At 46.6% G+C, this 139,830-nt stretch overlaps 2 protein-coding genes across 8 annotated transcripts; one reads left to right on the top strand and one right to left on the bottom strand.

Moving 5' to 3' along the window:
* The first annotated feature begins 11,942 nt into the window (after positions 1–11,942).
* Positions 11,943–15,131, top strand: POMC (proopiomelanocortin). The gene is made up of 2 exons (XM_058550680.1): positions 11,943–12,074; positions 14,126–15,131. Exons 1-2 carry the CDS (start codon positions 11,943–11,945, stop codon positions 14,744–14,746), a joined length of 753 nt encoding a protein of 250 aa, XP_058406663.1. The 3' UTR covers positions 14,747–15,131.
* Positions 15,132–19,395: 4,264 nt separating this feature from the next.
* On the bottom strand, positions 19,396–106,691 carry EFR3B (EFR3 homolog B). 7 transcript variants are annotated; one of them, XM_058551666.1, is made up of 25 exons: positions 106,560–106,691; positions 68,999–69,075; positions 67,827–67,954; positions 59,586–59,736; positions 58,556–58,579; positions 44,965–45,086; positions 40,577–40,726; positions 39,183–39,317; positions 38,627–38,705; positions 37,716–37,821; positions 37,292–37,453; positions 36,347–36,458; positions 35,903–35,954; positions 33,932–34,104; positions 33,339–33,414; positions 32,688–32,849; positions 31,077–31,208; positions 29,613–29,680; positions 28,719–28,846; positions 27,856–27,947; positions 24,780–24,828; positions 23,583–23,689; positions 22,178–22,227; positions 21,636–21,728; positions 19,396–20,392 (listed from the first exon to the last, which is right to left on the bottom strand). In XM_058551666.1, exons 1-25 carry the CDS (start codon positions 106,564–106,566, stop codon positions 20,359–20,361), a joined length of 2,469 nt encoding a protein of 822 aa, XP_058407649.1. In that variant the 5' UTR covers positions 106,567–106,691; the 3' UTR covers positions 19,396–20,358. The 7 variants fall into 7 exon arrangements, with proteins under 7 accessions (XP_058407649.1, XP_058407647.1, XP_058407644.1 ...); XM_058551664.1 differs by having other exon boundaries at positions 37,716–37,824; XM_058551661.1 differs by having other exon boundaries at positions 37,716–37,851.
* Between the last annotated feature and the right edge of the window lie 33,139 nt (positions 106,692–139,830).

Below are 139,830 nucleotides of genomic sequence, written 5' to 3' on the forward strand. Positions count from 1 at the left end.
CGCTGGATCTGAGCTTAAAACCAGAGAACATCAGGCCTGGAAGGGACCAAGGGGCCATCTAGTCCACATCCCCCTCCCACCACTGTTCAGATGAGGAGAATGAGGCCAGAGGGGAGGTGCTGGCCCAGGTCCCAAGGCCACCTAGCGACAGAGCTGGGACTGGATCCCAGGTCGGCTGCGCGGCCCCGCCTCTTCCTCCACTCTGGACTCTGCTTTGCCCCGAGGCTGCCTCAGACCGATTCCTGGGAGGGGCGTGGACTCTCCTGGCCCCTCTGGCCTTTCCCCCTCTGCTCTGCCGCATCTAGCTGGAGACCGGGCTGTTGCACTAATGCATGCATTAGTGGATAAAAGCAGTCTCAAGGGTCTCTTCATGAGGCCCCTCTGGCTGTAATAAAGCAAATTAAAACCCCATTCAAAGGTCAATTGAAATTGCTTTCATTCCAATTCTCCACACAAATTGATTCCTTTTTGCCCCTGAGGTCAAGCCGAAGGCCGGGAAGTGGCCCGGCAGCGGTGTGAGTGGAAGGCAGTGGCAGGGGCTTCCGGCCGGGGTGGGGGAAGGGAGTGGTGGGACCCTTCCCCACTCCCTGCTCCAGGCTTCAGAGTCCTTTCTGGGAGACTGACTCTACATCTGCCCGCCACTCCCATCAGGCGCTCCTCAGAGGAATTCTTAGTTAGTGCTTCTATTGACCAGAGTTGGAATAGTGGTTAGGATTTCTCCTATCTGCTCATGAGTTTTGCAAGAATCCTCTCAAGCGCCTGGAGGTGGGGCTGAATGTCCTCAGAGAAACTCAGAGAGGTTAAGTAACTTGCCTAATGTCCCAAAGCTCATGGTTTCCTCCTCCAAACCCATGAGCCCCTATCTCCCCCATCCCTGAATGGCATCACTCACCACACAGTTGCTCAAACAGAAATCCGGAACCATCTTGACTCCCTCCCTTTGCTCTAGTGCTCAAGTCCCATTGATTCTGACTGCCAAAGAAGCTGTTGGTTGCTTCTCCTCTGATTGTTCTCCAGACAACAGCCAGAGCCATTGTTTAAAGGAATTCTACTGGATCCTGTCACTCCTTTGCTTAAAATCCAGTAATGGTTTCCCTGTGTTCCTGGCATAAAATTGTCGTCATCTAACGACCTTTACAGCCTCCAAGACCCATCCCGCATGTCCCTCCATTGCAAGGGCTGCTCCCCACTCTTCCTCCTACTCCAGCAGCTCCTGCAACCCTCTTATCTTCTCTGCCTCAGGGCCTTTGCATTCTCTGTTCCTTCTGCTAAGAAGCTTTTCCCCTCCCCTCTCCTGCTCTGTTTCTTTCATTGTACTTATCACAATTCATAATTATTTGTTGACTATTTTATTATCAGTTTCCCTAGAGCTGAAGTCCCCTTGGGAGCACAGACCTGGTCTGTCCCGGCACACATTCGGGTCAATAAACATTTGTTGAGGGAATGAATGATAGAACCAAATGTGGGCACTCCAAGCTGGCACTTTCCCTGCCACACCTGGTGGCCTCCCAGTATACCCTGTGTGGGCGCCCACTGGCCCTGGCAGAGAACAGGTTGAACAGTAGCTGCCTCAAAGGCAACATGTCTCAGCGATTCCCCACGCCCAACCCATCCCCCTGTCCACTCCTCCCAGTCCGCTCCCCAGCCCCACACTGAAATCCTGCCGACTTCTTTCTCTCTCCGCTCTCCCCAGCATCCAGTTGGACCCCAAGCCCTGGCCAGGCCCTCAGCTTGTCCCTTCCTCTCCAGTCTCTCTCTCTACCTTGCCCTCCATTCCCTCCTCCAGTCCTTGGGCAGAGACCCCCTCCCGAAACCCTGGTCACCCCATCCGCCCTGTTGTGGGCTTCCCACAGGTCCTCCTCTCTGCAGGGAGGGCTGGTCTGCCTGGGGCGGGGCCGGATCCTGCTCCCTGCTCTGCACCCAGAGGCTCCAAATCCGCTTCGCTCTCTCCTCAGGAAGCCCCTCTCCTCAGCATCCATGGTACATCGGGCAGGTAGCCCCCCATGAGCCCGCCTGTAGAAGGACACTCAGTGTCCTCTCTTCTTATCTCTGAAAGAGCAAGTGACTGGAAGGCAAGAAGCCTGTAGTGACTTAGGTCTGGATCATGGGGAGCCAGAGCCACCCCAAAGCTGCCCCTGGTCCCTGGGCTGCTGCAACCAGGGAGGGCTGAGTCCCTCCTCTCCCATCCCCACCTCCCCGTTAGACACACACATAAAGGGGCAGATGTGGGGCCGTTTCTAATTCAGACACCATGTGAGGAGGGGAAGCACTCTCTGTTTTAGGTTCATACATCCTACAGAGGAAGTTTGGAGAGGGTTTTAGAGAATCACGAGCTTCTGTAAACTGAGGCTTAAACGGGCTCCCTTCCTCATTCACTCCCCCCCTCCAATCCACTATCTGCAAATATTTCTTGAGCACCAATTCTGTGCCAGCACGTTGACAGGAACTTTTCACACAGTGACCATGGGAGCCGTTCCCTTGCAGACAAGGGGCACCAGCTGAGCCGGCTGAGGCCCCTCTGACCCAGACAGCAGCAGGAATGAAGTTCTCCCTCCCACGGGGGCCCCGGCTGGTCCCCACGAGCCCTGAGGAGGGACAGCTGTTCTGACACGAGGCAGGGCTGGCAGCCACCGCTTGTCCACGGGGACTGTGGAGAGAGAGTGAAGAAGGGTGGACAGGAGGGAGCTGGGATTCCTCCCTGCTCATCCCCACTCTGCCCCTCAAGGCTTGAGTTCGTGCTTGTTCCAGCACAGTCTGCCAGACGCAGGCACGTGGCAGCCTCGTCCCTAAGTCTTCTCTTCTCCCAGTGACATGGCCCCCATTGCCCAGCCCGAGCGCCTGGAGGCTGCGGGCAAGGCCACTCTCCTTGTGCGCCCCCCTCCCCTTGCTGGGCTCTCAGCCACCGCAACCTTGTTGTTGTCCTCCCAGCCCTTCTTTCTCCCCTGCGGTGGCGCCTCTACACCTGTCTTTGTAACGCACTCACACCCTGGTGACATTGCTTTTCCAATTAAACCTTCTAAGGTGAAAAGCCAGGATGACGAGGGCAGCCAGGTGTCAGTGCATCAGCCCAGCCCAGGAATCCTCACACTCGGGTCTCCAAACAGACTCCTCAGCTATCCTATCCAAAGACCCCGTGTCTGCTCCTGCCTCCATCCTTCTAGCCCTCTTTCCCTCATTCCCTTTTTCCCTCCCCGTCATCCTCCCACCCCGTCATCCTCCCTCCCTCCACTCTAGGCTGGGCTCTCCTGGGCCAGCACTTCCATAGTCATAAGGATAAAGGCTAGCACTGTGTAGAACTAACTAGAGGCCAGGTCCTGCTCTGAGATCTTTACACGTATTACCTCATTTCTTCCGTATGACAGCCACATGGGTTGGTGCAATCATTTCCCTCATTTCACAGATGGGACAACCAAGTACAGAGATGTTTGGAATTGGCTCAGAGTCACACAGCGAGGCAGTGGTTGAGTGGGGTTAGGACCAGGCAGTCTGGCTCCAGAGCTGTGCTCTTAACCATGACACTGCATTGCGCCACAGCACAGCCATGTCAACCTCAGACAGGGGAGTGTCCATGACTCCATCCCCTACACTGATGCCACATCCTTAGTATTTCATGAACCTGCCTCTGCCTCATCTCCCCACTCACTGCTCCCACTCCTGGCTGGACTGGCCTCCAGGCCCTGGAGCAGAGCACTGGGCTTCTGGTCATCCCTTGCTGTCTCCAGGCTCCCTCCGCTCTGATCATCCTCCTCAGTGCTACAGAAATCTGGTCCGATTTCTCCTCTGACTCAATCCCTAAATGGTCCTCTACCTTCTCCTCTCTTGCCTCTGTTTCCAGTCTTTTCTTTCTCCCTCCACCACAGGCATCCAGCATTCCATGAATGTGACAGGTTTTCTCCTGCCTTGAGCCCTTTGCACATGCTGTTCCATCTGCCTGGAATGCCTTTCCTCTCTTCATCCTGGTGACCTGTTGTATCAGGGCTCAGCACAGCACAGCATCCCCTTCTCTGAGCAGCCCTTGCTGACCATCCACCACCCTCTTTCCTTGGCAGAGCAAATCGCCTCCAGATGCAAGCTTGGGAGGCCTGAGCCTATGTGTAAGAAGTCTAGCTCCCCTAAAACTGCCATGCTGAAGAGATCACATGGCAAGACTGCATAGAGATAGCGAGACGTGTCTGAGGAGCCCCAAATCTTCTTGCCCCCAGCTGTTTGAGTCTTCCCAGCCCAGGAGCCAGTCATGTGAGTGAGTGACTTCAGATAATTGCAGACCCCAGGCTTCAAGCTGCCCAGGCTGATGCCACGTGGGGCAGGGACGTGCTGGTCCTGCCAAACCTTGACCATACTGCAGATCCATGAGAAAAATAAACACTGTTGTTTTAAACCGCTACATTTTGGGGGTGGTTTGTAATATAGCATTAAATAACCAGAACAAGCATTATTAACACTTTGGTATCTTTTAACATCTATCTCTATTTCTATCTCTATCTCTATGTAGATTTTATCTTATCATACTTTCTCCACTTAACAGCAGATAGTGGTCATTTTTTATGTCTAGAACTAAATATCTACATTATTATCTTGAATGGCTGCAGACTATTCCATTGTATGGCTTTACCATATTTTTATAACTATACCCTACTACAGACGTTTAGTTTATTTCAATTTATTGCTACTATAAACAATGTTGTAGGAATAGTCTTGAACCGCATTTAGTGTAACTGCTAGATAATTTCCTCAGGATAATGGGAAATCCTGGGTTAAAAGGTAAAAGCTTCAGTACAGACAGAAGCCCACTCACTGTCCCATGGCTTATCCTACAAGTCTATCTGTGTCTGCACCTCCTTTTCCTCCTGCACCCCTGTTATGGAAGAGGCAAGTCCTCCACTGTTTGAAGGCGAGGTTCTTCCTCTGGATCCCATCTTGCTTCTCCTTAAGACTTGGATTATTTGGTTTTCCCCACTCTCATCTGCAGCATCAATTTCTCCCTCTCTACTGAATTATTCCCATCAGCATGCAACCATGCTCTAGTACCTTTCTGCTATCTTTATCCTTGATCCTATATTACCCTCCACCATTGCTCCACGTTCACTGTTAGATTTCTAGAAAGAGTTGTTTTTATGATGGGGAGTAGATAAATCCACAAAAATAATGGGGAGATTTTAAAAACATACTTCTGTCAGTAAGTAAAAGAATAAAATGATAAATAATCAGAAAGGATATAGGTATAGAGAGGATATAGAATATTTGAGCAACCATAGAACACATTCTTTTGAAGTGCATATGAAACATTAATCAAAATGGACCAAAAGTTCATCCATTAAGCAGCAGCCCCCCCAGATTTCAAAGGACTAAAATCAAATAGAGCATGTCGTCTGGCCACAGGGGAGTTAGGCTAAGAATTAGTTTCAAAACAACACTAGAAAATCTCCACTGTTTGGAAGTTAAACAGAACACTTCCCAATAACCCATAGGTCAATCAAGACACCTCAATGAAAATAAGAAGATATTTTAAACCAAATGTTAATAAAAATATGACATATCAAAACTTGTGGGACACATCTAAAACCATTCTTAGAAAGGAATTTATACTCATAAATACATATATCAAAAAGAATAAAGGTTGAGTATCAATTGTCTAAGTAAAAGCATTGATATAATGTCCAACTCAAGAGGATAAAAAAAGAATTGTTATAATAACAGTAGAAATTTCAGAAATAAAAAAAGTGTACGTGCAATAGAGAAAAATCAACAAAAGCAAAATTGATTCTTTAAAAACACTAATAAGATTGATAAACTCCTAAGAAAACTAATCAAGAAAAAAGAGAAGACATAAATCACCCAATATCAGAGATGAAAGGGGACCATAACTACAGATACCATACACACTAAGAAGATAATAAGAAGATATAATAAACAATTTTAAGCCAGTAAATTTAAAAATTTACATGAAATGAACAAATTCGTATAAATACACATCTCACTAAAACTGACACAAGAAGAAATAGACAATTAGAATAGTGCCATGCAAGTAACTGAATCTGTAATTTGAAACCATTCAACAAAGAAACAACCTTAAAGACCTAGATGGCATCACTGATAAATCATGCTAAACATTTAGGGAAGAGATAAACTCCATTATGCACAAATTCTTCTACTAAACTATAAAAAATGCGGGTGGGGTGGGAGTGGAGAGGAGAGATTTCCAACTTGTTTCATGAGGACAGCATAATTTTGATACCAAAATCTGACGAGAATTCTACAAGAAAGGAAAATTACAGGCCAATCTCATAAATGGATGCAAAAATCTTAAATAAAATATTAGCAATTTGAACGCAGTGCTATATAAAGATAACACATCATAAACTGGGCTCAATCCAGGAATGCATGGTAGGTGTAGCACTAAAAATCAACAATATCACTCACCACATTATCAGAATAAAGGGGAAAAATCGTATTATTAGCCCAGACAATCAGAGGCACCTGTTCCAGGCTTTCAAAGAGGAGCTAGTGGTACAGGGCAGCAAGGGCAGTGGTCAGTCCTTTCTGGTGGCATCAGCCAAAGTGGGAATGGCAACCTCTCACTTTTTTTTTATTCTGGGGATAGAAGTGACATCTATGTCCAATGCCTGTGGTGTGACTGTCACTTGTGGCCTCTTGTTCCCAGTAGTGGTCTAGTTTTCTTTCTCATTGGATCCAATCAATGACCTGGTTTTGGCCATGATTCCAGCCACATTTTGTCCCTTCCCATTTTTGGGTCCTGGCTCTCCAACCTGCCCACTGACTCTAAACGTGGCTCGATGGCCTTTCGGTTCTGCTGCATGTGATTAAGAACTGGGCTGATGGAGGAGGACAGAAGCTGGGTCAGTATGGAGTTTTCCTGGTCTGGCTTTTCTGCTACTGCCAGTTGCCTCTGGAAGTTATAAAAATAATACAAAGAAAAATAAGATAAATCCCCATCTGATTTAGAGGGTTCACATGCCTGGCAGTGGGAGGGGCAGGCATGCATGGAAGAGGGAAGATGGAAGACAGAGCGGAATTTGTTCTAGCAATGAAGGCTACGTGCACACACGAGATGGGAATGGGGTTCTCTGGAGAACAGAGAAAGTTGTGTTTCACGTCCCAGGTAGGACAAAGCAGCCAAGAAGGGCTTCAGAGAACAGGTGATGATAAAGAGCCAAATCTTAGTGCAAGAGCCCAATTTTCCTGGGTGGCTGGAGAGAAGAAGGGTGTTTTAGTTGGGCGGGTAACAAAGAGGTGGAGGCTTGAGAAAATAGTGTTCATGGGGGTGGGAATGTTGGGGATGGTGGAAGTGCCGGGACACAAGATGGGGAGGTGGGAGATGACCCTGGAAAGAGGCCTAGGCCAGGTGATAAAGTACCTTGTTTATTGGTAAGGAGCCTGGACCTCCCCTGTGGCCCAAAAGGAAAGGATTGCTGAATATAAAGCCAATGTCACCAACCAAAAATTCTCAAGGGAGTGTTGGAGTCCAAAAGAGCATCTGATGGGGAGTAAAGTTCCTGCAATTGGCAGATTAAACAAGCACCTTGATTTGAAGTTCAGTTTGGTTCCAACACTCTCTCTCACCCCCATGACTCCTCACAACTTGCTTTTGCTTCTTTCCTCCGGGCTGAGGGAGAGTCTCTTCCATTGCAGGTTTGAGTGCTGTCCTCTCCTCCCTGTCCTGACAGTTGGGACTAGAGCCAAGCCAGAGCTCCAAGGCCAGGCTTGGAGAAGATTGAGAGTCCCCAGACCACTCTGCCAGCTCATTGCCACAGGGATGGATCAGAGGCGAGAGGGAAAGTACTTCAGCTGCTCTTCACAGAGCACTCCCTACCGTGTTAATATTCTAAGGTTAACAGCACCTTTTCCTTGGGGTTTGGGGCACAGGAAGGAGCCTGCCCTGGACTAAGCCCTCGGGGAGCAGGTCCCAGGGGGGCAGTGCAACTCACCGTCATGCCCCCGGAAGGCAACCTATTCTGAGCCTCAGGTGAGTGAGTGACTCTTCACCTTCTCTGCCCCCGGTTTCCCCAACCTGGAACAGGGGGATTGTGAGTCCCGGTTACTTCTTCACATCAGTTTCCAAAAGTTGGGGAAATCTGAGGCATCACAGACGTACTGCCTCTGCGGTGATATTTACCTCTAAATGCCAATGAGGCAGATGCCAGCCCAAGCGCGCACACAGGTAACTTCACCCTCTTCTCAACGACCTCAGCAGGCACGCCAGGCCTGCGCCACACTGGGGTGCTAAGCCTCCCGCTCGTCCTAACTGGAGACCCAACACCGTCCTTAATTAAGTTCTTTCCTGAAGGTGCCAGGTGCGCCCTTTAGCCGGACAGTGCTAATTCCAGCCTCCGGGGGCAGAGATCCAGCCTCCTTTCCAGGCACGTCTGCCCTTGCGCTCAACCCCTACCTGGAAACCCCCCTCACCATGGCCCCCCTTCCCATGGACGGGGGAGTTGCTTGTTACGCTGCCCTGCCGGGAAGTTCTCGTTTAGCGCCCCACACGGGCGAGCCCCGTAGGTATATAAAGACAGAAGAGAGCGACCAGGACCAGACGGCGGCGAAGGAGGAGAAAGAGCGGAAGAAAAGTGACCGAGAGAGGCCGCCGAGCATCCTTGCCCCGGCGCAGCGGGAGTCGCCCAGAGAGCAGCCTCCCCGCGGCAGGTAAGGGCGCCCCGGCGCGGAACCTAGCTCTCCCCCCGGGACCCCCTGCCCTGGGGCCTCGGGATGCTCTCGTCCAGCTCCCATAGCGGACTCGAGGCGCCGTTGCCTCGCTTCGGTCCTGAGCTCTTTGAAAACTTTCTGCACTGAGTGCGGCGTGGGAAGCCGCCCGCAGCGGAGCGGCGAGGGCCAGCCTCCGGCCGGTGAGCGAACGGCTGCCACGCTGGAGATGGTGCTTCCCGGAGCTGGCGGCCGCGCCTCCTCCGGGGAGTGGGGCTGCTAGAACCCCTGAGACTCCTACCGCCTTCTGGGGAGAGCCCGGTCTTTTGGCTCCTCTTCCTCTCTATTTCCTGGGGAGGTGTCACTTCTTAAAGGACACCATATAACTCTGGCGCAAATTAACGTTGGAAAGGGGGCAGGAGAGAAAAGGCTAAAAGTCACAATAAACTCCCTGCATTCCAGACTTTTTGGGATTCAGACCCCAGAATCCTCGTTTTTCTGCCCACCTTAGAGCACTCGACGTGGCTGCGCCACGGTAGCGACACGGGTCTCCCAGCTGGGGCAAAAAAGAGGACGCCCAGTCGGGAACTGTCCAAGGTCCTGAAACGCCATGTCGGTGCCCTCCATAGGACTGCAGAGTGCACTTCCCATCCCGCAGACCCTAGGCCGCAGGGCGGCAGCAGCCGTTTGAGCTGACAGAGGCTCAGGCAAGGGGGGGTCTCCAGGGAAGAAGGGAGAGTCTGCAGGGCATTTGGATCCCCCAAATTCTTCGGTATAAGTGGGAAGGTGGTTGTTCTCAAGGAATGGCTGGAAGGAGCCAAGGAAAGTAAAAGCGTGCATTTGTTTTGTCAACTGTGAAGATATGCACAGATTATGGCTTATTTAAGGAGTTAATATTCCTTTGACACTTTTGTTTTAGGACTTGATGCACGTGTATCATGGTGCAAGGACAAAACCCCGTGCCTCTGCTCCTCTAATCTTTACAGAAGGGCATGGCCAGTGAGCAATGTGAGAGTAACAAACAAAATGTTTTGTTTAGCTCATAGAGAATTCACCTACACATATGAAGTTCTAATAAATGTAGTTGTATTATAAAGTTAATGTCAAGATTAACAAATTACAAATTTCTATTTGTTTTTCTAAGGCTTTCAATTATTGGGTTGTAACACTCTCCTTACCCTCAAAAAGCACAGCTTTTGACATTTCCTGGTTACATTACTGCTTTAAAAAAAGGACACAAGGTAATATCTCTTCATTGTAGAAAAATAGAAAATACACAAAAGCAAAAAGAAAACAAGTTGCTTTCAGGAAACTATCTAACTTTTTAGCCAGAGAATGGAGCTCTGAGAGGGTGGGGAGTGAGAATGTTACCATGTTGTGCAACACAGCCAATGCAGCAGAAGAAGAGGAAATGCTCTCTGGGGCTTTTCAGAAAGCCCTGAACACATGAGGTAGGTTTTTAGAAAAAGATCATTCTGGAATGGCCAATCTTGAGGAGAATTTAAATATAGTTGAGAGAACTGTCAGACCTGTATGATTCTACTTCTTTCTCTACTAATATGTTCTTTTACACTTGCCCACAGTGATATATAACTACCATTTTTCTGCTTCTCTTGTAAATCTGGGCATTTTTCTGTGCTGTGTGGTCTCAGAGCTTTAATGTAAATTGCCTTGTCCACCAAGTTCAGGCTTCATACTTGAACTGGAGCATCAAAAGGCTACAACAGGAGCAGCCTGTCCCCCATCATGACTGGACATTACGATTTGACCAGTGCTCTCTCAGTTGCCCCTTCAGCCTGAGATACTGATGGGCCAGCTCACTGGCTGCCAGTGCCATCTAATGGCTGCTCTGAAAATAGGCAGTGCCTGGCAACCATTCAGAAGGGAGCCCTGAGCTGGCTCAGCTTTTGGGGAAAGGAGTGGGGGTGTGGCAGAGAGAAGGAAGTGGCTTCCTGAAGTAGACAATGAGAACCAAGGAGAGCTTTCACTTCTAAAGCCTTCCCTATAAAAAAGATTTGGCCCATGCCTCCACAAATGCGAGATTTCTTTAAGTAAACATTTTAAAATGCAAATGTCCACTAGGAGAGACAATTAGTCACCTACATCTTAATGTAAATTACTTTTATCATCTAATTAGGTTTCTTCCTAACAGCTGGTTGAGAAGATCTTCTAAAATCCAAAATGATTGTGGGGTTGGTGGCGAGCTCATGACAGAACTCAGGGTCACTTCAGGGGGCTGACCTGGGTGAGGGGGGACATGGCAGCATGAGAGCTAGAGGGCTGGGGAAAGGGTTGGGCACAGGGGGCAAAGGGCAGCATTGGCTCCACTCTTTACCGCATCTTGACCTCTTGGCCTCAGCATCTGCCCAGAGGTACTTCCTGACTTCTCCACAAGGGGAAGTAGTTCCCTTCTGCTCTGTCTGTCCATCTCCTTCCCTTCTACACCTACAGCATCTTCAAGTCCAGCTATTTAGGACTACATTTGAGAGACTCAGAGAACAAGAGGTCTGACATGTAATATGTTCAGAAGATGAGCCAGTTTTAAAAGAATGGGGGTGTGCTTTACAAGTAAATCTCTCCAAAGATGCCGGGGTGTGGGAGATAGTGATCATTTGTGGGGTTTGTGTACAGGACATCAAATTGGGTTGGCTGTGGTTTTGGCTAAGTTGGCCAGAGGTTTTATTTGTGCTTATGCAAACCTACTATTCATAGGAAATAAGAGTTTCTGAGGAATGATAGGATCCTGGTGGAGGCGGAGGGAAAAGACCATCGAGCAGGAGCTTCAGAATCCTTTGTCTTTCCCAAGTTACTCCTTGGTTCTGGAGTGTTAGAACTATAGCTTCATGTAGGTGGTGAAATAGGAAAGCTCCGTGCTAGTAAAAGGAGAAATTAGCCTCACCTTGTCATGAACACCCAAGTTATTGTCTCTCTCTGGGCCTCAGTTTCCCCATCTCTTAAACAACGGGCTGGACCAAATGACCCCCAAAATAGCTTCCAGCCCTATCTCCTTTCAGATCTGATTTTTAACAGGAGATAAAGGGGAAATTCCACATAGTTCACCCAGGTCCCACTCCCCTCCGCTCTACCACAACTCACACCACCACTCTGCACACCAACCTTCTCCTTGAACTGCTCCTGTCCTCAAAAAGCCTTGAGCTCCACAAATGAGTGTGTTGTTAATGTTGGCTCACAGTCCTTCCTGGTGAGTGACCAACATTGTTCTGCTCCTTGCAGGGGTCCCACCAATCTTGTTTGCCTCCGCAGAGCCTCAGCCTGCCTGCAAGATGCCGAGACAACGCGGCAGCCGCTCGGGGGCTCTGATGCTGGCCCTGCTGCTTCAGGCCTCCGTGGAAGTGCGTGGCTGGTGCCTGGAGACCAGCCAGTGTCAGGACCTCACCACGGAAAGTAACCTGCTGGTATGTGGGCCATGGCTGCCATCTTGTTTGGGCATCAGGTGGGACTGGGGCTGGGGTTGGGACAGCACAAAAGAAAGGGGTTTGGATTCATTCCCAGAGATACTCAACCCAGGGCAGGAACAGATCTCTAGGGTGAAGTCAGAATTGGGTCAAGGAGGGGAGGAAGCAGCTTCAGGAAGCAGGACCAGATGGGTCTGGTCCACAATTTTGGCTTGATTATCTTTGCTTCCTGCCCTGTCTCCTTGTATGGGGACACTACTCCATTTAAGCTATTTAGAGATAGTGCCATAAAAATAATAATAACAATACTAATAACAGTAATAACAATAATTGCTCCCTCAATTGATCCTACATTTTCAATCTTTTAGCCTCCAAATTATTCGTTTTTAAATAACCTCATATCACTTGCCATCTGCATTCCACTTTTCTTCCCTTTTTATCTACTACCAGTTACAACCCCAGCGAGGTAGTACCACAAATCATCTCTAAAGGGAGAAGGAAAAACCCAGGTGCCATTTTCCTCTAACTGGTGCCCAATGGCTCATGCTTCTTCTGGAGGACTGACCTCCTGCAGCCTTTCCAGAAGCATGTAAAGGCCCGTTGTGCCAGGTTGGAACTCCCGCGAGGTTACCACAGGGTGTGTGTGTGTGTGTGTGTATTGGGAGGCATAAATGAGAAATGATACCAAGCAAGGACTAAAAGACACACTGCTGGTGTTGGTGAGCGCGTTCCACCCTGCTGCCAGCACCTGCGTAGTGAAGATGGAACGCACATCACTACCTTCTGTGTTTTGTCAATGGAGAAGCTGAGTTAAGGTGAAGAGAGACTTTCTCAAAAACACAGAGCAGTTTGCATGTGGAATACAAAATAGAAACAATGATCTCAGGGAATTCTGTGAGTTCTAGTTCAGAGAGATGCAAGAGGCTCTTGACTGGAGACACCCACTGCACAACGTCTCCTGAGAGCTCACCAGGGAAAGAGCACAGCCATCATCAGAGCCCATGGGTTCTAGTCTCAGTCCTGTGAGCTACGGAACCTTGCCAAGGTCCTTTCACCTCTCTGAGCTCTCCTGTGTCCAGGGGAGAGGAGTATGAAATACTTCTTATTTTCCACTGTTAATATTCTGCAGTGTTAGAATTCTAAGTTCCCAGAGTATGAAATTCCCAACTCAAGAGTGGGTGGGATGCTTCTGTTTCCTCCTTTGCAGTCTTGAGTAATTGAAAACTCAAGGCTGCAGCGTATAGGTCATTTTCCTAAGCAAATGTTTACCACAGCTGAGTTGTCTAGTTACAGAGAGCAGAGACACGCACTCCATGACCCGTGCAATGGAAATAATCCTGGCTTTCTATCCCTCCCTCCAGTCAGAATGAGATGACAGGGAAGCGAAACCCCCTCCCAAAGCTCACTGATTGGGGAAAGTACAGGATCAGCTCAGAAGTCTTGAAAGAACCAGAGAAAGTGCCAGATGGACATGGGAAAGTTTTGAAGCATGGTACAAGGAGATAGCTGGGGTAGGGCATGGGGTAGGTTTGCAGATCGCTGGGGTAGGGTTGAGGCATTATTGAAAATACAGGCCCTAGAAGCCAGACTTGTACTTCTCCCACCTGGGGAGATTCTACCCCAAATTTCAGCCCAATGTCCTTCCCAGACTCAAACTGAACCAAATATATTTATTCAATATTCATTAAGTCCCAACGACTAACACCCACCCGCCATTTATTAATTCCTATATATCAGACGTATAACGGGAAGACGGTGACCCTGCTCGCAAAAGCTATGGGACAAGTAAACCAAGGAGTGGCATGGGGTTTTTGCTGCAGCTGCCAGGCAGAAGTGTCAAGGGGTACAGGGACAAAGCAGGCGATGCCCAAGCTGAGTCTCAGGTGTCCGTGGGGGCCAAGAGGACGAGGAGGGCAGGCGTCCCCGGGAGCGAGGGCCGCACGTGGTGACGGTCGCGGGGCACTGGAGGCGCGGAGGGCGCAGGCGCAGCGCGGAGGGCGTGCTGGGGGGGCTGCCGGCGCGCGGCCCTCACTCGCCCGGCTCTCCCGCAGGCGTGCATCCGGGCCTGCAGGCCCGACCCCTCGGCCGAGACGCCCGTGTTCCCCGGCAACGGCGACGAGCAGCCGCCGACCGAGAACCCCCGGAAGTACGTCATGGGCCACTTCCGCTGGGACCGCTTCGGCCGCCGGAACAGCAGCGGCGGCGGCGGCGCGGGCCAGAAGCGCGAGGAGGAGGCGGTGGTGCTGGTGGGCCGCCCCGCGCCCCGCGGCGATGGCGGCGAGCCGGGCCCGCGCGAGGGCAAGCGCTCCTACTCCATGGAGCACTTCCGCTGGGGCAAGCCGGTGGGCAAGAAGCGGCGCCCGGTGAAGGTGTACCCCAACGGCGCCGAGGACGAGTCGGCCGAGGCCTTCCCCTTGGAGTTCAAGCGGGAGCTGGCCGGGGAGCGGCCCGAGCCCGCGGCGGCCCCGGCCGGCCTGGAGTACAGCCTGGTGGCGGAGGCCGAGGCGGCCGAGAAGAAGGACGAGGGGCCCTATAAGATGGAGCACTTCCGCTGGGGCAGCCCGCCCAAGGACAAGCGCTACGGCGGCTTCATGAGCTCCGAGAAGAGCCAGACGCCCCTGGTGACGCTGTTCAAAAACGCCATCAAGAACGCCCACAAGAAGGGCCAGTGAGGGCGCAGCGGGCGAGGGGCTTCTCTCCCCAGGGAGTCGGCCCTACGCCCCGCTCCTCGCCTGCCTCCTGCCGCCTCGCAGCCTGGGTGTGCTGTTTGCTCGGGCCGTGATAGCGGCAGATGCTCGGCCTCTTCCCGCCGTGTGTAGTTAGGAAATAAAACCCTTCCAGTTTCACATCTGACTCTGACTTTGAATGTCGACTGGGTGAATAAAGTAAAAATACATATCCATCAGATAAAGAGCAAAAGATATCGGAGGAGAGACATAATGGTTTCCGTGTGACCGAGTGGTAGTCTGTTACACAGGACATAGTAGGAAGGGAAAGAATGTACTCTCCCCCATAGATGGGTCTTCAAGGGGCCAAATAGTTTGGGTGATGGCTCAGGGTGGCTACATTCCCCACCTTCCACTGGGTGGGGAGAGACTGCTCAGCTAGCAGATGCGTCAAAAGGCAGGATTCCTACAGGAGTGACCCTGGCTTCTCTGTCCAACTCCAAGAGCCAGCCCGACACTGATGAAGCCCACCCGCAGCTGGGAGGGCTCTCTGGGCTGTGAGGTGGGAAGCTGTGGTAATGCCTCCCTGTAGCCGTAGCTATCTGTGAGCTTAGGCAAGCCTCTGAATGAAGTCCAAGATTCAGTTCTCTCATCCACCCCACACTAGCCCTAGTGTGAGGGCTATTGTGAGGATTAATGAGAAAATGGGTGTGATCTTTTTATGACTGAGAAGCTAAGTGTGCGAGCTGAGGGTTGGTATTAGTTCAGATTTGACTGCACTCCCAGGCTACTCACAAATATTTTCAAACACATGGTCTCGCCCACACAGATACACAGCCATGGAGACACATCTGTATAAATACAACACAATATACACAGATGCTTCTTCCAGTCCCTGAGGCTCGAGCCTTGAGGTCCTCTATTCCCCCTCCCCCGCCCCCCCCAGCCCACCGGGCTCTCTCTCAAGCTCTCTCCTCCCCATGTTGCCCAGCCTCAGCCCTTCTTCAGCCTTAGTGCTCCGCGCTCAGGCCTCGACTATCAGAACAGCTTCTTAACCGACTGGTCTCCTTGTCTCCAGTTGCTCCCCTCCCCAACCCGTTGTACACAAATTCCTCATATGAAGGTATACAAAATCTTGCTCTCCCCACAGTCCCTGGCTCAAGAACCAAAAAAGTTACCCTACCCCAATTTTCCATCAATTCCAAACTACGTGGCATGGCATGCAGGGCCCTTATCAATGAAGTTCACTTTTCTTACCAAACCCATGTCCCATGTTTCTACCACTGATCTTCTCACTCTTGTCTCATCCTCCTTCACCTCTGCCTGGAATTCCCCACCTTCTCCCACCATTGTCAATGTCACTGTTTTTTCAACATGAGCCCAGGCTCGAGTCCACTTCCACTGGGAAATCTGTGATCTCTTCCAGCTGAGCCTGCTCATAGTCAGTGTTTCTGTGGGCAGCCCCCCCAGTCCCCTGCTGGAGGACACACAGTTTCTTGCTGCATGTATGTCTTGTGCTCTCCTCTCTGGGAAACTCTAAGCTCCACAAGGGCAGAGGCCAGGGGCTGTGTTTCTTTTATACGTCCCTATGGTGTTTTCACAATGCTGGGGTCATGGGTTGGCAGCCACACACGTTGATAATTCAAAAGAGACTCACAGATACTTATATACACAGAGATGCACACGTACATGTCAACTGCATTAGACACACCAGTGGACGGTATAGATCAAAGCCAGCTGGGAAACATCTGTGTATGGCCTTACATATATACCCCCATATCTTGATGCTCTAGAAGTTCAAAATTAAAGAAAACTGGAGTGCACCCTGGGAAATCCTGATGTAAGGGGAATCAGAAAGCCAGATTCCTAAGATAAAGTCTCCCCCAATGTGGGTGACATGAACTGGGGCTAGATTCCAGTCACTTTAGTGAAGAAATGGCCCAGGCCTTCCCGTCAAAGGATGCTCCCATGCTGGGAATCCTGGGCCTCAAGTTTACATCTTGGTAGCATCCCTTCCCTACCCTCCTTCCTTTTGAGGCAAGCAAAGTGATGGCAGGTGGGGGTGGCTAAATGTCAGCAGTAAATGTTGGTATTTTCAGATCCTGTTTGCATCTCAAAAAACCATTTACTTTAAAGAAATAAAATAGAGAACCATGTGGTGACAACATTAACATTTATTTGAAAAGGGCATCATGAAGGCTCATTGGGAAATCACGAGTGATCTTGCTAAGAGTCCGTCTTCCTACACTCTCCCCGCTACTATTTCCCCTTCCTTAAAATAAAACTAATTTGGTTCAACGAGTTTCAAACACAGAAAACAGCCACAGGCACTAGTTCTGCACTCCCATATAAATACATCAGCTATTATATACACACATTGTCAACTATGAACTATATTACACACACATGCACGCACACGGGCACACACACTCTCAGCCAGGTCATGAAGGTCTAAGTGGACACAGACACGTTACAGTGTATGGGCTGCAGCATTTGTGGATTTACAGCTCTGCACTCCACAGGCCGGAATCAACAGTCATGGAGGAAGAGCTTAAAGGGGAAGGTGACAGGCTGAGGCCCCCAGGTTCCCTGAAGGAGAAAAGACCTGGTAACCTGGCTGGAGCTAAAAGAGAGCACACAGAACTGCCTTCTGGCCCCCACAGGCCACAGAGCCCCTCCCACAGCCCCCGTGTCTTCTTCCCACTTCCCCAGCCGGCCAGGCCTACTGTGACCATCCTTCTGCAGTCTTCAGACCTAGGCCAGACTTGGGATAAGGGGTCACTTTAACCAGAAGATTTCTAGGGTTAACAGGGTGAAGCAACAACACACTGCCCTAAACTGTCTCCCCAGATGTAAGGAGGATGGCTTGTTTCAGCGGAGTCAATGGGTCAGGGGAAGCGGCGAGGCCTGTTCCGATGAGCCCATCTCCCTGTCTACCTTCAAACTTAACATTCAGCCTAACAGCTCAGGTCTGGTCCTTTCCCACAGGCCCTCAGCTGGCCAGCTGCCATTTTATGGTCATGAAGAGGAGTTGGGAGAAACAGCCTCACTTCTCAGCGATACTCTCTGTACCCAGGTCAGAAGGCCTGGACAATGGCAGAGCAAGTGGAAGGTATTCTGACCCAGGGGTCCCCAAACAAGCCCAGAGGTCTGGCCTTTGAGCCATTTAAAGGTACCCTAAGGCTATTCTGATTCTTAGGCCAGCTGAAACATGTCCCCTGGGACCCAGAACACCCAAGCAAAGGGCTGCACATATATGACCCTCGAGCTTCTTCAAGCAATTTAGACAGTCCCAGGCTCATCCGTTTATATTTGGATATGAGATGGAGGGGGACAGAGGAGAGTATCTGAGGGCTTTTCTAGTTCTTCTTCTGACCTGCTCAGGCTCCTTCTCTGGTGAGGAGGCATTTAGGAGTCAAGAAACCACTGATTTCTACTGTTCAGAGAGAGGAAATGGGAAGAGACACAGGGCACCGGGGACCCCACTGCAAGGAAAGCAGAAGGAGCCTCCAGGATTGCACTGGTGCTTTCTGCTGACCTGCCTCTTACACGCTTACGTGACTCAACCAAATTAACGGAGCTTCCAAATCTCAAATACATTCACTTGAGATTCAATGTGCATACAGAACATTAAGTTCTGTCAGCAGAGTGCTAACCAACCCTACCCCTTGCCCACGAAGCAAGAGTCCTCAGTGGCTTCGGGGAGCAGCTGGTCTGGATGGGCTTGCTGGCTCCTCTCGGCTCAAAATCACAACAGAGAAGGGTAGCAAACAGGGTCGGTCACATCACACAGTGCTGCCAGACTCCAGATGGTGTGGAAGGCAGGTAGCAGTGATGCCAGGCCAGGGCCTGGGCACCCACCAAACTCTGATGTGCTCCCCTCCCAGAACTTGTGGGGGGCGAAGGAGACTGCCTAACCTACCACTTAATATCTGTTTGAGTTAACACGCACCTTAAACTTTCTGGTTCTGAGGCACATGTGGCCAGAATCCAGGTTCTACTCCATGTCAGCAGGCAACCTAATATGCTACTGAGTGTAAGCTGAAATTGAAACTGAGAAGGGGGCTCTCAAAAAATGGCCCGTTCTCCAAAAGAGCACATCTTTGCTGAGCAGCGGTGACGTAAAGAAAAAGCTGCTTCGGGCGGATGCAGAGGAGCCAGCAGTGGAATCCCGCATCTCTTTCTTCACTCTGTGCCCAGGGCGGGGCTGAGGGAGAGACAGCTGAGTGGACCTGCAGGCCTCTGGTTCTAGTGCTCTAGAAAGAGGCTCCAGCGCCATGACTCCCAAGTCCCAGGACCAGGGCCCCAAGGGCAGTGGTCAGGGTGCATTCGTTACGGGGTGGACCCTAAAGTCAAGCAGGCACAAGAAAGGAACAGGGTTTCTCATCAAAGCCAGGCAAGGATAAAGACGGAAAGATCCAGTGAGGAAAGATGTGTTTGTGGCTCGAGATTTAGATTTTCTGTAAAGTTTCTTCCAGAGGTTATTTGCTTTCAAGGTTGTTTCAAATTATTTTAAAATTGGTTTCTTGGGCCGGCCCCGTGGCTTAGCGGTTAAGTGCACGTGCTCCGCTGCTGGCGGCCCGGGTTCGGATCCCGGGCGCGCACCGACGCAGGGCTTCTACGGCCATGCTGAGGCCGCGTCCCACATACAGTGACTGGAAGGATGTGCAGCTATGGCATACAACTATCTACTGGGGCTTTGGGGGAAAAAATAAATAAAAATAAAATTATAAAAAATAAATAAATAAAATAAAATTGGTTTCTTAATAAAGAGGTATTAAGGTAAAAAGAAATCTAAGTTCATGCTTGTAAAGTTGGGTTGAGCATTAGCCAAAAGCCAAAGAGCAGAGCCAAAGCTGTCGGCAGCAGGCCAGGGGACGGGGGACAGGAGCCGGGCTCCCTGGGCCCTGTAATCACGCAGGCCATCAGGAAGATGCAGGCCCACAGCACAGAGGCAGCGACCAAGGGTGGAAACTATAGGAACGACGGTCAGATAGCCCCCTATCCAATAAATTTCTTGCACATGTAATGGGAAAATGTGTATGTTAAGGTTCTCCCAGTTTAGGAAAATACACCTATCTGTTCTAATAACCAGGCTCCTACAGTGTGTCTGTACAGGGCCATGTGTAGGAGTGTGACCCCAGGGTATCCCAAGAAGCTTGCCCTCCCCTTAGCAGAAACAGCCTGCTTCTGACCCCACCCACACTGCCAAAAATTGTACCCTAAAAAGGGATCCTTTGGGTCAAGAAATCTACTCAGCCTCCCTCCTTTTAAAGAGCAAATTCTCCAGGGAGGATCATTTGCCCGTTCACACCTTACTCTGAGTTATATCAGCTCAGAAAAGTTGGGGGAAGTTTGACTGGAAGAGAAGAAAGGGGCTGTTATGGGCCATAGGGTGCTGCCAGCGGAGGAGGCCCAGGTGAGGTTCTGCCAGAGGTGGCTCTGGAGGCACAAAGGCCCCTGGAGGGGGATGAGACGGGAAGCGGAGAGGGTGCAGCAAAAGGCCTCTAGCCCTGGGCAGCTCCTCCTCTGCACACAGGCAGACGGCATTCGGCACTCGGCACTCAGGAGAACGGGAACCCAGAACCCACAGGGTCTCCTCCGCCTCTCCCCAAGCCTCAAGCTTTGAGAGTTGGCACGGATGTCCAGGATCTGTCCAAAGAGTGAAGAAATCATTCCAATATTAGGTGCTGGATCCTTCTTTCCTCGAATGAGACATCCAAAAGGTTGACTTTTGACATCCTTGAGCCCCGAAGTGCTACTCCCTCCGCTCCCACCCCAGCCCCCAACCCAACCTGGCCGAGCCTCTTCCATTGCAGTGATGTAGGCAGGCCTGGGGCCCCTGCAGTTCCTCCTCCTTTTGAGTCGTCTAGAACCAGATTACCTTGTGCTGCCCTCCCTCAACCCAGAGGCTGTAGAAACAAGTTGGGATCCTCAGGAAGAAAAGCATCAAAGAGAGAGAATTCAACTCAGAGAAACATCCAGAAGGGAGAGAATCATAGGCAGGCCCAACAAGCTCCCTCTGAACAGAGAAGGTGACGAGATGCTACAAAGGGACGTGGACTTGCTTGCCTGCTGCTCCTCTATTGGAGGCAGGCCCACACTGATGCTCCCTGGCCCAGACGCCCAGCCCCCGGCCTGGGGAGAGCCAGCCCCTCTATCGCCAGCCTGCTCGCCCTTCATTTCATCCTTTGCTGTCCCCCGTGGTGTCTCTATCCCACCTCCTGTATTAAGGGCTCAACATTAATTAATAATAGAAAGAATCACAAAGAGACAACCGGCAGGGTGAGCAGGAGAGTGGAGGAGACACCAGACACTTAAGGGCCTTTGGATCCTCCAGTGGGGAAGGAGGGAGGGGATGCTTGGAGGAGAGCAGCCATCCCATCTTCCAGCTCTCACATGCCATGGCTTTACAAGAGGAGCTTGCCCCACTTCCTCCTGATTGCAGTCTACAGCTTCCTTTGACCAACTGTGTCTCTGTCTAGTCCCCTCCTGGGGGAATGGCAGCGGCGCCCCCCTAGTCTCATCCCCAGGAAAGCCCTTCACTTGCTACACCAAGCGGGAGCTTCTTGGGACCTCAGCCTCTCTCTGGAGACCCCCTAAGATTCTCTGGCTGACACAAAGGAGGAGACAAAGGGTGCAGATGAGATGCTTATTGGCCCTAGAGGGGTAGGTGGCTGGCTCTCCCTCAGGGAAGACAAGGAAGTAGCGAGAGGGCTGACTGGGGGGCCCGAGGCTCCACCTTGCTTAGCTGGGGAGGTGCTGCCATCCAACGTGCTTTTTCTCTGAGATCCCAGTTAGATTTCCATGTCGTAGGGGTGGGTGTGAGGGTGAGCCCCTCCCTCAGGTCCCACCCCTCTGAGGAGCTCTGTGTCTTGGAATTCAGTATACGCACAGATCGGGAAACTTCATCTCGTAGACAGGAATGGAGTGGTTCTGGGGCTGGCCGTAGGCTGCGGTGATGGTTCCTGATGGGCTTGGGGGGGGCCTGGGGCAGGAACACATTGACAAGACAGACATGAGAGGGGGTTCTGGGGTCCCACCCCATGCCGCCAAACAGAGCAGCTGATTTAGGTTTTTCTTTGGGCTGGGACCAGAGACTTTGTAATTCCATAGGTTCCTAGGTTTCAAGTTGTTCTAGAATCTACAGCTTGAAGTCAAGCTTCATTGCAGGCTTTACAGTGACACTGTTGCTTTAGAAAGTAAAGTACCAGCCTGGGACATGAGGATTCCTGGCTCTTTCCAGGGTTCACTACGCTATCTCTTTCTCTCTCCAGCCTGTTTCCTTGTCTGGGGAGAGTTTGGGGCTGACTCCAGACCTGGAGACAGAGGCTGGGGGAGGGAGGACTGAAACAAGTGTGAGAGGAGGATTCAGGAGGAGGAGTCCTCACGCTGGGCCACAGAGGTAGGGGTCCCCTGCCCAGGGCTGCCACTTACCGGATGGTTATTTCAAAGATCTGATTGAGTTTGCTCTGCAGCAGTGATGCCTAGACATAAACAGAGGGGAAGTGAGCTGGGGGCTCCCCCACACCTCTGCCGCTGACTCTCAGCCCACTTGTCCAGAGCATGCACTGGAGGTGCAGGGCAGCTACAGCCTTAGCAAGGGAGCTGCTGTGAGCTCGTTTCCAGCACTGATCTGTGGACCCTGACTGTGGGTTCAGTTCAGGCAGAGCCACCCAGCGAAGGTCTGCTGGGGACAGCAGAGGCCAGGAACACTGGAGGACTTCAGCAGGCAGTTCTTGAAGAGCCCTTAGCTCCTCCAGTGGGGCAGTAGGGCCTGCAGGCATGGAGTCAGGAGGCTCACAGCTGGTTCTACCTCCTCCCTTAACTCCCAAGGAGCAGCTGTAGAAAATTGGCAGGTTAGGGAAGATGCTCTCGCTGGTGCCTTTTGGCTTCAACTAAGTCCATGTACACAGAGAGTGAGATTGTGCACGTGCTCAGTAACCGGGCCTCAACCCTGAGCTCATGAATGAGCAGCATCTATTTTGTGAGATGGGACAAGAGGTTAGGATAATATAGGCCCAGAAAAATCTAGATTATACTTTTATGTATTTATATATTATTATATAGATAATTATTATATTAGAAATATATTTAAATATATATATTATATATATATAGAAGAAAATTACATGTATTTTTATTGAGAGGAAAAAGTACAATAAAATATAAGTTATTTGTAGATTTTGGATGCTTACAATTATGTTTCATTGTTACTGAGATGGACACTGTGACTAACAAATCTTGGCATAGAATCAATTTCAAGAAATGTTTGTGCTCTTTCCTTAAGTGTAGAGCTGAGTCCTCTCTCCTACTTGTCTGGCGCCCTCTCTTTCTGATCTCTTTTCCAATCCAGGCTTCCATTCTCCTGCAGGATCCCTGGTTGGAAGCGGGCCTGTTGCAAACGTTGGCCATCTCTCCTTGGCCATGGCTCCTTCCCCCATCACTCCGTAATGTGATGATCGTAATGGCACCAACCTCGCAGAGTTGTCATGACAATGAAATAAGCTAATAAATGTAAGATGCTCTGGCGCACAGTAAGTGCTATTTTGTACTTGCTGTTATGATTATAATTATTATAATCTGTCTGTTTGATATAGGAGCTCCTGAGGTCAGGGCTTCTGCCTTACATGAAAATTGTGAGGTTTGGAGGAGTGAATGACTAATAGCCAAGTCTCTTGGCTCCTTTGGCACAATGCAGTGCCAGGGCATTGTTGGGATATAAACCCTAATTTCTGGCTGACAAAAGTGCCAAGATCTCCTAGAGACTCATTCCTACCCTGGACCCAAACCCAGTGTCCGTTTGGTCCCTGAGGACACGCCCCTGTCATGTCTCACTTACCCGAGCCCCGCAGTGAGCTGCAATCTCCTCAAAGGGTGCCTTCTGGAACTTCTCCACCACCTGTCGCCGCCGCTCACGCTCCTGCTCCTCAACTGCCACACTGTCCACTGCAGCACAGAGAGCCAGGTGAGCCCTCAGGTCCCACCCCACTGAGGCTAGGGCGGGGACTGAGAAGACAGAAAGATGGGTGGACTCCTCCAGGGGAGCACTGTCTCTGATTACAGCTCAGGCCCTCCCTCTGCTGATGAGCAGGGCACGGTGGCATGGAAGGTGTGGAGCCATCACTTGGCCCCAGGAGGGCTAGATATCTGCCTGAGGGCTCAGCCCCCTTCCTCCTGTAAGCGTTTGAGAACTAGTTAAGTGGACCCTTAAGCTGGGCTTTTAAAGCCCCAAGTAACTGCACTGCCACTAGGACTCTTGAATGGAAGTTCCTGGAACAGGAAGTACTCGGGGTAATTTGAAAAGGGACATCAACAAAGGAAAAGCCAACATAGAACCCCTATGGTAGAGCAGTCTGAGGCCATTTAGTTTAAGGCTTCTACGTATTCCTCTTGGTATCCAAAATGAGTCAGCAAAAAAAAGGGGGGCTGCCAAATGTGTTCATCACACTCTGTTTAAGAAGGCAGAGCAGCGTGAACATTCAGACAGAGTACCATCAATGACAACAAAAAGAAAAAGGTTTGGCATTTGTAGGCATAATTTGTCATCAGTTATCAGAAAAATTCTCTCATTTGGAATACTTCATTGCCCAATAAGCCAGATAGGTGAGGTAACACTGCATTTTAAAATCTATTGCCAATAGATATTAATATGATTTGTTTTTAGTATCTTCATCGGTCAACTTGTTCTTTTGTATCACAATCCACCAGAAAATAGTTAAAGTACTTACACAAAATTGCTTTTTGCCTAACTGGCTGTAACCCTCAATAGATTACTTTTAAAGGCAGCCATCAGTAGAAAAAGGGTTGCCTGACGTAGGCAGGCACACTGATCCCCATCAGGAGAGCAGGACTTCTAATTGCAGCGTTGGTAGCTGCGATGAGTTTAGAGGAAGCCACCAGGCTCTCCCCTCACATCTGTGCTGAATCACACTCGGGAGGAGGGGGCTGCACACACCCACACGTACCCCCAGGACCCAGCCCGCCCTCCTCTCCAACCCTCCCCTCCAACTGGAGGCCCTTGGGGCCTCCCACTTACCAATGGCCTTCTTCAGCGTCTCATAGGTGATCTCCTCGGCAGGTACTCGCTGAGGGAGAGGGGACAGAAGTCTCAGAAAGGTGGAGCAGGGGAGGGAGGAGGGGAGCAGCCTTGGCAGCCCCTTCACTTCTCAGAAGAATGTCCTGATGGGCAGAAACTCCCTCAGGACACCCACATTCTCACCAGGGTCTCTGGAAGCTCCCTGAGCAGGCACAGAGATGCCAGTTGAAAGAGAGCAGTGAGAGGGGGTGGGGAGGCTAATTCCTCATCAGAGTCCCAAGTCTCACCTAAAAGAACTCACTGTCCCCTCCTCTTCCCCCAGCTTGTCCCATTAAGCCCCGTGGGAGGAAAACACTGTAATTCAAAAAAATCTTCAGAGAACGTAGTAGAAAATATTGGAAGCAAGAGGAGGCAGTTGGGAAATATAATCTCAAATGTAAATTTCAAGAACTGAATAACATTTTTGAAGACTTCTGATATTAAATTACCCATTGAAGTGATTTGAGTTTTTAATAAAATTCAGACCTGCTGAGGTTGGTCCAAGGACCGGGGTCACTGGATCTCAGTCCTCTGCAGAGCTCATAAAAGGAGGTGGAAAAGAATAAGACCCAGAGAAGGATACTCCACAGATGTGTGGCCTTAGGTCAGATGCTGAAAATAGTGAAGAAGTTTGGACTAAATTCCAGGAATTCATCACTAGACTATGAGCTCCTTGAGACAAGACCCATGATTTACTCATATTCTGTCACTTAAACATAATATTAAGTGAAAGAAGCAGACCCAGGAGAGAATGATTTCATTAATATAAAGTTTAAGAAGTGACATAAGTCAGGCTAGTGGCTCCCTTTGGGGAAGCCACTTCCCCTTTGGGGAAGGGGGTGCAGAGGCGGGGCTCCTGGGCAATGACAATGTTCTTTGATCTGGGTGTGATTGCACGGGTATATTACTTTTGTGAAAATTCATTGAGCTGTACACTTTGATTTGTTTGGCATTCAGCAAACACTTGTTGGATTAGGAAAGGACAGAGATGCCGGTATAGGATAAAGTCATTCAACAAATATTAAGTGAGCACTTACTATGTACAGGACTCTAGGTTAGTCACTTAGGAGAAATTGCAAAATTTGTTAGCATAGGAATTATATGCAATACAGAGCTGCGCTGAGCTATATCATTCATTCTGAAGATTCATCCTCTGTACATCCATCCATCTACCCATCCATCCATCCATCCATCCACATCAGCACTGACCAATGTCAGATATTCATGTGTGGGATGCTAGGGAACTGTGTGGTGGCCACAGAGAAAAGGAAGATCAGTGGGCAAGGGCAGGTCGAGAGAGGTGTATGGAGGGAATGGAACACAAGCTGGGCATTGAAGAGTAGGAGATTCACAGGTGCAGAGGTGGAGAGGAAAGGGATTCAGAGTCGGGATTCCATACTAGTGAAGATGTGGAGATGAATGAGATAGCATGGGGCAGACCAGCCAGAGGGGGACAGTGGATGTATGCCAGAGAGGAGGGGAAATAAAATGAAATGGTAGGGCCAGCCCAGACTATAAATGGCTCTGCATGCCAGTACTGGGTTTGAGATTTGAGCACACCAGCATTTACTGATCACCTGCTATGAGCCTGGCATTTAAGGTACAGGGAGCCCCCACAGGATTCTGGAGGGGTGGGGATGGGGCATGGCGGGCTGAAAGTGGAAAGAAGTGTAGCACGGCAGAAGGGCACGGGGTGGAGGCCCCCGCACCCTGGACTAAGCTGACTCTCAAAGAGGGGAAGGAACCCACGTTGGTGACCTAGGAGGTCACTTGGGAGTAGGTGGCTCTATACCCAGGTAAGCGTTTCTCCTCCTTCTGCTTCACTTTACCCATCAATTCCTGAGGGTCTCTTAACTCTTGGGAAGGGAGAATCACAACCATGGAGGGCATAGCAGCCAACTCACACTGCGGTCCTAACACATTTGAGGTTCTGAGTCTTGTAGAGCTAGAAAGCTTTTGGAGGACAGCCCTCATTTCACTTCTCCAGTTAGCCTGAGTCAGAGCTTCCTTCCTTCTATGGAAGGTTCCAGACAAGTTTTGAAAAGCCCTGCATTGGAGGTATGCCCCAATAAATGAAGAGTTGTCAAAGTGGTTGAGGGCATAGTTGGAGGGAGTCTTGATCTCGACCCCAATGACTTCTCCTTGCTCCAGTCACATCTAGGGGAAGGCTTGGTGTCAAGTCTGTCCTCCACAGCTACACCAGCTCTAATGGGCAGGAACTGTCTGTGCCCAAGGACCCTGCAAGTCTTCTTGTCCCACTCCCACCCAGATGCACGTCCTCCTTGCTTCTTGCTGAGCTACCCTCATGTCTCCGTCGAATCCCTTAGTTGGGGTGTCATCATTAAAAACAAGTGTACTGCATCTGTGGCTTCATCTTCCTCGTGACTCATCTGTCCCTCCTCCCGGCTTCTCCCCTCTTTCTTTCTCATTTGAGGGAGTAAATATGGTATTTCCACTATGATTCCTTATTCTGTCTTACTCGTGGGTACATCTGCTTTATTTCCTGAAGTAGAAGAAATAATGGCAGGGGAGATATCACATGTTAATTTAATTTATCACGTGTTACTATCACAGCCCTCAAGAGAAGACGGGAGGAAGAGAGATCTTTAAGCTGCAGCTTTCTCTTTAAAAAAGCACCTTTATTGATATATCTGGAAGCAACACCCTGAAAGCTACTCTCACCCTCATCTCTGCTGTTAGGCCTCCCAATTTCCAAGACGAGCATGTCTGCCTCCATGAATGGGGAATGACTAGCAGCAAGGCTTTCAAGAGTGATTTCTATGACCTCCTCATAGGAGTGTGTGTGCGGGGGACACAAATTATTTTTCCAGATGGAAATATCTATGATATATATGATGAGAGTCAGTAAGAAAATAGGACTTACTCGAGAAATCTACTTTCCCTGCAACCTTGAGTGTGCTGTGCAGTTAAGGGAGCCTGGAGCAGAGAGTGTCTGATGGCAGAGGAGGCGGGAGCAGGGCCCTCCCCTGGGGATGCAGGCTTCACCAGGACAGTGTATCAAGGATAGGACACTCACCTCCTCCTTCTCTGGGCTGTTCCTAGATTCCACCTCCACCTGCAGGGAAATGGTTTCTCCAATGCTCTTCCTCTTGGATAAGCGGTCCTCATCTGGGAAAGGAGAAGCCCAGAAGCTAGAGTCCCAGCCCTCGGAGAGCGAGCCGGGATCAGGCCTCTGGTACCATCTCCCAACCCCTCCGCCTCTGCCTGGCCCGCAGTCCTCTGGAGGCTCAGCACACACTGAGGCTACAGCTGGAGTTTGCGGAAGGCTGCAAGCCTTCTCTGCCCATCTTAGGGAGGTGAGTTTTGCTCTTTAGGGCTAAGATTTTGAAATCACTGACGAGCACAAAGAAGCTGCTCATGATCAGAGGCATATCTCGACTCGGGTAAGCGCCATCTGCTAACAGCACGAGTAGCTGTCCTTCGTGTAGCATTTACCACGGGCATTTGCCTTCACTACTTCACCTACCTCTCACATCAACCCTCTAGGGCAGGAATTGTTAATATCCCTATTTTACAGTCAAGGAAATGGAAACTCAGAGCCAAGGGACTTGTCTAAGGTTTCTCGGGAAGTAAGTTGCAGGGAACTGGGTCTCTGACCTGGTAGCCCATGTGTGCTCTTTCTGGCACAATGGGGCCTCTCCCAGCCACAGGCCAGGATACCTCAAGGGCCAGTTACTCCCAAGGATCCTGTACTGAGGAGGAGAGGTGGGGAATCAAGAGGACCTCACCGTAGATGTCCACTGTGTCTCTCAGCTCTTGTGTGATATCCAATGTGCCATGGAAGGCGACAGAAGGGCCCAAAAGTCCCTAACCCTCCAGGCCTTACCTGGCCAAGAAAAGCCAGAGGCAGACTTGGGAGTCCTTGCGCAGAGCTCGTACCTGTCAGCTGAGGGATGTAGGGCAGGCAGAGCCTGTCTGAATTGTACCCACTGCCCCCCAGGACTTCACTGATCTTGCTCTGGCGGAAGAGGAACTCAATTTCCACTCCATCGAGATTTTGAGACAGCCTGGAAGACAGAGGAGAAAAGAGGCAAATGAGAACCATGGCTAACTAGGATGATTTCCTCATGACTTTCCTCATTATAAAAGTAACATTCATTATACAAATTGACAGAGAAGAAAAAGGAAAAAAAAAATCACCCACAGTCTCACTTTCCAGAAATAACCACATTTACATTTTGTGCAAAATCCTTCAGTCACATACATTTATGCACACACACAAACATCGCCCTGTCACCTCATTGCTATTATATGACCTATTTTATTCACCTATTATATAGTAAATATTTCACATTAACTATTTTTCCAAAACATTGTGGTTGGGCTACTGGCTGTCTATGGTGTGGATGGGCCATAATTTATGAAGTCATCCCCTATTGTTGGGTGTTTTGTTTTTTCAGAATATCTTTTCCTTGAGTTCCTCTGATGCTGAGGTGACACTGGCCTGCAGACTACAGTCTGAGAATGCCACTTGGACTGATGGCAGTGTCTTGTCAGGAACGACTCCTGCAGGACGCATTCCCACGGGCTGGGCCAGGGCTCCCAGAGGTTGCATCACATACTCTATAGTGCAACACGCCAATATGGCTCAAGGCGTGGATTATGGTCACGTGATGGGAGTCAACTAAACTTGACCCAGGACTCCCGGGCCACAGGCAGGGTCCATTTTCTGCCCTTGAGCCCACAGAAGCCTAAGCCCCTGGCCTCAGAGTGCCCACCTTCTTACTCAGCTGCCTGGGGTGCCCCTGACCACGGCCCAGGCGTGCTCCTCACCTGGGCCTCTCCACAAACACGTCCTCGGGGAGCAGGTACGGAGCCTCTTTCTTCCTGGTCTCTATCACCTGGAGTTTGGAGGAATCATGATAAGAGCCGGGTTCAGCAGGAAGAAGGAGCTTGCACAGGCAAATGAAAGAGCTCCTGCCCCTCCAAGCATTTCCTCCCTCCCACAAACTCCTTGGCGGAGCACCCTACAGCTGGGCTTCTGAGGGAGCAACTCAGATCCACAGTGACCCTCAGAGCAGCCTGAGAAGTCCAGGCAGACTGTTCAAGCTGTCCCCAACGACACACATGCATTAAGTGTCCTCCAAATGCAGAGACTTAGCTTCCAAGAGACCGCAGTTTCCTGCTCCTGTGCCCTATTCCTGTTTTCTATTTAAACACGAAAAAGGGAGCATAGGTCACAGCATTCCCCAATCCCAGGTGCATTGCAAAAACATTCTGATGGACAGTGACATGTTGAGTGTCCCTGAGCATCCTTTGCAAATTTTTGACAAGAAAGGTGAAAGTTATTAAGATGATGAGAAGAGGGAGGATAGTTGGCATGCGAGGATGTGCAGGAGGTGAGTAAGCGATGACGCTACTATTTCAACGAAGAGGATGTCTGGGCATTGCCTTTCCTGCACTCCCTCACCAGCCCAGAGGCTGAGAATGTCCTGGCACAATGATACAACAGCCTCTCCCATCCCCCAGGCCAGGCGAGGCCTGGGATTTCTTGTTTTGCTTTATTTTGCTTGGCTAGTGTATTTTAAAGTTAATCCTAGTCATCATATCATTCCACCTACAAGTACTTCAGTATGTTTTAAAATGTCTTTTGTGACAACTGAGAACATTTGGTTACGGACTGGGTATTAGGTAATACCAAGGCATTATTGATAATTTAATTAGATACGTTGATAGCATGGTGATGATGTAGGAAGGCGTCCATATTTTTTTAGACATGTATACTGATATATGTAGGTGTGAAATGATCTGATAGATGAGATTTGTTTTAAAATATTTCAGCAAAGGAAAAAAAAAGAAAAGGAGATAGATGAAGCAAATGTGGAAAGATCTTCCTAACTGTTTAATCTGAATGACAGCTATACGGATATTCACTGTTGTCACACTGCTTTGTGATATAGGAAACTTTAATAACAAAAACTTTTTAAAAATTTTAGCTTTAGTCCCACATGACCTGAGGGGTGTGGGTGGGTAGGTGCGGTTCTGTGTGGGGCAGAAAGTAGAGGGGGGCAGGTAGCAGGTTGGGAAGGGGTATAGAATACTGTCCATGCCTGACCCCACCCTGCTATGCCATGTCACACAGCCGCCTCTAGTAACTTCTCACTGGTACTAGTTCTTATGTCAACCCTTTCTTCAATGTCTAGACTAAGCACAGGGCTCATGCAATTAAGGAAAAGTCATTCTGGGGAAACCCCAAGTGAGGGTCTCCTGAGCTCTCAGGGTCCCGAGGTCACCAACCTCACGGATGTGCTGGCAGAAGGCAGGCACTGTCGTGAGCTGGCTGATGAGGTTCAGGTAGGCCGCGCCCAGAGCGTAGAGGGCACAGCGGTTATACACAGGCAAGTTCTCTTCATTGACCTGGGCCACGTCCTGTGGCAACACAGAGGGGCCTTTGAAGGTTTTTGTTTGTTTGTTTTTTGGTGAGAAAGATTAGCCCTGAGCTAATATCCACTGCCAATCCTCCTCTTTTTGCTGAGGAACATTGGCCCTGGGCTAACATCCATGCCCATCTTCCTCTACTTTATATGTAACACTGCCACAGCATGGCTTGACAAGCGGTGCATCGGTCCGCACCCAGGATCCAAACCTGCGAACCCCAGGCTGCCGAAGCAGAGCGCTCGAACTTAACCACTACGCCACTGGGCCGGCCCCGCCTTTGGAGTTTTTAATCTACAAATTATACTGGTGCCCCACCCTCCACCCAAACTCTCCCAACCTTCCTTAGAGATAACCCACTTCTCTAGACCAAGCCTTTTTCAGCATTTGCCCCATAACTTTCTAGGAGACAGAAGTCATCCTCATTAAAGTGGAAGTGAATCATCCCTAGAACAATCTGTGAGCTGGAGGCTCATCAATACTTGAGTAGAGAGGCGATGACCTCAGTTCCCCACTTTGCAGTTCCAGCTTTAGTGACCTGGACTGTCCACACCCTCATCATTAATCCCACCTCTAGGATGCTTTGTCCTTCACTACAGACCTCGGATGATTCTCACAGGAGTGGACGGGTTTGCTAAGCTGGGCTCATATGTTAAACTGTGAAAATGCTGAGAGAGATCTAGGGGACTGGGACACAAAGGAATCTCAAATTCCAGAATGAAGACAATCGTAGTATCTGGGTGGGCCCTGCAGGGGTTAGCAGTGTCAAGGAGACAGCCTAAGACTCTCCACCACTGACTTCCCAGGTTTGCCACAATTCAGGATCTGATGCCCACCCAGCTTCAGGACCCTGGAGACCCTGGTCCTTGAGGTCTGAAGGACCCACCCCAATTCCCAGCGTCTTTGGCAATACACTTCCACCCAGGCAGACCGCGAGTATCTAACGCCCTAGGTAGTGCCACACTGGCTACCTGAGAGTCACGAGGGTGGCTTGTGGAACCTCCAGGCCCCCAGGCTCGGGGATAGAACTGGGAAGATGTATTTTTAATAAGTGCTTAAGGTGGTTCTGAAACACAGCCAGGTTTGGGAACCAGACAATCTTTAGACAAACAGGTTTGTTTCGGGATCACTCTGGGCTCACGAGCACCCTCTGGGTCATCCTTGGAGTCTCATTCAGACCTTGTGAGAGACCTGAAATACTAGAGGCTAAGGGTTGTTTTTGCAAGACCCTGTTCCCTGGGTCTCCTTTAGCCTGAGGATGGGCTGAAGCCATGAATTAAGTATTCTTTGGTGGTTCCCCAAACAAGACCATGGTTTGTGGTCTTCATGGAGGAATGGCCAACCAAGGGTGCAATATTCCTGGGCTCCAAAACAATTGGTGAGCAGCTGCTACTCGTACTCTCATTAGGGCTTGCCCAAAACAGGCTCCCTCCCCTGATCCCAGCCCAATGTCTCGCCCACACCAGGCCCCACCTGAACAGCCAGCACCAGGCGGATCAGGTCCACCACCACCTCCTCGTTGGCCAGCTCGATGCTGATGAGCGCCAGCAAGCCGTAGAGCGCCTCATAGTGCTTCTGCATGTTCGTTTCCTCCTTACAGCTCAGGTAGATGTGTCTGTAGAGCTGCTGGGAGTGCTGGGGATGGGGTAAGGGGGGGGCAAGCCATGGTGGCCGGGGTGGGGACAGGAGGGGCAAAGAGAAAGGGAAGACCCATCTGAAGGGGGTGGGACAGCTGTGTGTACCCCACCTCCACCCTCAGGGAGAGGATGCCTTTACAGCAGACCCCAGTGGAAGCAAACACGTGCAGGAGTGCATGTTTAGAGAAGGGTGGGTCCAGTGAAACCAGTAACAAAAGTGCTGCCCAAATCCAGTTTTAGGAGAACACAGTCAGTGGCCCTGGACTGGCTCACTGGGGTGGTCCTCACTCTGGCCTCAGCGATGAGTATGACTCTGGGGGCTTGACTCCCCAGAGGGGTTGGCTGGCGATCTGACTAAGCACAGTCAAAGAGGGAGGAGGCAGGCTCGGGGGGCAGTGGTCAGCAGTGACTTGGGGGCTGGAAGGTCAGGGTCCACAGGGCCTGGCCAACTCGGGGTTCACTGTGTCTTGAAGTCACGCTTGCTAACCTTCTTCATGAAGACGGTGTCCTGTCGGGAGCACTTGTCCACTTTCAGCTTCAGGACAGAGATGTCACTGAGGGTACTAAGAGGGGACACGAGGGGCCACCTTAGCCCTTGTGTGAGGCCAGTGAGAGCTCACATGGTGTCACGGGGCTTTATCCCAACATCATTAGTTGTACCCAAGCCTCTCGGGGCTCCTCCAGCCCTGCTTCTTAGCCCCATCTCCACTGCCTCCCAAGTTCTCAACCTCTACGTCCTGCCCACTTTTTCTTGTCCCTTTTTCTTAAATACTGATCCAGATTATTCTCTTCCTCCCTTTCTTCCTCTCAAATCCCCCAGTCTCTACTGATAACCCTGCATTCCCTCCCTTCCTCCCCACCTGAAAACTCCCTGTAGTACCTGCTCTTTATCTCCCAAATCTCCAACCCAGCCCCTGCTCCCCCAGGCACAAGTGCCCTTTCAGTCTCTCCTCCCCTTGCAGGACGCCACGGTCAGCCTCCGTGATCAGCTCCCTAGGGAGTCTCACTGAATATCTGAGTTGTCCTCCCACCTGGATCTGAGGCCCTACTGGGAGTCTTCTCCTGGAGGGGAGACCCCACCTGATGGTAGAGAACTTGTGGCGGTTGCCATGACGATCAATGAAACTGATGAGAATCTCTAGAACGAAGAGACGGATCTCTGCATCCTCCATGAGGGCGGTGGAGAGAAGGCGGTCAAGGAAGTTGCTGGGCAGGGCTGACATCATGTTGTTGCACTGGAAACCTGTAGATACCTGCAAGGGAGCCCAGGATGGCCGTGCTCAGGAACGCTGGCCCTCTCAGGTACAGCAAGGAGAAGGAGGAGCAGCCCCCAGAAGCTGGGTGTGAGCACCCATCCTCTCTAGACATCTCCCAGTCCAGCTCTCCCTATCCTCCACACTAGGTTCTGGATGCCTTAGCCAACTGTTTTGAACACTCCAACATCTAACTGGACAACTTGCTCAGCTCAGCTCAGCAGACTTGTGGGTGGATGAGGGCAGTGTGCAGGGACATTAAGTTGTTAAAAGCAAGCAAGGGGTGAGCACTAGAGGGGAGCAGGAGCCAGGGAGCCTCTCAACCCAATGTTCCAGCCCATCAGGGCACAAATGAACAGCACTCACTGTGAACACAAGGCTTCATTAAGAGTATGGACAGTCACAAAGAAATGGAGAGACAGCGGAAGAACTTACAGCCGGGCTGAGGAATCGGAACCACACACGTGGCAACAACCCAAGAGCACACACAGCATTTGGTTACATCTCTTCTGGCATGGTCATAATGGGGGTCTTCTGATCCAGGCCAGTAGGCATAAAGAGACACATCGTATGTGATGTTGTCAAAGCAGTCAAAAGCAGCAAAACATATTTACTGTTAAGTCCGTATTGCCAAACAATGCCTTTGATGATTCAGCAGGCCCTTGAGGATCTAGCAGAGCCTGGTAGCATCAATAGTAAATATCAACGTTCACTGAAGGAGGATGTATCTGAGTGCGTCCCAAACTGTCACCTTGTTAAGATGCCGCATACAAATTAATGAGGATAAACTCAGCAAAGAAATGGCAGGAGTACATAGACCAAGGAGGTACCCAGATGTGGGCAGTGTCAGCACCAAAAGCCTTTATGAAAATAGAGAGACATGAAAGGCGTGGGCTGGGGAAGGGAAGAGAAGACATGAGTGGGAGTGGGGGCTGTGCAGATTGGCATGACTGAGACAGGGGCCGAGGGGTGAATGGGGGCTCTAGGGAGGGAAACGGGATTAGGGACCTTCCAACTTCAGTCTGAGAACTTTGAAATCTGGATGGATGTAAATTGGAAACTAAGATCTACTCTTTAACAAGAAGCACCACATGGGGAACAGCACTTCTAGAAAATTCTTCCTGTGGTTGTATTTATGATAGGTGAGGAGAAATGGAGATAAGAGCAACTACGAGAATAGTTTAGTTGTGAGAAGTCCAGAGTTTAGGCCAGGGCTGCGCATAAGAATACCTGGGGGGTTTGTTACAAATACAGATTCCAGGACCCCACTCAGATGATGGCTCAAAATCTCTAGGGAATCTATGTATTTTAAGAGTTGGTCGTGGGACTGGCGTTTGAGAACAATGAATCTAGGCTCCAGGGACAGCTGAGAAGATGTAAAGAAGAGGAATGTAAAACACTGATGCAGGGAAAGATGGTGGCTGGGGGACTGAGGTGGGCACAAGTGCCAAGTAGGAAACAGGGAGGTACATGGAGGGAAAAGGGCAGGAGCCAATAGACCACATCTCAATACACAGATGATGTTTGAGTGACAAGGCTATCAGCAGCTGATAAGGAACCTTTGTGAAAATTAGAAACAGATGCCCTGCCTGCTCTGGATGACCCAGCTCTGCGGGTGCCCAGCCTGGCTAGTGAGCGGAACACAGGCTGGATTTCAGCCCCCTACTCACCCCTTTGGCTGGGCATAGTTGTGCAGTGTGCAACCTGCACGACTGTATGTGGTAGCCTTCTCTCTCGGTCCCTTGGAAGGAGCTGCCTCTTGGAGAGGCAGAGCAGGAATGGGGCAGGAGAGACTCACCTGCAGGAGGGACTTCAGCAGCATAATCTGGGTCAGCCGGTTCCTATTCTCCCTGTAGAGCAGAGACACAAATGCTCAGGAGGGTGAAAAGGGCAGAGACGCCACACTTGTCAGCCCATTTCTCCTTCATGGTTAGATTCTCCATGAGGCTTATCTTGTTGGGTTATCTAGACAGAGACTTCCAGAGCCAGGATGCAGACCAGGGAATTAATGGCTCCCCTCACGGTGGGAGAAGTTATTGGTGGGGCAGCCTGAGGAATTGTTGTGGGATCCATGAGCCCCACCGAAGGCTGCTGAGGGAATTGAAAGTAGAATGAGAGGAGTGAGGACAGAACCAGGGAAGTTAAGGAGGAGAAGGGAGAGAGCTGAAAAATATGGGGAAGGGAAGCTGGGGTGGAATCTGGGCTGGGAGAGAAGAGGGGGCGGTAGGCACAGTGGACTCACCCCGTCCTCCCCGTCTCCATGGGGTGATGCAGGGAAGGCAGTGGCACCTTGCTCATGATGAAGAGTATCACCTCTGAGCGCTGATAAATGGGCAATGTGCTGGCAAAGGAGCCTGCAGGGGAGAGGGAGGGCCCAGGTGAGGCCAAGGGCTGCTGGGGTCTCTCAGCTCAGCCCTTCAGCGGAGCAAACTACTGCGGAGAGTGCAGGCTTCTTCTCTAGGGAGACAGTTAAGAAGCAGAGGGAGAAACCTAGAGGACTCTCCAGGCTCCGCTTCCCTCACTGGTTACTCCTGAGGCTGTGGTTAGGTCTCTGGATGGAGAATGCAGGGCCCTGTGGCGAGGGCAGCAGCCCCGTGCCCCTCTAGGATCTTTCAGCACTGCTCTGCGGGTGTAAGTCACACCTCCGTGAACCCCAGTGGCTTCCTCTGTGAACTGGGGATCCTTCCTGCCCTGCCTCCTTCTCAGAGCTGAGGGGAAGCCCGAACGGCTGGGACAGGATGGCTCTGAAAGTGATGAGCCCCAACATGCTTGTGAGTGGCTTTATCCTTCTCGTCCACGTCCATGTGCCTATTCATTTTCTCCACGGCTTTCTCCCTCTTTCCTTCCTTTTCTCTTCCTCACTCCCCACCTCCCCTCCAATCGCTCAAAGGTGGAAGCATCAGGCAGGCCTGATGGGGACTAGGGTGTAGGAAGAGTTTGCCTCTCTTAGACTTGGATCTGAAGTCCAGGCTGACAAACCCACGGAGATTGTTCTGAGCTCTCACTCAGGCCCCACCCAGGCCAGTCCGTGAGCGGTGCGGGCCGTGGTCTGACTCCATTTCCCCCAAGTCCGTGAATAACACGATATAAGCCAATGACAATCCTACAAGCCCCTGGACTGGCGTCCTTGTGGGGGCCGTCCCCCCATCCCCCGCCCCGGCCGGGCCCCGCCCCTCCCTGGGCCCACCTATGGTCTTGATGACGGCCTCCTGGAACATGCGCTCTTCGTGCTCCTTGATGATCTTGGTGCCCAGGCTGATGGCCCCGTCGTAGCTCCCGGTCAGGGCGTAGTCGATGCTGAGCCGCAGCTGCCTCAGCAGGGTGTTGAACATCTCCAGCACCGTGGGCCCTGAGCGCAGCGGGGTGGGAGACCCGAAATCCAGGGCTGGCACCCCTCGTCCATTCTTCCCTGCCCTGCGTCGCCCCGCAAGCCCAGGCCCACTTCCAGCCAGGGGCTTCCTCTGCCCCGACCTTCCCGACCGATTTCTCCTCCCGACACCTCGGGACAAAGGTCCCTTGTCCTTTCCTGGAAGAGGAGGCAGCCTCCTGCTTAGGGCAGTTCTTTGCCCTGGGGGGTTCCAGCCTCGCTCCTTCCCTCAGGGCCCCCTTACCCACAGAGCCGGTGGCGGCGATGACGGCAGCTTCCGACAGGACCTCCACGATGCCCGCCCGCACCGTGGCCGCACTGCGGCTGTTGGCGTCCAGGTGGCTCAGGAGCTGCTGGATAACCAGGTGGGAGTGCTGCGGCTGGGGGGAGGAAGATGTGCTGGTCCCCAAACAGCAACCCCCACATGGCCTCGAAGCAAGGGCAGCCCTCAACTGAGACCCAAAGCCCGGGGCGGGGAGAGGTGGGGAGGGGACGGGGACGAAAGTGAGGTCCAAGGCCAGCGGGCACTGGAGAGGGCGCCCAGACACCCCGGTTCCTTTTCCTGAGCCCCGCCCCCTTTGGTCCAACAAGGAGTAGAGCCAAATCCCACGAAGATCTTGATTTCCACATTTTCCTGGACTCTTTCACTTCAAATGGGTCGAAAGTCAATTTTAAAAGATTGTCTTCCTTTTCATTTTTTCCCAGCTTCCAGGTCTTATTGGTAAGGGCCACGAGAAGCCACATGGTTGAGTCCAGGGCGGCTCAAAGTGTGGCCCGTGGTCTGGTGCCAATTCAAGATCTGTCTGATACCCATTTACATTGAGGTAAGTATGGAAATTGAGAGTCGGTGTTTAGTAAGCAATTTGACAATGCCATGGCAGCCAAGCGTGGTCTGTGGTTTGTGTTTTGCATGAGTTTTTCATTTACTTTTTCTAGGAATTCTTTTTAATTGTGTTTTATAAAGTATTGGTCTGTGACATATTGGAAATAAAACTAAACTGGTCCTCCACCGGCAGGTTAAGCAGCACTGGTTTAGAAAACTAGGGGCTTAGGAGAAGTCACCGAGGACAGCTGGCTTTCTCCGTAAGTGCACTGGCCTGCTCCTGGAGGTGTCCTTGGCCAGGGGCACAAGCTGAACCAGGGGAGCCACTGTACCTGAATTGAGTACATGATGATCTTAAAGCAGCGGATGGCGAACACCTTGGGTTCCCAGAGAGAATGGTTATCCAGATGGCTGTGAGGGAGAAAATATGGGGGAATGGCTGTGAAATGCAAAGTGATGTTAGGGAGGAGAGAGAGGCTTGGTGGAGAATGACAGCTCCCGAGAGACCCAGCCCCTCGCATGGCTCCCAGGTCAGCGAGGAGGGGCTTACAGGTGCAGCCGAGAGGAGGGAAGCATGAGGGACCCAGGGCAGTCCCAGCCCTGGGGTTGGAGGGAGGTCAAGGAACAGGGCTCTGTAGCTGTGGACTCAGGAATGAATCGGGCACCTTCCTTCAGCTTCGGGGGCTCTCTATCAACTCCTCTCCTGAACACTGCACTTGGCCATGTGTGGTAGCTTTTGTTGTCATAATGCAGGGAACACAGGCACAGAGAAGGGATCGACTTGGCCTCAGCCCCACAACCGTAACACCTCCTTCCCTTCGGAGTCAGCAAGGAGATGCCGGGACCTGAGACAGTTCAAAGCTGAAGGCTGTGGGCGGGGACACTCACATGAGAACAGGCTTGATGGCGTTTTTGATGTTGCCAAAGGCAGCCCGGCCCAGCAGTTCCCGAAGGCACCTCTCAGCCAGCTCTGCTGGGTTCTCCTTTTCCTTCTCTGGCGCTTGGAGGGGTGAGGGAGAGCGGCTGTGGAAACACACAGCCATGTGGTGAAGGACGGAATGCAAAGCTGGGAGTCAGGCTTTATGAACACCTGGGTTTCTGCGCTTCATTCATGCAAATGGTGACAGTAGGACAGGCAGGAATTTGCAGTAGGCTGCACTAGGTCACAGGGGAGACATCCCTGTGAAGAAGCCCAGAGCAGAGGAAGATTGTGGGAGAAGGGATAAAGTGCTTTTTCTGGAAATCTGTAAGGATGGACCTGATGTGTCTCTGTGGGAAGCCCCAAGGGCCTGGTGGGGGACAGACCATGAGTGTCTCCATGGCCCCAAGGCTTTGGAAGAAAAGAGATGGGATAGAAAGAGTGGAAGGCAGACGAAGTAGCAGAAAGCAAAAGAAAGTGGGAGAGAGGAGGGAGAGGAAAAAGAGAGAGAGAAAAAGGAAAGGCACGGTGGTGGGCTCAGGTCTGACTCAGGTACCACTGAGTCACAGGGAGTGGGCCCAGAGCTGGACAGAAGAAGGAGCCCAGGACTCCCAGCCCTGAGACCACCATAGACTATCCCCTGAGCTTGTCAGTAGGTGCTATTCCAGGAACAGCCACCAGAGGGCACACTTACCTACCCCCCCCCCCCCCCCCCCAATCTGGAGCAGCACAGGCTCAACCCACAGAAAGTGGAGAACCGAGCGTCTGCAACCAGCGTCCTGCACAGTCAAGGTGGACAGCAACATGAACCTTTCCCTCCATCCTGGGAAGAGCGAGGGGCAGAATCCCACGTCTAGGGAGCTCCCAGATTAAAACCCAATGTCTACAACTTGTGTCAAGTGGCTGCTGGCTGATCAAGCAGGCATGTTTCAAGGGCCTGAAATACCATTAGGAAGTGAGGGAGGAAGGAAGGTCAGGGAGGGAAAGTCCTCAGTGACTGGAACCACAAAAGGCATTTTAAAACTTCCTTGGCCTGCTGCTTCCAGAGGGACAGAGGTAAGCCGACCCCTGGTTCTTTGTGTTCTTACCAGCACACACTTAGCCCCAGAGAGCCCAGCACCCCTACTGTCCTTCCTCCATGAACGCAGACCTTCAGGGGCACAGCGGGCTGGCAGAAGTCCAGACCCAAGGCTCCTAGGGAGCCAGCCTTGGACTCACTGCAGAACAAGCCATGAAAGCCAAGATCTCTGGCCTTGGAGCTGCGTTTTGCCAACCAGCCCCAGCCATGTGGTTCCCAAGCAGTGGGGGAAGGCAGCCTGGGAGGGCTGCAGGTGTCTGCTGTCCGAGCTCCCCCCTCCGTTACCTCTCTGCCTCCTCCACGTGCTGCAAGTTGAAAAGCAGTGATGGGACGATCTTGTCCATGTGCTGCGGGTCCCAGATATTGGCCTGCAGTTCGTCATTCACCGTCTTCCTCACCACCCCCTGCAGACCTTTGATGCCCGACATTCGGATTCTGTAAGGCAAAGGGCGAAATGGGGCCATGATGTCCTCAGGCCCTGAGAGGTCCAGCTGCTGTGGCGAGGAGAGGAGCCTGGTGCCGGGGCTAGGGATGCATTCGTCCACCACAAGGCAGATGGAGCCCACCGTCTACTCTTCACATGAGCTGGCCTCCAGGCCGGCCGGCTCCTTGTGCGGCTGGATGTGAGCACAGGAAGCCGTGTCTTCTGGCTGGAGTCAGAGATTCCCGGACTTCCCTTGCCCCAGTGCCACCTGGGCTTCATCCCTAGGGTGCCAGTTGTTCCAGGCCCCTCCTCTTTAGTACCCAGCTGGGTTTGTTCCAGCTTGAGCCCGAGATATAAAAGCTCAAAATGCTGCCAAGAACTGGTGAGGCAGCATCCAGGGCTATGAGCAATTTACAGAAGGAGGGCATCTGGAAGGAGAGGTACAGAGCTGACAGGCTCTCCGGGCACAAAGGGGTTTCGGCTGGGGCTAAGCTGGCTGAGAAACCAGATGGGAAACGGAGTAACAGCACAGAGCAGACCCTTTCACACCCCCTGTGTTCCCACTGTGCTAATCCAAGGTCTCTGCAGGAGGGGGGCCTCTTTACTGGACATGTATTTCAGCCTGAAGTTCCTTCTTTTCTGTTTTTAATCAAACTTTTTTTCTGATTATAAAATAATACATAATACTTATAGAAAAGTGTCAAGAAGATTTAGCCCTACCATCACCAAAGATAACCATTACTGGCATTTTGGTGTTTCCTTTCTTCTGTGCATAATATGTAACAGAATTAAGAACCTATGCATATGTAATTTATTTTGGTTTTTTTCCCCCACAACATTCTATCATAAGCATTTTCCTATATCATTAAATCTTCATAAACATGCATGATGTACTGTCATAAGAACTTTCTAAACTAGTCTCCTATTGGTCATTTAAGTTGTTTCTAAATTTTTTGCTACTATAATAATGCTATGATGGACGTCACCCTATAAAATATTTGATTTCATTTCAAGTCATTCCACGAGTGGAATCAAAAGGTAGGAGACGAAAGGCTCCCAGCATTGCCAAATTACTCTCCCCGCGCCCAGTGCACAGGCCGCCGGAGAATGCCATTCTCACGGTTCCTGCATCAGCACTGGGGATCTCATTTTAAACATCTGTTCTAATTTTATGGCTCAGAAGGATCCTCACATCTTGTAGCTATTTCAATTCCTGTCCTTTTGATGATTGTTGGAGCTGAGCAGTCTTTCTAAATATTTAGTTGCCATTTGTATTTTCAGCTTCAGTTTTAAGTGTGGTTACCAGGGTAACCCTGGGCCTCACTTGGTGACCGAAACTGGGTGGTGGGAGACGCCTAACAGCACCAGGATACCCTGGCCCAGGACCGTTTAGGGCTGGGACAATGGGCCAGGATTCCCTGGGGAAATACTCAGCTGCTCTGGTCCTGACCCCTGGTCAAGCCCCTGAGCCAGAGGCTGTCCAGACTTGAGCACGAAGTACCTGGAACACTGTTCCACTCACTATTCTTGGCTCCAGGTTAAAAGGCACTCCCTAATGCACAATAGAAATATATTCCAACACACTGGACTCACATGTCCCACCCAAGAGACCCTGGCTGGCAAGAAACCAGGCCCAGGGGGTGGGAAATTTTCTACCCAGGGCTTCTTTAGGTGTAGATGTGAATTGAGTATTCCTCATTCCTTCCATCTCCCCAGACTACCTTCCACATACGTACACATTTCATTGTAGAGCTGACTGACCCTTTCAAAATAAATTCTGAAAGATCAGGCCTGGGGAGAGGCCTGCTCCTCTAACTGCTGCTTGTAACGGGCTCAGTGGAGGCCTAAACATGTGCAAGTGACCTGGGAAGTCTCTGAACCCCAGGGGACTGCGCACACACACACACACACACACACACACACAAACATGCACACACTCCTATTTATAAGACCCAAGAGTAGTTCTTGGAAAGAGGCTCTGAGCTCTGCAAAGGCTGTGAATGAACAATGGGGAGATCTCAGGGCAAAGGGGAGCAGGGAGGTTCTGGAAGAGAGACACAACAAGAGGAAGGCTGACTGAGGAAGAGACTCCTCTCACCCCGGCACCCCGGCAGGCCTTCCTTTCATGGACGGCAAGTGCCAGTCGTGGGGCTAACAGCACCGCCCGGCTGAGCAAACCTCAGCAAACCTCCTCCCGACGTACACTTGCGACGCTGTCAGAACGCAGTCCGACCATGCCTGCTTCGGCACTTCTCTGCCTCCCACTGTGGACTCTGTGCGTGTATGTGTGTGTGTGACTGTGCAGGTGTGATTTTGTGTGTATGTGTAGCAGCACGAGGAGTGTCCTCTCTGCTCCCCCTCCTGAAGGCTTAGCACTGCCTGAGTCCTCAGCACCTGTTACAGCCACACCTGGTTACAGACCTGCACCTTCCCCAACACCTGCTTCTGGACGGGCCCCAACTGCTCCAGCCCCTCTGTCTCTTCAGAGCCATTTTGGAGTGAGGTGGCTACTGTGGGAGCCACTGCTGGGGAGAGGACAAGGGGCTCCTTCCTCCTGTGGCCCCCAGTGCCCTCATCAGAGGCACTGGGGCAGCAGAGCCCCAGGGAGCCCATGACTGGTTCAGGGGATGGGATACTGGGGAGGCCGGGACACTGCCGACCAGTCACACGGACATCTGCCCCAGAGTCGTTCCACAGGCTGGGGACATTTGGGAACCGGTAACCTGGGGGATGGAGGGATCACTTCCTGTTCCTCCAACCCAGACCATCAGCTGCGGCGAGCAAGCTGTTGTTAGGGGCACACAGGGCTCCCTGACTCTGCTGTTGCACAAAACGTGGCACTCAGGGCCCCTCTGAGGTGCTGATGTGATGAAGGAAGGAGCCATCAGCTGAGTTCCGGAACAAACCAGTGGAGGACGGGTCAACAGTGGGCACACTGGCCATACGACAGCTTCAGCCCCAGCCTCTTCCTCCTCCAACTCCTCTCGCAGCTCTGGTTGGTATGGAGAGCTTCGCCCTCCTCTCGTCTCCTTCCGTCCTTCCTTTTTTCCTTTGAACACACTCTCTGGTTTCATATGGCCTCCCCAAGTTGATAACACACTCCTTGCAGGCAGGGACCTACTTCTAATCCTTTCGCACCTTATAGTTCCAAGGACCATGCTGGGCACAAACTCCTATTTACTGCCTCCTCACCTACTTACTGCTTCGTCAGTCCGGCACCGGGCGTCTGGCTTCATCTGTGTCAGCAGATGTTTGTGTACATTTCTTTGTGATTTTATTTGAGGGGTTTTATTTCTACGTCGATGAGTGTATTTCTGTGAGTTAAGTATTTTTATAAGTTTGAGTATGTGTGTAAAGGTGTATTCTGTAATTCAAGATGTCTATCTGAAAGCATTTATTCATTAATTCATTCATTTAACAAATATTTATTGAGTGCCTACTCTCTCCAGGCACTGTTTTAGCTCCGTTTAGCATAGTGGACAAGATGATGATTCCTGCCCTCACAGAGCTTACATTCTAGTGGGGAGAGACGACAATGAATAAGAAACATAGTAAGTAAATTACGAAACGTGGTTGAAGGGAATGAGTGCTATGGGGGGAAAAACAGAGCAGGGAGAGGGAGGTGGGGTGTGGGTGTGTGGGAATGTTCAGGAGAAGGCATCGTTGACAAGCGGACATTTGAGCAAAGGCTTGAAGGAGGTGAAGAAGTGAGCTATGCAGATCCACGGAGGAAGCATTCCAGGCACAGGAAGAGACCATGCAAAAGCCCTGTGGCAGGAATGATCCTGGCGTGTTTGTGGAGCTGCAAGGAGGCCTGTGTGGCTGGAGGGGAATGAGTAGGGGGAGATGAAGTCAGGAGGGCAGCAGGGATCAGCCAATGTGAGAACTTTGGCTTTTTATTGGTGGGTGTATATTTTGATGGATATGGTGAGTGGGTGTGTTTCTGGGGTGTATAAATGCATGTACTTCGGGAGAAAAGAGAGCATGGGTGTGTGTGGCTTTCAAATTCGGCTCACAGGACCATTACCTTACACCTCGCCCTGTTTTCTGCCTCCAGAGGCTCTTCCTTTAGAAAGCACATGTGGGAGCCTCACCTAAGTCCCACCAGGTGTTCTTTCCGCCCCAGCAACGTCAAAGCAGAGGTAAATGCCAACGGAATCAGACATGCAACGTGGGCTGGGAGCTCCATAAGACCCATGGATGCTTCTGTCATTAGCTGCGCAGCCCCCTCACCTTCCCCTAGACTCACTTAGTCTTGATTTCCAAGTCATCGTGGCCAGAGTGGCACATTTCACTGAAGCGGGACACAAAGAAGTCATAGCTCCGATGGTAGGATGGGGTGTCCTCCTCAATGTTGGCGAACTTCACAAACTATCCGGGGGGAGAGAGAGAAACGCATATGAGAGGTGACTCGCTGTGCTCCTCACCTTTGGGCTCTGGGACTTGGTGTCCCCAGATCCCCTGCCATAGCAAAGCCACGGGACATACACATCCTAGCCACGCATCCCAGGACCCAGCTCTGGTCCGCCTCCCAGAGCACACTCAGGAGATCTGAGTTCCAAATCCTGCTCATCTTTCCTGTCTACACAGACTGGACCCCATGGGCCTTCTCAGCCCTTCCTGCTGGGTGCGCAGAGGATGGAAGGGATGAGAAAATGAAGGGGACTCACGGAAGCCCTGCTCCCTTTCACATCCAGAGCTGCACCAAACACACACAGGCTGACAGGCTGTTAGGAAAACACGGAAATTGAGGGAAAGCCAAGGGCAGAGCATATAGCACCACCCTAGAATGCATTCTGGAAAACCAGAACAAATGTGAAATTTAAGAATGTAATTACGTTTTATTCTTAAAAATTTGAGTAAATTTTTCATGTTTGCCATTTCAGTTCAGTAAGTCTTGCTCAGCATTCTCAGCTGCTGGATTCCTTCTGTCGTCACTATGCTGCCCATTTACAATTCTCAATGGGGGCTTAATTTCAACTGAGTCCCACAGAGAAGCAAGAATCACCGACTAAGTGGAGTTAAATTACTAAAAGTGAAATATAATTCTCATAGGTTATTTTGTTTAATGTTATAAATTTAGTACTACAAACAACTCTAAAAAGATTAGACTTACTATAAAATCTATTCTCCACTACTCTGCCTTATATTATTATTTAATTTTTATAAAACATTTGTTGGCTCAGAAAGGATATACTATATTTCTAAAATTATCTCGTTAGTGCACACTCATAATATTCAGTATCAATTGTCAATCTATTTCCCTATTTATTTAAAAATTGTTAATAACTTTTTCTGAATGAAAATTAGCAACTACCACAAACATCATTAATTATTATAGTGGTTTATTCTTGCAATGATAAATATACATTTATTTTCTGCTGACTAATAGAATCTCGACATGCAAAGCAGATAAAAGAGATCTTTCCTTCCAAGTTACATCTAAAATGCATACATATATTTGGAATCAAATATTCTGATATTAGCAATAAATTCAAATGACATTGCTTGCCTTATTGATGTGGTTATGCAGAAGCGGCACAGTGGCAATCCATGTGATCACAGGATCATTGATTAGTTGTGAGTTCAGGAGTTCCAGAAACAACGATAAAGTCGGCCTTTGGCTATGTGAACTTCCTAAGCCCCCAAAGGCTAGAACACAGACTTAGGCTGAAGCGAAGTTTGGCTGAAGCTAAATTTGGGTGCACTGCTTCTCCCGACCACCGACAGAATGTTCCCCGGCTGCACTCCCCACAGCTGAAGCCTGGCTTGGTCGGGGTGCCTGTCCACTCAAAGGGGACAGTCAGCAAAAGGGGTTCTAACTGCAGATCTATCTGTAACTGGCGGTGTGACCTTTGAGGTTTACCTTCTCTTATGTTTTGGTTTTCCCATGTGTGAAATAAGCGGCCCAGTCTTCACTCATTAAGGTTCTTAATTTTTTAACTTATACTGTATCTACTTCAAATATGATGAGGCAGCTTAAAATAAGACTACTTGTATGTATGCAAGAGTGCACGTATTTTAGAATAATTAAAACAAGACTAAAAAGAATGAGGCTAGTAGTTAAGAGGGAGAAACAGTCAAAGACTGTCCCTCACATTTAGTGACTGCGCAGACTCAAATGTGTCAGGAGAATGATGCCCAAACTTCACGTTCGCTGGCTTGTGAGTTTGCGGGCTAACAGCAATGAATGTTTAGAAGCTTCTGTAAGTCAGACACTATCCCAAGCATTTTACATACATCATCTCTTTTATGTCTTAAAATGACTCTAAGTTAGAGAGATTTTATTATGCTCATTGTACAGACAAAGAGACAGAGACCCATAAATGTGAAGTAATTGCCCAGGGTCCTGCAGGAGTAACCCAGGTCTCAACTGTCTGGGCCTCCACTGCAGGGCTCTGCGCGGGAGCTGTGCCCTGAAAACCTTCTCCTGCCTTTATCCCTGCTCCCTGCTTCCTGTAGCGCCTCAGGCCAAATGACCCAGGAGAGTTGCTTTGGGAATGGGGGGGGGGGGTGGATATTGTCAGGGAACAAGCAGAAGATGAAGAAGCCGGGGCCGGGGTGGGGTGGAGTGGGGTGTTGGGGACCTTAGTTTGAGCTTATTAAGGGGGCTGGAGGGCGAGGGTGCTAGTTTCCAAACGCTATAATACAACAGAGTCAAGGGGGTGTGGTAACCACGCAGATTTCTGCCACCAGCCCCAGACATGCTGCGTCAGTCACGGAGGAGGCCAGATTTCCCTTTTAACGAGGTCCCAGGAAACTCCGGTGGGATGGTCTGAGGTCCACACTTGACAAAAATGGCAGGATCAATGACAGGCAACCTGGCCCTTTTCTTCCCCTCCAGCCCCTCTCCCGACACTGACGCTTCTCCGAACTGATTCCTGATCTCTATGAAATGTGACATCTAGTGCCCCTCCACTTTCAACTGTGACTTTCCTCTTCCTCAAAGTGCCGTGGAGCCATGAGCAGGACCGATGGCCAGTCAGGGAGCACGGCCAGAGTACTCAGTCATGCCCAGTGTCTGCTCTGACTGGTCGTTATCCGTGCTGTACAGGCTGCTCAATATTTCGACTATGACCCACTGGCTGTAAGGTTAGAATTGAGATTACAGTCAATTTTTAAAAACTGAAAATTCTATGACAGCCACTGAGGTAATACAGGGTAGAAAACATACACGGGGATTCCTTCTCTAAAACCACGGCGGCCTTTTTCTAGGCTGGGCTGGCAGTTTCTTCTGAATCTATCCCAACCAGGCCAGCCACAGCTGCTAACCTCACTGGAAAACTCCCTCATTCTTCTCTTCTGTGACTTTCTTCTGTGTCCCTGGATTTTTACTCTTCTGTACTTTTCTTCCCCAGAAACTTAGTTTTGAGTCTTCTCAAATTTCGATTTTGACATAATGGTTCTTCTATTTAAGTAGACTATCCTCCGCCTACATCTGCTGGGCCCACAGTCAGATGCTCATCTCCTCGCTCTGCCTCTTGTCATCTGTGACTACGGACAAGTTGTGTAACTTCTGAGCCACTGTTTTCTCATCTGTGAAATGGGGACACTAGGACCTATGCCAGGGTTAAATGAGGGGATGTATGCAGAGTGACCAGCACAGTGCCTGGCACTGAGGAATGCTCAGGAAGCAGCACTGCGTGAGTGTGGTGACAGTGGTCACTTATGGTCTGCTCCATCCACTTTGGGCCTAGGCTCAGATGCAGTGTTACCCTTGTCCTTTCCATGCCACCAACATGGGCCCAGCCAGGCAGTCACAGAGGAGAAGCCCAGATGGGCAGCCTGGACCATGCAGGCAATACACCTCAAATATGACACCAGGGCAGAGAGAAGGAAACAAGTTATAGCCACCCCCCAATGAACTGGTGCCTGAGGGTGGGAGTGGGGATGGTGGTAGAGACGGGATCCAGAAGATGGCGGCCTGAGGCACCATTCAGGGACTGACGGTCATTTAGTGTAATAGGGTGGGACAGAGCACAGCACTGAGGGGCAAGAGGGAGGGGCTGGGATGGAGCTCCAGCAGCCAACAGCGCAAGACTAGGAAGAAATGGCCAAACATTTGTTTTCTGCTCTCTAAAATGCATATATCACCTCCCAGGAATATGAATAAAGTAGAGAAAATCAAGAAAAGCTCCTTGAGCTCCTGGAATAACAGGAACTGTGTGAATTCAAGAGTTGTTATCAGTAAGGTTCTTATTTCTAAGAGGCTTAAACTTTTTATGAGCCCTACCGGATTCAGCACCACACGATCATGGAACAAATGTTTGTGGGGCGTGTACAAATACATTCAAGACACCACTTAAAAAACAGCGCTCCATGGGGCCGGCCCCGTGGCGTGGTGGTTGAGTTCGGCACTCTCTGCTTCGGTGGCCTGGGTTCACAGGTTTGGATCCCGGGCGCAGACTTACACCACTCGTCAGCCATGCTGTGGCGGCGACCCACATACAAAATAGAGGAAGCTTGGCACAGATGTTAGCTCAGGGATAATCTTCCTCAAGCAAAAAAAGAGGAAGATTGGCAACAGATGTTACCTCAGGGTGAATCTTTCTCACCAAAAACAAAAAACAGCGCTCTGTGCTTCACACGTCCGCGACTCCACTCAGGTGCTTTCCCATCCCGTTTGATCAGAAAAACAAATTTCAAATATGGTTATAGTGAATCTGGTTTGCTTTGGTTTAACTCATACCTTGTTCTGTTGGAAGCCTTCAAAATACTCAAAAGGCACGGGTCCTTGAAGAAGCTATTTACAGACACAGGAGATTGTGTCAGGAGTAGCCAGGCCCAGTGCCCCTCATTTAATGACAGGTGTGGATGGCAGCAATATGCGAAAAAAGCAGTTCACACCTATATTCTAAGCAATAACAACATTAATATTTCTGTGGCACTCGCAGCTTACACATCATATTAGTTTCCTGAGGCTGCATCACTCCAAGCTCTGCCTCTGTCTTCACACGTCTTCTCTGTGTCAAATCTCCCTCTGCCTAAGACCCTTGTGATTGCATTTAGAGCCCACCTGGGTAATCCAAGATAATCTCCCCATCTCATGATCCTTAACTTGATCACATCTGCAGAGACCCTGTTTCCATATAAGATGACATTCACGGGTTCTAGGGATTGGCACGTGGACATGATTTGGGGGGCCATTTTTCAGCCTATCTGAACATCTATTATCTGATGGAATTTTTGGCAAACCAGTGAGCTTAGCAGGACCTATATTGCTCCCACTGTGAAGATGAGGAAACTGAAGCTCTCAGGGAGCCAGTGAATTATTTCAGGTCAACCAGCTTGTGACAGGTGGAGCTGGGCCTCAAACTCGGGAATTCTGATACTCTGATGCTCTTTGCCCTCTACCAGTGGTTTTAAAATCTTAATGTGCATGGGAATGACCTGGGGAGCTTGTTGAAAATGCAGACTTCTGAGCCACCCCAGGCGTGTTGAATAAAATTCTCTGAGCGGAGGGCCTGGTATCTGCATTCTGCAGAGTCCCTCCATCTCCCCCGGAGATTCCGGGGCAGGGGGTCTACAGCCCCCTGTCTTTTGTCCCTTTACTGGTCCGCTGGACCAGTAGCAAGGGAAATGTTCCAAGGCAGGCTGGGAGGGAAAAAGCTTAAGCAGTATGTTAGGAAAATGTAGGGAAGCACATCCTTGGTAATGGAGGTCAGTCAAGCCTGGATAGATGGCTACCTCCTTTGAAGACCGCCTCCTTCAAACTGGAGTGGTTTGGGGTTGAATCAAGGGTTGAATGGGTGACCCTGCCATGGCTCCATCTCTGGGGCCCAGGACTGCCTGGAAGGCTGCAGCCTCGAGGCTCAGGCTGATGACCACTCCATTCCCATGTTTGCCAGGATTCTTGCTCTGTTATGAGGTCAGGTGATGAGACTACACTTAATGCCAGTCCCAAACCTCCCACACTGAGGGTGTCTGCCCTGTTTATTACATTATGGTGGTACCAGAGCCAGCTAATAAAATAGGCAACTTTTCAGTACCAGGATCTCTGAGCATCTTTAGGAACGCTTGGTTTGATAGCTTGGTAGGAGGAGCTTTCCTTCCTGGAGTATGAAAGTATGAGAGCACAGTCACACCAGCCCAGGTGACCTGGGACCGTTTGCTGCAGTGTCCCCGTGGAGGCAGCTCCTAGAGAGCCCACCCCAAGCTGTTCCTGAGTTTTCCAGGGGTTGACAGGAGGAGGAAGCCAAAATGGAAATTTTGGTAATCGTGGTTCAGAGGATCAAACTGGGGTGCTTCACGGGGACACTGGTCAAGGGACTACACCCTCTATGGAATTCCACCTGGGAAATGTACCCAAACCTGGCTGAGATGGAGTTGAGACTCTAGGGTTTTACAGTGAGTAAGGCCTTCATCCCTCTTATAAGAGGCAGTATAGTGTGATGATTATGAGAAGGGGTCTGGAGTCAGACTGCATTTCTGAATCCCAGCTCCTCCACTTAGTAGGAGGCTGATCTGGGGCAGGTTCCTTCAGCTTCCTGTGCCTCAGTTGCCCCATCTGTAAAATGAGGCTAACAAGAGCAGCTGCCTCGTAGGCTTGGTATGACCAGCCCATCACAGTGAACAGCTGCCACCTCACTTTCCCCCAGTGCATTTCTGGTTTGCTGTCAACACTCCATTGAGTTTTCACTGGGCCCATTTACCTGTATGACTGGTCACTGTTGTTTTTTTTTTTTTTGGTGAGGAAGATCAGCCCTGAGCTAACATCCATGCCACTCCTCCTCTTTTTGCTGAGGAAGACCGGCCCTGGGCTAACATCTGTGCCTGTCTTCCTCCAGTTTACATGGGCCGCCGCCACATCATGGCCTGACAAGCAGTGCATCGGTGCACGCCTGGGATCTGAACCCGGGCCACCAGCAGCAGAGCGCGCGTGCTTAACCGCTCCGCCATGGGGCCGGCCCCCTGGTCACTGTTTTTTTTAAATGCCTGATACACCAGGAACTTCCTGTCTGCTTCACTCCTACCATTGCTAACTCATACCTTACAAACGGCTTTTATTAAAACGCTACTTGCCTAATGCACAAGATTGTGAAATAATAAAGTTGAGTTTTTTATTTTTTTAAGGCACTGCAATGATGAGGAGGGTCTCCATAGCAACAAACTGAAGATTCTGAACATGTGACACTTCAAAGGCCATGGGCCCTGCTAGGGCCACCCTTTCAAGATCAAAGTTTCAGCTCTTTATACAGAACAAAGGGTGTCAAGCTTGTTGGGGCAGATCACCAACCCTCCGGTGCAGGCAGGAAGGAGCCAGAATTGTGTGAAAACTGACAGTTACTGAGGGCCTGGGTCAATAAAGAGAAAGCGAGCTCCAAATATTGACATTGCAAAACCAGCTCTCCCCTGGGCTGGAAAATGGAAGCTGACCTGGCTGGTCTCACTTCAGCACTAGCTGAGCCTCTCCAGGCGGAAATGAGCCTTTCCCCCTCCTATGGACGGGCATTCTGAGCCACACAACTTCCTGCCGTCAACAACAGAGCCACAGTTTAAAACGCTGGGCATAGAGAGAGCCCCACTCTCTCATGGGTCTAGGACTGCAGGCCCTTTCGCTGTGTTTACCTACCTAAGGGGAAGTGGGAGCTGCTTCTTTGCTTCCCTAAGGCAAATCCTAGCTGGAAAGCAGATCTTGTAAACCATATGATTTTGACTTCAGCACTCCTGCCCCGTTCTCCCAACTGCTCTTGTTTATGGAGACTCCCAGGAGCAGTTTTCACTAAAGCCAGAGAAACAGTCCCACTGTGACGTGATCCTGTCCTGCACACCTCCTGACTGCCAGCCAAGGCATCATAATTCCCTAGACCTAGGACATCCTCTCCTGTCTACCCATATTTTTTTTGTGTGTGTGTGTGTGTGGTGTGTGTGTGTGTGTGTGAGGAAGATCAGCCCTGAGCTAACATCCATGCCAATCCTCCTCTTTTTGCTGAGGAAGACTGGCCCTGGGCTAACATCCGTGCCTATCTTCCTCTACTTTATATGGGACGCCGCCACAGCGTGGCCTGACAAGTGGTAAGTTGGTGCGTAACCGGGATCCGAACCGGGGCCACCAGCATCGGCGTGCACGCACTTAACCGCTACACCACAGGGCCGGCCCCTCCTGTCTACGCATATTATGTCTTCCCTCCTTCAAGATTCTTTGCCAAACTGGCGTGGTTTTAAATCTCTTCGGAAAGCCCAGTCCTGCTGCCCAAGAAGGTGATCCCTCTGGCCCCAGGAGGCCCACGTGCTGGCCCCCAAGGCCTGCGCTCAGGAAGCACAGAGCTAGGGAAGCACCGGCTGCCTCTGCTCTGAGACCATCATCTGCTGGTGCTGACCACATGACTTGTACTGTCCACCGGCCTCGCAGTTCTGACCTGACCTGCCGTCACGGAACCCACTTCACAGTGCTGATTTCTGCACCTGTGTTGGAGATAGGAGAATTTCTAGTCTACAGATGACAGTTAAAACCACAAGAGTTGATGAAATTGTCCAGGGGGAGCATAGAGAGGGAGAAGAGGATGGAGCACTGACCCTGGAGACCACAGACATTTCAGGGGCACGTGGAGGAAGAGAATCACTGAAGGAAGCTGCATCAGTTTCCTATTGCTGCTGTAATAAATCAACACAATTCAGTGGCTTAAACCAACACAAATTTATTATCTTACAGTTCTAAAGATCAGAAGTCTAAAATGGGTCTGCAGGGCTGCATTCCTTCTGGAGGCTCCAGGGGAGCATCTGTTTCCTTGACTTTTCTAGTTTCCAGAAGCCACCTACATCCTCTGGCTCATGGCTCCTGTCGTCTGTCTTCAAGGCCAGCATAATAGCATCGTCAAATCTCTTTCTCTCTGTCCCTCTGCTTCCATCGTCACATCACTTTCTGTCTGACTCTGACCCTCCTGCCTCTCTCTTATAAGGATCCTTGTGATTACATCGGGCCCACCTGGATAATCCAGGATAATCTCCCCATCTCAAGATCCTTAACTTATTCATATCTGCAAAGTCCCTTTTGTGATGTAATGTTACATTCACAGGTTCCAGGGATTAGGATGTGGACATCCTTGGGGGACCATTATTCAGACGACCACAGAAACTAAGAAGGATGAGCCAGGTGGGAAGAGCTGGGGTGACAGGGCCAGAAAGTCAACGGAATATGAAGAAGATACAATCAACAGGGAGAACTGCCACCAAAGATAAAAACATCAGCTGAAAGATGAGTGGGGAATAGGTTATTTGCATGGTTTCCACAGACTTCTAATTGCAAAGATAAAAATGTGCTTTTACAATGGAGAAACCCAGCTGTCACCACCCTAACCTGGGATGGCACTTAGCGTCCATAAAAGTGGGACACCAGACATTTGTGCTCCTGTTGTGACGCTCAATGCAGTACCCAGCACCCACCATGAAGTATTACGGCCAAAAGAATTTAACTGCATCCGGTCAAACCTTTGGATCTAATTCCTGTTTGCAGAAAGTACAGGAGACAGGAAAGCAAAATAAATGACACCCAAGGAAATAATCAAAATCCAGAATGTGGGGGATTCTGCAAAGCAACTGACCCGATCTCTTCAAAAGGTCAACGTCATGAAAAGCAAAGAGGGGCGGGAGAGGGGTTGGGACTGACTAAGAGATATGAAACATAGAAAATAAAGTAAATCCATGATCTTTATTGAATCCTGATTTGAAAGATAGCAATAAAAGACAATTTGGGGACTATTAGGGAAATTTGAATTTGGACTAAATATTAAACAAAAAAAGTCAGGGAATGATAGTTCTGTCAGGTGAGCTAAAAGTATTTTGTGGTCACATAGAATGTAATTTTTTATTTTTTTGTTTATTTATTTATTTTCACACTGGAAGAAGTTTGAACTTATGTTCAGACTGAGAGAAGGAACGAGAGAAAGGAAAAGGATGAATACACAGAGGGAGAAATAACGGATGTAGGAAGGTTCCTGAGGAGATGGGAACCTTTAGGAGAGAAGAAAATGGAGGCAGGGAGTTGAGGGAATCCCAGCTGACGGCTCTTATCTCCTCCGTGGGCAGAGAAGGCAAGGCCACCTCTGAGGCTGAAGAAGCAGATTTGGGAAGGGACTTGAGGTGAAAACAGGTTTGTAGTGACCACTGAAAGGTGAGAGAGGGTGGTGGTCAAAGAACGGACTAAGGGGCTGCCCTGAAAACCCCAATACAATGGTAAAGCATGTATTTGTAGAGGCCCACCCCGCACATCGTGTGGTTTTCTGAGGTGGTTTCAGCTGGGCCCCTGGAGCGGAGAAGGCAGAGTGTGGCTGCGGCAGGGAGGCTAAGACAGGAGGACAAAGACTGTGGTTCCCACTGGGTCCAGGAGGGAGGCCAGGAAAGGGAGCCCCAGTGAGAGGTGAACCTGAGAGAAAGGAAGGCATCCAGGGAGGCAAGATCTGGATGAGGTACAGGGGGAGCGAGAGAACAAGAGGGAAGGACAGAGCACTAGGTGAGGCACAGCCTTTCTGTTTTGCAGGAAGAAAAGAGCTCCAGGATCCCGCATCCCTGCGACATGCTGGAGGAAGCCACCCTTCCCTGCAGCAGCTGAGTGACTCCCTTTCACATCACCTCAGAGCGTGCTTGACTTAAGGTTGTGGTGCAGTAAAAACACAAATGCCTGTGTGCCATTGACTTCGTCTCACTCAGAGCTAGAAGTGCAGTTTTTAAAAATTCAGCCAAAATTTACAAAACATAAAATTAACCCTTTTAAAGTGTACAATTCAGTGGCATTTAATACATTCACAATGTTCTGCAACGAAAGCATTTTCCTCATCCCAAAAGGAAACCCTGTACCCATTAATCAGTCACTTTCCATTCCTCTCTCCCCTAGCCTCCCCTAGCAAACACAATCTGCTTTCTGTCTCTATGGACTTACGCATTCTGGATATCTCTGGATATAAATGGAATCATATAATATATGACCTTCTGGGTTATTCCACCTTTTGGCTATTACGAATAATGCTGCCATGAACATTTGTGTACAAGTATCTGTTTGAGTAACTGTTTTCAATTCTTTTGGGTATATACCTAAGAAGAATTGCTGAGTCATATGGTAATTCTATATGTTTAACTTTTCGAGGAACCACTAAACTGTTTTCCACAGTACCTACACCATTTTACATTTCCACCAGCAATATATGAGGGTTCCAATTTCTACACACCGTCACCAACACTTCTCATTTTATAGGTCGTTTTTCCTAGCCATCCTAGTTGGTGTGAATGGTGTCTCATTGTGGTTTTGATTTGCATTTCCTTAATGATTAGTGACGTTGAGCATCTTTTCATGTGCTTGTTGGCCATTTGTATGTCTTCTTTGGAGAAAAGTCTATTCAAGTCCTTTGCCCATTTTTAAATTGGGTTGTCTTTTTGTTGTTGAATTGTAAGAGTTTTTCATATGTTCTGGTTACTGGATTCTTATCAGAGTTTTGATTTGTAAATATTTTCTCCCATTCTCTGGGTTGTCTTTTCACTTTCTTGATAGTGTCCTTTGATGTACAAAAGTTTTTAATTTTGATGAAGCCCAATTTATCTATTTTTTTCTTTTGTTGCTTTTGCTTTTGATGCTGTATCTAAGAATCCATTGCCAAATTTAAGGTCATAAAGATATATACCCTTATAGTTCCTTCGAAGAATTTTATAGTTTTAGCTCTTGTATTTAGGTCTTTGAACTATTTTTAGTTAATCTTTGCACATGTTGTGAGGTAGGGTTGAAAGTGCAAACTTTAAATCCATTACCTTTCATAAGATTTTACTATTGACAGTAGGTTAATATATCACATTGTTTATGCAGAGGACCCTGGCATTCTTAGCTTTAATATTTTCAGTTTATCATTAGCGAGTGATCTCAAAAGATTAGGACACATGGTCACTGCACTGTCCCCAAGACATGCATTTGGAGCCATCATGCAACAAGGCAGGTGTGTAGAAGTAAATCCCTGCCCAAGAAAGCGAGCTTAGCTGGCCCTGGCTCCCTATCTTCTCCTGATTTTCCTGGTCCCTCATCATCATTCAAAGCTCAGATATTCTCATTAAGGGCTTGAAAGTGTCACTTCAGTTTTTAAAATTATATTTTATTCCATGTAATGTGCAGGAATGCTATTAGAAAATTTGGATTTTGTGACAAGTCTTAGCACAGCTTCATCCTTGGGGTGATCAAGCCCAAGATGGATGAATATCCACGAGGGATGAGGAAAGAAAAAAAGAGGAAGAGAAAGAAAGAGGGAAGGAGAGAGGGAGGGAGGGTAAGAGAAAACAAGAGAGAGAAAGAAGGAGGGAAGGAAGGAGAAAGGGAGGGAGGGAGGGAGGGAGGAGGGAAGGAAGGAAGGAAGGAAGGAAGGAAGGAAGGAAGGAAGGAAGGAAGGAAGGAAGGAAAGAAGGAAGGAAGAAGGAAGGGAGAGAAGGAACCCTGCATAGGTTTAAGACTGCAGTGGGTCAGTGGTCCCCAAAGCTGCTGCTAGTATCACAGGGGAAACTAAAACGTAGACCCCCAGGTACCCCCTCCAGAGATGCTGATCAGTGGGTCTGGCTGAGACCTGGGAATCCGTAGATTTCTAAAGCTCTCCAGGAGACTCTGTCATCAGTCAGGTGTGGGACCTTGAAGGGGTAGGGTTTCTGAAGAGACGCTCTGCAAAAGGAGATTTGTTCTAAGCCAATTAAGGCAGCAAAACCAGGTCTGAGGGAAAAGCCTCAGGGTGAAGGTTTTTCTCAGCTTCTCACCGACAAGTGACAGAGTGAGCCTGGCCCACAAGGAGTCTGGAGCCATGGCTGGCTCTGGGGAAAGGACCCCACATTGGGTGGGGCCCAGTGAGGGGAGACTACATGGCACAGGGCTGAAGAAATTGGCAGCAAAAGCCAATGCTCTAGCTATGTGAGCACAGACAAGCTATTTGACTTCTCTGGGCCTCCATTTTTAGGCAAAGAAATCCAGCAAAATGAGGGTAATAGATCAGCTCAATGGTTTTCTTCTTCTTTTTCCTTTCTCTTTCTTTCTCTTTTACCCTCCTTCCTTGTCTTTCTTTCAATTCCCTGGCAGCAAAACTCTTTATCCAAATGAAATGTTGCAAGCTTCCATCGAGTCCTCTGTTTCTCCTCTTGCAGTCCCCCGTTGCCCCCACAAAGCCTCAAATCCCCATAAAAACCAGTAGAAACACGTAGGCTAGACTCTCTAAGATTCCATCAAGCACTAGCATGCTGGCGGTTCTAAAATGATGAGGAGCAAAAGAACGCTCTTCCTGGGTAGCTCGAGGCAGGTCCCAGGCTTAGAGCTGGAAAGGGCATCTCGAGGAGAGACAGCACTAGCAAAGGCTGCCTCTCAAGCTGGACTTGGAATCTACGGCAAGTATTTGACTGAACTTCCTTATAGTCGCCTGTCCTTATAGAATCTTTACTGTCTGCAGTACAGTAATCATTAGTGGACTCGCTCTCTTGCTGCTGCAATAATTCAGTTATGGGGAAACCAGGAATTTGCAGGGCTCTGAATTTTCAAGGCTGTAGCTAACGAAACGCTTACCCTGGGCCAGGATTTGCTGTGGGGAAAGCAAGAGCTGACGGCCACCTGCTTCTCTGTCCCCCACAGGAGACGCCCTGTGGATGCACGACGACTGGTTTATTTTCCATTCAGATGTTCTCTTCTAGACTACAGTTATCTTAAACAGGACAAGTGAAACAGTATCTGAAGCTGTTGCCAGGGCAACCTGACAAAAGAGTTTACCCTCAGCTACTGTATATGTAATTCGTCAAAGGCAGCTGGCTCACAGAGAGAAGAGAGAGAAGGGAATATGTTGTTGCTTTTGGTCCTTGCAGTAAAGTTGAAAGATTATCTTCCAATTAAATCAACTTACATAGAACAGGAGAGCAGTTGTGACCTGTGCGATAAAAATTCAGAAAAGTCAGACTGGGAATGGCAAGGGGGCAAACCTTAAACTTTTCTTTTGTGAGATCTGTAAAATAGTTGCATATCAGGGCTTTTAACACCAAGCTGCTTGAAGACCCAGAGCTGAAAGTAGATTCTGAAGGGGAGATTAGGAGAGAGAAATTGAAGACAGAAATTGAAGAAAGCAACCAGGACATTCAAGTATATACAGATCCATATGAAGCTGGGAATTCTTGACACATCTGATAGCTCTTCTCTCCCCAAACCATAACCTCTCATGACAGTAGCCACTTGTACTGAGACCAGTATTACAGAGCTTGGACCAAGTTCAATCTGCTCATGGTATCAAGGAAGAGACAGGCCCATAAAAAATAACCCGCTCGAGGTTACCCAGCTAGCAAAGGGCAGAACTAAGCCAGAAGCCCTATTTCCTGCCTCCCTATGATCTTTCCACTTATCTGATGCCTCTGTCCTGTGGACATCAGTTTACTCTATCTTTAAAAGAAGCATAACCTGGGCAGCTTTCAAAGTATGCGCCACACAGACAAGGGCCGAGCTATGAGGGCGCTGGGCACTCCCTGCCCTCAAAGGAATGCCTCTCTTTCCATCCATTTTTATATCTATTAGGGCCCCACTTAAAATCATTTAAGGGAGAACATCTATAACTAAAAAAGGTTTGAAGATCATCAGTCTAAAGATAAATACGTTGGATAGTGGTAATGGTTGCACAACCTTGTGAATATACTAAAACCACTGAGTCATAAGCTTTAATATGGTGAATTTCATTTTTAAAATTTATTCTATTTGTTATATATTTATGTAAATTAAAAAAAAACTAAATACCCCTTTATTCACACAAAGGAAGACACTAAAACAAGTGGTGAGTTGAACTTAGGGTCAGAAACCAAATAGGAATGGATCATAACAACACTGACCCAGACGTTCCACCCCCTCTCATCTCCACTCCCATCTCCAGAACCCCTTAGGCTGCTCCTTACCGAGTTGGTGCCGAGGATCTGCAGGTTGGGCTTCTCTGACTCCAGCAGCTTGGCCACCATCTTGAGGAAACTCTCCACAAAGAGGTTGATGCTCTGGCAGTGGCAGGCCATGAGCAGCTGGTCCAGCGCCTCCATGGCGATGCACACGTACCTGGGGAAAGCAACGCCATTGTCGTCACTGAGCCTCATGCTCATTCCACCCTCACTGCATGACTGGGGCAGTCTAGATGGCAGTGCAGTGACCAACTGGGCAGCATCAGGGTAATGAGGCTCTTCCACAGGTTGCCAGTGTCTGGATAGCTGTTCCAACAAGTGCCCACTCTAGCCCAGCACTGAGAATCAGAAGGAATCAGAGCTGGAAGGTAGCCTAGAGACCAACTCATCTAGACTCTCATTTTACAGATGAAGAACAGGAGGACAGAGAAGGTGTACCATTTCATGAGTAAATACAAGCAGAAAGGATTGATGCCCAGCAGAGCAAATTCTTAACCCAAACCCAAGGAGATCAGAGACGTACTCAATCCAAGTTAAGAAGTGTTTGTGAGCACCCGCTGTGGAAAAGCTCTGTCCTAGTCAGTGCAGGGGGTGTAAGGATGAAGAAGTCCTTCAATTTAAGGAACCCAGAGTCTGCTGGACAAGATAAATACACAGATATCTCCTCCAAAGGGAAAATAAGAAATGCTACAAGAAAATCATGCATGACATCTCACGAGGGTTCCAAAGAAGGAGAGCGATGGCTCTAGAGGGGAGGAAGTGAAGAACTTTAGGAAGAAAGTTTATGAAGAATCTAAGATGCTCCTGAGGACTAGCCATCTGCAAAGGTTAAGGAATAAAAACTTGCAAGTTTTGTATTTGAAGACCTCAGAAGTTCTCTGATCACCAAATAATCTGATTGATGATATTACCATTTTTGGGTGGCACTTACCCTACCTAGGGAGCATTTGTACCTCACAAAGGATAAGATAGACACAGGATAAAATTATTTTTCTCCTTATGAAGGTGTTCCATGTCAACTCTATGTCCCTAACTACTTAATTCTTCTAAAGTCTAAAACCTGAGTGAATACCTTCAGAAACACCATCCAATGGTTAATAGCTTACTAGTTAAGTCAGCCGATCCCATTTTTTGACAACTAAATAAAAACTTCTCTATATTTCAAGCTAAACCCTAATAACTATCCTTTATTCACAATTCTACTTTTAGGAGCAACAAAAAAAAAAGGACTAAACCTTCTTCCTGCCTGCCCTTCAACCACTTGAAAACAACAATCTCATTTTTCTTGCTCTTCTCCGTGCTAAATATACCCAATCCTTTCCAAACTAGCCTTCACAGGACGACCCCCAATTATCCTGGTGGTCGTTGTCTTCTTTAATGCCTCTCTTTAGTCCCAAGAAAAATGCCACGAATCAAATTCCTACTGAGAATTAGGAATGCACATCTAAGCTCAAACCCAACATTTGTTTCATGATAGTGACAACGAGCATATGGTCAGGTAAGGCATACATCATGAAAGGTACATCCTCCGCTTCCAAAGCATTCGCATTCTAAAGAAAACAAAGCAGACATTCCTAGAAAAAGGTTATCATTTAACTTCTAATGAGGAAGCTGCTGCAAATTTGTCCAAAATTATTCTAGTTAAAATCTTTATAATTTTCTTTAAAAAGTTAGGCTCTTAGAGCAGAAGGCTTGATGTCTCCCCTGGAATCTCTTTTCCCAGGTAATTTAGAATTTTAGCTGAGCTTGTGGCTGCTCACTAGGGACATTTCCCAGCCTCTCTTGCCGCTCGGTGAAACCATACGATGAAAATGCTGCCGTTAAAATGAGGGGAAGTGAGATGAGCAATGTCAGCATCACCTGCTTAAAAGACAGGATTGCCCTCCACGTGCTCTCCTTCCTCTTCCTGCTGGCTGAGAGGTGGCAACAACTGGGGATCCAGAGATGCAAGTCCCTGGATGACCTCACGGCGCAGAGTCCACAGACCCACTCTGGACTATTACACGAGAGAGAGAAAAACCACTTCCACATTGCTGGAGCCGCCGTGTTTGTGAGTCTCTTTATACCCTAAATAACATGGGTACCTAATAATCAGGCTTAGGAGAGCTTTGGAAACCTGATGGTACAAATATAAGCGAATCCTGAGCAATCCAAAGCAAATCAAGTGACTGACCTCAGAGGAAAGAGAAGAGGTGAAAATGCTTCTCTCCTGCTAGAGCGGAGATCATCGCCGGACTTCGTGGACTTGGAGTGAGGGCTGTGCGCCCGACAGAGGGTGTCATCCTTCTACTTGTGAAGACAAGCCACGCAGAAAAGGACAGTACTTCTCGATACAAAGAAAATGCAGGGAAGGCAAACTAAGAGGAGAATTCCCCAACCTAATAAGATGCTAAGGAATCAGGTTAATACCTCTAACTCAAAACCAAGTAGCAAATGACCTCTCTTCAAGATTGCAGTAAAGCTGTCACCATGGGCTTTCAAAGTGTTAAAGCTGCCTGACGCTCGAAAGCCAGGTGCATATGCCGTACAGACAATAAAGGATGAATTAAAAGATTTGTTCTTGAAGTCTCAGTCCAAATCATACCCATATTTGAGTGTGAGGCAGATTTTAAAATTCTTGATTAGCTAGCTTTGTCTCCTTTTTTAAAATAAAGTTTGGTAAATAAAAAGGAAGCACAGAAGCATGACTAGAGGATGATATCTGGAGAAACCACACTCCAGGTCACTACACAAGGCTCCACAATACTCCTTGTGGCAGCGACCCAACTTCAGACGTTGTGTGTCCAAACTGCCTCGCACAAGAGCCAGCTTTGCAAATCCAACCATATGAAGTTAACAGCAGTCATGTGTCTTCTAAATGTTCTTTTTTTTTTTTTTTAAAGACATCAGATATCATTTCTCAGGTACCCTGATGCTAACTTCTATACCAAGCAACCACAAGAAAACAGCCTCTCTACTCTGAAATTTTCCTTTCCACTCTTGTAAAATGTTTATTTCTTTTATCTACATGAACTGAGTCAACTATTATTAAATTACTTAATATTATTAAATATTATTAAATAGTCATCTCTGGGCACATTCACAAATGGATCAGATCACGCTTTTATCTATACATGTCTTTTAAATACAAAGGCAGCACTGAGTCTTTGAGCTCCTTCCGTGAACCAGAGCCACTGTTCCTCCTGCTCTGGGGAGGCTGCCCATTCCTGGCTGGATACCACCCTTCAGAGGCCGTCAGAGTCACAGTCCAGGAAAGCTGCTGTGCCTTGCAGACCCAGGCCCAGCATGTTCGAGGTCCGCTGTGTGGGCCAGTAGAGCAGACTGAATCCTGCAGGTTGGGGAAGCAGCCTGGGTTGGGGCTCTTCCAAAGAGGACAGGCTTTCCCTGCAGAGAAACCCAGACACATTCCGGCAACTGAACACAGTGGTTGGGAAATAGGGGCAGGCAGTGTGGAATCCTCTCTCGTATGAACGATCCCAGCACCCTTCTATATGGAGGATTTCACCATTATTTCACAGAGTGTAAATGAGGGAAAGGAAGAGGTAGGGTGGGGTTGGGCAAGAGAAGAAACCAGAACGCCTTCCAAACCCCAGAGTTTAGATTGCTTCTTTTCCTTTTCCTGTAAAAAATTCCTGGAAAATCCTGATAAGGAAAAACTATCCTTTGCTAGCAAAGTAAATAAATAAATAAAAAATATTGGTTACTGACCAGGAGTGGAAATTTTGATGGAAAGTGAAAATTATAGTAGAAGTGAAACTGAAAACTAAAGAAGTTTAAGGCCTCGTTCTTTGAATACACTCTCCTCATTCCCCATCTTTGATCCCAGTACTAATGATGGAAGGATTGTAATTATGAACTTGAACTTTTCAAAGTATCTCAGAAGACCAGAAGTCAATGGGACTTTGGACCCTCCTAGTCCAGTGCTCACTGCATTGGTCCTATCTTACCATAACCTTGCTGGGTACATCCTATCTGTTAGGCCTACACTCTCAACAGGAATGGAGCATGGGCTTCTCAGGTGAAGTCCACTCAACAGGACTAGGGCCAGACAGGTTGGCCTCAGCAGAGATCTGATCTGGGCTTGGTGTCCTGGAAGGAGTCCAAAGCAGTAACAGGTCTGGGAAATTGAACTGACCTGAGTACTTGGAGCAGGAGGGGGTAGGAAGGAGCTGGTGAGGAGCAGCCCACTGCAGGGGCACAAGAGAGAAGGCAAGAGCGGGTTACAGACAACAGCAGCAGGTGACAAGCAAGGGTGCCGGATGTACTAGTTGGGCTTCCTAGCAGGTGAGGAGGGCATGACCTAAGGAATCTGGGATGGACTGGGGTCCATGGGCAGCAACCGAGGCCAGGAGAGGATGCTTGGCAAGTTATAACAACAGGAACTCCGAGTGAGGGGCCAAGGCGAAGGTGAGCTACAACAACTGAGGAAAATACACAGGGGAACTGGTGCTCAGGAGTGAGGCAAGAAGTATCTTGTGCTGAATTCCAGAATAGCAGCTGGTTCTGCCTGAACACCTTGTGCTCAGTCAGGAGTGGCCTAGGAGCCAGGGAGGCGCTGAGCCTCCAGGAAAGGAGGAGCGGGCACACAAGTGTGGTAACCAGACTTGGAGAGGAAAGGGAGATCCAGGGTCAGAGATGATGACCAGCAGGCAGGAGAGAGGGGGCAGCTTTAGCAGGGCCAGTCATTGCCCAGGAATCACTACAAGAGCAGCGGCCTTGACAAAGAACCTCTTACTCTGGGCATTTTGAATACATCTGGTCATCCCCACTCCTGGACAGAACCTCCTGGGTTTTAGGACCCCAAAAGTAGGGCATGACCCCAGCCGAGGGAGCGAAGGATGAACATCCTCATCTAGTAGGAACCTGTGATATCTCTATCTGAAGGGTCAGCTCCGTCCTCCAACCAGGTTCAGGGTCCTTCTGGGGAAGGACTTCCTAAGACTCCCACCAAGTCAGCTCTGGAGGTTCTCCAGAGAGTAGCCCATCCCTCTTTGGCATGAGTGTCTCTATCCTCCAGGGCTCTGGGCACTGGGGAACCTGACAGCATCTAATACAGCATCCTACATGTGGTCATTGTCAACTGACACTGAGCCTTACCCAGCTCTGCTGTTACCTCCCTGCTCTCCAGTTTCTAGGGGTGTTCTAGCAGTTGAGCTCAACTGGAAGGGAAATGTACAAAGAAGAAAGAGAAAAATACAGGAAATTCTCACTTTTTGCTGCTCTGTATATCACCGCCCATGACAGTCCACACCGACGAACAATACCTTGAAATTCACACCATATCCTCTCTCTGCCCACATTTGGTTATCACCTCTGATGCTGAACACATATAAACACAGAGTTCATACACAACTGGAATGGGGTGATACTGCAGGGGCAGTGGGGCAGAAGAGGGTGGTTCTGCCACTGGGTCCATCACCCAAAGTTCACGTCCATATGGTCAAACCATAAATACAGACACCTGCACGATGATGGGGAGACACAGCCCCTCAGGCTGTGTGTGCATAATTTGCTCTTCCAAAGCTGTCATCAGTGATGAAGAAGATCATGACAACTGTGGCACTAGGTAGGGAAAGACAGGGAGGGCAAGGAGAGAGAACAGGGGATCAGATCTAACAGATTTTTCTTTTCCAAATGTTTATGATTAGATCCCCCAGTGAGGCCTTCAAGGCTTTAAATACCTAGATGCTCCAATGGCTATTTTCAACAGAACGATACCAATTTTGAATTGCAGTTCTAAGGGCAGTGGAATGATTCTAAGTGGCTCTGCTGGCTCCAGGACATTTTTACTGAGAGAACCATCACTGCAGAGAGGGCAGGCAAAATTACTATTAAATGTTTAATGTTATTGTTGGCATATTGGTTTTAGGCTCAATCTAGGACAGAGTCATTTTTACTCGCTTGAGCCTGCTTTATAATATGTCAAGGCGATTTACTTAATCAGCATGTACAGTATATTCATGCCCTTTTTATTGAGCGTGTAACCTAATTTTATTATATAAAATGTTCCTAGAAATGTATTGTTTTTGGTCCCGCTTTTATACCAGGGATAGCTTGACTTAAGATTTGCACGTGGGTCCTGTAGAGGTGTGGACCTCTACATCCTATCAGCACAATGCAAACCTTTTCACTCTAGCTCTCACTCCATCTTCCTCACCAGGATGAAGGGGCCTTGGAGGGTGGTAGGGCTGATAGCCTGTGGTAGGGGCCCATGAAGGGGGTGAAGGGGAGAGAGCACCACAAAGGCCCGGAGATGGGAGGCCCAGGGAACCAGGGAGGAATGCCAGCCAGTCCGTCTCAAGTGGGTCTTGAGTACACATGGCAGGTGTGGCAGGCATGGCTGGGTGGAATGGCGAGTTAGGGGCAGGTTGTGGAAGACCCCAGAAGTCACACTGAGGAGCTTGGATTGTATTCTAAAGGAGCCAGGAAAATGTAGCTTCAAAGCACAGGTCTGTGCTTTGAAGATGATAGCTAACAGTATTACTCTGGAAGGACCAGAACAGGAAAGATGGGACGCAGGGAGACAATTTCCAAGGCTTCTGCCATCATCTGGAGTCTGTACCAGGAGGAAATAGGAGCAGAGGAAACTAGAGGATGGATATAAAAGGCTCGTGGAAAACAGAACTAACAGGACTTAGGGACCACTGCCCTAAATCCACCCCACCCTGCACCCCACCAGCAGTGCCACCAGGGACGTCTCAGAGGTCTCTTTACACCCAGCCGCGCTCCGAACTGTGGTGTGAGGGTCGGGCAGCAAACATAGTCTGTCTCGCAGTTCACTTTTTTCATTGTGGAGATAACACAAGCTCACTAGAGAATATTTAGGAAACACACAAAAAAGGTAGACAGAAAACAAAACAAAACCAAAAACCCCAGCCACACTGCTCACAAAATGAGTACTCTTAATATTTTGGCATATTTGTTTTTACCATATTTTCTAGGCTTTGATATTTTTTCTTCATTTTTAACTTGATTATAAACACTGTGTACGTAATTGTGTATTCTATTTTTCATTTATTCATTTTCCATATTACATGAAAAGCATGTTTATATATACCATTTTTATTGACTAGATAATATTTTACCAAGTGATAAACACCCGAATTTACTAAACTATTCTCTTGTTGGACATTTAACTTATTTACCTTTTCATTATCATAAAAAGCACCATATTGAAAATCTCTGTGTGTAAAGCTAGCTTATATTTAAGATTGATTCTTTGAGATAGATGAATAGAAATGGAATTACTGGATGAAAAGCGTAAGTGTTTTTGAAGCTTTTGATATATATTTCAAAATTACTTTCTAGAAAGGTTCAACCAATTTGCACTCATTCTGGAAAAGTATGAAAATGCCTCTCATTTTGCTATCCCTTGGTTAATACTGGAAATTACATTTACTTTTTTATCAACTTGATAAGTGATAATGGATCTTAGTATTTCAATCCACGTCTTCAATTACAAGTTTGTTGAATATTATCCCATGTTTGTAACCAATTCTACCTTCTCTTCTATAAGTTGGTTACTTGGGGCCCTTGCCTCAAATCGTTCAGTGTCTCAATTTCCCCATGCCACCCCCACCATTTGTCACATGCCACTATTATATAGTTTGAATCCTTTCTCTTATTTTTTTTAAACACTTCTTTTTGTTGTTTGTCTTTTAAATGTTGATGGTTTCTTTTTTGACGTCAAAATGTTTAAATTTTTAAACAGTTAAATCTGTTGATCAGTCATTTTCTTTAAGATTTCTTTTCTCTTCTAAACATAGCAAGTCCTTCTCTCTTAGAAGATTGATAAATATTTCACTTAAGTGTATTTTTAATGGACAAATTACCCCTAACCTTGCCTCGCATTAGAATGTAGATGGTTCCTCCTTGCTTCTTAAGACAGTAAGCTGAATGAGGTGTGAGTGGTTTGATGAGAATAATGGCACATTCTGGGCTAGACTAACTTTTCAAGGCCCCAGACTGTGTATGAGGGCTTTTGGATAGAGACACAGGGGAAAATGGATGCTAAAAAAGGTGCTCCTAGGAAGCCAACACTCCCATCTTCCCAAATCATGGCAATACCATCAAATTTTACCCTGCCTTTGGAAGACCACATGGAACCCACCCCAGGTCCCCGTCCCCATTTCTCAGTCTGTTCAATAATCCAGTCTACTTTCATTTTCACAAAAGGACCCTATGTTTTGCCCTAAAAATATAATATAGTTTCTGAAAATGTCTTTCTCACTTTCCCATACTACTTACCCATACCGATGCCGACCCACGTCACGGATGAGCCTTTCGGACAGGTAGGCGCCAATACGATCTAGCTTTTCTGGAGCTGAGAGGGCATAGAAGGTCAGCTTCTCCATGTTGGTCTTCACCAGGCCATCCTATAAAAGACAGACTGTTCATGCTCACTGTAGCCATACTTGTGGCTAGAAGAGTTCAAGTCTAAAGGTAAATAATAATTCAATTTAATTGACATTTAGCAGAGTGCCATTATGTACATGACAGACAACATGCGGGTTTCAGGGATACAGAGATGATTAAAACATAGTTCCTGCCCTCCAGAAACTCACAACTTAACCCAAAGTTATATCTAGCTATAAATAAGAATAGTAAGTGATATAAATGTATGTATGTATATGTGGGTATACATATGTACGTGTATATATACATGGATGTATATATGTGTATGTGTGTATATACATACATATGTACACGTGTGAGTATGAATGAATGGCAAGACTTCATTGAAAGTGACTCAGAATTAAAGTGTGCTGGATATCCAGCACTGAGCCATGAACAGGAAGAAGTCACCTCTGCAGCACTTAGAGAATTTTCCAGAGGATGCTGCCAATGTGACCCTCCCACTGCCCATCAAGAAGAGGTCCTTGATTCCCAGAAAGTAAGTCAAGTACATCAGATCCCGACATTTCTGAAGCCACACAACCTGTAATGCTGCCTGATGGTGGCATGGTGGCTTGGAAGCCAAGAAACCAGGCCTCCTGTGTGCGCACACCCAGACACCTGACGGATACCAGAGGGAGCTGCGGAGGAGAAATGGGCTCCTGAGCCAAAATCCAAGAAGGGAAGTGCTCACGCCAAACAGCAGGGAAATAGCACCATCAAGAGAGTTAGCAGCTCAAGCAACTATCACCCAGACAGACATGAGTGAGAAAGATTCCAGTTGTACAGAAATGGCCAAAACACGGCTTCCAGAGCCCTCCGCAGATGCTGACTTCAGAGAGATCCAAGTCTCCTCAGCCTTCAGGCCGACAGCTTCTCACCACTGACCGGGACTGTGGCCACAGTTTCCATTTGTCTGAGCAGGCCCAGCGGCAAGGGGCCCCGGGAGGGCTGCTGTCCCTCGCAGCAGCCCTCGGAGCCCTGGAGATGGTGAGAGGCAGGATGCCAGTGGAGATGTGACCCACCTCGGGATCCTCAGGGAAGATGTTGTCAACCAGCCTTTTGTACCTGGGGCGTAGGGCGCCACAGCAGCCACACACACCTGGAACGGCAACAAGAAACACCCGTGAGCATAGCCTCCCGGTCAGGCTGAGAAGACCTGGGAACCAGGCCAGGGCAGCTTGGAAGGAACCAAACCCAGGCTGGAAACAGAAAGATTCATCCCTTAGAGTGCCAGGGCCTCGTCCTTCCCTGGGGCTGGTGTCTCCCACTGCTTCCCCACATTCTGAAACATTTTCCTTTCTCACTTTGTGTCTTTTGCTTGGGGATCAGGCACAGCAGCATCACAAGGGTGATGCCAGCAGACAGCACTTGTCCATGAAGCCAGGCCATGGAGGAGCACTTTGAGGGGTGAAGCTTTGTGGGGGGAGCTTACATAAAGGTCAGGTGCTGCCCCCACATATTCCACTGTTGTGTGCACACACACGCACACGCACACACACTCTGACTCTCACGTTCTCTCTAGGACAGGACTATAAAACTGCCTCCTGCAGCCCCAGAATCTTCCCCAGGGTCCTGGAAGATGGATACAGCTTGGAGGAGCAGTTACTCTTCCTGCCTCATCCTCTCATTTGCTCCCCATTTGTTTTATTCTCTGCTCCTCAGTCTCCTCCACCATCCTCTCTCCTGGGGCCATTCCCATTATAGAACCTCATGTGAAATTATGATAAATTAACATCACCATTAACTACTAACATTTGAAAATGCATCTTTAATACAGCATGACTGTGGTGTTTGAAAACTGTGGTGTTTGGGGCAGGTCTTCAGTGGCCACCCAGTCCGTGGTCCTCAATGCCAGCCCCCTCACTCCATGAGGTTTTCACCAATCTGGCAAAACAAAAAACTAAGAACAACGTGGTACGTTTTTAGAAAGCTGAATCTATTCCACTTAGAAGACGGTCTGAGATGACCTCCTTTGCCTTTTGGTGCTGTGAAATGATGCTGTTAAGGAAATCAATAAAGCAAACCTTTGGAAAATAAAAAGTTGACAATTTTAGGTCCCACCATCAATTGATGAAGGAAATCGAGACTTCTGGTAACCATTGCTCATCTTCACCCTTCCTCCCGACACAGGGATCGCCCCTTCCACACCCCAGCTGCACCCCCACTGCCTGGTGGGGGAAGTGGGCACTCACTCGCTCATGGAGGAGTGTAGATGACCCCAGGGAAGGGCCTGGGAAAGTCCACCCCCCCCAAAAATAATTACCCCTCATTCTACCAATTAACGCTTAATTGGCTTGTACAAACGCTCTACTTGAAACGCAAATGCGCTCTGGAAGGATCAAGCCTATGGGTCATTCAGAAAAGAATGAATTGCTTTAGTGGGAATTACTTTAATCACACAAAGAGCTTTACACAAGGCGAGAAAAGCGGCTCTGGGGAGTTGTGATTGGGAGGGTGTGGGGCGGCAGCACCAGGAGGAGGAAGGAGCAGCGATTTGGGCTCCAGGGGTGACTTGGGTAAGAGAGAATGGGTGTGTTCTTGGGGAAGCCAAGGGGCACCCTGGAGGCAGGATATCAGACAGCTGATTTGTGACCCCCCCCTTGCCTCCACCACAGGGGTAACCATGCACCCTCCCAGCCTCCCACCCGCCATGCACGGGGAGGGCTGCAAACCCAGGTTCTCCAGGTTCAGCCTGGCTGGGCTGGCCTGGCATCTCTCATCTCCTCCCTGCCCCTGCCCAGGAGAAGGAGTTAGGGCTCAGGCTGACTGGCATCCAGGGTTATCTCTTGCGATGGGACAGTAGGATGTGCCCTACGCTCTCCCAGCAGCCTCCTCCGTCACTATCCCTAAAACAGGAACACTGGCCCCTTGTGTTTTAAGGGAGTGAGGAAACAGAGACAAGGAAGGAGAAATTAGGACTAAAAAACCTCAGTGACAGTTCCTTCCTCAAGTCTTTTTGAAGGGCCCACGAACTGGGGCCTGCACTGGACAGAGGCCAAGCTCACGGTTGTTAGAAACCCAGACTTGTTGGAAGGCACAAGCCCATTTTGGTCCTCAGGGGAGAGAGCTGCCTGAAGGGGCAGAAGGGGGCTGTGGAGCTCCTGGTGCTGTCAGTGGGCCCAGGAACGGCTTCCCAGAGGCGGCAGGCCTGGTCACGCCCTGGTCTGGGGACGCCAGCTCGGTGTCTTCCTAGATGGAAACCAGGCAGCCTGCTGGCCTCCTGCTCCCCTGCATTCCGGAAATGGCGCTCCTCACGCCGCTCCTGTGCCTCAGCGTCTCCTTCTCTAGTTCATGGCCCCTCTGGGAAGGCCCCTGTCCCAGCACAGAGGCCTCTAGTAGGCACTGGCTAGGGGCCCTGTGGGAACCCGGCACCTTCGAGGCCCCACGGCATTCTCCCACCCATGGGGGAGAGGTAAGAAGGCCAAAAGAACAAGAGATAAGAGCAGGGACCCCCTTATCAGCAGAGCTGCCACTGCTTTTGGGGGTGCATCCTGACTTACGCCCCGACGCTTCCCTCTAGTCTGTTCTTTCTTTCCAACCTCCTCAGACCCTCTGAGGGCAGGGGCCGGTGAGGCCGAGTAGTCAACAGCATGGGTTTTCGAGTCAAACCCCAGCACTGCCGCTTCCCGGATGTGTGACTTTGAGTAAGTCACGACATTCTCTGTGGCGAGTGCCCCAGCTGTAAAACTGGGAGAGGGCTTACGGCACAGGCCTGTCGTGAGGCCCAGGCGGGGTGACAGCTGCAAAGCAAGGAAAGCAGGGCCGGGCCTGCGAGCACCCAGAGAAGGTCAGCCGCCAGCTGTCCTCCCTTCTGCACTCCCCAGGCTCAGAGTGGCCGAGCCCTTCTGCCAGCTGGTCAATGCTGGCTGGCACATCTTGGTGGCGCTTTCCCCACTGACCTCTTGCTCAGCAACAGTGACCAAAGCTAATGGATGGTCAAAGGCCTAAGAAGTGAGAATCTCAGAACATTCCTCTAGAAGATCAAACTTCACTGGTGTGTGGGTCTCAAATGATAACTTGACCTCAACCTCCAGTCACTGCCTGGCCACCTTCCCACAGCCAGTGTCCCCAAACCTTCCTGCCTCAGCAGCAACTCCACAAACCCCAATGCAAATGTGACACGCCACGAGCTAACACAATAGACCCGAGTCAAATGCTGTCGAGAGATGAAGCAAGAAGATGGCTAGAGAGAACCCACGGACCGGCCATTGGAAGGCCGAGAGGAGAGCAGTTGTAGTGTGGTGGCCGGAGCGAAGGTGAACCTTAAGGGACCGAAAAGTACATGAGCTAAGAGGGTGGAGGCCCAGGAGCGCAGAGCCGCGTTCCCCACACTGTGTTCCTGTGGTCCGTGAAGCACTAGCTGCGTGACGCTAACAAGCGTTCCTCAGAAAAAGGGTCTAAGGACAGTAGATACATGAAACCATGCATACCAAGTCCCCCATTTCAGATTCACCATTCATTAGCATATTAAAGTCTTTGAAAAGTCATAAGGTAAAGAAATCTATTTAAGTTTGTTCAAACCCTCATATCCTTATTTTCCACTATTATAAATATCACTACAATGAAATCGCTAATATTCTTTTTTCAAGGCATATGTATTGCACCACGTGGGGAACAGAAAGGTATATAACAGTGTAAATGTAATACATTGGAAACTGCTAATTTTAGAGTTTAGAAAGTCCTGGGTTCAAGTCCTGGTTCTGCCATGTGATCTTTGAGACTCAGTTTCCTCATCAAAACAATAAGAGAAGATTTTCCCTAAGATACAACTCTATGACTGAAGTCCCAGACCGTTTGCCATAGAATCTAGAAAGGGAGAAGTGACCTTGAGCTCTGATGGTCAGAGGAAGGTTTCCCAGGAGAGAAGGGACAAGAGGACGCGGGTGGGATTGACAGAGGTGAAAGGGACAGTGGTGCTTTATTCCTTGTGTGCCGGGCATGTACTAACATACTTTACAAGCATCAACCGGTTTACTCCTCACAACAACCCCATGGGGTAGGGACTGTTTTTATCCCCATTTTACAGATGTGGAAGCTGAGGTACTAAAAGGTTAAGTTATCTGCCTAGAACCACACAGCTAATAAGTGGCAGACCAGGATTTGAACCCCCAAAATCTACCTCCAGAAGTCATAATGTTCTTAACCACTACACCAGGGAAGGGTAGGTTAGCATTGTCATGGAGCTAGGAAAGTTAAGGCATGGACAGAAATACGAGGCCCACTAGGCAGTGCATCTTGAAGGAAACCAGAATATGTCACCCCAAAATATGCCTCTGATAGAAAAATTATTTTGAGCTTAAGGCAATTCAGGAGCAGTAAACGCAGAAAAAGCTCCTTCTTTTCTGCCTAAAGACAGGAAATAAATTCTCCTTTTACTGGAGACACTCTTATCAGCCCAGAGAAGTCACCAGAAGAACCTACAAACAAACCTTGTTAACCTAACCCTTATCTTCCTCGCTACTACTTCACCATGGACCACCCCTAGCCCAAACCCCTTTGTCTTGTCAAGTCTTCACAAATGTATTGTTTCTTTGTCTAAAAGGCACAAAAGCTTCCCGCTCTGGTCACTTCTTCGGGTCTTCATTCTCTTGTGAAGGCTCACATGGACATGTAAAACTTGAATCACATTTGTATGCTTTATTCCTGTTAATCCATCTTTGTCAGTTTTATTTTCAGACCCAGCCAGGGACCCTGTGAGAGAAGAGGAAAACCTTTTCCTCCCCTACAATTTCAAACTGTACAGTGCACAGGAGCCACCTGGGGATCTTACTGAAAAGCAGATTCTGCTTCAGCAGGTCGGGGCTGGGGCCTGGGACTCTGCATTCCCACCAGGTTCCAGGTGATGCTGATGCCCCTGGTCCAGGGACCACATCTGAGTCTGCAAGGTACCAGCGCACAGTGGTTAAGAATTTGGGCTCTGGGGTCAGAGAGTCTCAGGTTGAAAGCCCAGCTCTTCCAATTTCTTGCTGTTTGACCTTGAGTCAGTTACTTAACCTAAATCTAAGTTTCCTCATATGAAAAATGAAGATGATACTGGTTCCTTCCCATGGGGCTGCGATGAGGATTAAGGGATAATGCATCCCACCGCCTCCTCTTTCTTTTCCCACTCCCTTGAAGGAAAGACACGGAAGATCAGGCTGGGGCCAGACTGAGGACAGCTTTGAACAACAGGCTGAAGTGTTTAGGTTTTGCTTAAATTAGCAGGGAGCTCTGGGAGCCTCGTGAGCGTGGGTGACCGTAACGGCCAATCCAGAGGTGGCATGCAAGATGGGATGGGACACAGAGATTTAAGTCAGTAATATGTGAGAGAATCGCTTCCAGTTGGGGGCAAATGCCTGAACTGAGTGATGTTGTCCAGACGGGAGAGGAAGGGGCAGAATCAGCAAGACTTGAGTGGCTCTGTGGGGACGAAGCGGAGGAAGGTCAGGAAAGCGCCTTTCCAGTACAATGACCAGAGACCAACGACACCCTCAACTGAAGTGGAGAAGACAGAGGAGGCGGGGCCGGGGAGTGGGGATCTAGATGGGATCATCCAGGTAGTCGGTGAGGAGGGCAAGGGCTCACGAGAGAAACCAGGGCTGGAGCTCCGAGGGCCATGGGCCTGGACGTGTCACCGATGCTGTGAGAGAGGAGCTGACTGCTCAGGGGTAACAGGCAGGAGGAGCATAAGGCAGATCACCAAAGATGGCTGCCTTGTCCTTTCCCTCTGCCACTCTCTTCCTGTTCTCCCCTCCCACGACTTTTCTGTAGAGCATTTCCCCTTTCTTTTCCTCATTTCTCTGCCCCTTCTCTAAGGCTCTCCAAGCTAAGGCATTGGGGCCTTTAGGCTGCTCACACTGGTCCCTGAAACATGCCCTTAACAGCATTCCCCTAAAAATCAAAACCTCCTGTCTCAATGGTCTGATTATCTAATTCATGAGATGCTAGTATCTGATAAACAGTCTTCCAGGGGGTATATGAATTTTTTAAAAAAGCTCTAAAGCCAAATAGAATAATCGCTAACAGTAGAATCTTGGAGAGATTGCAGGGGGGAGTGGGCAGGGTGTTTATATGAGGACATCAGTACACAAGTGTCTGCAAACTGTTCCACTATGTTGGGCTCTGGAGTTTTCTGTTTGTTTGTTTAACCCTTTACATACCCAATTTTAAGAAAAATAAGGTAAAGAAGCAAAATTAATAGCTTTGTTTGGGGGAGAAAAAGTTAATTTTTTGTTTGTTTTTAAGTAACCACAGGGTGATTACAAGGTAACCACCTTCCAGCCAGAAGAAGGTGAATTCAAAGTAGCCACAACCAGGCCAGGAAAAATAACCAAGAATAGAGAACATTAAAAAGAAATTGAAAACAGTTCATTGTTACAAGGGATTCGGTGATACATTTTTACACATTTCTTTAACCTTGTTTCTGATGGTATTTATTCTTAATGTTAGTACATAGAAGTAGGTGGAGTTTAACTCCCAACCATGTGCCTATAAAAGAACCTTTTTAATTCTGAGCCATTTTATTTCTCAGAGAGAAGCACTCTCCACCAGGGCCCTCTCCCACTCTCCAGGGATCATGGCTGGCAGATCCTACCACAGGATGCTGAAAGTCAATTTATTAAGGATCCTCTTCTGTCACTAGGACTTGTCTTACCAACTATTTTTATATAAGAGAGGGAAACGTGATATGGCCAACTTCACTAGCACGAAGCTGCTGTGGTTACGGAAAAATCACGTCAGTCGGGGATTATCAGAGTGCCTAACGACAAGATTTAAATGGCTTCTTCCAACTTTAAAACTCTAAGAATGGTTAGAGCTGCCCCTGCCCCTCCCACCATCTCTCTACTGCGCATCCGGCTCCCACCGCAGAGGCCTCCTTGCACGACCCTGCCTTAGGGCTCTTGCACTTAACAGTCCCCATCTGGAATGTTCTTCCCAGTATCCTCCGGGCTCCCACGCTCATTTCCCTAGGGTGTTTGCCTACATGTCACCTAACTGTGGAGGACTTCCCTGACCACCATTCTCCTTTAATTTTCTCTCCTTGATCTATTCCTCTTCACCACACTTTTTACCCACTGACACACTTCATACGTGTCTACACTCTGTCTCCCCCACTTGAAGGTAAGTTCCTTGAGAGCAGGAACTTTGCCTATTTGACTCCCTGTATCCCAGAGCCTGGACAGGGTCTAAGCTTTGGGGGGAGGGTGGGAATGGTCATACATATTTGTTGAATGAAGAATGTGTGAGTGAGCAGAAAAGCAATCATGAATTTCAAAGTCAGCTAGGGGACAATAAGGCATTTAGTAAAAGATCTCCAGGTATTAGCAAGACAGTTCTCCTAGGAGGACCTCAGGAAAATGTGCCTGTTGGAGAACCGTTGGCTTCCATTCCTGAATCCCGCCCAGCCTGTCTTCTGCGGCTGCCACCTCCGGCACCTCTCAAAGCCGGGCCCACTGGGACGGATCTCCCTGCAGGTCAGTGGCTTTGGGAGGTGGGTAGCCTGGGGTCAGGGCTCCTTCTGCCCCATCCCTGCCACACACTAACCCCCTGCCTGCCGTACCCCAGCCCCCCAAGCCCCACTTGCTGGCTCCTGGCTTGGCCTGTGGTTGCAGTCCTGACTGCTCATCAGAATCCTGGAGCATCTCTGAGGAGGGGCGGAGGTGTTCTTCTGCAATTCTGGCACACAGCCATGGTGAGAAGCACTGGCCCAGCTCTCCCCCTGCCCACCATGTGATGGCAGGTCTCACAGCTGCTGGCAGCCTCCGTGGACTCTGGACCTCTCACCTCATCTGCCAGCAGCATCTGTCCGCAGGTCTCCTATGCACTGCAGCCCTGTTTCTCCTTTGCTCTGCTTGCCTGATCCTATTTCCTCAACTGATCTGTTCCCTTGATCACAGCTATCTGCTACCTAGGGCAACTGGTGGTCTGAAACAAACAAGAAATCTCAAACACTAAACACATCACGCTTTTCAACATCTAAGCCACTTCTCCCAAACTCCCCATTACTAACCCGGCATCACCTGCCAGGCCCCCTAAGATACAATGTTAGTTCCTTTAGATTGCTTCCTCTCTTTTATTGCTGCCCTAGTCTCTTTCATGCTGATCTTTAATATCTAAAAAATCAGGGTTTACCACCTGCTCTGTGCTAAGCACTAGGCCAACCACTTTACAAATAGTTCATATAATACTCATAACAACCCACTAAGGTATGTACTATTATTTTCATTTTACAGATAAAGAAGCAGGATCAGAGACATTAGTGCCCTGCCCAAGGTCGCATAGCATGTGCCTTTCTGCCATAAGGCTCCCCTATTTCTCCTATCACTTTCCCAAAAACATATCCTCAACAATTTCTCAGGTTCATCGTGTGCTCTCCTCTGCCACAGCCACCATGCTAGGACACCTCGTTGACACCTGATATCCAGTCCTTGTACAGTCATGCACCGCATAATGACACTTCAGTCAACGATGGACCACATGTACAACAGTCGTCCCATAAGATTACTACCATATAGCCTAGGTGTGTAGTAGGCTATACCATTTAGGTTTGTGTAAGTACTGTAGGGGAGGAAGAAATTTTCCTCTGCCCTTCTAGGTTCTTCTGGCTGGTCTAAGAATTAAATTGACATGAGAAGATTAGCAGGAGAAAAACAAAAAAAAAGTTTAATAACATGTATACATGAGTGAATCCCAGGAAAACTGAGTAACTCACCAAAATGGCCAAAGCCCTCACCTTACATACCATCCTCAGCCAAAAGACAAAAGAAGATATTGTGGGTGGGGAGAATCAGGGACTTCAAAGGGAAGGAAGGCAATTCACAAGTAGGTGAAAAGAAGCAGATGTCTGGAAAACAAGTGTTTGTTTTGGCCACACAGAAACAGAAGAACCCAGAGGGGAGCCCAACAAACAGGCTTTTCTAGGTTCCTCCCTGTCTACCACCTAGCTCATGCGATGGGAAGGTTAAGCTTGTTTCCTGAGACAGGTTTTTTTATCTGAATTCTTTTAGGCAGTTAAGGGGGAGGAAACGAGAAAAACTTTCTAAGTCTTTTGTTTCTTAAAAATAATCCTCATGTCAAAGAGACACATTTTGGGGTCATAAATTTTGTTTCCTTTCAGTACACTCTGTGATGTTTGTATAAGGACAAAATTGCCTAACAATGCATTTCTCAGAAAGTATCCCCATCTGCCGTTAAGCAATGCATGACCGTAAATGCCACTCGGCCAGTCTCCTTGCTTCAATTCATTCTATAGGTAGTTTTGAGGCAAATCTTTGCTTGATTTAGTTTGCTTCACAGTCAAGCAGTTAGCGTGGCTCACCATGACATTAAATGTCAATGCTTCAACCTAGTGTTCAACAAGGGATGCCCCGTAAAGGGGGGGGGGGGTTGTTCCATCTTTATGTCCTTCCTCTGCTGTAGGTGGGCCTCTCGCTCGTGCTCTACCTCCTAGAACAGCTCTTGTCCAGCAGCCAGACACCACATCAGAGTCCAGCTGTGAGAAGGGCTAGGAGGTCTGAAGAGAAGCAGACTGGGGGGAGCCATCCAGTTATGGAGAGCCCCACAGCTGTGGATGAGAGGATGTTCAGGCGACAGGGACCAGGCAGAAGCTGGAGATGTTGAAGGGGCAGGAGAGTCAGAGCCACACACCTGGGAGCCTTGAAATCATCACTCTGCGGGGAGGGGGGCAGCTGGCAGACTCTGGCACCTGTTGAGTCCTCCTTGGAATGCTCCATTAATAACACCCCCAGCTGTAAACATTACTTTCCCCTCTGCAGCTAACTTCTGTATAACCTCTGCACCATATTATCTTATACAATCTTCTAACACTGCTTGCTCAGGCTAAGTTATTTCAGTGACTCATTTTCTTCCCCCCCAGATAAACTGTAAATTCCTCAGGTCTCATTTTCTTCTGACCTTAGTACAGTATCCCAAGCCCAGCAGGACTCGAGGAAAGCTGGCATGATGTGTGACGCCTTTGATCTTTGTGAGACCCAGGGAAGTCACCTCCTCTCCTAGCCCTTGGTTTCCTTTTTATAAACATCAACACCATTATCCCCATTCACCAAGAAAAATGCCTTTTTCCTCAAAATAGTTCATATTTATTTTCTTAGCTTTACAATCCCCTTGTAAAGGCAAGGGCTGGACTTGATCGTCCCTACCAAAGCAAACTGAATTCTTTTTAAACAATTTACAATAAAATTTAACCCGGGGCTAATGACACAGATACCCCACTCAAATGAATTGAAGGAAACGGAACAAAGTTCAGAGAGAAAGGAGTGTCAGACTCAAGTGCCTCCTGTGAGGACCAGGCCTTGTGTCCAGTTGATGATAACTGAACCTCAGCAGTTTGCATGGTACTTGCTGGGTGGAGGGGGGAAGAGGAGGAAGTTTAAAATACATAGGTTCTGCCATCAAAGAACTTACTCTCTAGTTGGGGACACAAAACTCACATACATTTAAATTTGATGATGTGTCACAATGAGACTAAGGAGTCTGCAAAACTGAAGAAATCTCTGGGAGTTCAATGAGTCCAGGAAGCCTTCCTGGAAGAGGCAAGACCTGAGCTGGATCTTAAGGGGTAGAGAGAGCTGGTAAGTACCGGTGAATCCGTAAAAGGAAAAATCAACACCCCTTCAAAAGGGGAGATTTTTTTTTTTATTGATGTCATAATAGTTTATAACATTGTGAGATTCCAGTTGTACATTATTATTTGTCAGTCACCATATAATTGTGCCCCTTCACCCCTTGTGCCCACCCCCCAACTCCCTTCCCCGCTGGTAACCACCAAACTGTTCTCTCTGTCCGTGTGTTAGTTTATATTCCACATATGTGAGAGGTCATACAGTGTTTGTCTTTCTCTGTCACTTAACATAATACCCTCCAGGTCCATCCATGTTGTTGCCAATGGGATGATTTTTGTCTTTTTTTATGGCTGAGCAGTATTCCATTGTATATATATACCACATCTTCTTTATATATTCATCTGATGATGGACACTTGGGTTGCTTCCACGTCTTGGCTATAGTGAATAATGCTGCAATGAACATAGCGGTGCATAAGCCTCTTTGGATTGTTGATTTCAGGTTCTTTGGATAAATACCCAGAAGTGGGATAGCTGGATCATAAGGTATTTCTATTTTTAATTTTTTGAGGTATCTTCATACTGTTTTCCACAGAGGCTGCACGAGTTTGCATTCCCACCAGCAGTGAATGAGGGTTCTCTTTTCTCCACATCCTCTCCAACATTTCTTATTTTTTGTCTTGGTGATTATAGCCATTCTCCAGGGAGTAAGGTGATATCTTAGTGTAGTTTTGATTTGCATTTCCCTGATGATTAGTGATATTGAACATCTTTTCATGTGCCTATTGGCCATCTGTGTATCTTCCTTGGAAAAATGTCTGTTCATATCCTCTGCTCATTTTTTGATTGGGTTATTTGTTTTTTTGTTGTTCAGATGTGTGAGTTCTTCATATATTATGGAGATTAACCCCTTGTCGGATATATGGTTTGCAAATATTTTCTCCCAGTTGGTGGGTTGTCTTTTCATTTTGATCCTGGTTTTGTTTGCCTTGCATGAAGTCCCACTTGTTTATTTTTTCTTTTGTTTCCCTTGTCCGAGTAGACGTGGAATTCAAGAAGATCCCCAAAAGGGGAGAATTTTAAGAAAACCAAAAAGGTTCCCTTTTCTCTTCTTCCCTTTTCCCTTATTTCTGATTTTAAAAGGAATCCATGCTCATGTGTATAAGTTTTTAAAATAGGAATAAATAAAAATGAATGTAAACATCACTTATAATCACACTCTTCATGATTAACTATTAAAATTTTAGTTATTTGTTCTAGTTTTTGTTTCTGTGTTTATGCATAGTTTTAAAATATATGCATAAAATTGCGATCATACAGTATAGTGTTAAAACCTATTTTCTTCTTCTTCTATTATGAGCATCTGCCTTTTCACTAAATATTTTTCAGAACCTCATTTTAATGGCTACTTACTATTCCGTCTTTTGACCAGACCCTCGTTGATTTAATCAGTTTTCATCGTTGTTTCTAATTTTTCATTATTCCGAATGATGCGGCGATTTGCCCCTGGTAATTAAAGCTGGAATCATCCAGGGAGAGCCTGGTTTGGTTTTATTGGTGATAAGGAAGTCAGATGGCGCCATGTGGCTGCAGGACTCGTGGTGCAGTGGAGGGGGCATCTGCAGGGGCAAGCACCGGTCTCCCGTTGTTCGGGGAAGATTCGGGATTCAAGAGACCAAGAGGAGGTTCTGATGAAAACGAGCTTGGGGAAGGAGGCAGAGTCCGAGTTTCCAAGCAGATCTTATTGGAAGTGGAATTAAACAGCAGCTGAATTCTCCCTGGAGAGACAGTTGGGACCAGACTGTGCCTGAATTCACAGATAAACCGGTAGCTGTCAGGAGCCTGACCTTTCGGAGCTCCCTGCGCTTCCAACACACTCACTGCTTCCTGGCCAATCTGGGTTAATCTGATTGCCAGCTTAATTCAGGATGGGGGTTCAAAGAGGGAAATGTGTCCAATTGATTAAACGTCAGGGCTTCGATTCTTTACTAAGAGTGAGCTTCCCCGGGCTTTGGTAACCCTCTTCAAGCGAGTAATAGACAAAAATAAACAGAATGTTTTCCATTCCTCGTCTCTTGGAACCACTCACAGCAGGAAAACTTTATCCCAACTATTTTCAAGAGCCAGACAGCCTGGCTTCCAACCCCAGTTCCAGCTCTCATAAGCTGTGCAAACTTAGGTAAGATATCAAGCTCTCTGTGCCTCAGGTTACTCATCTGCAAAGTGGGAATAACAGAACCTGCTTCGTAGGATTGTGAAGACTAGATAAGTCAGCACAAGTGAAGTTCTTAGACTGTTCCCGGCATATAATATGCACTCAAAAACTATTAGCTATTATCATCATCAGTATTACTATAATAATTATTATTAAAATCTCTCCCCCAACTTAAGGGAGAGAAGGCAGGTAGAATAAAATGGAACTTCAGAGCAAGAATGGCCCATAAAATCTTGGTTTTACTTTAGACTTGGAGTCTGAAGCACAAAAAGCCATTAAGAAATCTAAATCCAAATCCAGGTAGACACAGATCACCTCTCCAATGCCCAGGGACAAAGCTCCGAGTAGAAACAAACTGTCATCATGACCAGCAGCAGTAGCCGCCATGCCTCGAGCTAGTCCGTGCCAGGCACGATGCTAAGTATTTCATCTGCGTTTGTTCATTTAATCTTTACAAAAAGTCTATGAGGTTGATACAATTATCCTCATTTTACAGATGGCACCAAACCTAGGCTCTTATCCAATATGTTGACTTGTGGAAATTACAGCACTGAGACCTCTGCCCTCAAATAGCTTATGTTGTGGATAGGTAAAAACAGAACGGAAAATATATTCAATAGGAACATGGAATATGTAATCAGGATCATACTAATTAAATGTGACACAGACATAGAGCAGGATTGCTGAGATAACTAGACACGGGATAGGAAAGTGTCAGAGGAGACTAACCTTGAACATTGTTTAAAAGAGAAGGATTCCATTAAATCATGAGAAAAAGGGGGCTTTCCATGTAGTGAGAGGGTGGGAGGAAACCACCGACGTTTCCAAGTGCATATTATATTAGGTGCCTAACTTAAGCAATTTACAAAATTTAAAATAATCCCATGAGGTTAATGTTTTCACTTTTCAGATGAGAAAACCAAAGCTCAGAGAGGCTAGTTAATTTGCCCAAGATCACACAGGGAGCAAGGAATAGAGTCAGCAACAGAGCAAGGGAGGCCCTCTGACTTCAGAGCTACGGTGTGTATAAAGATTTGAAGGGAGAGGAAACATCAGGCAGGGCTATGAAGACAGTGTGCTGAAGTAGAAAAAGATAATTTCTAAGATGAATCATTTTTTTTTTTTTTTTTTTTGTGAGGAGATCAGCCCTGAGCTAACATCCGCCAATCCTCCTCTTTTTTTGCTGAGGAAGACGGCCCTGAGCTAACATCGGTGCCTATCTTCCTCCACTTTATATGGGACGCCGCCACAGCATGGCTTACCAAGCAGTACTTCGGTGCGCGCCCGGGATCCGAACCAGCGAACCCCGGGCCGCCTCAGCGGAGCGCGCGCACTTAACCGCTTGCGCCACCGGGCCGGCCCCAAGATGAATCATTTTTTAAAAAGTTATGTATCACTGATAATGAAATCTGAACCAGCTCTACAGATTGTACCAATGTTAATTTCCTGGTATTGATACTGAACTATAGCTATGCAAGATGTTAACACAGGGGAGGCTGGGTGAAGGGTACACGGCCCTCCCTGTACATAGTAACTACCCTCCCTTAGTAACTACCTATGAATCTGTATTTCAAAATAAGAATTTTTTTTTTTTAAGGAAGATTAGCCCTGAGCTAACATCTGTTGCCAACCCTCCTCTTTTTTGCTGAGGAAGACTGGCCCTGGGCTAACACCCATGCCCAGCTTCCTCTACTTTATATGGGATGCCCCCACAACATGGCTTGACGAGCAGTGCATAGATCCGCACCTGTGACCCGAACCTGTGAACCCTGGGCCGCTGAAGCAGAGTGCCCGAACTTGACCACTACGCCACCAGGCCAGTCCCCAAAATAAGAAGTTTTTTAAAAGTGCACATATAACAAAGGCAAAGACCTTTCCTTTGAGCGGAGGTGGTACCTGGCGGAGGACCTTGACATGGACTCTGATCTGCTCATGGGGAGACAAGAGCCAGCATCATGCCAGAGCCTCTCCCTCCACCCCTCTGAGCGACCAGCCAGCCCCACACTAGGTTGGCTACAATTGGAGGGAGAAATAAGGTTTGCCAACACATATATTGAGCACCTATTATGGGCCCCACCGTGCCAATGGCTGCCCGGGGATACGAAACATTAGCAAGACACAGATCTGGCTTTCGAGGCTTTACGGTCTAGTTGGAGAGAAAAGGCAAAACCAATCAATAAAATACAAGTCAGCCTGGGTGGACTGACATTTCTCTCGGTAAGTTTCACGTGTTATAGTGGCTCAAAAGAGAGCGCATGCTTCTTAGGCTGGGTTGGTTAAGAAGATTGCTCAGGGGAGGTAGGATTTAGGCAGAGCCTTGAAGGATGTGTAGCTAGCAGGAGCAGACTCCAAATGGGAATTGTATCGTAAGGTGCACACAGTTTTGTATCTTATAGCATAGAAAGAACATGCTTTGGAATTAAGCAAAACTGGGACTATGAGCAATGTGACCTCACACAGTTCACCCAAGCCCTCTGTCGGTTTCCCCATCTGTGGGAGATGAATAAAGTACCTAGCACGAGCTGGTACACAGTAGGTACTCCATAAATGTGAGCTCTCTGGTCCCCTCATCCTATTTCATAAGCATTTTTCCTGTTGCTGAATCGTTATCATAATTATCATTTTTAATGGGGCTTAAAATTCCTTTAAGAAGATCTATAATAACTTACTGAAGCTTTTCTATATTATTTGACATTTGTTTACACTTTCATGCTACTAAAAATAATGTTGGAATGAGTGTGGGTACATTACAGCTTTTTTCACTTTCTGGATTGTTTCCTTAGGATGGATTTCCAGACATTGAGTCAAAAGGTATGAATATTTTTAAGACTCAAGAATCTGAACTGCCTCTTCAGGGGCAAGAAATGGCCGAGAGTAGCTGGAGAGGAGGTTCCACGCAGCAGTCTTGTGGGTCCTAAGGCTGTGAGAAGCTCTGACTGCCCAGGTAAGGACTCAGGCTTTACCCTGTAGGTGAGGGGAGGTTATTCGAGGGTTTGTAGCAAAGGACGTGTGAGAGGATAACAGTGTATTAGGAAGACCGATGAAGAGTAACATGGCCAGTTGAATTTGAGTTTAGAGAGAATGGAAGAAGGAAGATCATCAAGAAAAGGAGCAGGAACCAGGGCATAGAAAAATAAGGACCAGAGCTGGGCAGTGGCAAAAGAGAAGAGAAAGGAAGGTCAGGACCAGCCCAACCTGAGTAAAAGCAGCCCACAGCCATGGCTGACAGCACAGAGAGGGAGGGGGAAGCCCAAAGCCTGGAACTAGTAACGAAAATGGGGACCCCTCCACCCCCAATGGCACTTCACTAGCCACACTGGTCCTGGAAACTGGATTTAAAACGCATCCTACCACTGTGTAGTGGCAGCATCAATAATGTCACATCATCACAGTGATGGGTGAGGTTTGAGATCAGCCATGAGAAAGAAGGTGAATTGGGGTCAGCGTCTGAAAACTGCCCAGTAAAATCAATGCACTGAAAAGCTGATTAAAAATCTGGAGGGAAAACAATGGAGAGGAGCCTTCCAACATCAACACTATTTTTCAGATGTCTACTCATCATAGGCACAGGATACACTCTCATCATGATGTTTATAAACAAAGGAACTCAGTGAAACTTAGCCAGCTGGCTGAAATGTATTTCAATAAATAAGTGCAAACCTCGTTGGCATAATTTTGAAGACTAGGTGACAACGTGGAAAAATTCCTAGGATGGAGTGTTTAATGAGAAAGGTATATCCTAAACAGTAACCACAGTATGGCCAAATTATGATTAAATTAGGACGGGGATGTGGAGGAAAGAAAACAGCCTGACCTGTCAGCATATCAAACCACAGTGAATCTCCCCTGGGACTCCTTTCTCCTTTCCTCAGTTCTTTGTTGGACAATGGCCCATTCCACTCTTGGCTGTGGCAGGACATTCTAATTTCAAGGATGTTACCTACTGTTCACCACCTTCCTCCTCCATTTTTTATCCCAGCTTAGCCATCACTACCTCCTCTAGAGTTGAATTTTTAAATCACCATTAGCCCGTGGTAATCACTGCGAATAAACTTGGTATGGAATCTACTAATTTTTATTTCAGCATGCTTTGAAATTAGGGGGGAAAAAAGCCCTGGATAAGATACACTGTGGCCACCAGAAGTAGGCAATGGTTTCTCTTTTCACTTTAATCTACACTGACTCTCAGCCATTCCCAAGACCTGGGCTCCTTTGTCTCGTTTAGAAAGTGCCCTTGGTACAGATCACACAATGAATCTTTGTTTTACTCATTACTCAACACCCAATATTCAAATGCTAGCAAATATATGGGCCTTTTATCTTATTTTTGTGCTCCAAGATGGGTATAATGAATGTGGCTTGAGAAATCTAACTTAAAAATGAGGCACCGAACTTTCCAGGTTTTCCTCCAGGGTTTCAAGTCTGCACTGAACTCAGCTTGCAGATGAATGCTGTCTGTGTCTGTCATCTTCAAATGGTTATTAATGTCTCAGTATTTTCAGAGCTCATCACAGCTTGTTTGATAAAATCTAGGTTTCAGCTTCTCAGCATGGGGAGTGAAAACGAAGATCAGAGTAGAACATGGCTGCCAGCCTCCCAAAAAAAAAAAGCCAATAATAACGGCTCCCCTGAACTAGCTCAGACATAGGGGCTAGTACAGCACGTCGGCCCTGACCCTGCATGCATGGTCCAGGAGAACCAGGGCTGGGAGAGCCACAGGTGGAACTTTTCTTCCCCTTGGTTCCAAAATCCCATTCTCAGCATCTGCACCTGCTCACATCCACAGGGAAGCAGGTAAGAATGGAGTGGTGGCTTTGTTTGGAAACAATGTAAATGTTCATCAATAGTGGACTGGCTAAATGAACCAGGGAACATCCATGTAATGGACACCCCGCAGCAGGTGAAATGAATGAACCGGAGCTAAGAGCCGCCCCGACAGCTCTCCAAACACATTGTTAATTAAAAAGGAGGCTGCAGAATACGTCTGGCATGATACCATTTCTGTGAAACACTCACAGGCCAAACAAACTTGGTGTGTATGTAAAATAGGCTTTAAATGCACAAAGAAAGACCCGGGAGGATGCACAGTACGCGGTGAGCAAGGATTACCTCCAACGCGGGGACTGGAGCTGGGGGCCTAGGATGAGGAGACAAGTCCCTTATGGTTGTTTAAATTAAATAAAATTTAAAATCCAGTTCCTCGGGCACACTAGCCACATTTTATGTGTTCAGTCGCACACGTGGCTAATGGCTACTGTATCAGACAGCGCAGATACAAAACATTTGTGTCATCGCAGAGAGTTCTCTTGGACAGCTCTGACGCAGAGCTTTCATGTTTATTTGAATCCCTCTCCCAACAAAAATGTTTTAAGTATTACTCATTTAATTTAAAGTAAATATAATTTTTAACCTTTCTCCCATTTTCTCTTCAGGATAAAACTCCTCACAAAATCTGATAGGAATAATTTTCTGTTCAGAGATCTGGAATCCAAGAGCTTAAAACACACACACACGAACTATTTTCCGTACTTGCTCGGCTTGGTTCTTGCTGGAGCTGATTTAAGTCCTGGAAGCCATTTCATTTACTCATGCACACACGCATGCACGCAACACAAATGCACTGAGTCTATTAGACATAGTGGAAGATGAAAAAAAATAGGATACACAAGTCCTGTCCCCTGGGGCTTGCACTCAAGCAGCCATAACAAAAGGAAGTTCAAGTGTTACTTGAGTCAGAGAGCCAGCGGGCTGGGACTTCAGAGGGTGGAGATGTCCTATCAGCTTAGATGCTTCCCCATGGAAATGAGGCCGAGATAATACATTGACAAAGAAGAGAAGGGAGGTCATTTCACGAAGTGGGAACAACACGAGCAAAAGCTCAGCGGAGCCAAGTCCAAGGGAGCACTCCGAGAGAAATCAGCCAGTCTGTCTAGGGCAGTGTTAGGGGAGCTGGAGCGTTAGGGAGGGGCCGGGTGGTGAAATGCCCTCAGATGTCAGGCCAAGAGGGGAGAACTGTCATCACACTAAATAACAGCCACAATCACCTTTTATCGTGCCTTAGAATGTGGCTTAGAATCTACTTGCAGTGGATAGATGGACAGAGAGTGGCCAGGAGGCCACTACAAACGTAACGGCCTGGGAGCAAGACAAGGCCCTCAACGAGAAGTGCTCAGTTGGAGGTCAGACAAATGTGGGGGAGTCACACTGGGTGAGTGTGAGGTAGGAGCGGGCGGGGGCATGTTCAGTCTCTAGTCCGCAGCGGAGTGGTTAGTAAGTGAAAAGGGAAGTCGGAGACAAAGCAGAGGCTTCTGATTGGTGTCCCACCTGCCCCAGAGCCAAGTGATGCCACGTGGCTAGAGGACCAGAGATGAGGTGGGCTCCACACAGGCTGAACGCAGCCTCTCCCTCCCCTTACGTACGAGGGCCACCACGCACAGTGGACAGCAGAGGGCGAGTGGAAGGGCTTTCTAGGGGAGACAATGGAGACAAGGAACAGCAGAGCCTCACAGCATCTGCACAGCAAGGGGCTAAAGGAGGCAATCACAGAGGGAGGCGAGGACCCAGCGGGCACCGTGTCATGGCAGTTTGGGGGCAGGTGAGTTTCAAAAAGTGAAAATGGTCAAGAGGAAGAAACCTGAAAACTGAGAAGAAGGTGAAGGCATAGGGCTTGGCAATCAGGCCTCCACTGGTGACCTTCTGGACAGGTGTTCAGGAGAGAGATGACAGTGGATCTCAAATAGAGTGGGCGAGTGGGAATGACTATTAGGGAGGAGGCGAGATGATCTTAGCTGCAACCATTGCTGGTTTAAGAAGTGTCATTTATTTAACAACAATGATGACAAGAACAAAGGTAATGCTTGATCTGTCTCTGTATTGATCACAGAGGACGCATTGCTTTGGCAGGCTCAGCCCTCAGCAGGTGTGAATAATTGAGGAACCACAGGCTGCTTCCCATATTAGGAGCCGTGCAGGCCCTTGGGCCAGGGGTGAACTTCTGAGGTGGCCCTGACACCTGCTTCATGTGTGGCCCTAGGACCCTAGATGTATTTTGTGGGGCTTTTTTTTTGCTGAGGAAGATTAGCCCTGAGCTAACATCTGTGCCAATCTTCGTCTTTTTTGGCTTGAGGAAGATTAGCCCTGAGCTAACATCTGTGCCAATCCTCCTCTATTTTGTATGTGGGTCGCCACCACAGCATGGCTGATGAGTGGTGTAGGTCCATGTGCAGGATCCGAACCCACGAACTCAGGCCACCAAAGCTGAGCATGCCGAACTCAACCACTACCCCACAGGGCCGACCCCTGTATTTTGTAGTTTTGATGATGGAATTACCGTTAACAGAGCATTGTTGGTATTTTATAATTTAATTGGTACTACTTTATAAACATTGTTTATTAGTATAAGTAGTGTATTGGTTACATTTGTGGAAGGAAGTACTTTGTGGGCCTTTTAAGCCCAGGGAATCCTAATAAATGAGAGCAAAGGGGGAAAAAAGTTAATGCGTATGTGTATAGCTCTCTGTAAGGTATTCTGGGGTCACTGTGGGAATTCATTCATCTGAAATTTATCCATCTGGATACCTACTACTCGGCACATCAAGGCATTTGATTTTTTTTTAAGTACATGTGAACGATGGGGGATAAGAAGTCTTCCAAGAAACAGCTCCTGCCCTCAAAGAGCTTGCAGCACAGAGAGTAGAATCTATCACACGAAAACAATACAATGTCAGAAATGTCACTGACAATTCGGTTTAAATTTGGAGCTAAAAACTAGAAATCTGGACTTGTGATTTACAACATTTTTATGCTTTCCCCATTCCCATAATATGTCCAGCTTCCTATTGTGGTCACCAGACAGCCTATAAAAAGCAGGGTTACTCACCTCCCGCTTTCCAAATGAACACACAGTAGCAAATATAGAAACCAGAGGAAGCTTCATTGTTATGGAGCCAAACTGATTGAGAGCAAGTGTGAACGCTTTAAATATACAGACGAACTCATAGACTTAAGATGCAGACTCTTAAAGGCTAAGCATCCAAGATCAGTCATTCAGAAGTCCAAATATATAATCAGAGAGTCTGTCACAGCATGAGCGGCGGTGCCAGAACACAAAACAGGCACCATGCCCAGAGCTGCTAGAACAGAAAGCCGGGACCAGGGTGGTCGTGGTGCCAGAGGGAAATTTCAGAAGCAACACTTTTGAAATGCAAAACAGAATCGGGAGCAAGCACCAGAATTCTGCAAAAATGCAAAACAAGTATTAGGTTGAGCCACACTAAACAGCCCAGCAAGCAACAGGCCAAGCACAGCCAGGACCCATTTTTAATGAAGCAGTTCCAGCGTGCATGGGCGTCCTGGAGACGCCTGCACAAGGAAGGAAGCCCCTCAAGCAGATTCTACCCACTGCAAGAAGCAGAAAGCAGAAGGAGAGAAAGCAGCCGAGTGGGTCTCTGAAAGCAGAAACCCAGCTGGAAAGGGACAGCTCCTTAAAAAGCTCTAGATGAGGAGTGGAGAACACTCCCTCGGAAGCAGATCCTCGGGGCCTGTTACTGCTGTGTTGTCAGCAAAAAGGATCTGTTGATAGTAAAATATGTTACAACCTCGCCTGTTAATATCAACATCAGCTAACGTTAAGCTCTCTTTATGCGTCAGGAACCGTTAAGAGGTTTGAATGCATGATTTTATTTAATCCTCCCAACAACCTGTGGGGTCTATTGTCCCCATTTTACAGATGAGGAAAGCGACGCTTAGCGCAGTTAAGTAACTTATCCAGAATCACACAACTGTTACATGGGGTGGCTGGGATTCAAACCCAGGCCTGTCTGCCTCCAGGGTGTTCACACTTAAACCCCCGCTTGCAAAAGAGACACTGAGATTTATTCATTTCAATGTGTCATTAGAAAAAAATTCATTTTTAGCCAGGGAGATATACTTCTTTGTGCAGAGATGTCACAAGCCAGCACATTATTAAGAAACAGGCAAATAATGAGACTATTAAAGGCTGAGCATTCTTAAGAGAACAACCTCACTACGGGCTGCGAGGTCACAGAAGCCCCGTGGAGGAAATGGGAAAATCAATCTTGCGCACACGCCTGGCCCTGCCTCGCCGTCAGCCGTGCCTATGCTGTTGCTGAGACAGTGCAGGCCTGATAAAGCTGGGCTTTGTTTTGTCATTTAAAGTCCCATGAAAGTCAGCAATGCCCATGGCAGTGCTCAAAAGGCCTTACACTAGATGGCCCTGCCGTATGGGCCCTCTGCCCATTGCCCTGCCGGCATCATTAGCCTCCCAGCTGCCAGCAATGGGCCGAACTTCTGGGTCAGCTTCCTCCGCTCTCTGCTCAGCACATAAGCATGGGCCCCTGACCAGCCGCTCTCAATGACCGCTTTTACTGGGGTGCTGGGGACCGCCTAGGGCTGCAGGTGAGAGCCCTGGTGCCGGCTGGCACAGGTCCTTGGCTGTCTTCTAGCACACTCACTGCCAGCGATGCAAAACAGACCCGTGCTTGTTTGCATGCATGTTTTCATCTTTTCCTAGGTTTCCTACTGTCTTATTGCAATATAATTAACATGCAATAGATGCACAGAGCTCAGTGCCTTGAATTCTGACAACTGTTTAGACACTTGCATACCCACCACCCAAACAAGAGATAGGACATTTCAGATCCCCTCAAAGAGTTCACCTTTCCAGTCAATCCTGTCACCCAACCACTATCTGATTTCTAATTTCTATCATCATAGATTTTTTTTTGCATGCATTCTTGCATAATCATTTCTAAAACATAATTAGAAGATTCTAGACAACTATCCACAGGCATTTGGTGATGAAAAGCACTTTGGATTATATTTATGTTCTTCCATTAAAATACATACTAACTATACAAAATACTTTTTAAAAGAAAATTTAAAAATCACCCGTGATCCTATCACTCAAAATAACCACTGTTAGTGTTCTAGTGGGTTTCTTCCAGGACTGGTACACACACACTGATTATAGGCTGGCTCCCTCTGTGGCGTTAGCTTTTTTGTAAATAAATAAAGCTTGTTGCCACTCACCTCAGAGCTGGCCATTTAGAGTTGCCTGTGGGAGAGGCCGCTTAATCAAAAAACCAACCTGCAGTTTAAGGCACCAACCCTCATGGTTCACTTGGGGCTGACATCTGAATTCACTATTTTCTCATGTGGAATATATCTTGCTCAACTTCTCCCACTGGCAATCACGTGGACATCTCGCGGTACGTCAGTCTCACTGCTCAGAAGGACAATGGTTAGCTCCTCAAGATGCACCCCCCGCCCCAAGGTCAACAACACATTTGCTGTTAACTCAGACAATCCCTGACATATCCTCCAAATTTGATGATCATTCCTCCAGCCACTTTCACTAAATGCAGTAACAGACATGCCCTCGATCCTATTTTTATAACTTTTCTTTCTTAAGAAAAAACAGCACTTTAATGACATTCTTAATTTGAGTTAGAGGAGTTTTCCGGAGATCCAAAGAACATGATGATGTCAGTTTCGGGTCTCCTTTTATATACACCCCTGAGCAATAAGGTGACTAATGGTAAGTCATCAACCCAGCCTGATTTATGCCATTGATGAAGGGTATGATCAACTCCGATAATGGTGTTTTCTCTGTGCACATGAAAACTTTTTCAAAATTGTGGTAAAATATACATAACATAAAATTTACCATTTTAACCATTTTTAAGTGTACAACTCAGTGCCATTAACTACATTCACATTGTTGTGCAACCATCACCACCATCCATCTCTAGAACTCTTTTCACCCTGCAACGTTGACACTCTGTACCCATTAAACAACTCCCTATTCTCTGTCTCCTCAGCCCCTGGTAACCTCTATTCTACTTTCTGTCTCTATGACTTTGACTCCTCTAGGTACCTCATATAAGTGGAATCATACAGTACTTATCCCCTTGTGACTGGCTTATTTCACTTAGCTTAATGTCTTCAGGGTTCATCCATGTTGTGGCATGCGTGAGGACTTCCTTCCTTTTTAAGGCTGAATAATATTCCATTGTATGTATATACAATACATTTTGCTTATCCATTCATCTCTGGATAGACACTTGTGTTGCTTCCACTTCTGGCTATTTTGAATAATGTTGCTATGAATGTGGGTGTACAAATATCTTTTTGAGGCCCTGCTTTCACTTTTTTTGGTATATACCCAGAAGTGGAATTACAGGATCATATGGTAATTCTATTTTTAATTTTTTGAGGAACTGCCATACTGTTTTCCATAGTGGCTGCACTATTTTACATTCCAACCAGCAATACACAGTGCTCCAGTTTCTCCATATCCTGGCCAACATTTGTTTTTTTCTAATTTTTTGATAATAGCCACCCTAATGGGTACAAAGTGGTATATCATTGTGGTTTTGATTTGCAATTCCCTAATAATTAGTGATGTTGAGCATCTTTTCACGTGCTTGTTGCCATTTGTATATCTGCTTTGAAGAAATGTCTGCTCAAGTCCTTTGCCCATTTTTAATCAAGTTTTTTGTTGTTGAATTGTAGCATTCTTTATATATTCCAAATAGTAATCCCTTATCAGATATATAACTTGCAAATATTTTCTCCCATTCTGTAGGTTGCCTTTTCACTCTTTCGATAGTGTCCTTTGGTGCAGACAAGTTTTTAATTTTGATGTAGTGCAATTAATAATGATGTTTTAAATAAGAGTCCAGGTGGAAAAGAAGAGAATAGCATTGGAATAAAACATACCTGGTTCTTTCCTTAGCTATGCCACTGAATGAGCTAGGTGACCTTGGACAAGGCATTTAACTTCTCTGAACTTTATTATCCTCATCTGAAAATAAGACAGGAGAAAAGAATACCTACCATACAGGATTTTTGTGAAATCTGAATGCACACAGAGCAAGAATCGTAGCACCCCACACTTGGAAGGCACACGGCTCTGAACCACACCTACCCCAGCATACTTGTCAGCATGTGTCACCCCATTCAACAGGACTCAGGACAGACACTGTTTGAATTAACAAAGGAGTCATTATCCTCGTCTTATCAATGAGGGAATGGATGTATAGCCAGGTTACATAAAGCACTTGAGATCACAGTGCCTATAATACCACCCAGTTTTAAAAACCCCTGCTGTGGGTGCACCTTCAGCCCCGACTGCCTCACCCACAGGACAGACCAGCTGCTCCAACCCAATTGCAGATGTAAGAACTAGAAAACCCTTACAGACCATCCAGTCCAGCTCTCCCAACTTATGGATGGTGAAACGAAATCTGAGGGAGGTTGAGAATCTTACCCAAATTCACACAGCAACTGAATCGGCCCTGACGGCCAACTCTCCCTCCCAGCGCAGAAATGCATGTCCTTGATAAAGCAGAAGGAAAGCATTGTACGACGTCCAGCACTGCCCACTCCTCTCCAGAATACTCAGCCCTGTTCTTCTCTGATAGCCTTGTCTCAGGAAGAGGAGGACATTCCCAGCAGCACTGTGGAATAGCTTTGGGGCGAAATTTCTCAAGACAACCAGACATGTTTACTGTATTTACCAGCCGCTGGACCCAGGCCTGCTAGTGGGACAAGGCACTTTCAGGAATTTGAAGGAAACAATGGGAAGATTCTCATATTTTTTCCCTCTTCCACTCTGTCTGTACATGGCCCTCAGCCAAGGTCAGCATACCCACTATTCCACGTGGTGCCCCCACACTCCACTCTGAGACTGAAGGTGCACAAGGCTGCATAGTGGTTTATCCAGGAACATTCTAGCCAGGTGCTTCCAAGCAACAAGAAACAGAAATTTCATTTTGCCTTTGCCTCAAAGGGCCTTTTCATCTTTCTTGTTTTGTGAAAGAATAATGCACAAATGATATGAATGGAAATCAAAATAAAGATTTACCCTTAATTATGCCACTAACTGACCTTCCTTTTTTTTTTCTTTTTTTGTGAGGAGATCAGCCCTGAGCTAACATCTGCTAATCCTCCTCTTTTTTTTTTTTTTGCTGAGGAAGACGGCCCTGGGCTAACATCGGTGCCCATCTTCCTCCACTTTATATGGGACGCCGCCACAGCATGGCTTACCAAGCAGTGCGTCGGTGCGCGCCCGGGATCTGAACCAGCGAAGCCCGGGCCGCCGCAGCGGAGCGCGCGCACCTAACCGCTTGCGCCACCGGGCCGGCCCCAACTGACCTTCCTTTTTGAAGAAAAAGATTGTGCCATTTATTCTGAGCTCCACAAACCAAGGAGGAAATCTGTGAGAATGTCTCTCTAACTGCCCTAACCATCCCAGTGGATTGGCGAAGTGGTTATTTCTCATGACTAACAACATCAAAGTCTGGTGGAAAAGCCAAATGGTTATATTCTGACATATTCTTTATTCTATATGGAATTATGATCCATATAGGGATAGGCATAGTAAGATGGGAAGGTATGGTAAGATGATGAAATGCTGTTGCTGTCACTACAGGATTCTCTCTGAGACCCTATCCCACCACCACTGGTACCCTAGAAATGTGGGTTGCTAAGTACATATGTATGTATGTATGAATGAAACATATAACTATTTTATAGCTCAATGCAAACATTGGAGCTCTTACTACATACCAAAGATCTCTGCTAGATGCTAGGGAAAACAAAGATGAATAAGATAGATGTTGTGTCCTCAAGAGGTTCACAGACCGAGTGCGTAAAGAAATAAATGACACTCAGTGTGACAAATAAACAACAAAAATAACAGCAACATCTAAGATACAGTGGGGACATGAAGAAAGCTGGGCGGGAGGCTGCAGAGCTCTGGATTTTTTCAGCATCCATTCTGGATGCTTCTGCTCTAGAAGCATCTCTTCTGCACAAGGAGTGAGAAGCTGTGAGGAGCTGGAAATGCATCACTTCATTACAAACAGTTCCTTTCTAAGAGATCTCCAAGCAAGGTCTTTATAAATGTTCTTGTAACTTATGGATTCTTAGTCACATGGTTTATAAAGGTTATTTCAAGTATTATCTACCTAAAAAGAAAGTTGAGATATGGAGAGAAGTCTTTCTGAATAGCTATGATGAAGCTTGGAGCTCTGCCAAGCTAAGAATTTATCTGGGTCCTTCTGAAGGGTAATAAGAAAGTTAGCATTTGAACCCAGGAATCCTAATTCTCAGATTTATAGTCAGACTACAGGATGTGCGTTAGGGTGCTGAGCTTAAAAGTCCATGTGGGTGCCTCATCAGGCACTCAGATTCCTAGATGTACAGCCACAACTAAACTATGTAAAATCTACTAAAATATTCAGTTTGGAATTCCCTCATAGTGAAATTTACTATTTGGCATAAGGCACTTGTAATCGCCATCAGATACAAAAGCAGTGTTCTAATCTCTCATGAAACTCTGTGAATGCTTGCTTAGGAGAAAGTGGAGAGAAGGGACTTCAACCAGCTGCATGACCTTGGGCAAATTATTGGACTTTTGAATCTCTGTGTCCTTGGCTCAACCAGAGAAAGAATGAAGTCCACCTCCAAAGGGTTGTTCTGAGTTGAGATAATGAATAGAATGACATGGGATAAACATTGCTTACTTCCCCCCCCACCAAAGCCCCAGTAGATAGTTGTATGTCATAGTTGCACATCCTTCTAGTTGCTGTATGTGGGACGCAGCCTCAGCATGGCCGGAGAAGCGGTGCATCGGTGCACACCTGGGATCTGAACCCGGGCCGCCAGCAGCAGAGCACACGCACTTAACCGCTAAGCCACGGGGCCGGCCTCAAACATTGCTTACTCTTAGTAATCCATAAGAATTTAACATAGTATAAGGATTTAGATAAGATGTCACATCTATCCTGTCTGCGGTCTAAGAGATCTTCTCGCCTTTCTGGTGCAGGGGTAAGAGGGACACAGTCGTGGACTGCCAATCTGTTGGTGGTCCTCTAGGAGACAAGAAACTGCCCAACATAATGACTGTGACCATTGTCCCTTCTCAGAGGCCCAACCTAACAGGCAGACTTCACAGAGGCTGGCACCCAGCTCGCCAATATTACAGCAGCCCCCTGGTTTCACATGCTTATTACCAGACTTTTCTGTCTAAGGATTTTAACAAACACAGTCTAAATATGAAATACCCATCCTTGTATGCAGGAATTGTCACTGTTTCTGGAGAGGGCGTGGCCATGCCCCAGAAGCATACATAAGAAATGCTCAGATGGTGATAATATCACCTTTCATAGGTACAGTGTCCTGTAATGTAAATAAATGTCTATAGACATCATCTGATTTGACTCCCTCACTACACCCTCATGAGCAAAGCAAACTAATTATCCCCATTTTACAAGGGAGGCAACAGGCTCAGAGAGAGAGGAACTAACTGTCTAGGGTCCTAGGGCTATAAAGTGGCCCTCGGGGACTTAGGCCACTGTCCCTCTGTCACACACATAGCCCACCTCTTAGAGGCAGCGACTGGTGCATCCAGACTGGTTGGACCTGAAGACGCAGGGAAGGAGTTTTAATTCACAGCCAAACTATCAGAGAAGCAGGAGCTCCCCCTGAGAAAGAAGGTTGCCAGTCTCTGTTCTCCTCCAGGCCAAGCCCTGACCATGGAGCATGTCTTCAGGCATGTGTATGACTCTGTTGGTTGTGACAGCCCCACTCTGCTTGCCTGCCTGTCTTTCTCCCTTTCTGAGATGCATGCCCATGCTGTCTCTCTCTCTCTTTCTCTCTCTGAGATGCATGCCCATGCTGTCTCTCTCTCTCTAAGATGCATGCCCATGCTGTCTCTTTCTCTCTCTCTGAGATGCATGCCCATGCTGTCTCTCTCTGTCTGACGTGCATGCCCATGCTGTCTGTCTCTCTCTGTCTGAGATGCATGCCCATGCTGTCTCTCTCTCTCTCTCTCTGAGATGCATGCCCATGCTGTCTCTCTCTGTCTGAGACGCATGCCCATGCTGTCTCTCTGTCTCTGAGATGCATGCCCACGCTGTCTCTCTCTGAGATGCATGCCCATGCCGTCTTTCTCTCTCTGAGATGCATGCCCATGCTCTCTCTCTCTCTCTGAGATGCATGCCCATGCTGTCTCTCTCTGTCTGTCTGTCTGAGATGCATGCCCATGCTGTCTCTCTCTCTGTCTGAGATGCATGCCCATGCTTCCTCGGTTTTGATGCCATCATTGGCTCTTGTATTATGTCTTCCTCCCTCACCAGCCTGCTCTCCTGGCTCCTCTCTTACTTACCCATCCTCATCTAGATCCCCAAGCCTCTTCCTGGGGCCCTGTCTCTCTCTAACAAAGCAAAATAATGATAAAGGAGCCGGGAAGGGTGCCGAAAGAAAGAGGCTCCCACCAGAAGTGAGAGCTCCCAGCTGTTGACTGGCCTGGGACCAAAGAGAAGACATGTTCCCCTCAGTTCAGCCCTGTCTTCTATACTCTCCTCTTCTTCCCAAATTAACGTATGAGTCTGTGAGGTACAGTGAGCTCTGCAAAGAAAAGACCGGTATTCTCTGGAATATTTAGAATATTCTAGGGACAGCAGTGTGGGTAGGAGGGCGAGTCTGCACTCTGGAGCTGGAATGCCTAGGTTCAAATCCCAGCCCTATCACATAACTGTGTAGCCATGCATGGGCAAGCTACTAAATCTCTCAATGCTTTAATTTTCTCATTTCTAAAATAAGAGCAATAGTCTCTAACTCACAGAGTTTGGGGAAGATAAATCAAATTAATATATAAAAAGTGCTTAGAACACTGCTGGGCACATAGTAGTGCCCAAAGAATGGAAGCTAAAAGAGTAGTAACTGTATTATTCAAAAACATTTAAGGCTGAAATATGCAGCAGGTCAGACGTCACAAAGAGGTGGATAAAAAAGATGATGTAGCAGGATCCATTCATTCATTAGCAAGGTTTTTGAGCGCCCACTCTGTACCAGGCAGGGTTCTATGCCCTAAAGACGCAGTAGAAATGAGACGCAAAAAGAAATGAGTTCCCTGTTTTCACGGAGCTGATGGTTCTAGTCGGGAGCACAGACCAGAGAAATACCAGGTTGTGGTCAATGGCTGTGCAGTGAATTAAAACAAGGCACGTGAACGACAGTGCCCAGACGGCCTCCCCAGGTTGTGAAGGCAGGAACGGCCTCTCCAGGGAGCGAACTCTCAGAAGACTCACAGTCATCCGTGGGAGTAGAAACAATATCCACAGCTGCGGAGGGGGCAAGAGCCTCAGTGAGGCCTGGCTCACAGCACACCGAGAGCAGGGCCCATGGCAACCTCAAAGTGAGGAAGCAGAACGCACAAACTTGCATTTGGACCAGTCCTAATACTCTACAAACTGGTACAGAGCAGATTAAGGGAACTACATTTTCAAAAGGAAAATCTAATTTGGACCAGTATTTATGAAATAGCTCCTCTTTTAGGAGGAACTCAGGGAAGAATTTCTCTCAGATCTTAGCATCTTAAAAAGCTGTATTTGTCTTAGGCAATTGCATTTTTTAAAAAATTTTATAGATGCTATGAATCTTGCAAATGACTTTTCCCTTCTATTTTGGCCTATTCTGGAAGCTCAAAACTGAATTTGCGACAGGGTGCTGGTATGCATTTTTTTCCTGAAATGACTGAATTCTTGGCTTTATTTTTTTCTGTTTTACTCTTAGATTTTCTTTCCTTTGATCTCTTTATTTATTGTAGCACAAGTACGTGTGTGTGTGTGTGTGTGTGTAAATATATACCCCAAATCCTCCTTAGAACAAGTTAGATTATAATAAATTTACAGCTCTAGGTAATTTAGCATCTATTTCAAAATAAGCTATTTTCTATATCTGCTTATATAACCCACATTTTATGTATGGGAATGTTTTTTTAAAAGAGTTTCAATTCGCCTTTGCCCCCACCTCCACCCCTCCCACCCACCCAGTCCTACTGCTTTTGTTAAAGGGGCACACACATTCCACTGCATATGCACAATTGTAACTGGTCCAAAGCTTTCCCATTTCTTAGGTTTCCACTTGCGGCTGCAGCAACTATCTCCTCTGCTTTTCTTCATTTTCACATCATCCCTCTACCCATTCTGCACCCAGCTAAATTTTCCTAAAACATCAGTTGAGCAAATCAGCCCTTTGACAGTTTAAAGTCTTCAACAGCTCCTACTGCTCACAGGGATAAGTGAAAACTCCTTATCCTGACATCATCTCCTTCTCCATTACATAATTCTCCACCTAAACTCTGCCCAAACCCAGGTAGCTCCCCTAACTCTCCCGGGACAGGTCTTCTCTTTCCCTACTTCTGTGCACTTACTCATACTGGTGCCTTTGCCTGGCACGCCCTTTCTCCCTTCTCTATCCAGCCCTCAGAATCCAGCACAATGCCTGCTCTCCTCTGAAGCCCTCCCAAATGGCTCCCCCTCACAGTGGTCTCTTCCACTTCAAGATATCACTGGCTGACCATTTGATGAGTTGCTCCATTCCACCCTGCAAAACTATCTTTGTATCATTTAATTTTTTGCATGTTTTACAACCTGTTTGCCCACTGACATTGTAATCTTCTCGATGGAAAGGACTTTATATGTTTTTGTATCCCCCATGATACCCTATGGAGTATCATAAATAGCTGGTATGCCACGAATACTTGATAGTTTGAGTCTATTTCTCTTCAAAACACAAAGCATAAAGCAAATGACAAGCAAATAGTTAATATCCTCAAAAAAATAAAGCATTCAGACTCATATGACAATTCACTAAAATGCAGATGGTTAAAAAACACAGGAAGGGTTTAACTTCACCAGTAATAAAGAATACAAGTTAAAATGATATAACTTTTCTATCAAATTAGCAGAGATTAGGAAAAGATCTCATTCCTCAAAAAATCAAGGATAGAACTACCATATGATCCAGCTATTCCACTGCTGGGTATTTATCCAAAGAACTTGAAAACACCAATGCATAAAGATACATGCACCCCTGCGTTCATTGCAGCGTTATTCACAATAGCCAAGACTTGGAAGCAACCTAAATGCCCAGCAAGGGACGAATGGATAAAGAAGATGTGGTATATATACACAATGGAATACTACTCAGCCATAAGAAACGATGAAATCCAGCCATTTGTGACAACACGGACGGACATTGAGGGTATTATGCAAAGTGAAATAAGTCAGAGGGAGAAGGTCAAATACCGTATGATTTCCCTCATTAAGTAGTAGATAATAACAACAATAAACAGACATAGAGACAGAGATTGGATTGGTGGTTACCAGAGCGGAAGGGGTGAGGGAGGAGGGCGAAAGGGATAATTCGGCACATGTGTGTGGTGATGGGTTGTAATTAGTATTTGGGTGGTGAACATGATGTAATCTATGCAGAAATAGAAGTATAATGATGTACACCTGAAATTTATACAATGTTATAAACCAATGTTACTGCAATAAACAAACAAAAAAATGAAAAAAAATGGAAAAGATCTCAATATTTTAATGCTTTTGATGGGCACTCTCATAACTGCTAGTGGGAATATAATTAACACAAATTGAAAACAATTTGACAATATGTAACAAATCTTTAAAATGTTCATCTACTTTGATCAACTCATTTGGAGGGCTACAGCCTAGGGAAATACTCCAAAATTCAGAGAAAGCTTTGGGCACCAGCTCTCCTCAGGGTTATAATAATGAATCTTTATGAACAACTTAAATGTATAATAAAAAAAATCATACCTCTATCTAGTGGACTGTTACATAGCCATTAAAAATGGCAGCCAGCAAGTTTTTTTTAACTTGGGGGTAATGCTTATATTCTAAAGTTACGTAGAAAAAGATAGAATACAAAAGTACGTAAAATGAATAATTCCAACTGCATAAACAAATGCATGGAAAGAAAAATATCAAAACAGGAAAAGCAGTTAGACTTGTTTATAGTTTACCATGTTTTCCAGATTTTCTAGAAGGATCAGATGACTACCAGGAAAAAAAGAAAAAAGATGCTTTTTAACTTAGGTTTCCTTTTACTTGGTACAAGGAACAGTATCACAAGCACTGTTATTAAGCTTATGGGACATAAGTTTTTGTTTATTTTGCTTTTTGCCCTTTTTTTAAAATGAAGAAACAGCAGAGAGAGAGTTGAGGGAAGGGGATAGTGGAAGCTGCTCTCTTATCCTGATTAATCTCGGCCTTGAGGTGGGCGCTGTCATCTTGGTAGAGCCAGGAAACAGGCTCAGAAAGGCTCAGGTCCAGGGTTACCTGAGGGGCAGAGCCAGGTTCAGACCCAGGCTGTGGGGCTCTCGGATGCTCCTTCACCATCACGCCAGGGGTGACAGGCCAGGATCGGGCGAGAAAGAGAAAGGAAAGGACAAAAGCAGGAGCACAAAACGCTAGAGGTAATTTATATAATTATAGAAAAGGCTGGTTTTAGTGGGTAGGACTGTGGATGGTTTTTTTCCCTCCTTTCTTTTCTAGATTTTTATAAGGTGATATTAACTTTTTATTTTTATGCAAGAAAAAAATGGCAATCATTTGAATTCACTGAACTATGACTCTCAAGAGAGGGAAAACAGGCGCTACTCACCCCATCCCCCTCCTAAGGGGAATAAAGGAGTCGGCAGTGGGGGAGAGGGGAGGTAGGCCACACAGCTTCCACCTGAATAAGCCATACACCACACCATGGGGCTGCAGGAGCCTCAAGATACAGGGGAGGAGGTTGGTGCGTGTGTGTGTGTGTTGTGTGTGTGTATGTGGGTATGTGGTGGCAGTCGCCAGTGAGGCGGAGCAGTGGGAGCTATGGAACTTTCTGCAAATGTGAGTCTTTGTACCTTAGGGTGAGTCGGCCCCGCCCCACAGTTTCTCCACACCATCCACACAGACACACACACACACACACACGTGTGCTCTGTAACGCACATTCACAGAAAGTTGTGCGCCATTGCTATTTTCCCTCCCGTCAGCATTCTTAACCACAAAGCATGAAGAAAGGCAGATGTGAGGGTGAGGCAGCACCTGGAGGTGAGGCGGGATTGGTTAGAGCAGCTTTTGGGTTTTTTTTGTTTTGTTTTTGTTTTTGTTTTTTGAGGAAGATCAGCCCTGAGCTAACATCCATGCCAATCCTCCTCTTTTTGCTGAGGAAGACGGGCTCTGAGCTAACATCTATTGCCAATCCTCCTCCTTTTTTTTTTCCCCAAAGCCCCAGTAGATAGCTGTATGTCATAGTCGCACATCCTTCTATTTGCTGTACGTGGGACGCGGCCTCAGCATGGCTGGAGAAGCGGTGCGTTGGTGTGCGCCCGGGATCCGAACCCAGGCCACCAGTAGCGGAGTGCGCGCACTTAACCGCTAAGCCACGGGGCCGGCCTAGAGCAGCTTTTGTTTTAATGGGACCTGGCTACACAGACTGTGGTTCCAGGGAAATCCTTTCCAGTTGCTCTTCATGGCCAGCTGACCTAATCCTGGAGGGGAGCATTTCTTAGAGAGCTCTGCCTCACCTCGGTGGATGAGTGGGACGCTCCCAGGCAGGACCACCACGCTCCATCCCAGGAGAGAGGAACAGGGAAACTTTTAATCCTAACACAAAGAAGAACTATCGGGAATCCATTTTTGCAGAGAATTTGCCCACAATCTTGCTATCCCAGTATAAAGTGCTTTTATTTTTCCAGGTCCCTTGTCAATCCGTGTTCATAGGTATAAACAAGACTGCAGGAGGTCACCTGTGTCCTTTTGGAGAGCCACTTCCAGAAAGTGACTAGGGTTTAGGAGCGAGTGAGTGGTGAGGAGGCAGCTGGGGTGAGTTTGGTGAAGAGAAAGAGAAAGTAGTTCAGTGGCTAGCTAGGCCAAGGTGATCTGTGTGTTTAGGCTGGGGTGGGAGGTGATGCAAACAGACATCTTCAGGAACTGGCAGACAGGAAGAGAGAAGGGTAAAGGCCCAGGAGGACCCGGAGGGGCCAGGCTCTCGAGCAATCTGTCTTGTGAGTGCAGAACCTCTTAGAATGCACTGTCACATCCAGGGCCCAGCTTTGAGGCTCACTACAGACTTGGGGAGTAGATGGGCATCTCATCATTTTATACAGAGATATAATTCAGAGAGATGACCCCATCTGCCTAAAGTCACATAGCTGTGAACTGGCTCTTGGATTGAGATGGGCTGACCCCAGGTCTAGGATTCCTTCTGTCGCAGATAGCACTGTGTCCTCCAGCAAAGACAAGGGGCCCTTATTCTCCCACAGATAAAAGGAAGAAGATGGAGGAGACTGAGGACACAGGAAGACTGAGTCGTTGGGGGCAGAGGTAAAGTGAGGAGGGGAGAAGAGGGGAAATGAAGATCTGTCCAGGATCGCCAAGCAGCTGAGAGGTGGCAATGGGAGTTAGATTACACAAATTCATAAAGGATCAAGTAATCAAGGTGGATGGCCAAAGGACACCTTTACCTAAAGCTCTTAGGTAACTTTCGGCTCTACACGGGGGTCTCGCTGCCCATCGGTTAATAAAATTTCTGGTGGCATTTTCCTAAAGTGTTTACCCAAAGCATCAGGGGGAGCTAGGAGGCCCCAGTTTTCCTTTTGCCATGTTCCATCTAACTGTGTCACCTTGGATAAATCACTTGGAAAATAAGAACCAAATATAAGAAGTCGATGATTCTATGCCTTCCCAAACTCCCTACCCACATCTCTTTTCATCTCTCTGTTGACTCTGGGGAGAGAATGATTGCAAGTATCACACAGACTCTTTCTTTTCACGAAAGTCAAGAAAATACTAAAATCCAGGCCAATGAGCACCCCCCTTGGCGAGTGGGCTGCCTCTCACACCTCCTAAGATATGGCTTTGCACTAAGCGAGACTCAAGAATAATCTCCCAACCAGCATTGGCGTGACTTTCCTTTGCTGCAGGCAACTGCCCAGAGGATTCCTTCATTATAATCTTTCTATGAATGATTCAAGGATAATTATCATCTCTGTTTGCATCTGGAGAAATAAAAACATAATATAAAAGAGAAATGAAAATCTGTGGTGCATCTGAAAATAGCACCCAGATTTGTTGGCTTCCCCATTCACCTTTCTATATCATCCAACTCTTCCTTGACTTGCTTCATACAATAGAACAGACTGGCACCCCCAGTGCTCAGGTATCATGGGATCAGTTATTCGGACTAAATGCCACAAGGTGGCCCAGCAGAACTAGGGTTCCTAATTCTTACCCATCCTGATAGGCCTTGTCCTAACTCCTTCCCCACTGCAGGTGCCCTGCAGTCACATGCTTTTCTCAAGTGATCTGCAGCTCCAGGCTGCTCACTCTGCAGAAAAGAATAAGGGAAAAAACAGAGAGAGTGAGAAAATATAGCTCTCTCCTGGGAACCTCACAACCTCCTAGCTTATAAAACACAACTGCCTGTTACCTTCCCCCAGAGTCCCCAATGGCCAGCAGAACAGGCTCTGAGGTCAACCTCACCTTCCACCCTACTCCCTACTTTGGTCCATCCAAGAGAAATAATACTTGCAGAGGGGACCTGCTGATGTCTCGACCTGGTTCAGAAATGCGGCTGTATTACCAACTGGGCAGGGAAGGAGGCTGATGAAAAGGTTGAGTGTCTCTCTCTCTCAATAGCGAGGCCCACTGATTGCTAAGCCTTTGCACCATGCTCTCAGCTTCCTCTGCCTCCAACAAACTTTGTGACTCACAGTCTGTTTGCAGAATGAAGCAGCTGAACAGCCTCAGCGACGGGTTAAATTGGGAAGATGCTCTTCTCCCTATGCTCACCCCTCAGGTGCCACCTGAGCCCTACCTGGCGCTGGGCATGGGAGGTGAGCACAGCTCCAGTTCTTTTGCTGTCCCTAGAAGAGCTGTCAGAACCTGGGTTCTGATGGACTTCTGTCCACCGGGATCATTTCTCTCTCTCTCTTTCTCTCTCTCTCTCTCTCTCTCTCTCTCTCTCACACACACACACACACACACACACACACACACACACAGCAGCCCAGAGTGTCTGGAGGCTCTATAACGCAGTTAATTTCTAGACTGCTCTGGGTCTCCAGTGCTCCACGCATTAGAACTGCAATATGGGACCCAAAGTAGTCTCTTTTCTTCATCCACACTGCCTCCAAAACCAGAGGAATTCCTGGCAAATTTTAAAGCAGAACCAGCATCTTGAGGGTCTGGTTAACTGTTGCACATCAGTTGAGGGGTTGGCTGTGGAAGGGGGGAAGACTGGTCAGAGGACAGCCAGAAGGTGGCACCCAGAGCTGCGCGGCACCCTCAGCAGCGTCTCCTCCCCTCATGACTGCAAAGGACAAATCTGGAAGTTGGGGAACCTGGGTCCCACGGGCGGCAGGGGCAGGCAGAAGCCACGTCCATCCAGGGGCGGCGAGACGAGGCTCCCAGAACTGGCTGGCTCCCCAGTTCTCTGCACCGCCGGCGCCGCCTGCCACATCCTCAGAGCCTTACGGCAGGCAGCGAGCGTCGCCCCGCAATCCCGAACCGGCTTCCCGCATGAAACTCCCCAGCACAACCCGCTTTTGTTAATTCTGCAAAGGCTGTCACACGAACACCTCCACCAACGCCCCCTCTCTGCTCGGCTCCAAGGGAGACCCGCTTTCCCCAAAACCCTGCCGCTCCGGATCACCCAAGCCCCCCCCCCCCGCCCCCACGATGGACCACCGCCCACCCGCCCCAGCGCCTGCAAACGACCGGTCCGAAGGACCTCCAAGATCCCCAGGGTCCCCAGCCCTAGGCATCTTTGTCCTCTCGGCACAGACGCGCGCACACAGAGCGACAGAAAGAGCCCAGCTGGGCACCGAGTCCGCGCCCCCTGGCCTCGCCGGGGCCGCGCAGGGGGACAATGGTCCGCGTCCCGCAAGTTTGCGAGCCGCAGGCAGAGCCCTCCTTACCGTACATCTCCGCGGGGCGAGCGCCTCCCGGGAGGCCGCGTCGCCGTGTCGCCTGCAGCCAGCCCCCGGCGGCGCCTGCCTTTCATTCACAGCCGGGGCGGCGGATGGCGGCGGCCGGCGAGGCCGGGGCGGGGCGGGAGCGGCAGCGGGGGCCGGACGCGGCAGGGCTGGAGCCGGGAGCCCCGCGCCCATTCAGCGGCCGCGGCTGAGTGCGGCCCGCCCCCGCTCGGGTTTCTGGGCGGGGCTCGCCGAGAGGGGAGGTGGCTATGCTAATGGAGGCGCCCCCCCGCCCCCCCCCCCACCCCCGGCTCCGCCGCTGCCCGGCCGCCGGGCCCCCGCCCCGCCCCGCCCCCGGCAGACGCCCTCGCTCCGCCCGCCTGGGCGCCGGCCCCCTCCCAGACACCCAAAAGCCAAGATGCGCCTTTTCCCAGGCTGTCGCCCCAAGGTCCTGGGCGGCGGGTTTTCCAGCTGCAGCGTTGCCCTGGGGGAGTCACCCACCCGAACTCCTTGCTTCTGTCGGAATGCTCAGGCCCACAGCTGAGATCTCCCCGAACCCGTGGGCCCCGAGGGTCAGCAAAGGCGCTGGAAGGTGCGGGTGTACCCCCTCCCTCAGATTTGTCCAGGATGCGTAGGCCAAGCCAGGGGGCGCCAGGAAGAGGAATTGGGGAATAACCCTCCGCCTTCCCTTGCTGCCCTTAGCTAAGTCCCACTCTCTAATGAAGCCCTCCGCTGTGGCCCTCCCAGCTGCTCTGGCCAGGTCCTTGCTACCAAAGAGCGTCCTTCCTGCGCCAGGTACGCAGGAAACGCACCCCACCCCGCCCCCAAGTGCTGCAGGAAGTCAGCTCGCTTCTCCTTTCCCGGGTTGACACGTGTAGTTCACAGGCTCTGCGGCCAGGATCCTCTCCACTTGTGCCCCGGGGCCCACTGCTCCACCTTTGTGACCATGTGGGAAACAGATCCAGAGGGGCAGAAGGCTCGTGCCCCACACCCTGAAGACATCCCATCCCCTAGCGCAGCTCAGGAATTCCCAAAGGCTTCTCACCCGGCCTCCTCTACATTTCCACATTCGCCTGTCCTTTTAATATCTATTCATTAGTTTCTCCTCTTACCCCGTGGTTAAGGATTTTTGTCCTCAAAATATTCTCCTAGTAGAAATTAGAGAGGGGATGTAATGTCTCCCATTTTACAGAAGAGGAAACTGAGGCCGTGAGAGGTTAATTTGTGTTCTTTTTCCTAGATACACTGAGCCTTGTGTCTGTAGGCCAGTCATCTCCCCTCTCCGAGCTTCAGCTTCCTGCAGAACTGTTGGGAAATTTATATAAAACCTACATGAACGTACACAGTGGGCACTCACGTATTTATTTTCTTTCCTTCCTTCCTCACCCAAGCCAGGAACAGAGCTAGGGAGAGAATCCAGGTTGCTGGACTCTTGGAACAGTGCTCTCTTTTTGTACCCCAAACCAATGTTTCCTATTTCTTGCTGTTTCCAGGTTTTGTTCCTGTTTCTTTACCTCTTTACCTCTCTTAGCAGCATGTGCAAGCCCTGGAAGCCCCCTGGGAAACTCTGGGAGGATTCCTGGAGCTCAAATTTAGTCTAAACCCTCAGATGACTCACGATGGAGCTCTCTCTATTCTCTAGTACTAGGACCAGGCCACGTGGCTTTGAGATCTGCTGAGAGTCACCCCTGGGCCAGGGCAGAAAGGAGAAGTTGGAGTCTCGCTTGGTCTGGACACCTGGAGGTACTCCAGCCCACAGTTCTGTTCAGCACAAAATATACTTGTTAAATACTGGTATCTGCAGCACAGTGGGAAATGCAGTGTCTGTCTTCACGGAGTGAAATGTCTGGCAGGGAGTACAAGACAAATACTGATAAAAACATTACATGACAAGGAAGAATGTGGTAAATTGTGCACGAGATGCACAGACCTCTATTTAGACGTTCAGAGGGCTGATAGGTTAATTCATTCTTTTAATCAAATATTTATTGATCACTCCCTATTATGTGCTAGACACTGTGAAAGGTACTCAGGAGAGAGGTGACATACAAAAATTATAATAAAATCTAATAATTATAACAGCAGAGGCTGTAGAAGGAGCAGAGTAGAGCTTTATAAGGAAAAAAACATTCAAGATGGGCTTTGAAGAATGGGCAGAATTTCTAGATGTGGAGATAGTGTAAATAATTCCAGTGAGAGGGACTACAGTTTGTGAAGGTCGGGATGGTAGAGGGTAGAAAGGATGCGAGGCACAGCATGGGACCCGTCTGGTTGGAGCAGAGCCGAGGAGGGGAGCAGAAGTAGAAAGGAGGCTGGACAGGTTGTCTGGGGCCATGTTGGGAGGGCCTTGAATGCCCAACCCGAAGGCTTTCTTTCATGTTCCATCTGGGGTTGCCAGATTTAGCAAAAAAAATACAGGATGCACCATTAGATTTGAATTTTAATTAAATGAGGAATAATTTTTAGTGTACATCCCATGCAACATTTAGGACATACTTATACTAAAAAAAAAAAAAATTGTTATCCAAAATTCAGATTCAGCCTCTGTTTTATCTGGCAACCTTAGCTAGACCATCCTTTAGAGGGTGCTCCTGGATCCTCATGGCTGAACCAGGCCTGGAGTTGTCCTTCTCCCTCCCCTCAATCTGTATTCCCAAATAGATCCCAGTGGTATGTGGCTCCTAGGGGCGCAAGGATGGGGTCACTCTGGCCAGTCTGTACCCTTTGGCATGGGTGCTTTGGCTGGAGGGCTGAGGCCCTTCTGGGCCCTATGTGTTCAGTGGTGAAGGAATCGGCCCATTCCCAGCTTCCCTGAGGTCTAGTCAATGTTTAGATAAAATCTGTGTAGGAAATGAGCTGTCAAGGTCTAAGGTAGTGGTGTCACTCCCATATGAGGAAGCTGAGACTTGAGGGGAACACAGTCTTCTGGCTCACAGTTTAAAACAAAAGAGCAGAACACAAGGGTCTCGATGTCGAGAATAGTGTGCCCACAAAAAGACACCAAGCAGATTGCAACTATTTAGGAGAACCATGGAAAGGAGGGAAAGTCAGAATTGGGATTCCTATCCTAACTAGGTTCTTACTTTATCTGCAGAAACCTACAACACAGTGTTGGGTATGCCAGGAAGGAAAGTGGAGAAGAAATCACATTTACTGTATGCCCACTATGCCACAGGTTCTGTGCCCGGCACTTTACACAGGTTCTCTCAGCAACCTTGCAAGGTCAAGACTATTACAGTAGTGCCCTCTTATCCGTGGTTTCACTTTCCGCAGTTTCATTCACCTGTGGTCAACCGTGGTCCGAAAATATTAAATGGAAAATTCCAGAAATAAACAATTCATAAGTTTTAAATGGCGGGCCATTCTGAGTTGCATGATGAAATCTTGCACTGTCCTGCTCCGTCCCACCTGGGATGTGAATCGTCCCTTTTTCCAGCGTATCCACACTCTGTACACAGCTACCCGCCGTTAGTCACTCACTAGCTGTCTAGGTTATCAGATTGACTGTCGAAGTATCGCAGTGCTTGTGTTCAAGTAATCCCTGTTTTACTTAATAATGGCCCCAAAGCGCAAAAGTAGTGATGCTGGCAGTTCAGATATGCCAAAGAGAAGTCGTAAAGTGCTTCCTTTTAAGTGAAAAGGTGAAAGTTCTCGACTTAATAAGGAAAGAAAAAAAATCATATGCTGAGATTGCTAAGATCTACAGTAACTTTTATTACAGTATATTGTTTTATTTTATTCTTAGTTATTGTTGTTAGTCTCTTACTGTGCCTAATTTATAAATTAAACTTTATCATAGGTATGTGTCTATAGGGAAAAACATGGTGTGTACAGGGGTCAGTACTATCCATGGTTTCAGCCATCCACTGGGGGCCTTGGAACGTATCCCTGCAGATAAGGGGGGACTACTGTCCCATTTTGCAACTGGGATACTGAGGCCTAGAGAGGTAAGATAACTCTCTAGAAAATGGTCAAGCAAGAATTCAAGCCCAAGACACTCTGCCCACGACTCATCTCCTTTCTACCACTCCATGATGTCTTGCAGTCTACATTGATGTGCACATAACAACTGTACTAAATCGAGCAGTTCTTCCTGACGGTCTAAAGCCCCGTGCCCGCTTCCCTCCCTTTGCCTGCCTTTGTGCTGCTCTTCCTCTCCTGTATTTCACTCTCCCATTACCTGGGTTTGGAGGGTAGAGACTGGAGAGGGTCTCAGGCTATCTAGACCAAAGCAGGTGCTCTAATTTCCACCCCGCTCCTAGGCCATCAGCAGTGGACTCCCTGTGGCATTGGCCAGCTCTAGAGCCTGGAGGCCCCCTGGGACTGGTTGGGTCAGGCTAGAGGAACTATGCCTGAGAAAACGTTATTATCCTTTAGCCAAAGTGAGCCGTCACCCTGAACAATGTCCTTTGCTGCAATAGCTCTAATGATCTCCTCTGCCATGAGTGAGCACCACAATTTCCAGAGTTTCCATATGAACCCGAGGCTGGATTTCCCTGCATTATGGAGAAAAGGAGGCTCAGGAGTGGGAAGCAATCTACAATCATCACATAAAACCCAGGACCCTCACTCGCATCCCAGGCTCCAGAATCCACGGCACACCACCAGGCTTGTCCTGTAGTGCACAAGTCTGGCTTCCTGATGCTACAGCCTCAAACGGCCCCACCTCCTCCACTATCTCTGTGTGAAAGCCTGTAACCTCCTCATCAGCCACACAATTGCAGCAGCTCTTGCTCAGGGCATCAGCCTTGAGCAGCCAGCAGCTCTAAAGGGCCTTCCAAAGGGAGGGAAGAGAGAAGACAGCAGCCCCAGGAGATACAGCTTCAGGGGGAAAAAAATCCTGAGATCTAGAGAAGGTCCCAGAGAGAAGCAGAGGGGAGAATGTGCCCCTAAGATTGTCACATAGCTGGTTAGCTGTGAAGCCTGAAATAAAACTCAGGATTCCTGACTCCAGGCTGGGTGACTTGAACCGTTGGCACTTCTCCCTTGAAGCAGGTAACTTGACCTACTTCTAGGAAGCCGCAGGGAAAGGACAGTCTATAAAAACAATACCCAAGTATAGGAGCAGTGAGTATCCAAGGGCTGAAGAATGCATCTCCACAACACAGAAAACAGCCCAGGAGCCGGGTCAGTAGGACGTGCTCTTGGCAAGGTTCCTGGCAGCCGCCTTGAGCTGCAGGAGGGCCGCGAAGGAGACAGAGATGCCTGCTGCCGTGAGATCAGGGCCTGAGTGTCTGGAGTGGAGAAGGCTGCTGCAGGCAGATTTTACCTCCTCTAAACCAGATTTTACAAGAGAGGCAGTGAAGCTTGAGATACTGATTATTGACATGTTAAGATTTAAAAGAACTGAGCAAATTCTCCCAGCCACCATCCTCTTCGTCACTGCCTTTGGTTTACCCTGTGTTCACCCTCCAGAGCAGGGTCAGGCTCCCTTGATCAGCTGCTGCTCCCTATGGTCCCTGGAGAAGAGATTCTTTTCCCACATGAATCTCAAATCCGTGTCCACTTGCTTCTAGTAAAAAGCTCTGGTGTTACCGTGCCCTTTGCCCCAACTCCTCTGTCTTTTCACTCTTTACTTTTCCTAGCTGTCAGGAGGCACCTGTTCCCCACCGATTACCTCCTATCTCCAGCCTGTGTGATACTTACCCCTCCTGGGAGACCAGAATCCACCCGTGCTCGGAAGGACTTGAAGGCCCATGGCGTCATATTCATCTGTTGATAGGCATGACTTAGAAGAGAAGACATGGGAAGTGGATAGCTGGTCAGATAGATGATCTCAGAAGGTCAGATCTGGCTTTGCAGGCCATGGCTAAGGAGACCTGCATTTCATCACAGCCAGAAGGCCCAGCCTGCCCAGAGGCTGGCCAACCTGATCAAAGAATGGTTTAAATGAAATTGGAGGAGAAGGAGAAAAACACCTCCAGAAAATTGCAAACCTGGATACTAGGAGGAATACAGAAAGGACATGTGAGATGCTGAACTCTAAGACCTGAAAAATGGCGCTGGTGGACTCCAATGAGGCCAGACGCCAACTCTCCAAGGAAGTTAATCTGGCCCATCTGAGCCAAACTCTGGCTCCTCGGCCTTGTCTATTCATGGCATCCTGTTGGCTCTGGACCCTGAAATCACCCCTCCTTCTCCCCCACTGGATGCTGACTGTGACACTCACCTGCTCAGGCTTTGGCAGCCCTGCAGTTAGGAATCCCTGCCCATGCCCATTTCCCTCTCCCTGGACTCTGCTCGGCCACAGGACCCCTCTTTGATACTCAGCTTCTAAATCTCCAGCCCAGTTCTCACTTTTCTGGCTCAGCTCACTTCAGTCTCACTACAGGATGCTCAGCAGTTCTCAGGTGAGAATAACAGAAAAGCTCAGCCATCTGTACACCAACATGCTTATAACAAAGAAAGTCAATTTGATTTTGAAGCCTGTTAGTACTGATGTCTAGTGGGTCAGGACTCACTCATGCTCTAATTTATGGAACAGGCGTTTATCGAGAGCCTACTACATGCAAGAGACTCTGTTAGACACAGTGGAGAGAGAAATAAGAACATTCTTGCCATATAGAAAACTCACAGTCTAGTAGAGAAGATAAGTCAAGACAGAAAAATGATGGGTCAGAAGACAGATAAAATTAGAGTCCTAAGACTGGACTCTGAAAGCTACAAAATGGTGTTGAGAGAAATCAAAGAAACAAATAAATGGAAAGAGATCTTGTGTTCATGGACTGGAAGACTTAATATTGTTAAGATGCCCATAGTACCCAAAATGATCTTCAGATTCAATGCAATCCCCATCAAAATTCCAATGACATTTTTCTCAGAAAAAACAATCCTAAAATTCATATGGAACCATAAAAGACTCTGAGTAGTCAAAGCAATCTTGAGAAAGAACAAACTGGAGGCATCACACTTTCTGGTTTCAAACTATATTATGAAGTGACAGTAATCAAAACAGTGTGGTACTGGCATAAAGACAGACATATAGGCCAATGGAATAAAAGAGAGAGCCCAGAAATAAACCCTCACATGTACAGTCAAATGATTTTCAATGAGGGTACCAAGCCCATTCAATGGGGAAAAGACAGTCTCTTCAACAAATAGTGCTGGGAACTAGATGTACACATGCAAAAGAATGAAGTTTACACTTATTTTATGCCATACCCCAAAATTAACTCAAAATGGATTAAAGACTTAAACATAAGACCTGAAACCATAAAACTTTTAGAAGAAAACATAGTGAAAAAGCTCCTTGACAGTGGTCTTGGCAATAATTTTTTGTATATGACACCAAAAGCATAGGTAACAAAAACAAAAATAGACAAGTGGGACTGTATCAAACTAAAAAGCTTCTTTACAGCAAAGGAAACAATCAACAAAATGAAAAGGCAACCTGCAGAATGGGAGAAAATATTTACAAACCATATGTGTAATAAGAGGTTAATATATAAGGAACTCATACAACTCAGCAAAAAGGCAAATAACCTGATTTTAAAATGGGAAAACCTGATTTAAAATAGACGTTTTTCCAAAGAAGACATACAAATGGCCAATAGGTATACGAAAAAGTGCTCAACATCACTAATCATCAGGAAAATGCAAATCAAAACCACAATAAGATATCACTTCACATCTATTAGGATGGTTATCATCAAGAAGATCAGAGACAACAAGCATTGGCAAGGATGTGGAGAAAAGGGACCCTTGTGCACTGTTGGTGGGAATGTAAGTTAATGCAGCCAATATGGAAAACAGCATGAAAGTTATTAAAAAAAATTAAGAATAGAGTTACCATATGACCTAGCAATCCCACTTCTGATTATATATACTAAGGAAATGAAATCAGTATTTTGAAGAGATATTTGCACTCCCATGTTCGTTGCAGCAATACAATAGCCAAAATACAGAAACAACTTGTGTCCATCAATGGATGAATGAATAAAGAAAATGTGGCATATATATATATAATATATATATATATAGTTTTGTGGCCCAATATATGATCTATCTTGGAGAATGTTCCGTGTATGCTTGAGAAGATTGGATCCTGGGTAGTCAAAACATCCGCATACACCGTTCTTCCCAAATTTCCATCATAAAAATATTCCCACCTAATATAATGCAGCAATTCCTCCTACAATTAAAAATACACTCATATCCTTCCCAAGAGGAGAAAGCCCTAAGCCTGTCAGTTACTGAATTCACCTCCAAGTCTAGGATCTCAGAGTGATATCCATTGAGTCTCTATTTCATCATGATTTTGTCTCAAATTTGCATCCTACAAATTAAATTATAAATTTAAGCAATACCAACATACTCTGTATAAAATAATAGACAAGAGACAGAGATGAAAGTAGAAGGAATTTACTTAAAATAGATAAATAAAAGTATTTAGTATGCCAAGGAAGGATGCACAAGTAAAAATGGATGTGGTAGGGGCAATTTCCCTGTCGTTGGGTTATTGCACAACCTCCATTCTTGCTGCCATGGCCACTTTGTTTGATCCCATTGAGCAAGCATTGAGGTAGCTTGGGAAGGAAGCTGAATGGTATCTACAGAGTAGGTAATCTGTTCACTTGATTAACTGGGTCCATTCCATTAGTTTATTCCACATTCTTCGTCCCCAAATGACTTACCACAAAGTGACAGCATTATTTCTGACCAAGAGGTCATTCCAAATACCTCTTCCCAAAAACTCTCTTGTAGTCTTGTTCTAAGTCCCTGACATACAGCCAAAACACCAGACGCTGCCCATGACTCATTGTAAATTCTTACCTCAGGTTATCGCTTCTTTAAGGCAAAATGGACAGCGAGATATGCTGTTTGAAGTTCTGCCTCCTGGGAGGATATTCCTTCTCTACTGTCTTTAGGACTAATCTGATTGGGATTGTTACTAGATCTGGCTGGTAGAGAATTCCACATGAGACCATGGAGCTGAGGAAGGGGCAGCAATGCAGCAGGGATTGGCATACTGGAAGTGTGAGCAAACTTCTCAATTTATTGCACCTTCATGACATGCTTGGACCTTTTCTCTTATACGTTGCTTTCTAGTGTGTTTCTAACCACACCCAATTTTACGGCATTGTAGCTCAGATAATACCAAGTTCATGATGGATAGCTGAAGACAGTATTGTCACCAGATGCTCCATGGTCAATATTTGCTGCTTTTTTAGTAGCAGGCCAAGAAGTATCTCTTACAAAGGCAATAGTTGCTTGCTGAAGAGATTGTGGATTGATGCAAAACCATAAAGCTCTCCACAGTAATTCTCTTAATCAGGCTTGCCACAAGCTCCGTTCAGCCACTCAATCTGCCATTGGTAACTCAAGCACCATTTGAATACATTGAGTCATTAAGGCCACAAATGCTGCAACCTGGAGAATATTTTCTTTCTTTGGGCCCTACTCAAAGCTTGGAAGTCTTTCAAGTCATTTGGTAAACAGTTTGGAGAAATAAACCAAAATGTGGTATGTGTTACCTGGAAAGTCCACCAAAAAACCCAGTATGCACTGGGCCTCTTTCTTAGTGATGGGAGTGAGAGGGGCTACAACTTTTTCTTCATTTTGTATGAGCTATTCTGACACGACTTACACGACTGAACCTCTAGAAACTTCACTGTGGTGCCAGACCATTGTACTTTCTTAGAATTTCCCTCCCTCCTACCTTTTAGCATGTGTTTTACCAAGGCACTTAGGGCACCTGTTACTTCTAGGTCTCCAGATCCTATCATCATGAAATCATCAGTGTTGTACTCCAGTATGATGTCCAATGGGATTGAAAGACAATCGGTGTCCCACACATTTAAATTGTAGTGCAGAGACAGAGAGGTGACATAGTGCTGAAGAAAGTGGTATATTGCTCTACCATTTCTCCACTAGGGGAAAGCAACCCTTTTCTCTGGTGTTTTCTAATTACTGGGATAAAAAACATTAGAGCATCAAAGATCAACTACAGTCTTCTAGGTACCAGACATTATATTGGTTTAATTCAGTAGATGCCCCCAACTGGAACAAAAGATAAAATTGGAGGCATCGCCTACTTAAGTTTATAATAATCCAAGGGTACTGAGGACTCATGTTGTTTCCCAGAATCCAGCCATCTCCTTCACTAGCCCAACTAAATAGTTAGTGGAAACATAACAGAACTCTGCACCTTGTACCTAACAAGGCTATTATGGTGGCAACTGTATTAATGATATCCTTGGGGATGTAGTATTGCTTTTGACTGTTATTTTGACCAATAGGAAATTGCAGGTACTTCCACAAGGCCCTGTTTACATAATAGGCCTTATTCCACAGGTAAGGAATCTATTTCTGTGATTATACCAATCTCTGAGAATATCCAGTCCAACGCTCTGCTCAAGAACTGAGGAAATTACTATGGGATGGACTCAAGGGTCCTAGGGCCCACTGTGAAGTAGATTCTGGCCAAAATTCTGCTTATGACCTGATTCCCACAGACCCTCACTATGACCAGTGGGCAATAGCAGTATTAAGTGTCTGAGGAATTAGTGTTAGCTCAAAGTCAGTGTCTAATAATCCCTGTGATCCTCCCCAACCCCGTAGCCATGAAGTTACCTTGGTAAATGGCCACAACTCCTTTTGGGAAAGAGTCTATACTTGTGGTGATCCTACAGTGTTGTTCCTCAAAAGGACCCAGGCCTTCCCTTATCCATAGAGCCTTGGGTCTAGTAATTGGGTGTGGGGCTGCCACTCTATTGTAATGACTTGAGTCAGGTGTTTTTTCAGCAGACCTGGAGTTTGGTTTTTAAATTTTTGAATTATTTATTTTTAAAATATATTTTAAATCAAACAAGATCCTAGAGGCTAATCATTTATTTTGGTACTGAGAAAACATGATCAAAACACCTCAAAGGATTGAAGCTTCTGATTATCGTGTTAGCCTTGCTGCCCAAGATGGAAATCATGTCCCCATACCACTGGCAGTTAAGTGCCATTATTTGGCCTCTGCTGAGCCAGGATCTGTCCATTGGGATTGAAATAACGTGGGTGCCATTTTGGCTGTATCATGTCACAGGCATTCCTGGCCTACTTAGAATAACCACTAAAGCATTCTCAAAGATTTCCTTCTAGTGTATTTTCTGGGCCACCTTGGGGACACAGAGGACACGATAAGAGCCTTTTAAAATTTCTATCTTCCAATGTCTTTGAATTCCTTCCTCAACACTATATCTCAGCTTCATTTAGCATTTTCCTCTATTGTGACTAGGTTTTAGACAACCGACCAAGAAAATGTTTAGAAACACTTCTAACTACTCAGGCCAATATGTTAAATTCAAATTTCTAGAAAATACGTCCATGTTGATAAATTCAGCCTGAATCTAAAATTTTGTTTTTTCCACCTTAGGAAATCCATTCCCATGTGTGTTTCCCCCATATCAGTGTAAATTAGCAAATCTTGGTGTGTGTGTGTGTGCACCTTGTCCACAGTATGTGCTAATCATTAACTCCCAGATTATACTTTATAATTGGTCCCCCTGGGCATGCTGGTACCTAATTCTAGTTGTATGTCTGAAGATAATGACAAATGAAGGGGGTAGAGCACAAGGATAATTGGCTTCCTCTTGCAAGTTAACTCTCTTAGGTGCATCTTCATGTATAGCAATAACAGCCTCATTAGACATAGGAGCAGGTTCTGTTTTGGGTGATGATGGAGGCTCGGTGAGGTTTAGGGGAACAGAGTTCCCTGAGTTCTTCAGATATTTGCATATATTCCTATTCCAGGTCTTAAGGTACAACACTTTCCTGACCAATGCCCTAACTGTCACATAAAAGACCTAATGAAGCTGTGAATTCAGTTGATTTTGTAATTTGGCAACTAACAGAGTTTGGCTTTCAGTTATCTCTGCCCTGTGGCTGTAAGAAGTGAGTTTCTTTTTCATACAGTCTTAGAAGATGTTTCAAGTTGTATTATGATCTGAGAACTTAAGGATTTGAGCTTGTCATCTATTTTTGTTTAAGCAAACTAGAGCAGACAGAAGTCATACCATCCTGCAATTCTTTAATTCCTTTTGACTTTCCTATAGTTTGCAGGAGCAAATAGTTGCTTCTAATGAGCGGTGATCAGAGGCAATATTTATCTTTCAATTTTTTCTATCATTGTATGTCATGGACATATCATCCCTGTATACTAACAGAATTTTTACTGCTCTCAGTCCCAAGTAACCAGGTAGCAGATTCCCTCTCCCACCCATTTCCCCAAGGTTCTATTGTCTGCAACCATCTCCCAGTACCAATTTCTCTGTACTAGTTGAGGTTCTTGGTCCAGATAACATAAACCAATTCTAGCTAACTTAAGCAGAAAGAAATTCACTGGAGTGGTATAGGATCACAGAGTCAATGGGAAGCCCAAAATGCCAAAATCAAAACCCAGCCAGAAACCAAGGAGAATGGGTGGCCAAATACCATCAAGATCACACCACCAGAATAAGGCCACCATCATTGGCACCACCACCACTGGCTGCTTGCTGCTGTCACTCTTGATGTCACTGACAAAGGATGCCTACTCCCTGACACCTGCACACTCAACTCCTTCACTACTGTAACACAAAAACTCCCACCTTCTGTATCTTCGCACTACTCCCTTGATATTCAAAATCCTGTACAATAGCACCTGATTCACTGAGCCTAGATCACATGCTAAAACCTTTGGTAGAGAACAAGGGGAGCTGTCTCCTTTGATTTCCACAGTGGGGGGTGGAGCCTGGTCTCTCATGTATTTTGGATTCCCTCAGATGTGAAGAGTGTTTGGATGCTAGGTTCTCCCAATCCACTCCCCCCAGAAAAAGTCTACTATCATCTTTAGACTGAAAAGATTTAGAACAAACATTGCAAACAGAGAATTAAAGCCTGAAGTAGGTTAAGTAATTTATTAAATTAATTATTTTAATAAATAAAAACCTCCATGTCTAGGCAAGTTTCTTCCTAAGATGCTAAGAAGTCTTGGAAAAGGGATTGCAAAGTAACTACCAATAAACTTTATAAATTCATGAGAAACTAGAGCGGAATTGAAATTGAGTTGACCTTATATGAAGGAAAATAGTGGATTCTGCAAATTACCAGCTTGGTGTTGAATATTGACAATTAACGGAATCACTCGGTTAAATAGGATTGCTTGTTGTAAGCACCTGGAAAATAATTAAATGAACACTTGGAGCTAGTGTGAATTTATTAAGAACAAATCATAGTAACCATCTTTATTTCCTTTTTGAATCAATTAGTAGATTTGTAGACCATTGGTAGACAACACAAGAGTGTTGTAGGTACTGTGTCTTTATAAATTTAAAAATACCTTTATTTGCTTTTAATATGAAAATAAAACATGGTAATTATAGAAAAGGTAGATAGAGTTTTCTAGTGAAATGAACCCCAACTATTATCTCTGCTTCCTGCCCACTAAAAAACACTAAAATTATATTAAAGGAATAAGAAAGACAAAAATCCATAGGAATAAAGAGATTAGGAGAGGAGATAACAGGACCAGAGATGACAACAAATTTTTGGAAGATGGAAAATAAATGGATGAGTGGTAACTGATTTGGAAAAACAAAGAAAGCCGAAAGCAAGTACCTACAGAAGACAATGCCAATGAAAGCAAGATAGTTTGGGCAGCAGAACCCCATGAAGGCTCAGGAATTAAAGGCACTAAGAACCTCAGATGTAAGGAATGGAGTTGAAAACAGGAGAATCGGATATAAGCCCTGCCCATTTACATTTCTGATAATCATTTTAGTGAGTTCCTTTTAAATGTGAACTAACAGCCAAAGATAATCATAAATTTAAGAAAAGCATCTAACATGGAAGACAGAACAAAACACAAAACAAATAAACAGTGAAAAAGACTTGTAGGAAATAGAGACAATGTGGGTAGTAGAAGAAAACTTTACATTTAACATCACCAGAGGGGGAAGAGAAGATACTACATCTATGAAAGATGACTTTTATTTTACACTGCATTTGTAGAGGCTTATGAGTTTATTGTATAGGGCAAGAGGTAGCCAAGTGGATAGACCTCCCATACGCAAGAGTGCTCTGTTTTATTTTGTTTTATATACTGAGATTTTAAAAATGGTTTTAAATTTTTTTAAAGGGCTCTAGAGTTAGAGTTTTGGGTTGTAAGCAGTGGAAACAAACACTGGATAACTTAAGCAAAAATGCAATTCATTAGAAGCTTATGGGTAGTTCACCAAATCAAAAACATAAGTGAAAAATCAGAATCAGAAAGGGCAGGGGACAGGGCAGTGCTGGGCTCCTGGCAGCAGGAATTAATAGCCAGTTGGATCAGAGCATGACTGCTGGGATGCATCAGTTCCAACTTTTCCTTGGTCCTTAACTTGCTAGAAGAGAGAGCCCAGTTGTCCTAGGTTGGGTCAGGTGGACACCCTCTGGCTAGGGAAGCAAAAGTTTCTTTATTAGGTAGTTTCACTATAAATACCCCAGTGGGAAAGAGAATTTCCCCTGGAGAAAGTCAGAGTAATATTATCAGAAGAGGGAATAAAAACCAGGGAGCAAAACCCACCAAATTTCTACAATATCTATGGCTAAAAATAAGTTTGGAAACCATGAATCAGCAGGATTCTTTTTTTTTTTTTTTGCAATGACAAAGAATAGTCTATTGAAAGTATGTACAAAAATGTATCATTCAACCAAAGCCAGACAAAGACAATACAAAAAAAAAGGAAAATTACAGGCCAATATCACTGATGAATATAGAAGCAAAAATCCTCAACAAAATATTACAAACTGAATACAATACATTAAAAAGATCATACCCCATGATCAAGTGGGATTTATACCAGGGACACAAGGATGGTTCAACATTCGCAAATCAATCAACGTGATACACCATATCAACAAAACGAGGAATAAAAACCACATGGTCATCTCAATAGATGCAGAGAAGGCATTTGACAAGATCCAACATCCATTTATGATAAAAACTCTCATGAAAATGGGTATAGAAGGAAAGTTCCTCAACATAATAAAAACTATTTGTGACAAATTCAGAGCCAACATCATACTCAACGGGGAAAATCTGAAAGCCATTCCTCTGAGAACAGGAACAACACAAGGCTGCTCACTCTCACCACTCTTATTCAACATAGTTCTGGAGGTTTTGGCCAGAGCAACTAGGCAAGAAAAAGGAATAAAAGGAATCCAAATAGGCAATGAAGAAGTGAAACTCTCACTATTTGCAGGCGACATGATTTTATATATAGAAAACCCTAAAGAATCCATTGGAAAACTATTAGAAATAATCAACAACTACAGCAAAGTCACAGAGTACAAAATGAACCTACAAAAGTCAGTTGTGGGCCGGCCCCGTGGCTTAGCAGTTAAGTGCGCGTGCTCTGCTACTGGCAGCTCAGGTTCGGATCTGGGTGCACACAGATGCACCGCTTCTCCGGCCATGCTGAGGCCACGTCCCACATACAGCAACTAGAAGGATATGCAACTATGACATACAACTATCTACTGGGGCTTTGGGGAGAAAGAGGGAAAAAAAGGAGGAGGATGGGCAATAGATGTTAGCTCAGAGCCGATCTTCCTCAGCAAAAAGAGGAGGATTAGCACGGATGTTAGCTCAGGGCTGATCTTCCTCACACACACACAAAAAAAATCAGTTGCATTTCTGTATGATAATAATGAACTAACAGAGAGCTCAAAATGACAATACCATTTACAATTGCATCAAAAAGAATAAAATATCTAGGAATAAATCTTACCAAGGAAGTGAAAGACCTATACAATGAAAACTACAAGACATTATTGAAAGAAATTGATAATGACATAAAAAAATGGAAAGATATCCCATGCACATGGATTGGAAGAATAAACATAGTTAAAATGTCTATATTACCTAAAGCAATCTACAGATTCAACACAATCCCAATCAGAATCCCAATGACATTCTTCACGGAAATAGAAAAAAGAATACTAAAATTCATTTGGGGCAACAAAAGACCCTGAATAGCTAAAGCAATCCTAAGAAAAAAGAACAAAGCTGGAGGCATCACAATCCATGACTTCAAAACATACTACAAAGCAATAGTAATCAAAACAGCATGGTACTGTTACAAAAACAGACACACAGATCAATGGAACAGAATTGAAAGCCCAGAAATAAAACCACTTGTATACAGACAGCTGATTTTCGACAAAGGAGCTAAGAACATACAATGGAGAAAGGAAAGTCTCTTCAATAAATGGTGTTGGGGAAACTGGACAGCCACATGCAAAAGAATGAAAGTGGACCATCTGCTATCGCCATTCACAAAAATTAACTCAAAATGGATCAAAGACCTGAAGGTGAGACCCGTAACTATAAAACTCATAGAAGAAAATATAGGCAACACACTATTTGACATTGGTCATACAGGAATCTTTTCAGATGCCATGCCTAGTCAGATTCAGGAAACTAAAGAAAAAATAAACAAGTGGGACTTCATCAGATTGAAGAGCTTCTACAAGACAAACAAAACCAGGATCAAAATGAATAGACAACTCACCAGCTGGGAGAAAATATTTGCAAAACATCTATCTGACAAGGGGTTAATCTCCATAATATATAAAGAACTCACACAACTGAACAACAAAAAAACAAACAACTCGATCAAAAAATGGGCAGAGGAAATGAAAAGACACTTCTCCAAAGAAGATATACAGATGGCCAATAGGCACATGAAATGGTTTTCAACGTCACTAATCATCAGGGAAATGCAGATCAAAACAACACTAAGATATCACCTCACGCCCACTAGAATGGCTATAATCACCAAGACAAAAAACAACAAATGTTGGAGAGGATGTGGAGAAACGGGAACCCTCGTACACAGCTGGTGGGAATGCAAACTGGTGCAGCCTCTATGGAAAATGGTATGGAGATTCCTCAAAAAATTAAAAATAGAAATACCCTATGATCCAGCTATCCCACTACTGGGAATCTATCCAATGAACCTGAAATCAACAATCCAAAGAGGCTTATGCACCCCTATGGTCATTTGCAGCATTATTCACCATAGCCAAGAAGAGGCAGCAACCCCAGTGTCCCTCGACTGATGATTGGATCAAGAAAATGTGGTATATATACACAATGGAATACTACTTAGCCGTAAAAAAGACAACATTGTCCCATTTGCAACAACATCGATGGACCTGGAGGGTATTATGTTAAGTGAAATAAGCCAGAAAGAGAAAGACAAACACCACATGATTTCACTCATAGGTGGAATATAAACCAACACCCAGTCAGAAAGAACTGTATTGTGGTTACCAGGGGCAAAGGGGGTGGGTGGTGGGCACAAGGAGTGAAGGGAGACATGTATATGGTGATTGACAAACAAAAATGTACAACCAAAATCTCACAGTGTTATAAACTATTAAGACATCAACTAAAAAAAAAAAAAACGAAAATTGCTACAGTCCATTAAGATGGAAAATTCAATTTAATATACATTTTGTCTTATTTAATATTCTGTAGATTTATTGTACTTTTTATTTTTTATTTTATTATATAGGCTTGTATTTTAAAACTAACATTAAAGGCTTTAAATTTCAAAAAAAAATGTATCATTCAATCAATTACTTCTTATAGGACATTAAGGTTGTTTTTTATTTGTTGCTTGTACAAACAGTGCCTCAATAAACGTCCTTAGATCCCAGTTTTTGCAGAAATCTTTATTAAGAAGTGGCAATTTTGGGGGCCGGCCCGGTGGCGCGAGCGGTTAAGTGCGCGCGCTCCGCTGCGGTGGCCCGGGGTTTGCTGGTTCGGATCCCGGGCGCGCACTGCCGCACTGCTTGGCAAGCCATGCTGTGGCGGCGTCCCATATAAAGTGGAGGAAGATGGGCACAGATGTTAGCCCAGGGCCGTCTTCCTCAGCAAAAAAAGAGGAGGATTGGCGGATGTTAGCACAGGGCTGATCTCCTCACAAAAAAAAAAAAAAAAATATTAAGCAAATAATGGTACTGGTGGCATTGTATTTAGAGAGCTATTGGTGGGGGGCTGAGCTGCAAAATTGCTCAGTGCACAGCATTGCCTAGGATCAGCCCTGCCAGTAACAGCGGTGTCCTGCCCCTCCCTCCACCCACCCTCTTGGACTCTTTCTTTACAGTGTTTGCTCCAGTCTCATCTTCCTTTGTCCTGTTGAAATTTCTCGCTCTGCCTGTGTGTGAACGGCTTTCTCTCACCATCTCCTCAGTACTGGCTTCTGCAGTCCTTCAACGCAGGCTGTTAAGATGAGTTTCAGAGCTCTTAACAGCATTTTCCTTTTTATTTTTTTAAAAAGAAATATCCTTTTATCTTACAGTTTTAGAGTATGCCTTCTTTGAAAAGCAGTAGTAGACAATTGTCTGATAGTTTCCACTCTCCTCTTCCCTTCCACCACTCCCATTCGCAAACCCTCTGGCTCTCCCAGCCTCACCAGCATCGTTGTGAATTCTCATCCCTCGTCATATTATTTACACCTCAGCAGAATTAGAGCAGGGGGCTCAATTCCAGTAGCGATAACCCACTGTGGTCAAACTGCTCACAGCCGAGCAGAATGAGTCTGTGAATGAGGTTCAGCACGCATTTGAGCCCCCTCCCTCCCCACTGCTGCTGGGACAAAGCCTTCACCCAAACATCACAACTCCATATTCCAACAAGGACTGGTTACGGGGGCTGCTGCACAAGCATAATACGCAATAGAGAATACAGAGAGGCAACACAAACACACAGAGTCACACTCAATACGATCATAAAGATGACCTTCTGTGTGGAGCCAGGATCTGTGCCACACCTCTAGACTCAAGCTGGGGAAGTGTGCAATGCTGGCTTCAGGCCCAGGATAACAGAAGGGAGACAATTGTGTCACCACAGTGGCCTGGAGCAAGCATGTCTGAGTCAAAGAAACACCCTGTCCTAGCTTCTTTCTCCCCCTGACCCACAGGCAGCTCTGGGGATAGTCAGTTCTGGTCCTTAACCACATGGTTTGAGGGACAGCCAGAGATTTAACTCTGAGTGATCACGATGACCATTTTTGGAAGAACTAGTGAAGTGGAAAAGCGGAGTGCTGATAACAGTGTCCCTGGGGCCCGACAGCCCAGCTCCCAGCCACGTTCCTCACGGAGGAGCCGTGTTCCTAGCACATCCCAGGCCCCACTTCAACCTTGAGCCAATGCTATTTTCTCCTCTTGCTCTGAAACCAGATGATTCCGGTGTTAGGAACTGCGAGGGTGATATGGAGGTTTCCAAGGGCAGTACGAATCATTGGAAACGAGTCTGTGAGTAAATCCTGTGACAGTCTCTTCTTAACATCTACAAATATATCATATAAAATAACGTAACTAAACAAAGTTTAAAAAAGGAAGACCACAGAATGTGAAAATGATTAGTCATAAATATAACTCATAAAAGCTTACATTCTAGAAAAACTAGATCTAATAAAAATTTATATGGCTAATCCTTAGCTTCTACTTGGCAATTGGTCAGAGTATAAAAAGACAAGAATAGACAGTATTATACACAGGAAAATAGATAGACCCCATGGCCTAAACAATTGATAGAAATTAGATAAGTACAATCAAACAGCTTAGAGGTTCTATTATATACTTACAAGTCTACCAAAAGTGAAATAATAAAAGCCAGCATCAATGAGACTCAAGAAAAGAAGCCAATAGGAAAAACATTATTTGCACAATGATGTATTCATAGTATTATTTATAATGACTAAAATAATTTAGGAACAACCCCCAAAGCTCTCACAATAAAGATCTGATTGAGTAAACTATGGTGTACCAGTAAAATGGAATACTATATAGCCTTTAAAAATAATAGGTATGATAGTCATTGAAATTGTATATATTTGGAAAAAATGAAGAAAGACAAGGAGTATGTAGGCAACAATTTCAAGTGAATGTGCACCTTCTAATGAGGGTTATAAGTGGTTTCAGAAAAAAAAAAAGTGGTTTCAGAGAGATGTACTTGGTTTATGGGATTGCCTTTTCCCTAAAGTTAAGTGAATAATAAAAATGTAAGCCTATATAGACATATATCATATAAAAGAGCGAGTGGGGAGTAATTTCTTCTTTCTCCTTGCTTCCCAGGGGAGCCATAAGGATGAATTAAGTGGTTTGAATTTCTTGGATCAAAATACTAGATACTTGGATGAGTGAATGGTTCAGGTTCTTCCTTGGAGACATTAAAGAATATCCATCTGTCAACTGTTATGATGTTTTTGAATTAATTTAATGACACTAGAAAATGCTCATGATTAGTGCTGTGTTTGTTTTTTTTTTTTAAAAAGATTCTAGAGTGCATCCCCCTTCACATGTCTGCCCCACCCCTCTCTCTCACATACACACGTACACACACATACAAGCACACACATACACAGTACATTAAAATTAGACTTTGTTATTTGGTACTAGTAAGAAAGGAAGAGAAGGAATCTCCAAAATAGTTACCGTATGTGCCTCCACACCTACCATATTTAATTCATTTCCTTACTCCTCCCACCTGGCTCTCCCGTACTACCACTCACCACACACACACACCCTACAAATCCCACCACCACCACCTAGAAGTGGTTCCATGGATTCACCATTAACGATACAGCATCATAAACTCAGAAATTCTAAATCTATTTCTTCCTCTTGTCTTCTCTCTATCTTGGTATTTCCCCAGTAATATTGATGATGTAACAGGCCGGCCTTACATGAGAACAAGATAAATGGGCAAAGAGTTGCCCATTTGGAAAATATCTTGTATGAAAATGGTGAATCTTTTTATTATATAAGGAGATACAAATAGTGATAATGAAATGTATTTAAATATTTCATTTTAACTTATTTAATATTTCATCTATTTCACTACATTTCTCGAGTATATCACGTGTTTCATTATATTGAGAGTTATTAAAAATGAGATTCCAAAATGACGTTCCAAGCTTGTAAAACTCTAAAAAATAATTGCAGAACGGTGATCTGTCCCATTCCCCCACAAGAGAGTGCTCAAGTTATGTTAAGTTTAAAAAAATCAGAATACAAAATTATGTATATGATTAAGTTAAAAATCAGAATACGAAAATATGAATAAGATATCAGCTATGCAACACACACACACTCATATGCATTCAGAAAAATTGTAATGGGGCTATCAGTGAAATGATGGAATTGTGAACAATTTAAATTTTATTCTATATAGCTTCCCAAATTTTCCACATTTTCTACCATAAGTGTGTGTTAGCTTTATAACAAAGAGAAAAATCAGGAGAGTTATTAATAGAAAGCAGTATCCAGGAGTCTGGGAAGAAGCCCAGCCGTTAAGTCAAGGGGCAGACAGGGTCAGGAGCAGAGCTATTATAGCTCCACTTAAGGAGCAATGTTCAGTGAGGACCTCATCTAGTCAAGCACAGGCTCTCAAGAGAGGGTGGCCAAAAAGTGTTGGAGAAATAAATCAAGACTGAGAGAATGAAATGGCAGACGTGACAAAATCTCATGAGTGCTTAGTTCAGATGGCCCCGAGTAACATCACTAAGGAAGGAAAATTAAAACAATGCACTTGTAGAGGGTTAGACAAGACCTCAGAGGAGGTCTGGTCCAATCTCCTCACTGTCAGAGATGAGCTCCCGAAGAGCCAAACTTCATTCACTCACAGCTTCTTCCTGGTAGAGCCAAGATCAGAACTCTTGATTCCTAGTCACTGCTCTCGACTCCATAGCTCTCTGCTTCCCAGTGTGGTAAGTTAAGTGCTGTTGTTACTGTAATTGTTGCTGCTGGTTGCCTTGAGAAAGTACATCATATAATCTTTGACCAGGACTGGAAATCCTGACTGGGTCTGCTTCCCTAACTTCACTCCAGGTGGATCCCCTAACATTATTCAAGATTGGGACAAATTCCCAATATTACTGTATTTCTCTTAACTCCAACCTTCCTCCCCAAACCTGCTGCCACTCTCTTGGGTCAAGCTCTCATCAGTTCTTCTCCTCTTGCTTCTCCTTTTTCTCTTCATTCTTTCTCATAGTGTTTAAACCTACAAAAATACTGAAAGAAATAGTGCAAGAACTCTCACGTATCCTTCTCCCAAACAGATAAACTGTCAACATTTTTCCACATTGCTCTCTCTCTCTCACACACACACACACACACCATAGATAGCATACGTGTTTAAGAACATCCATACATATCATACACATATCATATATATGTAAAAGCATCCATATACATCATATATGTACATATATATATGTTACACATTTTCTGGTGCCATTTGAAAGTAGGTTGAAGATGTCAAGACACTTCACTCCTCAATTCTCCAGCATCACCTAAGAATAAAGACATTCTCCTACATAACTATAATGTCATTATCACACCTAAGAAAACTAATATCTAATAATTAGCTCATATTTAAATGTCCTCAGTTGTCCCCAAAGTGTCTTTTCTAGCTGTTTCAAGTTTTTGATCAAAGATCTCATCAAGGGTTACATGTATATGTGGTTGTTGAGTCTCCTTAACCTCTTTTGATTAGGACAGTCCTCCCACATTTTGTTTTTATTTCTGTTTTTCATGACTGAATTTTTGAAGAGTTCCAGCCATTTTTCTTAGATAATCTCCCACATTATGGATTTGTCTCCTTGTTCCCTCATGATTAGATTCAGGTTAAACATCTTTGGCAAGAATACTGTATAGGAGATGTTATGTGTCTCTTATGGCATCACATCAGAAGGCACATGACATTGGATTCCCCACTGTGCTAAGTTTGACTCCTAGGTTAAGGTGACAGCCAGTAGATCTTTCTATTGCAAAGGTACAGTTTCCTCTTTGAAACTAATAATCCTTGGAGTGATGCCTTGAGACCATATGAACATCTTAGTGTCTATTGATAATCCTAATCTTTGCCTGAATTGGGGTTGCAAAATGGTGATTTTGCTAATTCTCCTATTTTATTAGCTGGCATTCTCTGTAAAGAAGTCCCATCATACCTTCTGTACTCTCCCATAGCTGTCTTCTGACTGCTCTTCCTGCCTCCAGTCTGGCTCACTCCACTCCATCTGCTTCCAGAAGCAGGACGCTCAGTTGCAAATCTGGACACGTCCCTGCCGTGTTTAAAATTCTTCAGGGGCAAGCTCACATCTGTGTGTCTGGCACAGGGCTCTCTGTGATCGGGGGGCTCCTGCCCACCTCTTCAGGTTCATCTCTCTCTGTACCCCCCATATACTTCATTCAAACTATCTACGCTTCTCCAAACACAGCACCCTATTTCACACCCCTGTACCTCTGCACACGCTAGTCCCTCTGCCTGCGAGACCCTTCCCCACCCTCATCTGACCGCCACTTGTTTTTCAAGCTTTGGCTCATTCATCAGCCCTTCTGAGCCTAAAGCTGCACAGGTGCCTTTTGGGGGCTCTCAAGACACCTGTGCACATGTCTATCAATGCACCTGTGGCCCCACAATGAAAATGTTTGCTGGTTTACTTGTCTCTCCCACCTGATTGTAAGCTCCTCGTGGGAAGAGGTTTGTCTTTCATTTCTGAACGACGGGAAGTTAGCATGATGTCTGGCATTAAGTAAATAATTTTCTAATGTAAAATATTAAAATAGTAAAATATTTTCTAATGAAGTAATTCATGTTTCCTCACATTATTAAATAAAGATTGTGACCAGCTTCCAGAACAACTAGATTATATGCTTTTTAAGGACAAAAACCATGTCTCATAAATCTTTGTATTGCTCACATCTCTCACCCTATTGTTTGCTAATTTGAATGAGCTTTTGAGCAAGTAGATTGACACTTATAAAAATGTGTGGATGTATTACTTTTTAAGTCCCACAATCTGCCATCTGCAAGCTGGAGAGCCAAGAAAGCCAATGGTGTAATTTATCCCCGGTTTGAAGGTTCAGAACCAGAGTGGCTAATGGTGTAAGTCTGAGTCCAAAGACCCAAGAACCAGGAGGGCCGATGTCCAAGTGCAGGAGACGAGGATGTCCCAGCTCAAGCAAAGGAAGCAAATTCACCCTTCCTCTGCCTTTTTGTCCTATTTGAGCCTCAACTGGATGATGCCCATCCACATTGGTGAGAATTATTTACCAGGTTTCTTTACTCAGTCTTCCAATTCAAATGCTAATCTCTTCCAGAAACACCTTCACAGACACACCCAGAAATAGTGTTTTGCCAGCCATCTGGGTATCCCTTACCCGAGTCAAGTTGACACGTAAAATTAATTATCATGGGCACCTGAATCAGCACCATCTCTGTAGCCCCTGACAACCAGGAAGAGAGCTTTTATCTAGGCTGCCTCTCACCTGCCTCCAAAGAATTTGAGGTGTGTTTAGGGGCTCCATTCTCGTGCTCCTGTCCCCTAAGTTTCTTCCAAAGGGACAAAGCAGACCAAGAAAACAGGTCATAAATTGTAAAGGCTGGCCTGCATCCTTGTTATTTCTGTTCCAGGAGATTCTTGACTCCCCCCTCATCACAAATGGTCCATTGCATCTACTTTCTTCTGAGGTCAACAATCTACTCTGCTTCTGGAAGCTCTCAATTTCTGGGGCCATGAGGAGTCTGGGGGAGAATGTTAAGAGTCAAAGTTATCTCCCAAGACAGAGATGTAGACATTCACCTAGGACCCGTCAAGTTAAAAAGGCCAAGTGCATTTTGGGGAACTATTACTGGGGATATTATCTAGCTTCTCTTTAAACTTCTGGGAAATTTCTTAGTGAGGCATGAAAGGAAGGAAGAGAGTCTGGCCTTTCTAAAGTTGCGTACAGAGCTTGTAGACCACGAAGGGGGGAAAGAGAAGAGAGTCTTGGTTTAAAGAGATTTCTTCATGTCAGCCCAATTGGGTGTCCTGTGTTGGCTATTTTTAGGAGTATGGGGAAATAGCCAAGTTCTTTAGGAAGAGCATTTTCATGACTTTAATTTGAATTAGCTTAATTAGATGCTTTTCTCCTAACTACTAGCTAAGATAAACCGCCCCAAGGGAACCAGAGTAGTGATGAAGTGTGGAAGAAGGACAAAGGAGAAGTCATTTTCTGGTATGTGCTCCTGCCCCGGGAGGTCTGTCTGGGCACTTCTGGGTAGAGCAAATGGAGGACATAATCCTTTGGACAGAAATAAGGGATTTCTTATTTCTGCAGGAGGTACATCTCTGTCCTGCAGCTACAGGAAGTCACAGTCTTTTAGGCATTTTCAGCTTTTGTGTTCCCCATTATTCAACAGGGGTCCCAGTTCTGCTCTGGACTCTACGTTGAAGAAGACATGATGGGGTGATGACCGTAAGTTTCAAAAGAATGGCTTGGTGAGCTTAGGGAAAGGAAGGGAAGAAAGACTATGCTTCCTGCTTGCCTACAGGACTGGATTCTGAGAGCATACTTACTCCCTCAGAGTCCCCTGATTTATATAACTCGAGTACCTGGGTATTCCAGAACATTACCTCATATCAATTATTAAAAAGTACCAGGAGCGCTGTTTCCCCAGAAGGAGTGGGAGGAGGGATGAGAACTGAGGCGTGGAGGAGAGAGGGAAGGTTAAGGGCTGGCACAGGCACAGCTGGGGGTGGACTCTCTCATCGTGCCCATCCTAGGGCCTAGTGACACCAAAGGCAGATAATTAGCTAAATATCCGTGCTCTGGGTCACCTTCAGAGGAGGTTTCTCCAGGCAGACAGGTTAGAGCCCTGATCTGCTGTTTTACCTGTGCACCTGCCGGGTCTCCACGCAGCGCAGCTCCTCCTGCCTCCCCTGCACAGCCCCTGTCAGCTTCCAACACTGATTTACCTGTTGTCACTGCTGCCACTGTGGCCATCACTGCTCGGCCAAAATTTCAGAGAACCCCGGCTGTGCAAGCTGCTGGAGCTGTCCCTGTACTCTCCCCAGATGCCCACAGAGAGCCAGCGATGGCTGCATACAGCTCTCCCCAGCCAGGGAAAACCAGAGGAAGGCTGGGCCTGCACCCCTGACTAATGATCATGCCTTCAAGATGGGACGCAGCCTGTGACTCAAACTGTGGAGGCACAGCAAATGGAAGGAAGAGTGGGAGGGAGCGGAGGGGCACAGAGGAAAACACAGATGGGGGGCAGAGGGAGGAAGGAGAGAAAAAGCAAAGGAACAAAGGCCTCCAAACTTTGAGTCTATAAAGATGATCTCCCCCATGGCCTCTGCAGCCACTACAGTACAAAACGACGGGATGAAATATCTTCACACAGCAGTCCAGGAGTCCAGTTTGATGTCACTTTGGAGGGAAGAGAGTACTAAAGTTATAAAAGGATGTTACTGTACTTGCAACTAGCGTAACTTGCAATACAATATAATTTATACTGCATATGCAAATTCACTGTTAATAGACTGTGAAATCTTACGGACAAGAACCATGGTTCCTTTTAAGCTAGAAAAGCAATAATATACACCAAAACTGTTTTAGTTTGGTCCTGTTCCAAGAATACAAGTCTGGCCAGGAAGGATATTTAAAGACAAGTTAGGTTCAGTTTTTCCATAGGAAGTTGTTATGTCCTGGGGTATATCATTTGAGATATGTTATATCTGATTGGTTGTAATATCAAGCTATGTTATAAGAGGGGATGTGTTTTGTATGTGCAGTGTATATGGACACATAGATGTGTGTGTGTGTATATGTGTGTGTAGACTGTTGTTCTACTGCCATATTTAAAAGTTCATTTAATATTCTAGGACAGTTGTTCCAATCCTGTAAGACCTAACATTAGCTTTTTATTAAAAATATTTGCAACGTACTGAAATAAAATTCATGAGCAATATAGCCTACATAATCACATAATTTCCTAAAGTTGAAATATACCTGTGATGCAAAGGAGAAATAAAGGAAAGTAATCTATAATGAAACAATTTGTATTTTAATACATAAATGCTCAGGCACAGCTAAACTAGAAGACATAATAAAATAGGCAGATGCCTGTGCCTACTTGTAATAAATAAGCTTGGATTTAAGGAAAGTAAGATGATATTCATCTGAATACTTTTGATCTTTTATCTTTGTAGTTAACATTTAGAAATAAAGGTTAAACAAATATGCTTCTATGTATCCATACAATCACCACGATTGGACAGACGCACACGCAAGCTGACACAGGTATGTTGACTCAAATATCACGAGGAACGTTGCCATCAGTGGTATGATTTTCCGAAACTTTGAACAACCCTTGGTAACGTTCCCAACAAAACAAAGTGCAATCTTCTCTTAGTTTACCTAGCAGTTGCATTTGTGGGAAATCCAGTATATAGTAAAACCATATAAATGTTTTGTGTGTGTTTACATGTAAAATGGAGTCAAGTCTAGGCTTGGATAAGTACAAAAGAGTTTTCTCCTATGTGAATTTCTGGCGGGCTTTGGGAAGTTGTGTGGGATGCGGGACAGTCCTTCACTGTGCAGGCCTGTCCATGCACTGCAGGATGTACAGCATCTCTGGCCCCTATGCACTGCAAACCACTAGGCTCCTCAGTCACTGTGGCAACCAAAATGCACCCACAGGTTTCCAAACACCTCCCAGGGAGACTGTTCTTCTTCAAAATAGTTTTGGCTATTCAGAGTTCCTTGAGATTCCATATGAATTTTAGGGTGGATTTTTCTATTTCTGCAAAAAATGTCATTGGGATTTTGATAGGGATTACATCAAATCTGTAGATTGCTTTGGGTAGTATGACATCTTAACAATATTGTCTTCCAATCCATGAACACGGAAGTCTTTTCATTTATTTGTCCCCTGCTCTTTTCGAATTTTTAATTGTTGGATCAAATTTTCTTTTCTTTGTATGGATCTGGTTTTCTAAAATCTAAGATACAGGTCTGACTATGCCCAGAATTCCCTCCTTTTCCCTCCGCTTTCTCTCCTCTTCTACATTAGGAATCAATTCTTTCTCAATATTTCCTGATAAATTGTTAGCAAGTCAAGAATCCATCAGATGTCCTTCTCTCAGCAGACGCTAACAAAGAGATTCCAGAATTAAATGAGATCTTGAGCTCTCTGACTTTTATACTTTTCTCCAACTCCAAAAGTCTAAGGTATCTTTTCCCCCCTTAGACCATGGGTCACAAACTTTTTAAGTAATGTTTAGTAAATATTAGTAAATATGTCAGGCTTTGCTGGCCATTTAGTCTCTGTCACAGCTACGTAACTATGCCAATGTAGAGCAAAAGCCGCCAGGAAGCTATACGAAGCACTGATATATGCTACAAGGACGGACCTTGAAAACATTGCGCTAAGTGAAAAAAAGCCAGGCACAAGAGGCTACATATTGTATGATGCCATTTATACGAAATGTCCAGAATAGGCAAATCAATAGGGACAGAAAGTAAATTAGTGGTTTCCAGGGGCTGGGTAGGAGGGGAGAATCAGGAGTTACTGCTAATGAGTATGGGGTTTCTTTTTGGGGTAATGAAAATGATCCAAAATTCGATAGTGGTGATGGTTGCACAACTCCGTGAATATGCTAAAAACCATTGAATTGTAAACTTTAAAAGAGTGAATCTTATGGTATGTGAATTATATCTCAATAAAGCTGTTTAAAAAAAATAGCCATGGATGCAAGAATGAGTGTGGTTGTGTTCCAATAAAACTTTATTCACAAAAACAGGCTGGATTTATAAATGAGCCATAGTTTATTGAGCCCTGTGCAAATATGAACTGTAAGATTCATATAGTCAGGGCTGTGCCTTGTTTATAAGTAATCTTCAGGACCTAGTACAACACTTGTCAAATAAACAAGCACTCAATAAATGTTTGCTGAATGAATGGACAAATGAGCGAATGAAATAAAGGCTCTGTTTGTCCAACATGGAACTATGCCTTTGGCGAGTGTCTTGGTAACGTTCTCTCTGGCTGCTGCAGAAAGCCATGTCCAGTTCTACACTCCTGGACTTAGCTTTTCAAAGCCACACAACCACTCCTATTCTTTATTTCAATCCTCTTCTAGTGTCTCATCCTTCAAGAACAATGACCCCGCTTGCTCATTTATTGCTCTACTGCTATGTGATAACTTCACTTCTCCTTCAATTCACTGCCTGTTTCTCTTATGTTTTCATCTCTTCTCTTTGCTGTCTGCAATTTTCATTAATTCATTCATTTCTTCATTCAACAACAAATATTTATGAAGCACATTGTTACTTACAATCCCACTGCTTCTAAGAAGGGTGGAGCCTGGTGTAACAACTCAAAGGTAAGCCTGAGCTTCATGGTCCCCAATCTCTGCATGGTGTCACAATCAAATAAACAGAACCCAGCAACAAAAAGTATTTAAAAGGAATTGCAATCTCCGTTTGCCTCCTTCAAAGACCATTAATAAAGACCTATTCTTGCAAACCATACTTCTGATAAGGGCTTAATCTCCAAAATATATAAAGAACTCATGCATCTCAACAACAAAAAAACTAACAACCCAATTAAAAAATGGGCAAAAGACCTGAACAGACATTTCTCCAAAGAAGATATACAGATGGCCAACATACACATGAAAAGATGTTCAAGATCACTAACTATCAGGGAAATGCAAATCAAAACTACAGTGAGATATCACCTCACGCCTGTCAGAATGGCTATAATTAAGAAGACAGGAAACAACATGTGTTGGAGAGGATGTGGAGAGAAGGGAACTCTCATACACTGCTGGTGGGAGTGCAAACTGGTGCAGCCACTATGGAAAACAGTATGGAGATTCCTCAAAAAATCAAGGATAGGGGCCGGCCCGGTGGCGCAGGCGGTTAAGTGCGCGCGCTCCGCTGCGGCGGCCCGGGGTTCGCTGGTTCGGATCCCGGGCGCGCACCGACGCACTGCTTGGCAAGCCATGCTGTGGCGGCGTCCCATATAAAGTGGAGGAAGATGGGCACAGATGTTAGCCCAGGGCCGTCTTCCTCAGCAAAAAAAGAGGAGGATTGGCGGATGTTAGCACAGGGCTGATCTCCTCACAAAAAAAAAAAAAAAAAAAAAAAAAAAAAAAAAAAAAAAAAAAAAAAAAAATCAAGGATAGAACTACCATATGATCCAGCTATTCCACTGTTGGGTATTTATCCAAAGAACTTGAAAACACCAATTTGTAAAGGTACATGCACCCCTGTGTTCATTGCAGCGTTATTCACAATAGCCAAGACTTGGAAGCAACCTAAATGCCCAGCAAGGGACGAATGGATAAAGAAGATGTGGTATATATACACAATGGAATACTACTCAGCCATAAGAAACGATGAAATCCAGCCATTTGTGACAACATGGATGGACATTGAGGGTATAATGCAAAGTGAAATAAGTCAGAGGGAGAAGGTCAAATACCGTATGATTTCCTTCATTAAGTAGTAGATAATAACAACAATAAACAAACACATAGGGACCGAGATTGGATTGGTGGTTACCAGAGGGGAAGGGGGGAGGGAGGAGGGTGAAAGGGATAATTCGGCACATGTGTGTGGTGATGGGTTGTAATTAGTATTTTGGTGGTGAACATGATGTAATCTATGCACAAATAGAAGTACAGTGATGTACACCTGAAATTTTTACAATGTTATAAATCAATGTTACTGCAATAAACAAAAAATTAAAAAAAAAAAAGACCTATTCATGACTTACAACAATACATCATAAAAATCTCCTTCTGCACCATTCCTCTTGATCTTTGTGTCTCTATCACCACTCTCAACTCTTTTCCTTTCTCTCTAGTCAAACATTTATGGCTCTCCACAAAGATTGATACATATCAATTTAGGCCATCCACTGTTCTTTTATATTTATAATCCAATCCCCTGTTGGGGGAGTATAATTCCTTATGGGAGTCTCTAGAGCTGCTGCCAGATTTTTAATTATTCTTAGTTTCTGCTTGAAATCCTTCAAGCTGAGGAATGAGGAATTTCTCTCGGACAAGTTGCATTGTCATATGCAAGAAAAGGTAAATTCACTGGGCAAAAATCCTTAAGACTGTAGGCTCCCACTAGCTGTTCCTCTTTGCCATAGCTAAAGCAAATATGGGGCCATCCCCCATCTGCCCTAGTTCCAAATGTGGTCAATAAAATGGGGCCCGAAAAATGCCAAGGAATGGGTGACCAAGTATTCAAGTGATATGCTTGAGACACACTCTACCACACTGAAAGCAAATCAGGCTGTGAGATGTCCCCTCTGAGACCAACTGGCTCTCAGCGCTCCTTGATTGGAGTTGGGGGTTAGTTGTCCTCCACTGAGACTCTCTGGTCAGAGATCTAGTTTAAGGGGCAGAGGCCCAGCCACACCACTTCCTTTGCTGCTCCAGGCCTTAATTCCTCCATCTGTTCTCTTTTTCTGGGGGCCATCCTTGTTTCTTTTTCTCTTCTTCAGCCTTGGATAATTCATCAACACTGACAATTCAGTGGAACTCTTGATGTTGTGACATGTCTTTATCACATATTTTTTAGTATACAGTCATTCTTACATTCTTATCTTGATTCAGGTGCCCCTAATCCTCCAGACCTTGTTCCATTGACCCCTGTGAATAGCCCACTCAAGCATGAACACATCGGTAGATCTGTTTTCCTCTTCTTGTTGGTCAGGAATTTGACGTTTTAATCCCAAAAATTATCCCTCCATCCTACAGTATACCTGTACTTTCTTTAGAGAGTAAAAAAGCTTCATACCAAACTAACAGTTTCTCTATTTTGAAGTCCATGAACACCTTTTCAGGAGGGACCCAAGATTGTCACTTGGTTGGTGGCATTTCTCAGCTTCTAAGACTTTTCACCCCTATACCAGTGCGTTGGCATGTGTTGACCAAGACTCAAGTACTTTTTTCAGATCCTTGACTTTGCCCTTTCTGTAAATTTCTTGGATTCCTGGCAACCATTAGCCTGAAGCAGCAGTTCCAAAGCTTGCTTGATAGCAAGTGCCACAGCAGCTGTGAATCTCCAGGCTCTGGTCTCCATGGTGGAGCTGGGCAGAAGCCTTAAACTGCCACAGACCTCCTCTCCCCTTCCAGCAGAAGAATGGTTAAAAACCAGTGCCTGGTTGGCAACTACACAAGGGGATTTTTTTGGCTTCCTCAATTTAGTGTGATTATTAATTTAGTTCTCTTTTTGGAACCCAATAGCTGGTGCTAAGCAACCTATTCTCCCCAATTGTAATTCTGACACTAGTATCTTTCCAGAGGTATTCAATTTTGCAGCTGTAGCTTGGCTCTGTGTTTCCTCTGCTTCACATTTTAGTTGAAAGTCTTTTTGGTCAGATTAGAAGGTCTGCCTTGAAACACATTCATCTTCTTCTTAATGAGGACCATGCTGTCCCTTGCTAGCATTTTTTTTGGCCTCATAAGATGTAGCACAAAAAACCCAAATTCTGCTCTTTGGCACCATCTAACTTGCTGTTTGTTTCTGACACCTATACTCATTATTTTCTCTTAAATATTTGTTTTTTGAATGGTCAATAGCCACACGTGGTACAAAATACAAAAGGTGCAAAAGAGTATTCAGTGCAAAGTCTCCTCGCGCACCCACAATTACTCATCTCTCTGCATTCTAAGCTACCAGTATGCATATTCTTAACACAAAAAAAACAAACAAACAAGAAATCCACACATGGGGATGTTGGTCTGCACCTTGCTTTTTCCCTTATCTATCTTTTGGAGAGAGTTTCTCACTGATACAGAGCTGTCACATTCTTCTTACTAGCTGCCTGTGGTTGTACCATAATAGAACCAAAACCCCTGCTGATGGACATATAGCTTGTTTCTAATCTTTTAGTCTTTGTTTTCATGGTCAAAACGGTGACAGATGAAAAAAGGTGAAAACAGCTCTGGTGTACCAACAACAGTTTCAAGCTTGCAACCGAACCTGTAAAGTTTTATCAGACTATATGACATTACCCATGCAAATCAACTGGTGAGTGGTTAATGACTTTTGGCAGGCTTTCTGTCGGATCTTGGATACATGCTCAAGGAGTCTGTCTGCCTCCTGATGAGGCAGAGTAGCCTGCATATGGCCAATTCTGAATATCTACCTTGAGGTCTCCTTCTCCCTTATTGCCTCTCTTTTTCGATGCTATATATGATAAAATACGAAAATAAATGGCAAAAACAATAAGGGGCATGAGAGTTGGGAGGAAAGAAATTTATATGAGCTGGGTAAGAACAAAAAGGAAGATTTTGGATAAAATCATTGAGCATATCTGGGCCAGGGCTTGGTAAAAAAGAAGGGATTCATGAATTAAAGGTAAGGAAAACAGAAAAGAGCAAAAGCAAAGAGAAGTGAGGCAAAAGCCCAAATTTAGAAGATGGGGAGAAGATCAAACAGACTGGAACAAGCAATTCAT

This window comes from Diceros bicornis, chromosome 12 (genome assembly GCF_020826845.1).
Source record: "Diceros bicornis minor isolate mBicDic1 chromosome 12, mDicBic1.mat.cur, whole genome shotgun sequence".
NCBI classification, from domain to species: domain Eukaryota; kingdom Metazoa; phylum Chordata; class Mammalia; order Perissodactyla; family Rhinocerotidae; genus Diceros; species Diceros bicornis.

What these genes read in the sequence shown, in the direction of transcription:
- POMC (XM_058550680.1), top strand. Translation starts at nt 11,943, where the DNA reads ATGCCGAGACAACGCGGCAGCCGCTCGGGGGCTCTGATGCTGGCCCTG. An exon ending in CCACGGAAAGTAACCTGCTG is followed by an intron (nt 12,075 to 14,125) that starts GTATGTGGGCCA and finishes GCTCTCCCGCAG; the next exon opens with GCGTGCATCCGGGCCTGCAG.
- EFR3B (XM_058551661.1), bottom strand. An exon ending in TGCTGAAGTCCCTCCTGCAG is followed by an intron (nt 34,105 to 35,902) that starts GTGAGTCTCTCC and finishes GCTCCCTTGCAG; the next exon opens with GTATCTACAGGTTTCCAGTG. An exon ending in GACGCTGAAGAAGGCCATTG is followed by an intron (nt 23,690 to 24,779) that starts GTAAGTGGGAGG and finishes TCTGTGCTGCAG; the next exon opens with TGGACAGTGTGGCAGTTGAG.